Source organism: Pipra filicauda, unplaced genomic scaffold (assembly GCF_003945595.2).
Source record: "Pipra filicauda isolate LSUMZ 115617 unplaced genomic scaffold, ASM394559v2 scaffold360_size730234_pilon, whole genome shotgun sequence".
In the NCBI taxonomy this organism is placed as follows: Eukaryota; Metazoa; Chordata; class Aves; order Passeriformes; family Pipridae; genus Pipra; species Pipra filicauda.
In genome coordinates this window covers 559929-701365 of record NW_024104488.1, presented here as the reverse complement: position 1 = coordinate 701365, position 141437 = coordinate 559929, and the positions used below count along the sequence as shown (strand labels likewise).

Sequence of the window (141437 nt, the reverse complement as noted above, 5' to 3'; positions counted from 1 at the left end):
TTCTCTGCTTAATATTCTGCTCACCAAAGTTAATTTATAATAAAAAGATAATAGAGGACTTTGACACTTACTTTGGTAAACACAGGCCAAAATTCAAGTGCAATTACTGTATTTCTGTGCCATCGGAAGCTTTACAATTCCATGATCTTTTCCAGGCAGTGAGTGCACGCAGTGCTTTTTAGTGGGTGAGGAAGTACAGTTGTATGACTCCATTCTGGAGGGGCTGGTGAAGGGATTTATCCCAGCAGCCCCCTACAAACCATAGGTGCTTTAAACCTCTTCTCCCCACTGTTTGCTCACACTTCCGTGCTCAGAGGCCCAGTCTGATGTCGGGAATGTGTGCCACTGACAATCTGAGGAGAGATCCACTGGGTACAGGTTCTACCCTCTTTCTAACCCTAACAACCAGCATAAGAAAAGCAGATGTCAGATTTAGGGTTTACTCGTTCTGGTTTGCGAAGAACTGTAAAAATTGTACTTCCTGTGACACTCTGTAAACAGCGTCTTAAGATGACTTTTAAACACGCCCAATTTAACAACGGCTCCCCCAGCTTCTCTGAATCTGCCCGTTCCACATCCCTTGCTGGAGACGTGACAGTCCAGCCCAGCGTCCTTCTGGCTCGTGACCAGCCCGCGGCCGGGGCTCTGCGCTGCGGCCCTGGGGGCACGGCGTGTCCCGGCGGGGCTCTCCCCGGCCCTGGGGGCACGGCGTGTCCCGGCGGGGCTCTCCCCGGCCCTGGGGGCACGGCGTGTCCCGGCGGGGCTCTCCCCGGCCCTGGGGGCACGGCGTGTCCCGGCGGGGCTCTCCCCGGCCCTGGGGGCACGGCGTGTCCCGGCGGGGCTCTCCCCGGCCCTGGGGGCACGGCGTGTCCCGGCGGGGCTCTCCCCGGCCCGGCCCGGCCCCGCGGCCGCTGCTGCCGCAGCCATGGGCACGCCCGGCCCGCGGGGCTGCTCGGTGCGGCCCCGCCGGCCCCGCTCTGCGCCGGGGGCACGGCCGGGCCCGGGGCCGCGCTCACCTTCACCCGCTTGCCCTGGATCTCCAGGCTCTTCATGGTGAAGTCCACGCCGATGGTGCTGCCCTGGCGCTCGGCGAAGGCCCCGGTCTTGAAGCGCTGCACCAGGCAGGTCTTGCCCACGCTGGCGTCCCCGATCAGCACCAGCTTGAAGAGGAAGTCGTAGCTCTCCTCGGGGTCGGGGACGGCGCCCAGCGCAGGCAGCCCGGGCATGGAGGGCGCGCTCCGGCCTCCGCCCGCGGCCGAGGGAGCCGGCTCGGCTCAGCCCCGCTCGCCTCGGCTCGGCTCTGCGCAGCGCCCGCCGCCCGGGCCGAGCGGGACCGCCCCCGCCCCGCCCCGCACTGCCGGCACCGCCCCCGCCCCGCCCCGGCACCGCCCTGGCATCGGCACCGCCCCCGCCCCGCACCGCTCCAGCACAGGCACCGCCCCAGCACCGCACCGCCGGCACCGCCCCCGCCCTAGAACCGCATCAGCACCCCCGGCACCGGCACTGCCCCTCACCGTCACCGGCATCAGCACCGCCCCAGCACAGGCACCGCCCCAGCACCCGCGGCACCGACCCCGCCCCTCACCGGCACTGGCATCGGCACCGCCCCTCACCGGCACCGCCCCTCACCGGCACCGCCCCTCACCGGTACCGCCCCTCACCGGCACCGCCCCTCACCGGTACCGCCCCTCACCGGCACCGCCCCTCGCCGGCACCGCCCCTCACCGGCACCGCCCCTCACGGGGCTCGGCCGGGCTTGGGGCGCCGCTGGGACCGAGCGGGGCCGGGCTGTGCCCGTGGAACACCCGGGCCGGGGGTGCGGCCCCCCCCAGGAGCTGCCCCGGTGCCTGCGCGGTCGCCGTCCGGCGGCACAGCCCGTGGTGCGGGGCAGGCGGGGGCGGCGGCTCTGGCGGTGCCGATGGGTCACCGCCCATGTGGACCTGCCCGTGCCGGGTCCGTCCGCATCCCCGCTGCGGGGGCGGATTTCTGCGCCGGTGTCCCTGTGTCGGTGTGTTCCTGTGCACACGTTTTGCAGTGACTCACACACACACGGGCACACACACAGACACACAGGTGCCGTTGCCATCCAGGAAGCGCAGCTGGCTTGCCTCGCTGGCTGTTTATTTTCAGCTCTGAGCTGGACTGCGGTTTGTTTCCGTAGGCACAGGCCAAGGCTCAGGGCTACGGTTTTTCATCCTCGCAAGGTCCTGTGCTGCTGGGAGACGGCTTCAGAGCTGTTGACATCCTGCGAGGGTCTTACACAGGCACCTGTGTATGTGTGACCGTGTACTGCATCACAAACTGGGTACGTGTACTGAGATAAGTGTATGTCAGCAGTCTGAAATTATTTGTATTTTATCTGCTACCTGGGTTATCTACAAAACAAAGTGCTCTTTAACACTTTAGATTATGTGGTGAGTCAAGATGCTGATAAAAGTCAGTTTTGCTAGTGAAATGCTGTGACACAGCACATTGTTACTCTGTTCTGTGGGCCAAGGATCAGCTAAATTCATCCTCATAGTTTCAAGTTATAAATTTGTGAAATTAAACTGTTGTGTGACAGTGAGAGTTAAATTGTCCCATGGGTAGCTGTGCAGGAGTTGAGCAACCTGATATCAGTGAGCCAGCATAGCAACCTGGCTTAAATTGCTCTGTATTTTTGGGTGGCTTCATGATTATTCCTTTTCAGGTCTGCATAAATATTTTCGGTGGTCCACAGTAACCTTCTAGCAAGAGGAGAGGTTTGAGTGCTCTGTCAAACTGGATCAAAGGCTTTCTGTTGCTGGTAGCTGCAACTTTGAATTCAACAGGCCACTGAATCCTAGGATATTGATCAGCCAGGACAGAAAAGGTGCTTAAGAGGAAATAAGACATCAGTGTGTGTATGCTTTCATGCTAATTATGTATTAAGAGTCTGAGCAAAGCACTTCAGGAAATTTAGATTATAGGTAGAAACATTGCTAGAGTTGTCAGTCTTTAATATTTATGATTCCTTGTGTTACCTCATTTTAGTGAAAAAATAAAGGGGCTACTTCTATGAAGATAATTATAAATCAGGCATTCCATTATCCTTGCTATGGATCATTACAAACTTGTTTTTATTAATTGTCCTTGTTGCTGCTTTTCATCATGAGCCTTTAACTGCTTCTAAAACAAAGAATTCCCCAAACAAAACCCACAAATTGTCACGTTATGTTGTTAGGCTTCTATGAGGGATCTTTGATTAGTTCTCTCACGTTTTGAAAACAGTAAATAGTGCTTTAAATGCTAAAATACTTGGTTTTCTTTGATTAATCCCCAGACTTGCGTTTAACACACCTTTTATGCAAAGATCAGGACAAACAAAATAGTTTTGGGTTGATTGCAGTTTGTATCTGGCTGTATGTGAGAGTGACTCATCAGAGAAGGGTAGAGAGGGGTAGAAACCACTCTTTTGTAGTTCCTAGAAAGCAGTACCAGAACATGGCAAGGACCCCCTACACTGGCCCCGGTCACAGTTCCCTTTTCAGGCAACTAATTCTCTTCAAGAGGGGAAGTTAAATTTCAACCCTACCAAGTGGGTTGAGGTGCAGGGTTGTTGGCAATTGCCACACTGGATAACAGAATTTCGGTGTGAGACTGGATTGTGTTTCAAGGCAGCTGCTGGACACTTGGAGTGACAAAGCAAATTAATTAAGTTCTGACCTTCTAAATAAACACATACAGTGATCTCATATGAAATGGAAAAAACACAGGGAGGAGTCCTAAAATCTGTTGCCCACTCTCTGAAGGAGCAGAGGGCAGGGGTTCCAAGTGAATTCTGGAACTGTGAGATGGCTCAGTGAGTTTATAGATGGCTGGAATTCTCTGCAGTAGCAAGTATTCATTCCAAGTAACTTCCAGTGGGGATATAGAACAATTGCCAAAATTGCTCATGAAAACCAAGATTACTTGAGTTATGGCTTGGTTGGTACATTGTTTATACTGTGTTCCAAGATAAATTTTCCAGCAAATTTCCACATTTTCTCCTTGTATTTGTAATACAGGCGTGTTATTTGACATGTTAATGGTCCTTCTGTGGTACAGCCATTCTCTGGTTAGATTTTGGTTAACAGAATCTGTAATTCTGGATGGCTTTATGGGCTGCTGATTTTACAGCTGAGTCAGCTGGAAGGGATTGAGCTCTTTCACACACCAAAAGTACTAACATATTGTAATTTTTTTAAAAAGAGAGATATCAGTTGAATAGTTACATGATCACTTTTTATCATAAATATAATATATGCAAAATAGCTACTTATTTGTTGTTTGCTTGTTGTTTCTCTTTTCCTTAAGTAATAAAACCATGTTCCCATACTCAGCATTACCTGACATAGCCCCAGATATTTAGAATCACAGACTGTGCTGAGTTGGGAGAGACCCATCAGGATCATTGAGTCCAACTCCTGGCCCAGCACAGGACACCCCAAGGGTCACACCATAAATTCCTGGTTGTGCATATTAAATCATACATGCTCTGTGACTCTTGAGTTTATGAGATCAAACTGTGGCCTGCAGTATTTTGGGGTGTGTTCTTTTACACAAATGGATTGCTCTGAACTGCAACCAGAAGAATCTTGTAATAGTACACTGTTTAGTAATTCAGTCCAAAATGAACGTCATGCTGATTTAAGGACATCTGTGTCCAGAACTTTCTTTTTAAAGTTCAGCAGTGTCTGAACTAGTTAAAATGTTAATAGTTTTACTTTTAATTTGTTAGTGTTCTAAGGCCCTTTTGAGGAAAGTTACCTGAGTGTTTAATGTTTACAGGAGAGACATTTTGTGTTGTCTGTGGGTGGGGTATGGAACTCATTTGCAGAGGGGCAATAGAAATGGATGTTTTGAAGCCTGTCACTGGTCAGCAGATATTCCTGCTGTCCACGGCACCTCTCTTTTCCATGTCTGTATGTCTGTATCCCATGTGAGCAGGAACTGGGGAGCAACATATGGACAGAGATGTTCTTTAAAGTAATGGTGACAATCAGGACTAATTGGGAAGCCCCCAGCTGTTACAGTGGGTTTTTCCTGGAGAGCCTTATGGGCTCTCTTTTCCACACCCAACCCTTTGTCCCTCAAAGCTGCAGTGGCCACAGCACTTGGAAGACTCTTGGAATCTTGAAAAATGATGCCACTTAAGACCTATTCTAGCAGAAGTCTTGGTTCTGCCTGGTGTTCTGTTACTGTACTAGCACAAGTGGCAAGGAAACTGTTGAGCTATAGGGAAGTTGCTGTCAAATAAACAGGGATTAATTTGGGGGTTGAAACTTCTCCAACCAAGCATTTGTACTGAGTACTTCTCCTTATAAGGTTGCAGAGCCTACCCTTGCTGTGAGAAAAATCGTGTCTCCTCCATGGTGATTCCCAGCAGTGAAATAGCTTCTATTATTCAGTTGTTGGACAAAGTCTATGACTCTGTCATGTGCGATGTTTCTTACCCAGTGCGGGTGTTAGATTTGTTATCAGCCAAGTCTCAGAACAAGCTAGTAATAAAAAAATTGTAATTGTGTTCATGAAGTTTTCCAAGTTATGTTTTTTGAATATTAGAAGCCATAAGCTGTTTGCAGTCCTTTCAGATGACTCAGTTGTGGATACTGCCTTCTTTGTCACTTGAAATGCTGTATTCATTCACATGGCTTAATCATCTTCTGAACGAATCAATGCAAATTCTGCTCTGCTTGGTTCCTAAAGGCTGTAATCAATCTTAGTCACCCATCCCTTCTCCTTGTCTGTTCTAGAGGGAATGAAAGCCAGTCATTGCCCTGTTTTATCTCCTAGGGTGTAAGAGGAGACAGAGACCAGGCTGTTATAACCTGCCCCAGAAAGGAGGGGTAACCCAAGTTCTTATTAATAAATCCCTTGTGGTGGATTAGAGTGAAATGACACTGAACAATCGGTGTTTGAAAACAGGTATAGGTAGGGTTTATTTTAGAACAGTTTTGTTTCAAAGGTAAACAGGTATGTTGCCATTTTGGGTGTTATCATCTATATCTCTCATCTACAGCAATATGGTGTAAAGACAACCTTTAGGGAAAATCCATAAGGGAGAGAAAGGAAAGACAGGATAAGGGTAAGTAGTAAGAGAAAGAAAAGATGAGTGGAAAGATGTCTATAGTCACTGCCCACGAGGTCCAGCAATGGAACTTGGTAGTTGCAGCTTCCATGTCTGTGAGTTGAAGTGGTGGCCTTGATCCGTTGGGGGTGGGAGAGGGGAGCCCCCACACTCCAAGGAGTTATGAGTTATTATATCCATGGATGGAGTCCCGGGCCATGCCTCGAGCCTCCAATGGCTCCTGGGCCCGCGCAGAGTTCCGTGAGGGGCACGGGAAAAGGGTTTTCCTTTTCAGGATCGGTGGGGCAATGGGCTGTGATGGGCCAACGGCCGCCTCTGCCCAGCTTGCAAAGTCCCCCAGCGATCCTGGAATGTGGAAATCATTAACCCTTTCAATCTGTGGCCCAGGCCAGTCACAGATCTCCCCAAGCACAGCTGCAGTTGGTGTTGAACACTGCAGAGCTGCTGGGGAAGCTGTACCAGGGTTATTCGGCGAACCCTCCCAGGCAGTGCCCTGCCCTGGGGTTTGTGCTGCCCCGGGGGTCTGTGCTGCCCTGTGCCCTGCCCTGGGGTCTGTGCTGCCCTGAGCCCTGCTCCAGAGGATCTGTGCAGCCCCTGAGGTCTGTGATGCCCTGTGCCCTGCTCTGGGGGTCTGTGCCATCCCTGGGGCTCTGTGCTGCCCTGTGCTCTGCTCTGGGGGTCTGTGCCATCCCTGGGGCTCTGTGATGCCCTGTGCTCTGCTCTGGGGGTCTGTGCCATCCCTGGGGCTCTGTGATGCCCTGTGCTCTGCTCTGGGGGTCTGTGCCATCCCTGGGCTCTGTGCTGCCCTGTGCTCTGCTCTGGGGGTCTGTGCCATCCCTGGGGCTCTGTGCTGCCCTGTGCCCTGCTCTGGGGGTCTGTGCCATCCCTGGGCTCTGTGATGCCCTGGGCCATCTCGGCACTGCAGGTCATAGCGGCACCTTCAGGAGGGGAGGAAGAGGGAGTGAGTGAAATACCTGTAACAGGTGCACTGCTCAGAATTCCTCTCTGGAATTTCCAGTGCAACTAGGGTCCACAGAGCAGCAGTGTGCACATGGACTGAGGATTTACCACTTGGCCTGTGGCTGCAACTACCTGAAATATTGTTTAAGGTGCTAAAGGCTCTGGAAAGCAGCACTTGGAAATCTGCAGAGTTTGCTGACTTTTTATTCTTCTGAGTGATTAGTGTAGTACCTGCAAATTTATCAGACCTCCTAAAATCTGGGCTTGTGCAGTTTCCATATGTCTTTTTGAGATCCCCTGGTATTGCCACAGTAGTCAGATTTTTTAATGGTAACTTTACCCTGGTACAGATTTCTGAGGGAGCTGAGGTCATTCTAATGTACTGGGGCCTTTAAAAATGCTGCTGCTGCACATCAATTAGGTAAAGGTTTTCATAGTGCCCAAGTTTCAGAGTTTTCTAAAGGTTTTTAGAGTGCCCAGGTTTTCAGAGCTGGTGGATTTAACTTAGGAATCAGTTTTATGCAGTGTAAATTTTCCTCCATATGGATAGGGGCTTTTTAAGTTTGTTAGATCAGTCTCATTGTTTCTCTTTCTGACTTAGTGGTGATGAATTGATAAATTGATAAAACTATATTTTAGTGTTATTGTAATAAACTGAAATAAAACTGTAAAGTACTCATCAGTATCAGCCGAGATATCTTTATATCGGTAAGCCCATATCAGATATCCAAATATGTTTTTTGAATATGTGTGTGTGTGTGTGTCTGTGAGATAAATGAATATATTTATGTCTGTGTGTATATATATATACTTGTACATATGCATATCAGTGTCTCCATTTGAAACATGTATATAATACCTTCTGAATTGTGTAAATAGATTCAATAGGGGCTGTGAATACTCACTCTCTTTTCAACATGTCTAGTGTCAGTGTTTACGGGGTAATTGCTGCTGCTTCTCCTATGGGAAGTCTGAAAGGTCCTCATGTGAGGTTAAAAAAGTGAAATGCCCCATTTTCTTCCTTTTGTACTGTAAAGATTTTATCAGCTCTAAAGAGTCTGTGTAGAGGTTTTCCAAGTTATTTTACACATCATAGCTTTCTTATTTCCCAAAGAGAGTTGCTTTAGCCCTGTGACTTAAGTAGATTTAGAATAAATCCCACAATTTTTTGCTATATGTAAAATATAGTACTGAAACACAACCAGCAAAGCTTCAGTTGAAGTGCATATTCCAGTTTTCCCAAATATAGATGAGAGTCTTGATATAACATATTGGAAAAATGTAACCAAAATCATCTTTCTGTTTAATTCCAGTACTTTCTCTATGGTTTCTTTGCCTTAGTTGAGCTGCCTCTGGAAGATTTAGACAAATAGAGTGCAAGAAGATATGTAAAAGGAGAAAATCTGGTAAGAAAATGCCTTTTAAATTTTTTGCGTAGAATAGTATTTTTGTTTTCATTTCATAGGTAGCATATTCAGTGTGATTTTTGATCCATTGAACTTTTAGTATAAGAACAAAGAGCAATTTTGTGCCACTCGTGTGCCATCAATGGCTGTAAATTATTTGAAATAGAGGCACAAATGCTGTGCAGGTTTCATTACACAAGGCTGGGATGAAAAAGATCTCTGTAGTTTTGGAATATATTGTGAATCTGCTGAGCACTTGGAGTTACTGATGTGTTCTTCCAAACGAGACTAACATTAGGCAGGAATACTGGATTTCATTTCTGAAGCAAAACCCTTTCCCACTCAGGTCAGTAAGTCTTTATCTTATTTACCATACCATACCCAATTAATTTTAATGCAAAATAGAATAATATATCATGATTTCTAAATTTCTCTTACTTCCTTGAAGATGTCTAACAGATTGCCAGAGAGTTTTTAATTTTGTTTTCATTTAGTACTGATTTTGTTGAGATTTTCTTCTTCTTTTTTAAAACTATCTCACAAAGACCTTCTCAGACTTTCAGGAACAGAAAAGGAATGGTAGGGAAAAAGACCCATGAGGGGATTTGATTTCATTATTTTGTTTCAGTTACTTAATTTACAGATTTTTTTCTTCTTTATTTTATTGCACTTTGATAGGATGAAGCCATCCAAACAACCAAAGGTGTTAGTCAAATTTTAGTTTACATCAAAATTCATCATGACTTTAGGAGAACAGAAGGAAGAGAACCTCTGTCAAGTTTCAATATAAATAATGAGCTGTGACTTTGGGAGCTGTAGTAGCAGGAAACTCCAGGCAGATCTAAAAATGATTAATCACAGTGAAGAAATCAAATGGGGAGTGTGTTTCCAGTGTGCAAAAGTGTAGTAACTTCAGGGTCTTGTCGATAGAAATCAATGTACATCTTGTGGCGTCTGACACTTCACGACAGAAAACCTGTGTGAGGGCTCTGGCAAGAACTGGCAGTGACTGGGAGCTTGTTTGGAAAATGGCTCTATCCCATCCCGCTCCCGAGGGCTCGCTGTGGAAGGTGACCGGCTCGGAGGAGCTCTGCTCCCCGAGGGTTTGGAGCAGCCACTAGGTGACAATGTCGGGCTGGTTCAGAGCCGTCTGACAAAGCTGTTCCTGGAGGTAAAGGAAACCCTCCAGGGCCTCTGAGGTCCTGCCTGTGCTCAGTTTGTCTTCTCTTACGGACTGAGATTGCCCCTTTTCCTTCAGGTTGTAATTACTGCTGGTTTAGTTTTGGTCTTTCGATAATTCAGATTTTGGTAAGTGCATCTGAAAATTAAATGACTGGTTTCTGCAGTTGCCTTGCAGACTCAGGGAAGTCAAACGTGACCTCACTTCTAAGTGCTCTGCTGTCTTGAGGGCAGGCTTGGATGGTGTGGCCATTGCCACTTAGTTCTGCTGCTTTGCACTACTATTGATAGGAGAGGGTTACAAAGGTGGTTATTTGGATGTGCCAGGTTCCATAGTCCTTCTCTGTGGTCATAAGAGACAAGGTATGTATCCTAGTCAAAACATAAATTATTAATTTAGAGGAAAACCCCTTTTGACTCCTAAAGAGGAGACAAGGAAAACGATTCAAGGAGCAATAGACTGTGATCCATCCATGCTGACACTTCCTTTCCTAGAGATCAAGGCCATTAAAGGGCTTCATGAGAATTTTTTCCCCTGGACTAAGATGAATGCCCTGGATTTCCTATTCCTTAATATTCTTCCAAGGGAAGAGGCCTCAATCCACTTTTTCCAGACAATGTCCTTATGAAATCAGCACCATTCCACTCCCAGCTGCAGGTTGTCCAAGGCCTGGTGGTCAGATGAGGAAGTGCCAAGCAAACCCAAATGAATCGACCGAGCTCCTGGGAGGCAGCTCAGATTTATTTGCCTACAGTGCCCTTGCCATGGCAGTCAGGAGCTGTGCCTGCTGCAGTGACATCAGCACTGCTGCCCGGGGTGTCGTAGTTTGAAATTGGCCCCCCTTGAGAGTTCGAGGGGCTCAGAGGTGTTTGGGTGCCAGGACAGTGTTCCCTGGAGAGCCACTCACTGTCCATGTCGTTCGCTTCTGCTCAAAATCACATATCACAGCCCCAGAAGCTGTTGGCAGGGCAGTCTCGGTTGTTTTGCTGTTGGTGTCTGCTGTGTGCAGGTGGACAAGGCCAGGGGGTGGCTGGGCTCCCTCTCTTCCCCTCCAGGGGGGAGAGGGGAGCCCTGCGACCCCCCAGCTCAGCCTTTGGCTAGAGTTAGAGTCAGCATTTGGAGTGTGGGCTGTGAAGGAAGGGATTCACAGCCCCTGAGGTAAGAGGAGAGAGGCAGGCTTTGCAGCCCAGCCTTCTTCCCCCTCCAGAAAAGGTTCTGCAGTGAAGCTGTAGAGGGGGGCTTTTCTTTCCCTCCACTGTGAGTGGAGGAAGGGCTCAGAGTTGGAGCTGAGCCAGGAGACTGGGCTGTGGAGGTAGGCCCAGCACTCGGGAGGAGTCCCAGGCGAAAGTGGAGCCGAGCCCAGAGCTCGGGAGCTGCTGCTGAAGCTGACTGGAGACAGCCAAAAACTGACTTCGGGGAATGAAGATTCCAGGCCGTGGACGCTTGATAAGCTGCACTGCAGCAGCCTACGGAGCGAGGTGGGACACGAGAGGGAGAGATCACCAGCAGCAGAGGAGCAAGGACTCAAAGCTGTCTTCTCAAACTTCATGAGGAGGAGAGACTACAACAAACAACTGCTGGAACTTGGTGAGGAGGGAGTGTTCAGGAGCCCAGAACACCCCCACAGCAAAAGACTGTGTTACACATCAGCCTTAAAGGCTGCTCCTGGACTAAAGTTAAAGGAGGGGCTTGAAAGGACTGACTGATAGCAATGTAATATATATATATATATATAGTTGCCTTTAGTTTGTATAGTATTTATTTGTGTAAATAAATGAAAGTTTCTCTCCGGTGTTAGGATAAATTGTTGAGAAGGGGTGGGGGAAGCCTAAAAATTGGATTTTAGATTTCTAATGTGGCTCAAACTGCCACAGGGGGCAATCCTTGGATCAGCTGGGAATACTGCAGAGAGGGCACTGAGAGAGGTCACCTCAGGAGCAAAGTGCCCCTGAGCAGGAGCTCAGGATAAACAGCAGCCATGTGGCCATCGTGGAACTGAAGCAATTGGTTGGCACACCCCCGTTATTGAGTGGAATCTAAATTTCGTTGGAATCAATGTAACAGCAAAATGTTTCTAGCAAATTACTCGGAGCACTTTGGGAAAGTGTTTTGTGTAGTGCTCTGAAGAGAAAAAACATAACGATAAACAGCATTACTAAGGCAAATTTAGCATTACTAAGCCTTACAATCAACTTAGCACTGTCAAAGGAGTCATTGGGTAGGAATTGTTAATTTTTCAGTGCAGTCATTTCACCTGTTGGCAGGCAAAAATAAAATCATGTAATTCAGCTGTAAATCATAACCGACAAGTGTGTCAGCCTGAAGAGTCCCAGTTTTGTGAAGCCTAAAATTCTATGTTAATAATTCCTAAAACAGTGCATTTACACATAAAGCCAGTATGAGAATGAATGTATATTGGCTAATTAGTTTAGAGTACAAGAGTGGGAGCAGCTTAGACAACTAACGAGCTTGTTTCACTGCATTCTGCATGTATTTTGTATATTCAATTAATATTTAGATCTTACCATATATGTTTGCTAGTTCAATAATAAAAGAAATTTCCTGTTCAGCTGAGAGAGTTCCTCTCTGTTTCTGATCCTCTTAGGCTGGGAATATTCTTGGTCTTTTGCTGTTTGAAGCTTCCTGTTGGATGAGTTATTTTCTTTTTGGAGTTATTCTAGTAGCATTAATGCAATTCCATATGTGGTCAGTGCAAACAGTATCTGTGTAACTAAGATGGAAAAAGGTAAATGCAGAGCAAGCTTGTTAACTTTGTGATGTGTTTCATTCCTTAGAGCAAAGCTGTACTTAGTCTTTAGTATGAATTTAATGTGAACTAATTTTCCATAGGTTGAACAAGCCTTGGGATAGGCAAAGGTTTACAGTCAAATCCAGCTTAGATATCACTACGAGGCCAGTTGTTAGTGCAAATTCAAAACTACTTCTGACAGAGACTTACATTTTAGAGAAGACCCTCGGAACTGTGAAATGCCATGTACCCGTGTCATGGAGCTTCCCAGAGCTCCTGGGGAGGACTGGGCTGGTACTCAAAGCATGGGAGTTAGTCTAAGGTGAAAGAAAAAGCTGTTTTCAGATTGTTTCCTCCGTGCTTTGTGGGGAAAAGAAAGGTGTTGAGTACACTTAGATCTCACTCATTTGTCTGAAGGATGTGGAATTTGAAACACATGAGAAACGTATATTCTGAAAATATCAACATTTTTAGAACATGGAGGGGAGATCAAGCAAATTCAGTGAATCCACGGGATGTGGTATGTGTTTTTTCCTGAAAAAATATTGTAATTTTACTCTTCTGAAGAAAATAACTTGCACTCGTGCTTGTCTTTTGCAAGCAGACACTCCTGCCAAGGCAGGAAGGCTCGAGCTGCTCCTTTCTCAAAGCCGTGTAGTTTTGTACACCTCATTGGTGCCGAGCCCAAAATCCTGCGCCCTCCCTGCCAGCGGCGGGTGTCCCCTGAGCGCAGCGGGAAAGTGCGTATTTTCCATTAAAAATAAACACAAAGCAGCCATATGAGCTGTCCGTGGCAGTGCCAGCGTTTCCTCCCTTGCTTTCCTGCTCTGCCCCACCCTTGGCATCCCGGCTCCGTGTCCCTCGGGCAGCTCCTCCCCGCGCTTCCCGCGGCTGCTGCGGTTTCCGAGGAGCCCCAGAGACCCCCGCAGGCTGCTGCTGCTGCCCGAGGGACATTGTGCGGCCCTTTCCTTTCTGCTTTTCTTTCAGAGTTTTCTTCCTTGGTGCCTGCAGTCTTGTAAATGAGCAAAAGTGCTTTAATTCTTCAGTACTTGTCTCCTTCTCGCAAAGAAAAGTGTTTGTAGCTGAGTTCAGGAGGCGGCTCCAGGGCGGCTGCACTCAGGAATGGCATCACGGGTGCCAGGCCAGTCTGGCTGCACAGTGCACAGAGGGACAGAGCACTTGTGCCTTTCAGCCAGCTCTGAGCTGAGACAGGGTGATTTTTAGGGGATGAGCTGCTTTGAGCCTGCACAGGCCCATCCCCAAGAGTCACCCCCTGTGCCCCAGAGGATCATCCAAACCCTCCTGGAACTCTGGCAGCCTTGGGGCTGTGCCCACTGCCCTGGGGAGCCTGGGCAGTGCCAACCACCCTGGGGGGGAAGAACCTTTTGCTGAGATCCAACCTGAACCTGCCCTGACACAGCTCCAGCCATTCCCTGGGTGCTGTCCCTGGTCACAGAGAGCAGAGATCAGTGAATTACCTTCCATTAATAGTATGATGGCCCTTCAGCACAACGGAGAACAGCACTGCATGATGTGTGCCAGCCCCTCAAACTTCCCTGATCCATGAGCTCAAACAACAGATCTGGAAAAAACTTAACTACAGACCCCAGGCAGAAACCAAGCACAAAGCTAAGCAGAAATCATTCAGCTTGAGCAGTGCTGTTTGCTACAGTGTTAAGAAAACATTGAGCATTTCAAGAAAAAGGTGGTGATTCACACACCTTTCCATTTAGTAAATGAAACCTGCAACTATTTTACCCATGAATTGAACTGCAGTTTACACAGACCTGCTCTGTGTGCTGCAGGGAGCTGGTTTTGCTCAGTAATCCTGAGTCTGATTGCTTGCCTTGCCAAATGTGGACCCAAACCTCCCAACTTCTTAGTTGTGCCCTGTCCCAGCAGTTACACCTCTGTCACCAAAGAAGGTGAGAGCAAATCTAGGCAGTAGTTTGCCCTCTTGCAGGCACGATGCAGTAACAGTTTCTGGGATCTTCCCAGAGCTCTTTGGGAATGCTGCCTGCATGTTCCACTGAGATAGCTGATGTGTTTTCCTGTCTTTGTACATTGTTACAACTGTGGGTTAGTTATGCCATTTGATGGGGTATGTGGCATGACACAGTGGCCTTGCCAGATAAACACTGAATGTTGTCTTTGAGCTTTCAGTTGGCTCAGTTAGCAGTTCTAGCTGGCCCCTTTGCAGGGTTTTGTGTTTTTTTAGGTAAGAACCAAATGGATGAAAAGTGATAAATACAATACTCTTTTAGTAGCATGTGAATTATTGCCATGGAAGAGATTCCCTCTTCTTTCCTCTTACAAGGACAGAAAATACGTTCTCTCAATTATTTTTTTCCTGTGTTCTGTGTGTCTTGTTTGACATGTTGGTTGGTGCAAGCAGAAACGTTTGCTAATTGCTTATTTTTGTGTATTTGTACCACTGAAGCCATACAGTAAAACAGTTTACTATTTTATGCATATCTAGTTTATAGGCACAAAAGAGAGTGGTAAACGTATAGTGTTAATGATTTATTTTATTTTGGGAAAACAAGAAATATCATTTAGGAGACTCTCCATGGGAGTTTGCAGAGTGCAATATTTTGCACCCATACAAAAATGTGGTTGTCTTTTAAAAAATTGGACAGCTCAGTGCAGGAGAATTTTCTAAAATTATCTTGGTGTGTACAGCACTACGTTCCTTTGTGTTTATTTGAAATTCTGTCCTGCAGAGGTTATTAATGTAGAATAAAGCTAGAGAAGTGAGGGATGGTTGACACACTGTTTCAGTGTATAATTATTTTCACTCTTAGATTTTGAGCCCTTTTCCTAGTCCGGTGTTTTAATTTCTGCTCCTAATCCTTTGTTTAGAAATTTCTCTTTGTGTAGATTCATACAAGCTGTGATCTTGTAATTCCTTAAATTTCTCTTCATTAAAAGAAATTAATCTCCTTTTAAGATCTATTTTCTGATCCTTTATTTGCATTACTGTTGTTTTTCTGATTCTTCTGTGGCTGATTGTTCCTGATTTGTAGACACTGATGCTGAATTACTGTAGCTTATCTGAACATGGAAGTAAATAAGTCTTTCTATCCCTAAGTGATGCTCCCTATTTAAACAAGAAAAGGTGGTGTTAGCCCACTGCTGCAATGTCATACCAGGGAGATCATCGTTACGGGATTGTGTGACTTGTCTGCATTGAGTCCTCAGCTCACCTTTCCTCTCTAGCTGTGCAGTCTTGCTTTTGATTGCTCAGTACTCCAGGTGACCCACAGCTCTGTGCACTCACTCTTTCCCTCTTCTTGTTCCCCTCTGTGTATCACGTGCACATTTTCCCATTGCAATGTGTGTGTTGTCTCCCAGACCATTAATTATGTCTCAGGGAAAGCACCTGGGTCTGTTCCTTCCCTTTTCCCAGTGTAAAGCCCCAAGCTACACCTTATGGCTGATCTGTGTAACCCTCTACCCCTGGTGTGTGTCCTTGCCCCAAATCTCTCTGTGCTTCACAGGTTCTTCCAGCAGCCCCACCGGGGGTTTAGTGGCTGTTTCTGGTGTCAAGGGACTCACCCTGAAGGGGCATGGATTTGGGTTGGCGAGGGGTGGTGTATCAGACTGGCCTTCCCTGCGGGTGCAGGAGGGGGACCAGCAGTGCAGGTGTCACAGGCAGGAACACATCTCCTCTAAAGCTGTCTCAGAATGTCACCAGCAGTCAGCAGTGAAGTTTGACTCCATATTGCTGAAATGCTCTGACGGGGGCAAGAGGGACCTGGAAATGTCCCTGTGAGCTTCTGCTGTCTTTGACTTGGGTGTTTGTGGCTTCTCACAGCAGCGACAGCGCGCGGCGACTGTAGCACCACCCATGAGGAACAGGTTCAGCCCCAGCCCTGTTGGGGAGAGGCTGAGCTGCACCAAGGAGCCCACCCAGCTCACAGGGAGCTTGGTGCAGAGCCAAGCAGCCTTTGGCACCTTCACCAGGTGGCCTCTAGAACCGAGCTCAGGTTTGGAGTCAGGAGGAGCATTTGCAAATTGTGTCTTCAACTGAACTGCCAACAGTAGATTAATTTTAGATCTTCAGAGCTCTCCCATCTCACTGACCTGACTTCACCAGAGCAGGTGGAGTCACAGCAGGAATTGCTGGCCTTGGACTTTTGAGATTTAGGCTGGGGAGAAAACAATTGCTTGAGTTACCACAACAGTTTTCTATGAGGATGGGCACACAAGAGGAGAAGGGAAGAGTGTACATCCTCTCAAAGCTGTTACACATCAAATCCAGAGCATCAAATGTCTGTAGTAAAACTGCAAGACAAGTTCTGGAAATTTCTTAGAATTTTAATCAGAAGCGTTTAGAATTGTGAAAGAGAAAGTTGGGCGAGTATGAATGTTCAATAAACATCCATTATTTCGATTTCACATAAAATGTTTTTTATTGTTCACTCTCCAGAAAATTCAATAATATTTAAGATTATTTTTACTGGTTATATTCTCTTTACCAGTCCAACTTTAAATGTATTCAGTAAGGGATGCATTCAGTGGCTGGTCTATAGAATCATAATGGTTTTGCTGGCAGAAAACTCCTGAAGCTGGGGAAGAGGTGGCTGAGTTTGTCTGCACACAAGAATCGTCCTACCAAGCCCAGTGGGACACAGAGAGGATAAGGGGTTGCAAACTCATAGAACTTGTGAATGAGAAAAGAATTGCTAAAATAGTACAATTGATGTTCATCTCCATATATTAAAAAGTGTAGGATTTGGGGATGTAAATCTGCTTGCTATAAGAGCTGAGAATTCAGTGGAAAATACTAAGTTGAATGATTTAAAAAAATTTAGAAAAAAATTTAGCAGAAATGCTCTTCACATGAGTAGTGGCAGCAGAATGAACCTTGCCTGTCAACACCTCACCAGGAGTCCCTCATTCAGGCAAGCTTGTCGCTCCCAGGACCCAGCCTTTGAGTTTGTAGCAGTCACCATTCAAACCAGTGTTGCCAGTGCACTTGCTTTGCTCGTAGAGGAGTTGGATGTTTCTGTTCCAGCTGTGGCAGTGCCCAGCTCAGTGTACCTTGTGGCTTTTGGGGTTGTGTCTCCTCAGCAGGCGGCCCCTGGCACCGTACCGGCCGAGGTTCAGTTGGCAGACGAGCTTTTTGGAGAATTTCAGAGCCCATGCTACTAAAAGAAGTGTAATTATTGCTCCAGCAATTAAAATGAGGTCTCGCCAGAAGAACCCCAGACACCTGACTGGGAGAAGCCTCTTGCACATCCCCAGCTCGTTCCCAGTCAGCTCTGCCAGGGGCTTCATCCTGATGGGAGCTGGGCTGGCACACCTGAGGCTGGCAAGGGAGGGTGCAGACAAGTCTTGCAGCCAGAGCTTCAGGTACAGGATGTGGCAGTCGCAGTGCCAGGGGTTCCCAGCCATGTCCAGGCGCTGCAGGCCGGGCAGGGTGTCCAGGACTCCCGCGGGGACGCGGCTCAGGCTGTTGTTGCTGAGGTCCAGGCTGCGGGTGTCCCGGGGCAGGCCGGGCACTGCCCGCAGCCCCCGCGAGCTGCAGTCCACGTGCAGCCCCCGGGACCCTCCCGGGGACCCGCAGCTGCAGGAGGAGGGACACGCTCCCCCTTGGATCACCGGGAACAGCAGCGTGGCAAATCCCACCGCAGAGATGAACCGCAGCCCGCTCATCCTTCGGCTGCCCAGGGAATGACAAGAGGGATCTGATCAGCGGCATTCCTGAGCATGGTCCCAAGGGCACAACTACGGCACAGTTCCTTCTTTCCCAGGACTGCCCCCGAGGCTTAGGTTTTTGGAATAAAATCGTTAACTGTCTGCATTCTTCCCGACATCCCCACAAATGCACTGGACAGAGCACAGTGCTGCTGTTTTGTCTCTGGTTCTATGTTTTTCCGTCATAATTGTACAAAATAGATAATTGTTCAAAGTTCTGGAACACATTGTCACCAAAAGACAATGGTGAAAGCTAGGTTAGTTTCAGGCAAAGGTTTTTATTCCACTTCAGTATCTTCACAGATCTAGTGTTAGAATTGTGGGTTGGAATCACTTTTCAAAATGAGGCTTTAGGGATTGAGTAGTTCTAAATGTCTAAACATCTTTTTTCTGACAGTATGAAGATTCTAACCAGGAAATACCTATTTTTATGTGACAAAAAGTTCTTTTTGCCACCTTGTAGCTTCATGCACCTCTGATAACAGACAGTTTAAGATTTGGAGGAATAGAGAATTGGAAACTTTGCATATCTGGTACTGCTTGTCCTTTAGGGATAAAATAAAGATGCCAGCAGGTAATTATGCCTCTTGCTATGTCATTCCTGCTTCTGGAGGGTGGATCCCACTAGACTTCCATCTTGGTCCCTTCTGTTTGGCAGTTTAAAACCTCTAAATTTATTCCCTTCCTGCATTCCCTACTACTTCTCTGCATTTAAAAATACATTGCAAATCTTTGCACAGGACTAGAGTTTGAAATGCAAATTCACTTGAATAAGTTGGGGAATTTCCAATCTTGAAACCATCTTTCTTTATGATTTTAATACATCCTAGAATTAAAATATATTTCCTCCTTTTTCCCCCCCAAATAAACCAAATACAGAGTGAAAGAATACAGTGTGGCTTTTTACATACGAAGGCAATAATGAGATAAAATTACAGTAATGTAGAATGAAATTTAGAAAAATAATTGTTCGAAATGGTTTCAAGTGTAAAGATATTTTAGAACTAAAAAAAAAAAAGTTTTCCTCTTAAAATAAGGTGAGACAATTTTTTCTCCAGTAAGTTTCATTTAATAAAGACTGAAATTATAGGGAAAAATAGATTGATTTTGTTTTAAATTAATTTACTTCTATTTACTTTCAAGGATTATGTAATTAGCTTTTCAAAATTAAGTTAGGCAGGTTTAGACTCCTCATCTAAATACTACATTCCTATATTTTGAGTTGGATTAACGCTGCATAAAATTATAAACTTCACAGAGAAGCGGAAATAGTGATCTTCACCTATGTCTGTCAGCAAGTAATTATTCTATCTTTGCTCTGATTCTAGATACTAATCTGTGATTTTTCAAGAAATCAACTCAAGTTATTGTTTTTCAAGCAAACATCTTAAAGGGACAGACTATGACATCCAACAAAAAAAGTTAAATGATATCTAGAGAAAAGATGTTCTCTCCTGATTTAATATGGAAACAGCAAGAAATCCAAACTCAAACAGGAACAAGAACTGTGGCAAAAATGCAGAGGGGGAGAGTTGGGAAGTGCCTGAGTGCCCCTTACCCTGGTGGGTTCCTCCTGGTTCCTCTCCCGTGCCTGGGGAAGTGCTGGAGCAGGCACAGCAGTGCAGGGGCTGCTGTGGGAAGAGGCCCTAAGGAAGTGTGGGAAGGAAGAGGAGCTTTTTCTGTGCCCGGTGGGAATCCCTCCCCCTGGGAGATGCGTGTGTGGTTGGCTGGTGTGACAGCACACAGTGCTCGGGGCAGTCTGGGTGTTGCTGCAGCCAGGAGGAAACACTTTTGAATCCTTCCTTTGCTGCTGATGTGTTTTTCCTATTACATCTGATGATATCTGGAAAACCTCATCTGAAACCTAGTGAGGTTTTTTCCCTCAGCTATAAAAATCTACAGGTATAAAAGTTACTCTGGGCTTCAGATGCTGACACACACAAGCCCCAGCAGGACATGAGGGAGCTGAAGTTTGCCCATGAAGTGGAGCTTCAGTTTTTGTCGGTCAGGTGGGTTTGATATCTGCCTGCCCACTGCTTAAACAAAATTTGTAAAAACACACATCAGAGTAACTGTGACAGTGAGATGAGCTCAACTCACACCAGTCAGATGAGCTCTTTGATGGATAGGGAAATATTAATGCCATCGACTGGAATTGAAGGAGTTGAAATAGTGTTGAAGTCACCCAAAATACAGGAGTTAGTTCTGGTCACCCATGTTCTTAAAAGTTTAAGCCAACAAGTGAAAGGAAGGTTTCTGTGATGATCAGGGACTTGGAGAGGTGATTTTATGTGAGGAGGGAGAGAGTGACCTGTACCTTTGGTGTCAGCAAAGAACCCCTGAGCTAGAGGGACTCAGACACCACTTCAGGTGTGAAGAAGGAAGGACAGGGGGGTGTATCAAAGCACCAATCCCTATTTTGGTCCATGTGATATTTTGTGGAATTTAATTTCCTTGCAGTGTTCTAGCTTGGTTTGGAGTTCAGACCCGGATTCCAAGACAGTCAGGGAAGGTGCACTGGGAAGGGCTCCTGGTTAAGGCTTCCCTCAGCCAGCAGAGCCCAGAGCACAGGGACAGCCTTGGTACATATATGGCCTGTTTTCCCAATCCCAGGAGCTGGGGTCAGCTCAGAGCAGGACTATGATCCTGCAGATTCTTCACAGTCAGGTTGCTGGAGGATATCAACTGCTGAATGTGACACCCTCTGTGTGCATTTGGCTGGAAAGGCAGGAATTCAGGAGGATGCAGGTTTATAATATACAGGTACCTCTTCAACTGGCTATGTAAAAGAAAAACAAAAATAGGATTTTCTTTTAACTTTTCTTCCAGTATGCAAAATTCTGGGGTAGAATTGAACTAACTTTTCCTTTGCTTTAGCTACCTGTCACGAACACACCAGAATTCAGATAGCAGCTGACATTTGGAAACCTGGTTGGTTGTGGAGCTGATGTTTAATTCAGGCCAGCTCTATGTAGAGTGTTGTTTTGGGGACAGGCTCTGAGCTGTGTTCTGCACTGGGGAATGAAATCCAGGTGAGATTCTGATGTTGCAGATGTGCAGCAGAGCCATGTTTCCAAGCTGTTCCTTTATAACATGTGTTCCTGGGAGGAAGGGAAATTTCTGACATGTAAATTATTCTGGTAGCAATTCTTACTGTTTAATTCTTACTTATATGGAAGGTGCTTTTCTTCCATATAGTCTAATCAGTTCCCAGGAACCTGAAGTTTGTCAGGAACCTCCTTAAGAAAATGCCTTAACATTTCTCTGCTCTTTAGCATTTAAAAGGCAATTCAGACAGTGCCCGAGGGAAAAGACAAAAATCCCAAACCCCGTTTGAATTTCGTTCTCTTCTGTGAGATGAGGAGAGTGTTTTCTTGTTGAAAAGACTGTTCCATCTGCCTGTCAGATGTTCAACTGCCGGACCCGTGAGTGGACTGGTAATAATTGAAAGATCCCTGTGTCGTAGGGATTGTTTTGGAAAGGACATCCCTAGGCAAGATTTCCTAAATGTCTGTCTGCCCTGTCCCTGTTTCCTGTATCACACAATCTATGCCACGTGTCCTAAGGAATGCTGCCCCACAGAATAACCATTGTCCTCTCACTTGGTGACTCAGCTGCCGTGTCCCAGGCGGGGGCAGAGGTGGCTGCTCATGCTGAGCCCCCAGATCTTGTCCCTCCTTCAGCTCTGGGGGGTGAGTGCCTGCAGGGAGTGTCTGGCAGAAGAACAAGGCATTTGCATTTATGATTTTAGGGCTATATCTTTTTTTGTAGGCCAAATGAGGATTCTTCATCTAAGAGGATTTATTAAGAACCAATTTGAACAAAATAGTTATAATCTGCTATAATCTTGTTATAGTCCAAAAGTATTTTTTCCACAGTGTGGATGCCTTTGAAGTTTTTGTGAATGAGAGAGGCTGTCCCTCCTCTCAGCAGAGAGGTATTTTTGAACACTGTTGTTTACCAAGCAACCCTCTCTCACCACCTCACCCCTGAAAGCACATTTCCCTGGATTAGCTTTCCTTTGGGGTCTTGGCTTTTCCAGTGAGTTACGTGGGTGCTGCATCTGCTTCTACAGGGAGAGAAAGAGTTGAGAGGACATTACTGGTTTCCTTGTGGTTAAGGACAAAAGCTGCAATTTATAGATAAATGTGCTGTTCAAACATGTGACCTGCTAAGAGGAAACTCAGGCAGAGGATGTGATTATCTTTTATAGTCACTTTTAAGGAGTTACAGTCATTCATTGCTGTCAATGACCTGTTCTTGATCTAGAAACACTGAAGTTTTCTCAAGCACTATTTCCATTTCCAATGCTGAAAAAACTGGCCACACCACATTGTCATTGTACAGCAAAAGTGCTTCTCATTTAAGGTCTGTCACCTTGATTAAATATGTTCTTTTGTACTTTCAAATAGTTTGGTGAGAACAGAGTAACTGAAAGATATTGTTATAATTGGATGTGAGTCACTAGTAACTAATGATTTATACAAAAAAACGAGAAGAAGGAAAAAAAAAGATCAATCATGAAATTCATTCATACATCGAGGAATATTGCTTGCAGAAATGAATGAAAGAAAAACTGGTTTCTCTCAAATCAGGAGTTATTGTTACCCCAGGGCCAAAATATTCCTCTTACCCACTTCACTCTAGAGAACTGGCCTGTTAAAGCCTTTTGAGTATTTATACAGAGGAGGACTCTGAATTTCCTCCTGTCCATATTCTGCTTATTGTATTGTTTCCTGCTGCACATTTGTTGTGGTTTTACCTGATGTAATTTTGCCTCTGTCAAATCAAATATCCCATTTCCTCAGAAGGCAGATGAACTGTTGTCATTCAGGAAATTCTTCTTCTAAATTGTACTCCACCCATATTATCGAGTCACTCTCTCCCCTCACCCGTTCTGATGCAGAATCTCCCTCCTTGCTGTTTTTCCTGTTCAGAACTGCTCAGTCCCTGTGTCGTCCCCAGCCATTGCTTATCTTCCCACTAGGTGTCATTCAAGTTACTTTGTTCTGAAATACCGAGCACTCACTCTCTGAACCAACCTCTTAGCTATAATTTAGCCATTCAAAGAATTGCCTGAAAGACATACTATGTTCTTGTAGGATATTACCTTTTCCATAGCCTCCAAGGTAAAAATGTATCCAAGGTGCAAAATGTGTGTGTTGAGCCATGTGTCTAAATCAGATGGCTAATCACATGTTTGTGTTTTATGGAACCCGTAGGGTTTTGAGCCTGTTAATGAAAAGGAATATTCATAGTCAATGTTGATTCCCACGGCCTTAGGTGGGTGAACAGGGGGCACTGTGCCCCTCTCTGCCTTGCTTGCTTTGCTCTGATGAAAAGCAGTTTGATTTCTAGCTCTTCGTGCACAGTCTCTGTCATTCAAAATACAATGACATGTTCCAGTCAAACACAACACAGCACTGCATTTATGGGAACGTTTTATTTAGGACTGGGATTTAGCTTTCAGAGCAAATGTCACCATCTTCTCCATTTATCTACGTGCCTTTTAGATGAAACTGAACTGCAGTATTGTCTCTGGAAATACCTGTGGTTTGTTCCAGGTGCTAATGGAGGTTCAGTGCTTGGGACCAGACTAAGGATAGTCCAAAATAGCCCCTCCTCTCCAGGAATAGATGGTTGGACATGGTGTCCTCAGTTCCACATTGTTTTCCTGCCCTGATTCAGCCCTTTGGGCCATTGTGTTTGTCGATACAGACACTGCCAGTGTGACCAAGAGCTCTCCATGGATGTACCTTATTCCAGCTCCCTGCTAACTATGCAGGCAAGCCTGCTAAAAATATTGAAGCATCTTTAGCAAGTTATTGCATCACAGCTGTGGCAGGAATGTAAAATGCATGGGATTATTCAGCACCCTGAGTGCTGTGCTATTGTCCTTGTTTAAGGAGTTTGGTGATAAACAAAATCAGCCTTCAGCCCCATTAAGTCCTGCTATTTTCTGCTTGAAGGGTTGGAAATGTTGAAGGCAGGACATTGAACTTTATGGCTACACTGAGCAGTTGCTCTTGGAAAGATCAATTAGAAATTAATTGGTGGCTGATGTATAAGAGTACACTGGAAAAGCCCTGGTGATGAGTTCACTGTGGTAACTCACTGCAAGGTTGAACTTACTGCTCATAAGGGATAAGAGGGTCAGTTTTTGTGCTGCCCTTTATACAACTATGAACTCATGGGCTTTGAAATCAAATCCACAGCTCTGGATGTGTATCCAGTGATGGATTCATGTTCCCAGGTACAGCAGCTCCAGCCCCACTGTCCCCCCAGCCCGTCTGTATTCACACAGTCTGTGGGGCTCACACCTCCTCACGTGCCCAGCTGGTCCTTGGGAACTGCACAAGACTTTGCCCAGACTTCTGGTCACATGTGGAGAGCCCCACGAAGTCACTGCAGACAGACCTAACCTGGCTCTGCTCAATTCCTACTGCAAAGCAGCTGGATTGTCAGGAATGCACAGCCCAGCTGACCCTTTCACCCAGTGCAGATGTCAGAGCTGCAGAGCTTTCCTGGGCTGGGGAGGACAGTCCTGAGCAAGGCTCTCCAGCTGTGCTGCCACACAGGGTTTGCTGTAGGATGGGACAGAATGTTATCACCAGTCCCAGTTTTCCAATCCTTGCATTTCACCCTCAAACCCATGATATTTGCATTTCAAAGCAATGCAGTGTGTTTAATTTTTTTGAAAAATTTTTTTTTAGTGGGCTTGGTGATTTGAGCCATTAAAGTTCCCATTTTCCAAACTCTGCTCATAGTCCTTAAGGCTGGATATTGTTAATGAAAGCTGATCATGTGCTTCCAAGAACTGGGTTCTGAAGGAAATCCTTTAAATAGTGTGTCCTGTGATAAAATCACAGGAGCTGAAAATGCTGCTGTTCTAATCCTATTATTTCCTATCACTGAATCCTGATATACAAACAGTTTGGAGAGTCAGTTTTATCAAGCTGGCGGCCAAATTAATCACATGGTCACTTATACCAGGGTATAAATAGGCAGAGTTCCTCTGAGGAGGATTGTACGTTCATTAAAAGATGCTGCAAGTCTCTTCCTGCATAATCTCATTCTGTCTTTGCCCTCATTTTGTCTCTCGAGCCCAGTGTTGATGACTGTATTCACTGACACTTCTTACATTTAATGGAGCCAGTTGGAGGTGATTTATAATTCATTTCCTCATCAGTTTTGATAAATCCTGGTGGTTTGATGTTGTCCTGCAGTGACACTCGTGGTGTCATTGTCTGCACACTGACAGGCACAGAACACCCACAGTGTCTCTGCCTCTAATGGAAAAACCAGAGCCTGGAGTGAGAGGAGGGCTCTGTGTCCTCTTCAATCAGCAGCTCACTCTGAGGATGTGTCTGAAAGCCCTCAGCACTCCCCTCGAGCCTTGGCTGGCTGCTCCCTGCTGCTCTGGCTGCAGCGCCTTCGTCTGCACGGGCTGAAGAGCAGTGCTCAGGGTTTATGACTGCAGAAAACTGGAAATATTCACTTTCTCTTTTTTTTTAATTAATGAGGAGTCATCACATGAATTATCCTGAAATATTAGGGGTCTTCAGATAACAGGACAAGGAAAGAAAAATCCATGGGATTCCCCTTCCCATCAAGTCTTTCTCACTGGCTCTTTTCAGTAGTATTTTATCCTCTTTGCTGTTTTAAAGAGCCTTTCATTATGATCTAAGTAAGCTATGATCTGAGTTAGTGAGATCAGAGCGCTTTGCCCGAGATTTTGCTTCCATGATTTGCTTTTTGCCTTTGGGTGTTTCAATTTGTTTTCTAGTGAACCCAGTTATTTTTCCTTTTCTTCTCCAAAGTCTGTGGCATTTCTGATAAATCTCTATGAATATAAAGACCAAACCTAGAGTAGTGAGGCCCCCTTACATGTCTGACTTGAGTGGCCAGGGCTTCCCTGAGCCACCTCCACACATATACAGTCAGCAAACAGCTGTCTTGTATTTAGGGAACGGGTGAAAAAAGGGTGTGCTTCCTGTGGGTTGAGAAAAATGGGAATCCGTTTATTTCCAGAGTTCCAAAATTACTTTTTTTTTCCTGATGTGTTAAGCAGGGCTGTGAAACCCCTGTGTCTGGAAATACTTGTTCAAGGAGCTTCTTATTTTGATGGTGGTTAATAGTGGAATAAAAGAACATGCAGAGCAGTCAGAAGTTTTCCTCAGGGCAAAGTTCCTGGTGGACATAAGTTGAACATCTGAGGAAAGAAGCACAGACACCGATTCTCAACTCAATGAGGACTGAGATTTTCTCAGCCTTCAGGAGATTGGATACAACTAATAAATAGTGCAGATGTCACCTAATTTTTAGGCTTTTATTGCTTCTAAAAGTCTGTAAACTGAAATTCAGTACCTGTCAGAGTCAGCACATAAAGGAGCATCTTGAAGTGGGTAAAGATACCCATGACTGAATGAATGTTCTTGAGATTTGTCTTTGAAAGACTTTAAAGGTCTTGGTATAAGGTGAATTTTCATGAGTACAAAGTTGCTAACAGCATTTTTCATTTCCATGGAAAAGACCAGAGTCTTTCCAAAAAAAAAACCACAAAAAAGAAATCCCTCAGACTCCCTTTAGAGCCATAAGTATATTGCAGATATATTGACAGTAAACATAACCTCTTTGCCTTTAGGAAACCAGAGTGCACAGACAACACAGGTCCTTTGCTCTCAAACCTGCTGGGAAGCAGCTACTCCTGACAATTCCATGTGTGGACACGTGTGCAATAAGTGCCTGTTTCCTTTAATTTAAACCAGAAACTTTCTGCAAATCTGATCAAGGAAAATGTATCTTATACCAAAAGAACACCCACGTGCAGAATAGTGACATCTCATGAATCAGAGCAGAGTATCTTTATTTAATAGGGAGAAAAGCAAAGCTGAACAGCTTCTATCAGTGTTTCTCTCCAAAAGCCTGTCTTTCTGACTGCTCCAGGTATTCTTTTCAGCCCTTTGCTGCTCCCAGGGATAAATAAGTGCTCCTCACCACTTAGTTTTTGTTTTTCATCCTGCCATCTGCTCCCCCTATTCCAGCTCCATCATTCCCAGTGCCAGAACATGCAATATGCAGATGCATCCTGCAGGTATTGTCCTGCTGGGGGGAGGAATCATAGTTTGTATTGATTAACAGCCTGGTTCAATCTTCATTTGAAGTGTTCATTTAGTGAGAGTGTGTGTATAAGGGTTGTCCAGAAAACCCCTGATTTAGAGCCCTGCTAAACCCATGGCTGGGGGATATTCCAGAGCAAATGAACCCACAGTCAGAAATGATCCCTTTAGCCTCTTGCCTGCCTGAACCCCAATATATCACAACTCGAGAGCTGGGGTTTTGTATGTGGTAGTTTTCCTCAAAACCTTCTGCATAAGCCAAAAAATCCACCTGCTGTTATTTTCACATTAGAGTTAAGTGGGCAAAAGAGACCTGCCACTGAATGAGCTTTCTGCAGTGGAGTTTCATCAGTAGGAACTGTATTTGCTTTGAGAATTTTTTGAGAAGCTAAGGATTGACTCCTATTGCTGAAATCTTCCCATTTTTGCCCAATTTATCTAACCTGAACTGGGGCAGTTCACCTTGAAAAATAAGGGAAAGACACACCCATGTGGATGGCAAATCACTGCCTCTGCTGGAATCTGTATTTTAACATATTTATGAGATGTTGGCACCTGCTGCCAAAGTTGTCCAGTGAGGGACCTTTGGAGCAGACGTGGGAGCTGATCTCAGCTGATAATGACAATATTAGTGGTAACGATTCCAAATCTTACAATTTAGGGGGGAAAAGCAGTAAAAAAGGGCCTTCTCTGTAGTGTTTTAAAGCCTGGATGCAGTTCCTCTCCTCGAATGGGAAGGGTTGATTGGCTTGGCCAGTGCTGCAGCCTGGATGCTGTGGGAGCTGGGATGCCATGTAGGGTTGGGAGTGTCCCAGCAGCTTCTTAGAGGAAGAGAAAAGCAGATTATTGAGGCAGTGTGGTAAGTGATGTCACTGGCATTGAGCTGAGTCCAGGCAGCAGAGCTCTCTGAGCAGGGGGTGTTCTGCACTGGACTTTTGAATGAGGTATTAATGTTCTGACTTTTGATATTCTACCCACCAGACTGTCTCAGACTGCTGGAGTAACTGCAGAGAATATGGGCAGGAAAAATATCATCTGTCTGAAAGGCAAACAAAATGAATTGTCCCCCACACTTTGACTTTGGTAATACCTGTCATTAAAAAAAGCAACATATCACCCATCTCTTCAGTCAAAAATCTGTGGCAAGGGCTCAGGGCTTTCACAGCCTTAAACCACCAGTGCTGATGTTGCAAGCCTCGAGCAAGTTCCTTTCAGCTCTTTAAATACTTGACATACTGTTGTTTTCAGGCTAGAGGTGATTTTTCTTCATGCATAACGAGCTAAGTAAAAAAGGAAACAAAGGTAAAATTAATTCCCAGGTCCTGGGGTAAAACTGCAGAAAGTAGAAAGAAAGTTCAGCCTGGAGGAGGACAATTTCAAAGCCATGATAACATTGTAGCACAGACAGTACGTAGAGAAGAAATACTGTGTTGGATTAGATTGTGAAGCAGGGGAAATAGAAATTTATATTTACTAGTCTAATATGAAAATTCTCTGGAATATTTTTACTAACCTTTATTTCTGCATTAAGTTTTTCATTCAAAACCACATTGTTTAGGTGGAGAAATACAAGGTTCTCCTCGTACACTTCTTTTTTTTTTCTCTCACTAGCTTCTTTAGTGACTTACTTGACTTTTTGTTTAACGTATTTAAGAACTATTTTCCCAAACAACACCCTCTGAAACATTTTTGCTACTTTTTTACAAGACCATTTTAGGTAAAGTAGCAAAGGAAAGGGAAGGTTTTACTCCCTTTTGCTACTTTTGGAGTTCTAGTTTTTAATTTTTTGAATGCTTTGGCGTAGGGATGTGTGTGTTGACATAAAAAGACTGACATCTGTCTCAAACCCAGAAGTATCTAAAATATTGGAAACAATGGGAACATCATTTTGAGTATCTGATTATTTCAGATTTGTTTTGATCCTATTTAGAGAACTTATCCTTTATTCAGAAAGCTTATTTAAACTGGTTTACCCCAAAGGCTGTATGTAAAGCTGAGGTGGATGCCCCTTTGGTCAAGGCTTTCATTTAGGATAGAATTAATTCCTTGCTCTGCATAACGTGCAATTGTTTGTGCAAAGTGGAGCAGCTCCAGCAGGGAAGGCTGAGGGGAGCCCAGCAGGTCAGCAGAGCAGTGGGCAGGGGGTTCATGGTGAGATGAGGGGCCAGAGTTCAGTCCCTCCTCAGTCACATTCCACCCCCAGCTCCTGGGAGAGCACACACCCCTGGGGTGCTGGCTGGGCTGCACAGCCCACGGAGCAACACATGTCAGCAAAGTCCAGTTTAAACAAGTGCACTTTTCTGGCCACAGTATTTCACTGGAATATTCTTGTTCTGCTTGCTGAGTTTGTCCTTTTTCCAGCTGTGAGAAGGGACTGATAGATCATCCCCTCTTCCCTCTGCCACTGTGGGGACTTCACCTGCTGGCTCTTTGTCCCTTTCTGGAGGGCAGAGTTGTACCAGAGGTGTCCTGACCACATCCATCAGTGGTGTCAGGTCTGTTGAAATGGTGACATCACTTTCTCCTCTGTTGTCTGATAACACTGTTTTTTCCTTTTTTTTTTTTTTTAATTTTCTGCACAGAAATCAAATTTTCCCCTCCTAATTATTCAAGCCAGATTTTTTTCTTAAACTGCAAACAAATCATACCCTTTTCACACAAACTGAGACAACTCTTAAGGTGTCCTGGCTATCTGCTGCCCCTGAATTGGGATGACCCCAAAGTTAGAAGGGACTAATTCTTCTGCACCGAGGATGTCAGGTGGGAACTGCTAATCCTTGAGTTCTTATCCATTTTCCCCTGAGATATTTAGAGGGATAAACATTCAGCACCTCAGCCAAAAGCAGCCCTGGAGAATTGCTGTGACCTAAAGAACTCCCCTGGGATTTTTGAGTGCCCTGGGCACAGCTGACACACGGGGAAGACTTTGCAGTGTTCCCAGCAGAGCTCAGGACAGGCCAAATCAGAGTTTGAATTTATGCATAGGTAAGACTTGCTCTGGATGAGTAGCAAAAAGAACAGTTCAACAAGCTTTTACAGGCATCAGTTCACCTGGTGCCTCTCACCAGGATTCTCAAAGCTCCAAGACACTTGGTGTGATGTGACTGACCTGGTGACAGAGTTCTGGGAATTTGGGATGTGTCAGTGCCACCAGTGTACCAAGAAAAGGCACGGGCTTGTTCTCTTCATCTGGCGTTGACTTTTCACATTCAAATCTCTTGGTTCTTATGCCTACCAGATACAGTTTCTGCACATGGTATGGGGAGCAATGTTCTCTTGTTCTTGCACATCCAATTTTTATTTAATTCAAAGAAATAAGTGACTATGGACCAGTAAAACACAGTTAGGGAGAGCTCGCTCATGAGGAGCTGATTTCCCAAGTCACCTGTTCTAAGGATGGTGGGAGTTTCAGGAGTTGGTTCCTGCTGAACCCCACATGCGCTGAGGGGCACGAAGGCAAATGGGAGTTGTGGAACTGAGCAGGGAATGGAGAGGCACAGGCAGATGCCCTGGATCAGGACACGTAGAAGCTGTTTGCTGGGAAGTATCCCTTATCTGCATTCTGCCAGGCACACAACCATTTATTCCCCCAATGCAAAGGAGGAAGTCACAGGAACCAGTGAATCCTGGAGCACAGGGGACTGAGGAAGGGTAGAGTCAGTGGGTAACTAAGTGCTCCAGATATAGCTGTGGAATTTGTCATCAACTGGCAGGTTAAACAGAACAAATATACACATGCAGTGCTCAAATTGTTTGAGCAGCAATATTACCTTGTGTTTCATAATGGTGGTGGTGGGGTGAACACAAGATACCAACTGTTAAGGATGTTTTCTGAATCCTTTTTATCCATTTATTACTATGAAGAATTAAACTGGAATCTGAATGACTTGTCTATTATGGGTCATCTCTCTTCTCATAATTGTGCAAAATGCTTCCAAGGACATTTTTAGGGTCTATATAGCACTGTAACATGGTTGTAGTAGGGCCATGAAGTGATTTATCAGCATTCCTGTGTCCATAACTGCTATAATTTGTATGGAAATTTTGATGTGGCAATGGCTGGAGAAGGAGTGACAGGGAAGAAAGAAAGGAAAATGTGACATATTTGCTATTTGCTTGTGTGACAATTTATGAGCCAGTCAAAGCGTAAACTCCAATTCCATCGTCCTTCAGAGATGTCCAACTGCTTATTTTCAGCAGAAATTATGGCCAGGTCTTCATAATGTTATCATTCAACAGCAAATGCAGCTTTAAAACTATTTACAGAATTCATTCCTCTGTGCAGGAATGAGGTGAATCTGTAAAAAGGAATTTCCAAAGATTTCACACAAAGTGCTGGAATTAGTTCTTCCATTTTTAGTAGCAGTAGTTTGGGGACCTATATGGTGATTTCTCTTAATAAGTCTGTTTCTGCCTATAAGGCAATGTCAAATGTCTTGTAAGATTTGAAATGGCTTTAAAAGGTCTTACTACTTTTTAGTTCTAAGCTCCTTTTTGCTTTAAAAGTGTGAATAGATTAGTAAGACCGGAGTTGCTGTTCTCTTGCATGAACAAAAGAATAAAGAACACCAAGGTTTTTGTATTATTAATTCTTTAAATTTTAAAGGCCTCTACATCATAAAACAGGTTAGGATTCTCATGACATTGGGTTTTTTTCCACCTCACAATGGGATTCAGTTGAAGTGGAACAGTTTAAGTGAACTTAAAAAGGTGTTCTGCCCAAGGTGGAATTTCTGGTAATGCAGGGATTGAGATTTCTCCTACATATTCTAGAGAGCTTTTTCTTGTACAATTCTTGTCAGTAGAATCTTTTCTGTAGAATTGTCAGATATGATTTATTTCAGAATCTCAGCCATATTTTTTCCCCCTCCTCCTGTACTTTTCAATTGCTTGTGATCTTTGTCGTGGCCAGCTCTCAAGAGTTTGGGAGTGACTTGTACAGTCTGAAATAAAAGGACGGGTGAGGTCAGTCTACCATGACTTGCAACAATTTCCTTTTATGAAATGATGGTTGCTGGATACACTGTTCTGCTTCTTAACTGGGGGGACCCACACCACAAACCCATAGTTACCAAAAAAGAAAACAACTGATAGCCACAAATAACCCCTTTCTGGAGGCCCTGTGGCTTTGGGATGGACAGTGCCCTGCACATAAGCTGAAGACCTGCAGAATAAATTCAGACTTTAGTTCTTGAGAGCAACTCATTGTGGTTAAAATTATCACCACAGAATTAGAATTTCTAGGTTTATCAATGTAGTATGAAAACTTTGGTTGTCTTTCTTTTTCTCTTCCCTTTCCAAACAGAATCTTGCTAAAGACACTTCCTTTGCAGATCCAAACATTGTGATTCCATACTCAAAATAAATAGGTGAGAGTGCTCACTAACAACTGCTGCAAAAATTCAGCTTCTTCCTGCATTGGTTACTCTTTGTTTCTTCCTGACCAGAAAAGAATCACTCATGTAATTATTTACTTCTTATGTCCTGAAATATTTCTGTACTTCAGGATCTGAAATCCTTCCTGTCACTTTTCTGTCTCTACTCAATATATTGTTGTTCGGTTCAAGAGCTCCTTAAATCTGATTTTGTGACTTGAATCCTTGGTTCTGTCAGATTTATTCCCGTGCAGCTCCAGCCAGGTCTGGAAAGGCAGCTCCACTGTGTGTTCCCTCCTGGTGGGTTCTCTGCTGAGTCAGTTGGACCCAGGCTGTTACACTCCAATTACAAAATGAATGCACAAGATCAGGCACTCATTTTGCTTCCCTCAAATGTAACAGCAGAGTCTGAGACAAACCCTCCTGCCTGGCATGTTTGTTCCCATCCTGGTGCTGGAGAGAGGGTGTCTGTTTGTCTGTGCCACTTTAATGACAGGCAGTGTTCAGGCGGTTATTGCAAGCCTTGTGCAAAAGGAGCGTTCTGTGGTGGTGGAGCTGGTGAGGAGATGTTTTCTCTGCACTGTTATGTAAAGGTGACCTAGAAATGGTTTCCATGGCAGTAGGATGTGCTCCATAGTGCTGGTCCAGGGCTCAGAGAAGGCCCCAGAACACGAGCACATTGAAAATTTCAGCCCATTCGGGAGCGACTTTCAAATGACTCTCAAAGCCTGGTGACATTTTTGGGTGACTATCAATCCTTTGGTGGATGAGTCAGTGGTGTCTGAGCCCTGGGCATGGCAGATGTTTGTTCAGGAGTAATTAGCAGCCGAGCTGCCTCCTCCTGTTGTCCCCAGAGCTGCTCTGTGCTGGTGGGAGCTGCAGTGCCTGACAGGAGATCAAGTTGTGCTGCCGCCTGTGCTGGGCTGGCACTGCCTGTGCAATGACTTTGATTTCCACAATTCATGTAAAAACAGAACAAAGATCCTCCCATGGGCATTGCATATTCTTTATTTAAAAATAACATTTTTTATCTAAATGGTTTTTTATGATGAATCATCTCACCCTCTATATATTCTCCCTTTTTTTTTCCCTAATTTTTGGCAACCTTCAGAGGTAGAAAATCCCTCACAAAAGGCTAGATCTCACCTTTGTCAGACAACTTTTTTCCACTTGTAATTGTGAAAAAAATCAATGAGAAATAACCAGCAAACACCAAACTATCAAACAATAAAACCCTGAAGTACAGAAATTATGTCAAATTGTAACACTCAAAGACTCTAATGACCTTTTTGCTCTGCAGTGAGGAAGTGGGTGAAACCACTTGAATACTGATAATTTTTCAATGTCATCCTATAGTCCTTGTTTACTCCTTGACAAAGATAAGTTATAGTTCTTTGAGGCAGAGTCACAAACCAGTAGTTTATAATGTAATTTGTTCTGTGTTTGCAAAAGCACTATTCCTCCAAACCATCCCAGGGAACATGGGAACTCTGAGGGGTCGAAGCCCATCGACTGTCATGCAGGGAAAGCTGCCTGGGGGCAGAGCCTGTGCTGCTGACCCCCTGAGATGAGGCTGCAGCAAAGTTACACCCTGAGTAGGAACAGTGCTCAGAGGCTGCAGTGACTGAGCAGGACAGGACTAGTGATTATATTCATAGAATCAGGGAACCACAGGACGGTTTGGTGGGAAGAGACCTTAATGATCATCCCATTCCACCCCCTGCCATCGGCAGGGACACCTTCCACTAGCCCAGGTTGCCCCAAACCCCATCCAACCTGTGGTACTTCCAGGGATGGGGCAGCCACTACTTCTCTGGGCAACCTGTGTCAGGGCCTCCCCACCCTCACAGCCAAGAATTCCTTCCCAATATCCAATCTAATCCTACTCTCTTTCATCTTAAAGACACCCCTGCTTGTCCTGTCACTCCAGGCCTGTGTCCAAAGTCCCTCTCCAGCTCTACTGCAGCTAACCCTAACCCTAACTCTCACCCTAACCCTAACCCTAACCCTAACCCTAACCCTAACCCTAACCCTAACCCTAACCCTAACCCTAACCCTAACCCTAACCCTAACCCTAACCCTAACCCTAACCCTAACTCTCACCCTAACCCTAACCCTAATCCTAACCCTAACCCTAACCCTAATCCTAACCCTAACCCTAACCCTAACCCTAACCCTAACCCTAACCCTAATCCTAACCCTAACTCTATTCCTAACCCTAACCCTAACCCTAACCCTAACCCTAACCCTAACTCTAATCCTAATTCTAACCCTAATCCTAACCCTAATGTTAATCCTAACCCTGACCTTTAGGTACTGGAAGGGGCTCCAAGGTCTCCCCAGAGTTTTCTTTTCATGCTGAGTTCACTCTTTTTTATTTCCTAGGCTATTATTTAACTCAAGCAGCTGTCTGTATTCTGTGCTCCAGGTTTTGGCAGACGTGGAAATTTAACCAGGCCTTTGCCTACTTTGCTCCCCTTTTGTGAGTTCCATCAGACAAAAATATGGTTGTACTGGCAGGAGGAAAACTGGTCATGAATTTGCTGTCTGGCTGGTGACTGGGTCTGAAATGCCAGACAGGAATTCTAGAATTTCCTCTGAGGCTTTTCATTCTCTTCTTTTGTTCTACTGTTAATACGGTCTGGAAATAGATGGGGGATTAAGTCTAGGAGCAGGCAGTTCTTCAGACAGGGTCTGAAATAGCTACAGTTTAGAAAAATACAAGCAATTTAGGAAAAAATGCCATTTAAGAAGTGAGTCTCGCTTAGGGAAGTTTGTTTCTCAGTGAAGAAGTGAGTGAACTGCGTAGAACAAGGAGGTTTGGCCTTGCTAAGCTGAGCTCTTCTAAGAATCTGAGCTCCTCAGTCCAACTGTGGTGTCTGATGCTTTCAGCCTCAAGGAAAAATGGTAATTTGAAAAAGTGGAGGGGACAAAATAAAGTTGAGCTGTTTTGGCATCCTGAAGTAAAAAGAAGAGACAGAAAAGTAAAACAGAATCCAAACAGGAACTCTACAAATCCTGGTATCTTGAAAGTAAAGTGTAATTAAGGAAATAAGGATGTTTTAAATTGAATTTCAGACTACGAAACACACTGTCGTAGTTTGAAATTGGCCCCCTTGAGAGTTCGAGGGGCTCAGAGGTGTTTGGGTGCCAGGACAGTGTTCCCTGGAGAGCCAATCACTGTCCATGTCGTTCGCTTCTGCTCAAAATCACATATCACAGCCCCAGAAGCTGTTGGCAGGGCAGTCTCGGTTGTTTTGCTGTTGGTGTCTGCTGTGTGCAGGTGGACAAGGCCAGGGGGTGGCTGGGCTCCCTCTCTTCCCCTCCAGGGGGAGAGGGGAGCCCTGCGACCCCCCAGCTCAGCCTTTGGCTAGAGTTAGAGTCAGCATTTGGAGTGTGTGCTGTGAAGGAAGGGATTCACAGCCCCTGAGGTAAGAGGGAGGAGGCCAGGCCTTCCTTTCCCCCCCTGCAGCTGTGGGACGCTTGGGACAGTGCAGAACTGAACCGAGTGCCTGTGGCCAAGGCTAGGGGGCTTTTCCCCCACTGCATTTAGGCTGGTGGGGGGTGGATTTTGAGGCTCAGCACTTGAGCAGAGCCGAGTGGACGGGCTGATAAATCAGCTCGGTGCTTGGGAGAAGAATCCCAGGAGAAATTGGAGCCGAGCCCAGAGCTCGGGAGCTGCTGCCGAAGCTGACTGGAGACAGCCAAAAACTGACTTCGGGGAATGAAGATTCCAGGCCGTGGACGCTTGATAAGCTGCACTGCAGCAGCCTACGGAGCGAGGTGGGACACGAGAGGGAGAGATCACCAGCAGCAGAGGAGCAAGGACTCAAAGCTGTCTTCTCAAACTTCATGAGGAGGAGAGACTACAACAAACAACTGCTGGAACTTGGTGAGGAGGGAGTGTTCAGGAGCCCAGAACACCCCCACAGCAAAAGACTGTGTTACACATCAGCCTTAAAGGCTGCTCCTGGACTAAAGTTAAAGGAGGGGCTTGAAAGGACTGACTGATAGCAATGTAATATATATATATATATATAGTTGCCTTTAGTTTGTATAGTATTTATTTGTGTAAATAAATGTATATACTTCCCCCTTCCCCTACAGAAGCCTCTGGCCTGAAAGTTTCTCTCCGGTGTTAGGATAAATTGTTGAGAAGGGGTGGGGGAAGCTTGGAAGTTGGATTTTAGATTTTTAATGTGGCTCAAACTGTCACACACACTCTATTGGTTTTATAGTTTGTGGAATCATACATAAAATTCTTAAGAAAATAAGATAATGCAAATACTAAAGGATTCAATTCCTTAAACTCCATGAAATTATAAATCTGAGAGAGACCCTTAGGCTGGTAATGCAAAGTGTCACACACAAGCTGGGAAAGTTTATTGTCACTCGCTCATAGCAAGCAATTCTGTTTTATGGAGCACTGTTTAAGTGTTCCCTTCTTAACCCAAACTGCCTTCCATCACTGCAGTGGGACTCCTGACATATGAAGTTATTCAGTGACTGTCCCATTTATTTCCATTTACTCTGTGCTGAGTGGTCACTGCCAAACACTCCAGAGAGAGCCCCAAAGGAAATATATGGGGTAACTATTGAATAACTTTATAGAACAGGTGGGCTTCAATGTAATAATAGTTAATAGCTCATATAAGGTAAAAAATAATGGGAGGAGGAAACTCCTCTTGAAAAATGTAAAAGGTGTGCAGAGCCTGAGGTTATCCCAGTGGGAAACAGTCAAAGGGGAAGTGAGGAGGGTACTGGGAGGGGAGGGAGATGGAGAGTGAAGTCACATCAGAGAGCTTTTGTGGAAACATAGTGGAGACAGTGGAGGAAATGTCCCAGCTTCCTTTTAGGGCCAGTTTGCAGTTTTGATAGAAAACTAATAAATGAAGATGGTGACTGGTAGGAAAGCAAGTTTGACCCCAATTTGTGGGGACCTAGAGCTGAACTGTTAAGGATAAGGAAATGTAAATTCTGTGAGAATAGACTGCCAGGTTTAGGGGACCTGTGAGCAGTCACATCCCCTGAGACCTGGAGGAGTGAAGGTACTGAAAATACCCCGGGCAGCTCATCTAGGGGAGGACTGGACACCAGCCTTTCAAAACTGGGCAGCCTGAGGGATTTATTGCTCTGCAGGAGAGGACATATAGAAGAGGTGATGAGGAATGACTTTTTGCTGGGGTAAATTCCATTACAGAATCTCCAGCAGACACAACTGGGATGAAACAAACTGTCCTTTCTGTAAGCTGGATTTTTTCTTGAGGAAAAAATCTACTGAAATGAGGAATGAGCATGATGGGGAGGGATAAAATCTCAGTTGTGGTATCACGCCAGAGTTCAGCCGGAGAGGCTCAAAGCCAACATAATTAGGTTGCTTTTGCCCTTTTGTAGATGCCCCTTGGCTTTTTAACTGCAAAAGCAGTACAGGACCCTTCCAGAGGCAAACCCTGAGGAACCCTTCCAAGCTGCAGGTTTACAGCACATGCACTCTCCTTGGGATGGTTTTTTCCTTACTTAGAAGCCAAGATGCAAGAAAGTGACTGTTTGTTACCATTTGGTAAACACGCAATAAACCAAAGTGTTTGCAGAGATTTCAAGCACTGAATTTGTGCTTGTAATTTTTAAAAGGAAGGTTTGCGATTGTGCTTTATCTTTTCAGGTTTTGCCATATAGGGATTTTTTTTTTTTAGCAAATCTGTTCGAACTGGGTAGATGTTCCCTGTACACACAGTACATCACCCTGTGGAAGCCCACCTGCTTTTGAGGTAGGGCTGGAAATTTCTCAGTCCCACTGATTTCAAATCACATATTTATAGAGAGTTGTATGAAATATTTAGCAGCCTCAGCAACACTACTGACAGGCTCAGGGCAAAACATGAAGGTAAGAGATATAAGAAAAAAATCAATTGTAAGGTCTTTCAAGTGCTTTGCATTGCCTCTGACTTACAGCAAGAATTTGGCTGAGGGCTGTTTTTTGATCCATCCTGAAGAAGTGTAAGTCTGATTTGGTCCATATGAATTACTTTTTGGAGTTAAAATAATCAGCTTTTATCACTGAAAAGTTAATTGGTTTATGCTGATGTATCACAAATTATTCTGACACAGGCATTTCTTAAAGAAATAATAGTGTTTACAGGATTTGAAGCTAACTTAGCAAGATAGGATTTTGCTGCTTCTTGCATCAGTGAAATGCTGTTTATTTATTCACAAAAACTTCCTTTTATCTCAACTGCATCTCCCTCAACACCAGCTCAGGTTTGCAGTGACATGTTCTGGTTTCCAGTTCCAGTTTGGGTGCTTGGATAAGCTGGGCAGCACTAACTCAGCCCATCTTGCTGCCCCCCCAGTTTGGCATCAGGGCATTACTTCATTAATTGTCTGGGTTTATAGAAATGCTTTAGAGAGTGAAGTGGGAACTCAGTGGTGAAATGATGCTAAAAAGTGTGCTAAAAGTGTACAGTGAGCACAGCAATCTCAAGGTGAGCATAAGTGTATATCACACAAATGCACATGTGTGGAGAGTGGATCCAGGAAATACTGCAAATTCCAGGGTGGAAGGGTCCTGTAGCACAGGAGTATCCACAGCCACTATAATCCTGCTCCTGAGGTGTCTCATCTGTGCACACAGATCCTGCTGATTTCATGATCTCCTGGCATTTTCTCTCTTTGGACTCATATAATATTCCTGGGAAAGCCTGAGACCTGCACAAAACATAAACTGACACTTCTGGTTTTTTAGAAAATGAACCCAAGCAGGGAGTTAACTTCTGCTCATCTCAGTTGTTATCTGCTGCACATTCAGGGCTGGGTTTTGTAGTGTATAATATGAGCATATTCTTTAGTATATACTAAGTAATAGTATATGATGCTCTGGTATTATGTTAGTAATATATTTAGTATTAGTAGACAGTTTCTTACAGGGTGAATATTGCTCTATGTATGTATGTCCTCTCTAATTTATCTTTATGAAAAATGTACATTAACAATATACGTCTATTCTTAAATTCTTCCTCTGTTAAACTACAAAACACCCAAACCACAAACACCCAACCAGGTAAAACCCCAGTGAATAGAGTTTGTTTCATTGTTTGCAAAACATCTATTTTTCTCCTGTAAAATGAAAATAATGCAAATTTTGGTTGCCAACAGGGCTCTGATGTATCACAATTTTTAATGGAGTTGTGTGTGAGCTACACAGTGTATTCTGAAGGGAAAGAATAGAAGTCTTCTTATTCCCCAGACTGCATTGTGGACCTTATTCCTGTATAAAACCATTTTCATGGGAGAAAATCATACAGGCACAGCTGAATGGTTTTATTTCCTGGCTGGCATTCTCTCAGGCAAATCATTCCACATTCTTAAATGATCTACAGTGTATCCTTTAATGACATAAATTCAGTGGGATCATTTAGGAACTCTGCTGCTTTAATTTCCGTGTTTGACACCTGAACGAAACAGCAAAAGCATCTTGAAATCAAGCTATTTTTGTACTTTTGTCCCCAGGAATTATTTTATTGCCGGTTAAAACGTTGTGTGGCACTGTGATTAGGCCCAGCTTTTGACACTAATTTTCCTGCATGTGGGGTCTGGCTTTGTGTCTGTTCAGTTGCACTGAGAGAAATTACACTTGAGAACCAAGTTGTGCCCCGCACATGTCTTTGCCAACACAACAACAACAGCTGTTGCACAGGGAATTTTCCAACCCTTCCTTTCCCTGAGAGCCTGGGAACAAGATTGCTTTGGACGTTTTTCAAGCAGTTAAATTTGACTTTTTATGTAAAGTCTGACTATTGTCAGGAGAGACTGTTGCAGATTTCTAAGGCATCTCTGCAATTGCAAATACAAAATTCAGCAGAGCAATAACAAATCTGACTTCAGAGTTAAATAATGTGAATAATTGAATCAGAAATACAAAGCCCTTAAAACTTGTGCTACTGGCCCCCACTGCTGTGTGTGTTTGTAACACAGTCACTGTCACTGGTACATTCAGGAAGCTGTTTCCTTGCCAGGGATAACACAGGCTGTCACAGAAGCTAAAAACTGTGCCCAACTCACAGGGCTGGAAATCTCAGTGGTCAGGTGAGTGTGTTTTATTTGGTGAATCAGGACAGTCCCAGAGCCACCTCCAGGGATGGGGAGGTTCCATGGAGACGGGCACTGAACCCTCACCAAGACAGGGCTGGGAATCAGCCGAGGAACTGCTGCTCTTCCCAGGGGAAGTGCTGCCCTTCCCAGGGCACCACAGCTTGGATGCAGGGCCGGATCCCTCAGGTGCTCTTGGGCAGTGTGGGGTGGCTGAGCTGGCCAATGTCCCCCCTCTGTGTGGTGCCCAGGGGGTGCTGGGCTGGGCAGTGTCGCTGGTGCTGCGGCTCAGCACGAGATCACCAGGGCGTTGGACAGGGACTGGGGGCTCTGCCCCTGCTCCACAGGCTCCTGGTGCAGGAGTTCACAGGCTGCCAGCTCCTGCTGAAGGGTATCCAGGACTTCAAATAGGTGAGCTTTGCCTTTCAAGAGAAAATTGCAAACATTACTATTTGAACAAAGACAGAAAGTTGAGTTTCACAATTGTAACAAGCTCTTTTCTTCACAGGTGACATTTCAAGTAATTGTCATAAAATGTCTAAATTTTGCTACCAAATAATGAATTCCTGTCCATTAAAAAATGAGAGCAAAACTGTGCTTGACTCTTTTCTCTACTAGTTCTCTTGCTTCATACTCTGCCCACTGAGGTCTCCTATATGGTGTGAACAAAGACTATTTCATGTCACAATTGAGAGCTGCCATTCCAACCGTCCATTTGGATGGTCAAAGAAAGATGTTTGATTACAAAGACTTAGGAGAGCTGCTTAACTCCTGTCAAGTGCAGAGCCAGACAAGGGAAGCAGAGAGGGTGAGCTGTTCGTGGCAGTGGTGGTGCAGAGTGGGCAGAGAGCCACGCTTGGAGGTTTAGGAGCTGAGCTGTGCTGCTGTTCCAGAGGGGGGAGCTTTGTTTCAGCAGCATCACTTGGAGTCCATGTTCCTGTGCAGGGTAAGGAGCAGGATCTTCTGGACATTGTGTGCTGTGGATACAAACAGTCTCCTGTTCTCACCAGGAGAGCATCAGACCTATAGCTCAGTTCCCCTCTGTGTTGGTGTCCTGGAGTCCTTTGCCTTCTTTTCTTTGCTTTCTCTGTGCTGGAACAGCACAACCTGTGCCCTGGATTTCTGGGCAGGAGTAACAACATGGCTTTGAAACTGAAAAACCCAGGAGGGTTTGCTAATCCCTGTAAATAAAATTCTCCAAATCTAACCCCCCAGGCCTTATCTGGTCTTTTATAATCTTGTCTTCAACTCCTGCCTGCCTATTAAAAGCACCTCCAAGCCATGTTCTTGGTACAGGATGTTAATTTCTTGAAGGTAAGTACAAATGTTCTGCTAACAGGAACAAAGTAATCAAACCTCCGCCTCGGGGCTGTGATCCCTGTGTGGCTCCTGCAAAGGCAGCTCTGGCACAACAGAGCTCTGTCAAGGGACAGAGTCTGCAAGTTTAATCTTCATAAGAGGAATGCAAAAGGTTATTATTAGAGGAGTGCAGGTTTGATCTGGTTTCTGTACAGAACTGTTCTGATTTGTGTATCTGGTTTGTGTGGCAGCAGAGGAATTCAACACAGTGGGACAGCAAACCCCATAAATAGCTACCTTACATACTTGGTTATGTTTTCCACTTGCTCATATCAGTGAAGCTCTACAAACATTAGTGGGGTACTGAGTTGCTCTCCTAAGGCAAAATTCTGCCTAAAATTTGTCTAAAAAAGTGCCCTGGATGTTTTTAATGTGTCACAGACTAGAAAGCATCACTTTCTACAGGTACTCTCCTTGCATAGTGCTTCATTCTCCCCAGCCTGTAGCCCAGTATTTGAAATATCTTTTTCTTCTTCATAAGTGTATTATCTGGTATTTTTCCCAAAAGGACCCTTTTGGTCCTCACACATGATTTATTTGCTTACCAGGTTGAGGGGTATGGCAGGATTCCAAAGTGCTCAGCAACATTTTCCCCAGGGCTCTCTTGGAGATGTTCTGTAAAAAACCAAAACAATGTTATGGCACAAATATGTCCTACACCAGTTTACATGTATGCAACAAAACCTCTGTGCAGGGCATTTGCATTGGAAAAGTGAATCAAAATGAAACTGAGTCCTGAGTAACACAAGACTTGATATTTGCTTTATTTTCAAGCATTTTTATCTTAGACACTGCTCAAATAATAGCAGTTTGTGGAGGGCTGCACTTCATTCATATGGTTGTACAAAAAGAGAAATAACAACTGTTCAGTGGAAAATACAGAATTTTCCAGAGCTGTGTCTAAAGAAATCTAGAAGGCAAGAAATGTAAGCAGGGCTTGTTGAGTCTCTGCCAGGCCTGGGGTGGGATGAGAATGGATGGACCCGGTGGTGTCACTGCAGAAAGGGGCTGCTCGGACCCTTGGGAGCCAGGCTGTGTATGTCAGGGGCAGTGCCACCCTGGGATTCAATAAATATTAACCAAAGTGAGAGCATCGTAAAGACTACTTAGGATTTGGATGGTCTTTTCCAGTGGTAGTTTTACACAAGAAATCTGTTGGGACATTACATCATGTGCCTGGGAAAGCAGACCCTCCTCAGGTGCTGTGGAGACACTGCTGTGTGCTTTCTGGGAGATGGGTTGGCAACCAGCTTCATTAGAGCCTGGATCTGCAGGGACGGTGTTCCCGTTCAAACTCCAGGCAGTGGAGATGGATGGGAGCAGTTCTGGGAGAAAGCTGCTGCATGCCCTGCAGCACAGGCAGCGCTGGCCCTGCTCACTGCCACCCGTGCTGTGCCCTCTGCTCGGCTGCCCGGGCAGCTGGGCACACTGCAGGGCACTCTGTGTCGGGCTGGGCTCACACGTGGGCTCTGCAGCACAGGGGGAGCTTCAACAGTCCCACCAGGGCTGTGTGTCCCTCGGGACAGTCAGTGCTTGTGGCACCTCCTGCTGCAAGGGAGGGGCTTGGGATATTCAAAACATGAAGGTGAATGTGGTGGGGAAGTGACACCTAAACCCACAGGTTCTGATGGATAAGCTTTCTTTTGTCTGAAGTACATCCCATCAGGGGCAGGGGATTCTTGTTAACTCCCCAGGGGATGCTGTGAGTGACCATGGTGGCTGCCAGCACCATCTTGTGGGGTGCTGTGGGAGCTGGCAGCACACAGCACCTTGCCAGCAGGGGTTAGCAGTGGGTGCTGCTATCATTGAGATAGGGCACGTTGTGTGATGGGCTGCCCCCTGAGCAGAGATGATTTGTAATATTACAACTGACCAGTGAATGACAAGTTGAAGGCCTGACACAAAAGGTTATTATGCTTGTTGCCAGTCATAGTCTTCACTAGTTTAATCCTTCACTGGATTCTTAGTGACACACGTGTCAGACTTGCAGTATGAAAGTAGAATTTCCATGTCAAGTGCTAAAGAAGTGACAAAATGATGAGGGATTGCACTTGGTCCTTGGATTCATCAGTGGAATATTAATGTACCTCAAAGTAAAGTGATGGTCTGAGGAACCATTCTCACCTCACACAGACTGGGCAGAGCTCTGCTCAAAATTGATTATCCAAGGAATCAGTTTGTGCCTGTGCAGTGCAGCTCCCAACATACTCAGTGTCCTGCAGATTATCCAATTTTCCTCTCTTTGGGTGAGCCTTAGCCATTATCAGTCTCATGCAGGAGATTTAAACTTCTCTTCTAAAGGGCTGAACTGCTGTACTGGCCATGTACTTCTGAGGTGTTATTGCATCAGTTTTGGTAAGTTCATGTTTGGATTATTAATTGGATAAGAAACTTTGTTCAAAAAATACCTTATTCATATATAAAAGAGGGTTTTATCCCTTTAATACTGACTCAGTCTTACATTAGGATGCAGTTAAACAAAGGTCCTGTTCTAGAAGGAAAAATAAATCTGTTAGAATTTGATTCCTCACTTTTTTGTTTTCCTCATTTCCTCTAAATATTTGTATAGAGGGTAACAAGCCTTGAGATTCAGCTTCAAGGAGATATTGGGGCTTCTCTTAGAAAGTCAGCCCTAGCTTTCTGCAATCACCAGGCACTTTCCAGGGTAAACACATGTAAGAACATGTCCAGGCGTAAAGGATTTTGCTCTTAATAGAAGGGATGAACATGCTTTTTAGTTTGGGAAGGACATTATAAAAAGCAGTTCTAAGGACACTATAAACCCCAGTTTTAAGTCTCAGAACTGCTTTCTTGTCATACCAAGTCTCGGAGCTGTTGAAGAAGCTGTAAAACATCCATGAGCTTTTCTTCCACCAGCGACAGCCTCACTCTCTCCGTCTCCAGCATCTGCAGCTCCATCTTCAGCAGCTCGGCCTCCTCCACCTTCTGCTGCAGCTCCCCCAGCAGTGGTCCTGTCACCTGGACAAGGACACAGGCAATTGAAAGCACTGGAGCTTTTCCTTTCTTGCCCAAGAATTGCCAAGCTGAGTTTACCCCTCTGTGTGGTAAGTGCCAGTTCACTCCAGAAGAGTGTCTTGAAAGGAAGGACATTTCTTTAACATCCCCCAGAAATCAGCAGTTGCTGGGAAATGGATACTTTGCTCTTGTGCACAGTGGCAGTTCACTCAACACTGGGTATAGGCAGATCATTCAGGAGTTTTAAATACTACCACTGGTATTTCAGCTTCCTAATCGTTTTCATTCCCCTTGTCCTCCATAAAGCACAACCAACTTGTGTGCCACATGGCAATTACATTCAGTGAAACAAGAAGGTAATTAATTAGCGAATGGCTTTAAAGTATTTTGGTAAAAGAAGAAAAAAAAGTGTCTTAAGGAAAAAAAAAAGATTTTGGCTCTGCTAAACACTGGCAACTCGTGCTTGGCCCAGTGGTAATTTGCAGCTGAGCACAGAGAAGTCCAAATTCGACAAGACTTGGACACTTCAGAAATTCTGGGCAAGAAGAGTCTCCTCAGACCTGGACCTTCCAAAGCTGAACTGACCTGTAATTTATCTCAGACCTCTCTGTGAAAAAATGTTCAGGTTTGCTTTTTCTTTCAGTGTAAAACCTAAGTGACATATTTTGAACTACAAAGCTGCCACACCACTTGCAACAGTAAATACTTTTGTCTGTCACAGACCCAGGCCTGTTGCAGACACATGGCCAAATTGCTAAAAAGAACCTGAAAAGCATTACTTGAAAAATATAGCACTTAAATTATTAATTTTAAATCATTGAGAGCACTGAGAGATTTCAGGTTTGTTAATAAAAGTAAACCTACCAATCATTATTGTGCCCGATTCTAAAATCACACCTTTTTTTGTAGTTTCTTGTTGCAAACACAATCTACATGTATTTATTAATTTTACACTGAGAAAAAAAATCATGTAGGGTAAATGCCAAGTGTGCCGGCTTTGATAATCCCTTTTTGATGTCATCTTTTATCTTCCTTGTAGGTTTAGAAACAAGGAGAGAGTAGGTTTGTGTGTGTGTACGTTGTATCCTAATGAATTTTAATAGATGAGAAGGAACTTCAGTTCCCTAAAACACAAGTGTCATCCGAGTGAAAAAGAAAATAATCCCTCATCCACACCAAGCCTTCTAGAAGGTCATTTTAGTCTCTGACAGTGCTGATGGTGTGTGTTAATTGGCACTTATTCCCCCATCAGATGGAGATCAGCTTGTTCCATTAGCTCCCCTGCCCTCTCCATGCCCTGGGAGCACTGGAGCTCCTTGGAGCGATCCAGAGGTTTGGATCCCTTCCTCTGGCCCATCTGCCAAGGGGTGATTTCAGCAGCCCTGTCTGAGCACCCCCTTCAGAGGAGTGAATTAAATGTGTGCTTTCCCTTGTCACAGTGCAGATTGTCTGTGCTCCATAAACACCACCCGGGAAGGGGCTGGAGCACAAACCTCAGGAGGAGCAGCCCAGGGACCTGGGCTGGAGCAAAGGAGGCTCAGGGGAGACCTTACTGCTCTTGACAGATACCTTTTGGAGGTTTTAGTAGGTGGGGGTTAGTCTCTTCTCCCAGGTAACATGGAAATGGCCTCAAGTTCAGTTCTGGGCCCCTCAGTTCAGGAAGGATATTGAGGTGCTGGAGCAGGTCCAGAGAAGAGCAACGAGGCTGGTGAAGGGACTGGAGCATAAGTCCTATGGGGAGAGGCTGAGGGAGCTGGGGTTGTTTAGCCTGGAGAAGAGGAGGCTCAGAGGTGACCTCATCACCGTCTATAACTACCTGAAGGGAAGTTCTAGCCAGGTGGGGGGTGGTCTCTTCTCTCAGGCACTCAGCAATAGGACAAGGGGGCACGGGCTTAAGCTCCGCCAGGGGAAATTTAAGTTGGATATCAGGAGAAAATTCTTTACAGAGAGAGTAATCAGGCATTGGAATGGGCTGCCCAGAGAGGTGGTGGATTCACCATCCCTGGAGATTTTTAAACGCAGATTGGACGTGGCACTGAGTGCCATGATCTAGTAAATGGACTGGATTTGGACCAAGGGTTGGACTCGATGATCTCGGAGGTCTTTTCCAACCCAATCAATTCTATGATTCTATGATAAGTTGCACCAGGGGAGGTTTAGCTTGGATATTGGGAAAATTTCTTCAAGGAAAGGGCTGTCCAGCCCTGGCACAGCTGTCCAGGGCAGTGGTGGAGTCCCCATCCCTGCAGGGATTTAAAAGGTGTGTGGATGTGGCACCTGGGGACACGGGTTACTGGTGGCCTTGGCAGTGCTGGGGGACGGTTGGACTTGATGGTTTTACAGGGGTTTTCCAACCTAAATGATTCTCTGGTTCTATTCTGTGATTCTACAGCCACAGGAAGCTGTTATGGTCCCCTGTGCAGGCAAGGCAGTGTCATATCAAATAGCAGAGAGGGAAAAAGGACAGCATTTGTTCTTGTTGCTGCTGCCTCTTCTTCCTCTTCATTTTCACTGCTCCTACAGACCCGTTGTACCTGTGCTTCCTGGGCTGTAGTTCATAAACTGCTTTTCCCAGCAATTACACCTTGGCAGCCACCTGGCCATCTATAAGGCTGCTGATTTCCTGATGCCTGTGTTTCATTGACACACATGGGTGTGCAATGTTGGTCTTTAAATGCTTGGAGGAAGTAGCTCAGTGCACTATTAAAACATTCTCCCAACATGTTCTCCCCAGCGAGGTTACATCTAGCACCTGATGTCACCTCAACACTTGTATTAAGATAATGAAAATAATTAAGCAAAACCTGCTTTTAAAACCTGGATCCTGAGGAGATCAGGATGGTCAGTAGTTAAGCCACAGGGCTCAGAGGAATAGGTTTGTTCTTAGCTCTGTCCACGTCCCTCAGCAAAGCCTGTTTTGGGATCTGAGCCTTGTTTGTGAAATGCAAATATTGTTTTGCCAAACCCCAGCTTTGAGGAGAAGTCAGCTGCTGGTATCCAACCCTCTTCTAAAAGGGGAGAATGCCACAGGGCAAATCTGAGCTCTGGAGTAGTGTGTACAAATACGTTTAGGAAAATTAATAGTTAATATGCAAAAATCCCCTAAGGAATGTAAGATAAAATCTTTCTATTGTGCTTTGCACAGAAGTTGAGGAGGCTCTCAATCAGAGCCATTTTTACAAGCAATGAACCTGAGAAACATTTTCAAAATGGGCAGAAAACAGTGGCAGAAGGACAGAATGAAGTGCTGAACTGTGCTGTGCAATTTATCTTCTAAATCCTGTCCCCTTCAGAGGATTGGAGAGTGGTAAATGGAGCACCAGTTCTTGGGAGGGTGCAGAGATGGTCTGAGGAACAGCAAATCCCCTCAAATCAGTAAATCTGTCAGGCAAATTAATAGGAATGGAGGAGGCACTTGGTGAATCCACAGAAGAACATAGTGAAGAATCTATTAGATTTCTTTGGAAGGGTTTATGAATATGTATGAATAATGTTAACTCAGTTGATAGGGTGTGTTTCAAACCTGCAAAAAGCTTTGGATAAGATTCATCACCAAATACTAAGGAAAAAAAAATAAAGTATTAATTGTCACAGGGCAGTAGCACAGATCCTGCTAGACTTAGGGCTGGTTAAACGATGGGCAGAGCACAGAGACCAGGACTGAGGGTTCCATGATAATTCTCAGGGTCTCACAAGGAGCTGGGCTAAGACCTGAGCTGTTCAGCATATTCAGAAATTAAAAAGGTGAATGTCAAAGTGGTTAAGTTTGCTGTCAATACAATTTTTTGGGGGGCAATCAAAACCAAAGCTGCCTGTAAAGAATTAGAGAAGGAGTTCATGAATATGGAATAGCTCTGGGCAATAAAAGATCAGATGAAATTCAGTGTCAATACTGCAAAGTGAGGCAGGTAGAAAAGGCACACCATGTTATAGGAATGCAGTGATGTTGGGAAGGAGATCCAGAGGGGCTGCAACCTCCTGAACACAGCTCAGCAGCCAGTGCATTGGAATACTAAACACAACTTCTGTTCTCACTCAAAAAAGAGTAATAGAGCTTGGAAAGTACATGGGAGAATCAAATAGAATAACAGAAGTAGGTAAAGGTTTCTCTGCCAAGGCAGACAAGGAATGGGGATAACTGAGGGAGTAGTTCTGGTAGGAGGAGTCTGCAAAACCATGAGGGAAAGACTATTTGCTGGTTCCCAAGTACAAAACCAAGGTGATGGTGGATGCTCAGACAGCAGATTTAAAGCCAACAAAAACAAATCCTCAAAACCTTGCCCTGAGATACCAAAAGCATAGCCAGCTTTAAGGCAAGGGAGGGTAAATCCATGGTAAAGAGCTCCAACCCTGGCCATTAAACATGGTGCTCCATCCAACACCCAGCTCAGGATCTGTCTGTCCCCAGACCACTCTTGGGAGCACATCCTCTGCACTGCTTCTCTTTGCTTTTCTCTGAGCAACTGCAGGTGCATGATGTTGGGATGAACTTTTCATTTGACCCTCTATGGCAGGTCATAAACTAATTGTCTTTTTAATTAAGCTGGCAGTTTGTGTGCAAGCATTTATAGAAAATAATTGGCATTTCTCTGCAACACTACCCTTGGCAGCATATCACTTTATTTTCAGAACTCACTCATGTTTTCTCCATCCATTATCCCCAGGTCAACACCCTGTCTTCAGCAGAAGCTATTTTTAAATGTTGGGTTGTTGGGAAGTAGAACTTTCTAGACAAGACAAATTTCAGAGCTCTTTCATCCTCTGGTTTTACAAGCCTTAGATTGAAGCAATTACTAATCAGCATTTGAGAGTGCTGCCCTTCACTTGCCTGCTGAGCTTATTACTTGTTAGCCTTGTTGTTATTTGTCTAATTCTGAGCCCTGAGCAGGTACAAACAGAAGTATACAGAACAATGTAAAAGGTTCGTCAGGTTCAGAGAAAAGTGTTGGTGGTCTATTTATTAAGTCAAGATATTTATTTGCAAGGTACTCGATATAGAGCAGTTATCAGTCTTCCAATTTACTTTCTGTTGATTACAGGAACAGTCACCTTTTTGAAAGGAATTATTTATCATGTGTGTCTGTTTTGTAGTAACAAACCCCTCCCCTATAACTGTACACAAGTATAAATACTGACTAAATAAAAGTAGAAGGACTTAAGAATAAATTCCTAACAGGCTCAAAGTGATTAATCCTGCTGATATTTAATTCCTGTTGCAGTGAGTTGGTGCCTCCCTGCTTGTCTTTAAACCAAGAGCAGTAGATTCCATTTTCCTTCTGGAATTTTGTACCAAAGCACCAATAATGGTGCTTTTCCAAACAAGGTGCACAGAACTAATATCCATCAGCAGAGATGAAAAAGAGGGCAGTGTGGTACTGCAGAAGAAGATGACTAACTCTGGAAAAAAAGATTAAAAATGGCACTACCTACAGGAAGGTTTTTCTATGGGCTGGTGTTAAGAAGCACAGAAGGAAGCTTTGTGTTGCTCTAAGGAATACTGCAGGGGTAAATTGTCACTGACTACTGAAAATTGGGTAGGACACAAGTAGGATTTTATTCTGGTTTTAATTTTTTCCCCTCACAAATAAACTCACTTAGTCAAGGGAGAAAATTATATGAAATACTGATAAAACACAAAGCATGGTGACATGTAAAGAAGTCGAATATTTTACCCTTACCTTAAATATTTTACTGATTCATAGAATCCTTTCAGAACTACTGAAATCCTTATGCTTTGTTTAAAGACGGAGTATAAAATACTGAACAAGCACTAACTGAACCTTAGGAGAAAGCAGATCAAAGCAATGCATCTGCACTGGTTTTGTTTCACAGAAAGGTTGCTGGTGCGAAATCTGTGTCCATCAGTAGCTGAAGTTTGCAGTATTTAAAGAGTAAGATCACATTGGACTGCTGGGATATGGCACTGAGACTTCTGACTACATGGTTATAAGCTCTGCTGAAGGAAAGCTGGACATGCTGCTAAACCTGAGAACTAATTTTATTTATATTTATAAATATATTGCTCTAGGCCCAAGAAACAGCCAGAGTAAACTGGCTGATTTACTCCAAACGATTCCAAAACACTGAGACCCTGAGTCTCAGTCAGCTGGAGGGATGTATTGCAGAGTTGCTGTGCTCCCAGGGAAGCTGAAGGCCTTAGGATGTGAGGAATTCCATGCACAGCTGAGGAATCCCTGGACACTGCCCGCAGTGACTTCTTTACCTGTCACCATGCTTTGTGTTTTATCAGTATTTCATATAATTTTCTCCCTTGACTAAATGAGTTTATTTGTGAGGGGAAAAAATTAAAACCAGAATAAAATCCTACTTGTGTCCCACCCAATTTTCAGTAGTCAGTGACAATTTACCCCTGCAATATTCCTTAGAGCAACACAAAGCTTCCTTCTGTGCTGGGGTGCAGCTCTTCTGTCTGCAGGGGAGCAGTCCCAGCCCTCAGGGAACACATCAAAGCAGGTACATCACTGACAGGGTTTGCAGAGCCTGTGTCTGACTGTGCCTGGGGCACATCTCATCCTCCAAAGGCAGCTTCAGGTAGGAACCAAACCACAAATGCAGTGCGAGAGGGAAGTGTGAGAGGTTTGAGCTGATGAACCAGTGGCAAAGGGAGAAACACCAGCAAGAGAGAACAGAATGACCATAATAAATATAGATATACAAAAATTCAGCTACTTAAAGAGACATAAATAACATTCACACGCATTACCTCTTCCATGTCTGGTTCCAGTTTTTCCCCTCCATGGCCCCTGAGCTCCAGCTGCCCCGGGAGCTGTGGGAGCCTCTCGGGGGGCTCTGCAGGGGCTGTGTCAGTCTCACAGCCAGCAGTTCTGCTGCTCTCCAAGTAAGACATCAGCTTTTTCCAGGTCTTTTCATCACACCTATATATGCATTAAAAATAGAAGGTTAGTGACACCAATGAAGATGGGGAAGGGCCTTGATTTGAAGCCGTGGGAGGACACTGAGGGCACTTGGTGTGTTCAGCTGGAGCAGAGGAGACTGAGGGGAGACCTCAGTGCAGTTCAACTGCCTGGGCAGGGGCAGAGGAGGGGCAGGGACTGAGCTCTGCTCTGGGGGGACCAGGGACAGCACCCAGGGAATGGCTGGAGCTGTGTCAGGGCAGGCTCAGGTTGGATCTCAGGCAAAGGTTCTTCCCCCAGAGGCTGGTTGGGCACTGCCCAGGCTCCCCAGGGCAGTGGGCACAGCCCCAAGGCTGCCAGAGCTCCAGGAGGGTTTGGCTGATCCTCTGGGGCACAGGGGGGGACTCTTGGGGATGGGCCTGGGCAGGGCCAGGGTTGGACTGGATGGTCCTTGTGGGTCCCTTCCAGCTCAGTATATTCTGGGATTCTGTTAAACCTCTCAGTGAAGCTCCATGGCTGTAAAAGCCAGTTTTCCTGCAGAATTTTTGGCAGAACAGATCCCAAATGAGTGTCCAGCTGACACTGGGGAGGGCTCAGTAGGAGCATCCAGGATTGTTGTTCCCCATGAACAACAAAGGAGGGGCAAAAGGCTCTGCTTCACTTTGCCACATAGCAGTGCTGCTTCTGCCTGAAGCCACAGGACCTTCAGGTCACAACATTGTCTTTGCAAGGGGTTCAAATAGCACCAATTAATGAATTACACTTACCCACTGCTGCAGCAAGGGAGCTTGGCCAGTGGTTTCTTCTCGTGGCCCAGCTGGGGGGCCTGGTCCCCTGCCCACTTCTCCTCCTCCTCATCAGAGGCAGCCTGGCCCTCCACGGAGCGGAACAGCTGATCCTCTGTGGGACACAACAACCCCTGATCCTGTGCTGGGACACAACCACCCTCATCCTCTGTGGGACACAACAACCCCTGATCCTGTGCTGGGACACAACAACCCCTGATCCTCTGTGGGACACAACAACCCCTGATCCTCTGTGGGACACAACAACCCCTGATCCTGTGCTGGGACACAACCACCCCTGATCCTGTGCTGGGACACAACAACCCCTGATCCTCTGTGGGACACAACAACCCTGATCCTCTGTGGGACACAACAACCCTCATCCTCTGTGGGACACAACAACCCTCATCCTCTGCTGGGACACAACAACCCTGATCCTCTGTGGGACACAACAACCCTGATCCTCTGTGGGACACAACAACCCTCATCCTCTGTGGGACACAACAACCCTGATCCTCTGTGGGACACAACAACCCTCATCCTCTGTGGGACACAACAACCCCTGATCCTCTGTGGGACACAACAACCCTGATCCTCTGTGGGACACAACCCTGATCCTCTGTGGGACACAACAACCCTCATCCTCTGTGGGACACAACAACCCTGATCCTCTGTGGGACACAACCCTGATCCTCTGTGGGACACAACAACCCTCATCCTCTGTGGGACACAACAACCCTGATCCTCTGTGGGACACAACAACCCCTGATCCTCTGTGGGACACAACCCTGATCCTCTGTGGGACACAACAACGCCTCAGCAACATACCAACCACCCCAACGTGCTGTAGCTGCTTAAACCTGACACTGAGCCAGAGAGAGGGGAGTTTAAAAACCCCACTGAAACCCCAGGCAGGGCCCTCCAGCATCCATGGAAAGGGGCTTTAAAGGAGTGGCAGGGCAGCTGCAGCAAAGATCCTTATTTTAAGTCTTGAACACTTCAGTGTCCTTTTGCAGGTAATTTGTAGCTATTTCACTTCAACTCTCTTCTTTCTCTATGTAAGTCTAATTTAAGGATAAATGTGAAGGGTTAGTGTGGTGTTGGGGGTAAATTACTGCTCAAGCATACAACTGAATATAGACTTTTGGAGAGGAAAGAGAAAGGATCATGCTAGGTAAGACTGTTCTTGCACAGTCACTGTACCAGCTGAACACATATTCAGAGAGCAGAAATTGGACATCAATGTTCTCTAATTCATTTACTCATTGTGTTTTCTAGGGACAGGAGTTTTATTATATAAATGTAATATTAGACCCATAGCTATCTCACATTTAGTTATACCTTTTTACCCAAAACTAATGTCTCCTCATATGCCAAAAATATTGTAAATGGACTGTCTACACTGTATTTAAAGATACCTGTACTATTATATGTCACTGCTTTTTTAGCTGTATCTTATAAAAGCCATTGCATTTAACTCCTTTTTGTTGGAAGATGACATTTACTGGGATTATTATGAGGATTAGGGGATTATTATGATGCCTGTAACTTACTGGGTATTTATTGGTACATTTAGCACATGAAAAGCACTGGTCACATCTTTATTCTGAACATGTATTTTGAGCTGACATCAGGTTAAACCAATGTCAATGTGATTTTGAATTTTAAAATTATTTACCTTAATCACTGTCAAGTTAATTAGAGAGTTTTAATGAATTCTAATGGAGTGATCAAGTCAAATGCTGTTATTTCTTCAAATATTGAAACACATTTGACCTTGGGTAGCATTACAAGTGTTGTGCACATGGAGCTTGTTCAGCAGAGGCAGGGGGGGCTCCAGGGGATGGGGGCCCCAGCAGAGACTCTTGGGTGAAAGATGTTCTGCCTCACTCCAAGGACACAGCACCTGCAGCTCCAGCTGGAATATCATGAGAGGGACTGCTGTGTGCCTGCAGGGGCAGGGAACCCTTGGGAGGGCAGTGCAGCTCCACCTGTGCAGGATCCCAAGATCCTGCACAGCTCCATTCACAATGAAAAAATGGCCTGTTTTTTCCCTTATTTTTTAGTTCTGGTTTACACTCAGCATAAGTTAATGCAATTTTCATTCCAGTGGCATTCAGAGTGCCTAGTTTATAGGTTATGGTGTTCAATAATTTATTGCCTAAGCAGGAACAAAGCTTGGTTCCTGCAGTGTTGCTCTTTAATTAGAGGATGAACGTCTGTGTGTTCCTGGCAATCCTTACACTGCATGAACCCAGGGCTCAGCAGCACTTGCTCTCTGTGAGGCACAGCCAAAACAAAGGCAGACTTTATTTGCAACCTGTGATACCTTAGGAGGGAACCGTTTTTATCCCTATTTCTTTTCCTGCCATGGGAGTTCCAAGGGGTAACAATCAGAGCTCCCGGCCCGTGTGGCAGCTGTGAGAACTGACCCCACACCGCTGCGGGTTCCTCGGGAGCTCCACAAGGTCTAATCCAGTAAATGAACTGCAGCATCTGGCACAGCAGACACTCAGATGAGGCTTTTGAACGTGGAGGAAGAGGCATGTGAATCCCAGCTGGGCTTCAGGCCAAAATAGCTAAGGTCCTTGTAATGCTTTTTGGTTTTCTTCCCCCCACGCAAGGGAATGTCCTCCCCTCCCACTGAACGAGGGCACAAAAGAGAGGAGCTTTGACATCCCCCTTGGAGATTGAGATGGCAGGGCTGGAACCCAGAGAGGAAATGGAAAACTTCTCATGCACCTCTTTTAACAGAAAGCCAGGATTTTACGAAAATTCTTTTACTAAGCTGATATTTTAAAAAAAATATTCTGCCAGTAAAATCATAGAGCACTTTATTTTTTGTGATATTTAGGCATTTACCTGTAAACTGCCTAATGCAGAATATCTTTATTCCATTGATGCAAGTGCTCTTCTGCTCTAAGAAATTTATGTTTATTAAAGTGTGTGTATAGAGATACAAAAAATAGAATTCATTCTGCATCTAGATTAATTAATTATTTTATTTATCTAGTATACCTAGGTCTAATTCTGGATGTTCACACAATTTTTTTTTTTCTTTGTTCAGCTCCCTGAGTTAGTTTTCTTTTCGGCCTAACTAGTCCTTTTTTATTTGATGGAACAGTTTTCTCTGTTTTTAAATCTATAACCCCACAATTTATTTGTATGAAAAGTTTTTGCTAGAAAGCTCTTTGCACTTGAAATATGGGTAGCTTAGTTTAACGTGGAAACTGTCTTTGTGTCGGCAAAGTGCGTGATTTGATAAGAATACTTGTGGAAGCAGGTTTACTTTCTAAGTCTAACCAGATGAAGAACGTGCTGCAACTTTAATTGTATTTACGTCACTATTTTTCATGTTCCCAGGCAGCTGCTTGCCAGCTCTATTCAATCCACACCTGAAGTCTGACTTTTTTATCACTAAAAACAGTTCCAGTCTGCAGGAAAGATGCCTTGTAACTTAGAGTTATTGCTGGGTAAGTACTTTTGTGGTCCTTGAACTTGATGTGTCCAAAAACATAAATAAATAACTGAAGGGAAGCCAAACTGGGCAATGTTATGCCAGTAGTTAGTGCTAAACAGGTTGGGCCTTTCCAGAGTTACTGGAGCAGCCAGGATGTTTCCAAGGAGTGTGGCTGCACAGAATATTAACTGCAAATAGTTTCCTTGGAAATTATTTTAACTGAGGTTGTGAGTTTTTATTTACAAAGAAATGAAAACTTTGTACTTTTAAGCCCGGAAAAAAAGTTTGGGTGAGATGACTCATATGGAAAAAAAGCAGTTTTAAATCATAGCTCTAAGTAATAAGTTCAGCCTTTTATTAAATATAAAATTATGTGGGAGTGAGAAATAGAAATCTGGGATACAACCTTTTATCTAGGTCTAAGATTTCAAGATTCACTAGGACCGGTTTGTGGTTTGGGGGTTTAATATATTAGTTTTTCTGCTGCTGTTTTTCCCAGTGGCTGAGGAGGGGCAGTGGTGTGTGCTGGGTGTGTACCGTGCTCAGCAGTCCCGGCTCCTCCGGCGGGGGATCCGCGGCTCTGCCGCCCCACGGAGGGACAGCGGGTCCCTGCACCCTCCTGCTGCTCCGGGAGGCTCCTCTCCACCCCCGACCTGCAAAAACAGGGCAGAGCAAGGTGGACTGGGAGGAAATCCGGAAAACCAAACAACCAAAGGATTTCAGCTGTTCTTCTGATACTAAGAACGAAAGAGTACTCACAACTTTTAGTTCAATTTACAGAATCCCAGAATATGCTGAGCTGGAAGGGACCCACAAGGACCATCCAGTCCAACCCTGGCCCTGCCCAGGCCCATCCCCAAGAGTCCCCCCCTGTGCCCCAGAGGATCAGCCAAACCCTCCTGGAGCTCTGGCAGCCTTGGGGCTGTGCCCACTGCCCTGGGGAGCCTGGGCAGTGCCCAACCAGCCTCTGGGGGAAGAACCTTTGCCTGAGATCCAACCTGAGCCTGCCCTGGCACAGCTCCAGCCATTCCCTGGCTTCTGTCCCTGGTCACCCCAGAGCAGAGCTCAGTCCCTGCCCCTCCTCTGCCCCTGCCCAGGAATTGGAACTGCACTGAGCTCTCCCCTCAGTCTCCTCTGCTCCAGCTGAACACACCAAGTGCCCTCAGTGTTCTCACACGGCTTCAAATCAAGGCCCTTCCTCATCTTCATTGCCTCCTTTGGACGCTCTCCAGTGGCTTCAGATCCCCCTCACATTATTTAAAGACATCTAGAACCTCTGTATGGAACATCTGCCCTGGCCATCACCCCTCCCTGCCCCCTGGCAGTGCCGTGGCAGCGGGTGCTCTGTGTTCACCGTGGGCACTCAGCACCCACGAGGGCTGGGGCAGAAATCCTGCACCTGCTCCCTTGGGCTCAGAAATGCCAGGCAGTTTTGACCCAAGTCACCTGAGTACTGGAGGTGAATCAGCGTCAGACTGAGAAGTCAAAAAGAATGATCTAGAAGCAGTGACACACCTGAGACCAGCGAGGTACAGGTAAGAACCTCTGGGCAGAGCTGGCACCTCCCTGGAAATGGTGCCTGTTACCGAGCGCAATCAGAGGATGTCACATCCAGGTGGTTTATAGGAAATGGCTTTCAAGGGGTGATACACAGATCAAGTAATGGAACTGATGAATTTGAGCCCTTAAACGTGCCAACAAAACCTATTTTGAAAATAGTGATTGAATTCAGAGAAGGACAATGGTTGACCTGACTGAGGAACTTCAGGTTACCCAGCTGGACACCACTGGGGCAGTGCCTCCCAGGAGGTTCAGGGTAACTCCTGTCAGAGGAAAGACTCACAATATATTTACGTGTAGTTGAGTTGACAATGTTCTACCCCAATCCAGAAAAGACCTAAGCATGTAAGAGAGTACAAATCACTGAGTGTAGTGCAATGGAAACTCTTACTGTGCATGAACCAAAATCTAATAACATAGAAATTTTCTAACAATTTAATAAACTATTTCTTTTGGTGTGAAATGCAAGTCATGGTGAGTCCACTGGAGCTAATACTCTCTTTTTATGAGAGTACATTTGGCTTGGTTCAGTTTGGCTCCCCTACCTAGGGATATACTGAGGGGCAGTATTGATATTTTAGAGGGAATGCAATGGAAGCAAACAATATAGTTGACAAAGAAAATTAATTCTATGACTCCTATTTACATGCTAAATAGTAAATAAAGTCTATGAAATTGAAAGGCAACACATAGTGCTTAATTTATTCTAAAGATTTTGGGTTTTTTTCACACAATATACATAATATGCTCCTTATTTCCATAAAATCTTACTGAAATAAGATCTATGGAGAATTTAAGAAATTAGACTTTTATAATATGGTAAGAACCTAATATTGCCGGTAGGGGCTGTTGTGTAGTTCACAAAGAATCTACTTGCAGAAGAAAACAAATCAAATTCAAGAGCTCTGTATTGAATTAGGTTCCTCCAAATTCTTCCTAAGATTAGTTTTGGTCTGGCAAAATATTGAATATTCCTTCTACTTAACACACTAAGTAGTCATCAAAAATGAGAGTTCAAACATTTAGCAAATTGGTCCTGCTGAAACAAGTTGTATAACATGACCTTTTGTACAAATCTTGTAAATCCTTCCTTTAGGTGTTGTAATTTGTAAATTCAGCTGCAGCCAGAAACAGGCCTGAGCTGTGCAACAGAGCAGCTGATGCTAAGCTAGAGATCAGTATTGCAGAGCTTTGGTTTAATCCCACACAGCTGCTCCTGCAGAGCCACACCAATGCTGGTTCCCTTGTTGCCTGTGAAAGTACATGAAGTAAATAAGATCATGAATTTAACAAAAGAGTCAGTATTTGAAAACATCAGCAGGGACAGAAGCTGAGCTAAGCCCTGCTTAGAAACCAGCACTCACTTGACCCCCCCCCCCCCGAGTAGAACTGACTGCATGAAAAACCAGTGACTTACTGCATTTGCAATTTATGGCATTATTTAGCTTAGCAACAACTGGATTTCCTGTAAAGCCAAGGGAAATAGCAATCCCCAGAATGGAGCCTGGACAGTCATTCCAGCTCCATTAGTTCTGGAAAAAGTCATTATGGAACAGTGCCCAAATGAAATGCACTGTTAAGCTTGGGCATTCACAATGGGGGCTCTGGGAAGCATCAGAGCTCTGGACAGCTACTGGGGGACATTCCTGCCACAAGAATATTACATTTCATTGTTTTGAAATGTGCTGATTTCCTTCATTGTGGAGACAAACATATTTTTGGGTCCGGTACTCAATAAGAATCCTTTATTATTTCTTGAGCACCCTAGCTGGTATTTAGCAGATTGCTCTCTTAGTTTTGAGCTGCAGCATAATTTAGATCTGTTTGGGTTTCAGAGATTCCCAGAGATGACATTTCAGTGAATATTCATTGTAGTTATGGAGTTGGTTAAGATTTTAACCTATAAAATATTAGAATATTCAAGTATCATGAAAATCTTCTCTAGCAAGTGTGGGTAAAGGCTGTGATGTTTAACAGGAGACGTGCTGGTGGTACTGACTTCTGACATCTGGCAGCCTGGTGTCAATTGATGTGCAGTCTGAGGAACATTAAGAAGTTTGGTGGGACAAAAAACCCCTCCCATATAATTCAGGACTTAGAACAGCAAGCTCCCTCTACTTAGATGACATTCAAGGCAAACCTAAATATTAACTGTCACTTCTCTGTTGTCCTTATAAGGGAAGTTGATGAAATACAAAGTAAAAACTTACTATTCTGTAGTAATTCTCTTGAGAGGACTCGTCAGCTCTCTCCTAATGTGGAGAAACTAAGGGAGCCACACAGATGGTGTGTTTTGTTGAGTCTCTGCCCAATATATGGATTAAAGACAGCCTTGTCTGTCTACTCTGGAGATATTCATCTGGGAAACTGGAAAGAAATGTAAGTTTTCAGCCCCAGGTGGCACAGGCTCTATCCTTCACATCAAATCACATTGTGCTTTAGTTTCCCAAGAAGAAATACAACAGTGTCCCTTACACCTAACTAAAAAGAGAGATGAAGATACAGCCTTCTTTTCTTGCCCCACACATGGAAATTTTTTCAAGGTGTTCAGGAAAGGGGCAGACTTTAAATGTGTGTGAAGAAACACGTGGCCAGGCAAGCTGGAATTTCAGAGCCAGATAAAAATGAAGGGAAACAAAGCAGCAGCAGCATGAGTAAATGTGGAAACTTCTAAAACCCAAGGGATTTTGTATTTGATCAGCTAAAATACCATGTCAAGGACCCGTTGGAAGCAATAAAACTGGAAATTTGTTGGTTTGGTATGTCTTGCCAGGAGTCCAACATTTATTCACGGCAGTGCCCAGGGAAGGTGGCAGGAAGGGACAGCACCAACAGCCTGGTGACAGAGGTAAAGGGAGGGGCAGTGTCTGTGCAATAGAGTTCCAAAAGAGGGATCTATAAACACAGGTAATTTTCATTTGCATCACCCAAATCCAGTTTAAGGCATTAATCTGCTAAGTTTGGTGCCAAAGATCAAGAGGCAGAGCTGGAGGTGGTTTTGTCTGTACAGAAATTGAGAGGGGCGAAGGGGCTGCTAGTGCTGCTCATGTAGCAAAGGCAAAACTTGGCATTTCTTTAAACTAGAGCTAAAAATTAGATGGATTGAAGAAGATTCTAATCAGAAATATCACACAGTACAAGAACAGCATTAAGGATATTAATGGATCTTTGCTGTCTATTGGAAGAAAGGGGCTGTTTCCATCTTTTAGTTTTGCCATGACATAGGATCCTACATCGACTTTGGAGGATATTTCAAATTTCTGACTGGATTTCCTCTGTTTTTTGGTCTTTAAAGCAGATGAAACCACACAGTACAGAAGGTTTAATTTCTAAGGGCTACTTAGGTGCTGTTGTTGGGGCACACAGGATTTCATCCTCCTTCTCAGGGGAGGTGATGGAGGCGTGAGTGGAGTCATGGTGGTGCTCTTTGGTAGCAGAACAATGAAACACCCCATTTCCCCATTTCTCATCATGTGATTTAACCACTAGGCCATCTTTTTCTATCTGGGAGCTCTTTATTTTCTTTAGTGCCAAATCTGCACTCTTAATTTTCAAGTGACAGAGATTTGGGGATTCAGAGAAGAGCATAACAAGAGGGGCCAAGGCTTTGGCTGTCATGGTAAATGCTGAAGGGAGGAATCCTCACTCACTCTTAAACACAGGTTTAATTCTTTTCTCATTAGTATTCATACAGCATCCAATGGTTCTTCATAAATGAGGAGAAGAGTGAATAAACAGCACATTTGTTTAGGGCAAAGATCAGAGGGGGGAGCAGGGCTGGAGGTGCCTGGGAAGGGTTTGTGTCAGCGTGGGGAGGCTTCTATGGAGACAGGCAAAGAGCCCCCATTCATCTGGAGCCTTTGTGCTGAGCATAAAGGGCAGCCCAGGGAAGGAACAGTGAAGGGGGGAGAGTTTGCAAAGTACTGGACCTTAAAGTAATGTCCATGACTAATTGGCTTTTAATTGGCTCTCCTGTATTGTTATGGAAACACCCAACTGCAGCAAACCCCACCTGCCTCTGGTGCCAAGCAAATCTTGAACTTAAATAATTCCTGACTAATCATAAAGTAGCTCCAAGGAATTATTAACTTCACCTTCACAGGCCTTTAACTCATCTCTTTTAGAGACTGACTTGCAGCAGACCAAACAGCTGTGTAATAACATTGCCTCGAGTACAGTCATACAAACTAAGCCATGCTTTATTTTCGAAGTGTATGACTTGTGGTTTTTAACCAAAATTAGGTGTGATTTTTATTTTTGTACTATTTTACCCAAACTGTCAGAGTTCAGGGAACTCAGAATGGTTCCATTCTGGTTTATCCCCTCCAGGGAATTACAGAGTTGAGAAGGTGTGCATATTTTCGATTTATTTATGACTTTTCATTTACTGTTGAGATCAAATATGTTTTCACACTGGAGCTAAATGTCTGTGTGGGTTTTCTGAATCCATCTGTCTCTGGTTGGTGCTGTGGGTTGTGAACTCCTCTCCAACAGAAATCATATGAATGAGCTTTCTGTGATCAATCCAGATGCTGACTCTCAGGTTTTGAACAGCTTGATCTGTAAGCCATTATATATAAATTTGTAAAAGTATGAAGTTATAGTGGCAATAGTAAAGATGCCTCAGTATCCTGGGTTTATATGGGTAGTTATAAAGTGTAGTTATTACTGCAACTATGGCTGTACAATGGTTACAGTTATGGGAGGTTTCCTGTTGTCGGCTGTTGATTTTCATTTTCTTGCCAAAATCACCACCCTCCAGAAAAAAGGTCATTTAACTGAGGGCCATGTGTTTTCTTGCAGAACCTTTCCATCTTCCTGCACGTTGGATACAAGCAGGCAAACCCTGGAATGGTGCTGTCACACACAGAGCTGTAGCTTGCTGTCCTTCCCATGATGATTGCAAGCATTTTTGAGGCAGCACAAACCTTTGTGCAGATACAATTAAATTACAGAATGGACAGTGCCTTTCATTGTCCCCACTGTCCCATTCCATGGAGCAACTGCTGTGAACTTGGACTGTTTGGAGGAAACTGTTTTTCAGAAATTGGCTGCTCTTAGCACAGGTCTTTATTGTTCATTTGTCAACTGCCTTCTTGTTTCTCTGTTTCTTAAAATCAGAGGTCAGATTAGAAAAATGTATTTCCTGCTGTTCCTGACATTTTTGATCCTCAAAGGTTTAGATGCAAGGATCTTTCATTGCATATTGCTTTTCCATGCCATTTGGGTTGAATGTCTCACAATCCAATATTCCTTGGGATGATCTTTCAGTTTTCAGGTAAGCAAAAACAACAGAAGTAAATGGATTTCTAAAGGTCCTTGTAGGTCCTTAGTCTGTGTTTAAAATATCTCATCCCCCTCTTATTTCTGGAGAGAAGTTTAAAACGTGAGTCAAAGCACAGCCCTAAGAGCCGCATCCTTTGGGGATGCAGAATGCAGAGCTGTGACAGGAGTGAGCAGTTTTCCTGCTGATGGAAACATGGGATTGAGTTACACCCTGGACAGGTACAGTGGTTAGAGTGGGACTGGGAATTGCAGCAACAGCAGATTTCAACACAGAGGAGTAAAAGGACAGAAGATGAAATATGCAGAAAAAAGTGCTTGAGGCCCAAACAAACTCCCTGATAAAACCTGGGATGCTATCCAAGGTCTGGAAGTCTTGCCATCACTCTCCTGTCAGTAAATATTTGGGAAAACCACGCACAAATGAGTTTTTGCTCCCTCTCCCAATGCAGGGCCACATGCAGGATGATAATTTACTGGGCTGTCACCTCAGAGCAGGAATCTATGCAGAGAATGTGGGGGATCTGACCCTCTTGGTGGAAAACACAGATGTGATGATGCTGCCTGATACAAATTCTTGTGTTTTATGTGTATTTGGTTGTTTTTTTCTTTTTAAGGTTCTTAATTCCCAAGATGTCCCTGGAGCACATGCACGACAGTACAGTTGTTATCTGGAACATCCCAGTCTGTTTGTCCTATGTGACCTTTGCCTCAGGCAGGAGATGAATGATTTCTGTGGATGGACAACAGCTGGAGAGAGAAGGAAACTTCTGCCAGGAGGTTCCTTTGTTCCTTTTTCACCTACAAGCAGCAAGTCAGGCGAGACACACGGGAACAGAATGGAGTGTCCTCGCCAAAGCTGCTCAAAGCTCCTTTGGGGAAGGAGATTCCACTCCTGTCTCTGCCAGAGACCATCCACAGTGTCAGGTAAATTACTTCAGTTAGGCTTTCTTGACATAACTACCTTGTTGCACACGTGTAGATAATAATTGAGTCCTGATCTTCTTTTTTTCATGGAATTTGAGACTACAGGGCATGAGATCTGCAGGGAAGGGTGGGATCATGGCAGTTCTCACTTGAGTGCTTTGCTCTGAAATATCAGGTACTGGGAACATTTAGATCAGTCAGAGGGGGAGCCTAAAACTGGCAGAATATTTTGAATGTCCTCTTTCTAGTCTGGTCTATTATTCTGGGGTGCAGAGTGTACTAAACCCCTGCTCCTTCCTTTGCAATGTGTCAGGTGAGGCCACACTTACAGTCAAGATAAATATCAGTGCATTAGCAAGGCCATCCAAGTACAAAACAGGAGCCCTTATGCACAGACACACGCATGCATACATACACATTTCTTACAAATAAATGATTAAGGAAGCTGAATTACAGCTGCATGGGCAGGTTTCATCCTGTGACTTACAGAATACTTTCCTTTCAGCTCTGAAAAGTAGCTCAGGATCTCGAGTCTCGCTGTTTGGTGTTTTCCTTAATCCTTTTTGGCCTTGAAACTTCAGTTTACCATTCTTAATAAGCTATTAGTCACTTGGGCTGCTCCATGGAAGATAACATTTGACAATTAGGCTAAACAGAGGAAGTAATTATAGGGCTTCTGTAAGTCCTGCACCTCACAAGGGATTATATTGCATGGCAATAGTTCTTGAGTGTATCTGTGCTGAACCAGGCTGCTCTTTGCTGTGTGGGGTATTTTGTGGTTAACAGTCACTGCACTATCCAGGACAAACGTGCATCACTCTGGAATTATGTCACTCAGATATTCCTGCCCCTTAATGAATTCTTCTCTGACAAAATAAAGGAAATGTTTTGCAGCTGTTGTTCCACGGGAATAAAGAACTCTTTTACCACACCCTGCTAACCAGAAATTCAGATATTTACACTGGAAGCTTGGATGTACACAACATAGACCTAAATAAAGCTAGACAAATTCAAGTATCACCTGTTCTTGATTAACTATTAGCACAAAAGACATTTGCTAAACCTTGCACAAGGTTGAAGTCTGAGCTAAAAACCTGGATTCAATTTTCCTCCTCATCCTGGAATTGAAGGTCATGGATCTGTTGCTCCTCCTTTTCTGTTACACAGCTCTACTCTCAAGTTTGCTTTCATTCCATAGTGGAACAATTAATTTAGTTTACCCGAAGTGTGTGTTAAGCTGGCAGTGCCAGAAATACTCCATGAGCTCACGAGATTCTGTACGTGGACTTGGGGCTGGTGCTGGACCCCCCAGTAATGCTGAGCAGTGCAGAGTCTGTGTGTTGAGGTACCTGGGACAGCTGAGGGACCAGAAGGGTTTTATTCACTATTGTACCACCCCTCTGACTAACTGCTGGCTAAACACCACTTCCCTGTCACACCAACATGGGGAAACCCTCTCAGCCCAGAGAGCAAATACCCCTTTTAGGAAGCTGGACCTCCCTAAGAGGCCATGTGTGTGTTCAGGGTCCCTGGCTGTGTGCAGGTGAGTTCAGAAGACTTGTGCTGATGTTCCTCCCACTGTGCCATGCCAGCCATCTCAGCTGTATTCCCAAGGGAGGGCTGATCCAGCCTGGATCCGTCCTGCTGGCTGCACTCAGCACTGGGGGCTGTGCCAGGCTGCTTCCCCCAGGATACTTTACACCTCATGGGTGCCCTCCCTCAGGTCAACATCCTCCACTCCACCCTAGGACAGGACAGAGGTCCTTTTGCCTGGAGCTGGCTGAAAATTCTGCACAGGCACTATGTTACAAGTCACTTCAGACAAGCAGTGTGAGCAATCTGCCTCTCCAGGCTCTCAGGAAGCACAGGGTTTGAGTGAGGCTGAAGCTCATGGGAGAATAAATTCTCACTCAAGACCACACTTTTGCCAAGAAAGGGAGGACCAGGTGATCCTTGAGGTTCTTCCAACCTGGTATTCTGTGATTTCCAACCCTCTTTGCTTCTAGTCAGGTGGACAGTCCCCCTGGGGAAACCTCTCTCTGACACTCTGAGATCTCCATTTAGCCCAGCCCATAAGGAATAGCAACTGAGGCCTGTGAAAACACAGACACACCCCCGTGAAAGAATTGTCTGGATACATTCTAAATCTATTTGTCCTTCCTGCTTTTTAAACTCAGGAGTTTTAGACTTTTGTCTAAACACAAGTCCTGACTCGTGTTTCACAGAAAGATGCTCGAAAGCCTATAATCAAAAATTAATAACTAAATCCTACAGCATTCAAAAGCACTGATAGTTCTGACCAGGACACAGGACATCAAGCATGTAAGCCAGAGAAAGAAGAGCAGCAGAGCTGTGCTTCTGCAGATAATTTCCTTCTGCCACTGCTGTGTAACAACCACCACCCCTGTGTGTTCCTTCACGTAGCCGTGAGGTGTTTAATCCCCAGGAATCCTCCCGTTATCTCCTGTGTGCTGGAGTGTGTCAGTGAAGATCAAATGTCCAGGGAGCCTTTTCATGTCTCCTAGATCAAGAAAACTGTTCTTCCTAACAGAGTCAGGGAGTAGAGCCTGTGAATTCAACTCTGAAAGCTTAAAACCTGTGACAAAGCTGTTTCTCAGTTCTGTCGTGTGTATGCAAAACTGCCGACAGCAGTGGTGCAAACTCCCAAAGGACCTGTTTACTGGCATGTAAATTCCTTCAGGATTTATTTCAGAACTTCCTAGACTTAGAGCCTCATGGATGTGGAGTGACAGAAAAGGCAGATGGCTCATCTAACAGCATCAGTGTGCCTTAAGCTGGCTGCAAGTTGTTCCTGACTGGGTCTTATTCAGGATTTGGGAAAATCTGACATTAATGTGTGAGGGGAGGGGCTTTGCATCTAAGTTGGATATTTCTTAAGCTCTCTGAGGACAGTTGTGCCCTGAGAGAGCCCTTTGTCCAGCTGCAGGTCCCGGTGCTGCCCAGGTGGTTGTGGCTGAGCCCGGGGCAGGAGCTCCGTGGATGGTGTGTCAGTGCCAGCACTGCCACTGGGAACGTGGGCAAGTCACGGCCCCACGGCCCTCAGATCCTGTGGCAGGAAACAAGGACGACAATTCCCTCAGCCTGTCGTGTTTGCTGTTTATAAAAACATCCTCAGAGCTTCCGAGGGCAGTTTCTCTGTCAGACACTGTCCTGCTGCGTGTTCCTCCACACCTCAGCTCTGGGCCTGCTCTTCTGATGCCTCTCTGAAACAGTTCTGAGTTTCCTGAAAGCAGCCTGTCCTGTCCTTTGCCGTCTTGAAGCCTCTGTTGTCCTGTTTGGTGAAAAATAACTCTGCCTTTGGAGTAATCCCAAAGTTGTCACTTTCCTCTGCAAATATTTATAAGTTATTTGCCAGTTCATGGAGACTACAAAATATCACCTGGTGCTTCTGCATTTATTGGGGTCCTGGGTATATTTTGACAGCAAATATAGCAGCTTCTATTTTGACTTTTATTGGTGAGAAGGTTAAATAGGAAATACTATTTGGAGGTCAAAAAGCCAGTGACAGAAGTGTAACCATATGTAGCTACTCCCTGAACGTATGAACCGATTTCTAACGTGATGTTTATCTCGTCTCCCTTCTCCATGGGTGACAAGACTCTGCTTGTCTTATTTCTTTATTTTTATTATTATTTATTATTATTTAATTTATTTATTTTCTTGTCCCATTTCCTTATCTGATGAACCTCAGTCCAAGCAGGGTTGTGTTGTATTTATCTCCAAATTCACTTAAACTTCATCTAAGATTAAACTTTGTACAGTACCTTTCCTACTGCAGCAAATATCTAATTAGGTGCATAATTTTAGCCAAGTATGTACTCTCATTGACATAAACCAATTTAATTACAGTTTGGTTTCATTCTATCAGTTGCAATCCTTACATAAATACAGTTCCACACCTCCTTAAACACTTTCCTAAGCAAAGATTTCAGTATTACTATTTTCAAATAGTTGACTCAATCCAAGTTCAGGTTATGGTTTATACAAGTTCATTTACAGCTTTCCTCAAGCTTTTGCTTTATAGGTCATTTTTCAGTTCCTGTAATATGATTACACTGTATTCATTTCCATGATGATTTAGTAGCACAAAATCATGATTCATGTGGGACTTAGCCAATCTTTATACTCCCCTGGGAAAGACTCTCCTCTCCTCTACCACTTAGAATCCCCTGGAATCTGTGGGGTGGCCCCAGGCAACTGCACTGAACATGTGTAGAAAGTCAAAATAAATTAATGCAGATACTTAGTGGAGTTAAAAAAGAGATGCCATAAATATAGGTTACTGTAGGGGTGTACATAAAACCTCCAGGTTTACAGATGATTTCCAGTGGATCAAATATGGTATTTTAAGGTATTTTAAGCTAAAATGATTAAGCAACTAGACTGTGGGAATAAACAGCTATTAAAATACATTTAAGAAATGCAACTTGGGCACACAGAAGGCCAGCAAAGAGAGCCTAAGAATGCAATGGTGGTCATATATAACCAGTATAATGGTTTATTGGCCAGATTTTGATGGTTTCTCATTTGTTGAAATGTTGTTGCACTGTTAAGGCCAGTTTTTGATACCCCTTCACATGCAGGTCTGCTTATGAAATGTGCTTGGAGCACAGGACTGTTGGTGTGGGACATCAGTGATGGAACACCATAAATGTGTCTTGTGTCAGCACAAGGGACTCGTGACAGGTTTGACATCAGAAGTATTACCAGGATGAAAACAAGATCAATAATCTATTAGAGTAAAACCTGGTGGTGGTGTAATCTATTCAGCACTGACGTGGTTCAGCTGGGATAATGTTCTAAAATGGCTTTACAGAGACCCTTCAGAGCCAGCCAGGGGTGTTCCCTGTGAGTCAGCACAAGGTACAATGAAATCCTGACAGGAGCCCTTGGAAAGAACTATGATATAAATGATAATAGGACTTCTTTCTGCAGGACAAAGGAGCAGGTAGATTTTATTAATAACTTAAAATAACTCTCACTCCTGCCCCCTGCCCCACACTCACCCCTGGGTTTTCAGATCAAGCAAAACACTTGATTGCCCTGGAAATTGCATATAGATCATTTAACAAGGGTATGGAAAACTGAAACAAAGCCACCTTCCATCCTTTAACACTGCCTGGGGCTCAGTTTCTCTTTGGAATGCTCAGCCATGCAGCAGACCTGCAGTCCTGGGGGGGAAATGTCCAGGTTCTGTCGAGCCTGGCACTGTCAGGAAACAGAATGGGACATTTAATTATGTTGAAATACGTTAAGTGACCTTTCTACTTTTGCACTGCATTTTCTACCTCCACAGTCTAGAAAATCCCAGGTCTACAGCAAATCAGAGCAGCCTTAAAGGTGATGCAAACCCCAGTTGTGAGGGTGATTCTGTTTCAGCTGTTGTGTATTTAAGGTATTACAGAATGTACTAACATTGGGTTATTAAAAAGGAACATCAGGTAGGTAAGATCTCTAACCCTACATGGCTCAGTGCTCCTGTTTTACTCCCTCATGTTAGGTGGCCATCACAGGCTGCAGTGGTTCCTCTTCAGTAAAAGAGCTAATAACTGAGGAGAAGAAGAGGAATGGACCTTGTTACTAGGAAAATTCCTCATAGGAACATTGGTAACCAGGATTCATGTTTTCCTAACCAACATGACCTGAAATTATTCTGACAAAAGGCTTTGGCTCTTTGCTTATGTATTCCCCCCCCTTTTTTTTTTTTTTTTTTTTTGCCAATGCTTCATTGCAGTTTTTTCCCTGTTTATTGGAGTCCCCCCCCAGCACAGCCTGGCTGTGTGTGAGTGAGTGCAGCTGGTTTGGGGGCTCCCTGTGCCCTCTGTGGGACACAGCCCATCTCACACAGCCCTGCCCTCCACAGGAGCCCCACGGCAGGCAAGGACGGTTCCTCTGCACAGTCCACAGGTATTTAGGAACAGATACTTCCTCTTGTTTCCATAGAGTTTCCTCAATAGATTTCCACAGGAAAAGAGTGAAATCTGTATGAAAAACAGGAAGCAGTTCTCAGAAGTTTTCTGTAATGCAGCACTGAGAGGAAGACTTAAAATAAATGTGGGTGTTTGAAGCAGTAGGGGATACCAGTTGTGTTATCTTAATGTCCACACAATGATTCAATTTAACATCATAGGGTTTTAGCAGAGTTAAAAACCTCAGGTATTCATAAAATATATCTAGCTTTTCATTTTAGTTGACAGTAGGTGACTAATATTGAAACTTCTACAACCAGGTATTTTCTATTTATACTTTATTGCCCTGGGCAACTCTTTTGGAAAACTTCCCATCTGCCTCAGATCCCAAACTTTCTAATGCTGATCCATTCCTCTTGCCCCAAATATAGGACTTAATCTTTTCCCTTGGCTTTTTGACATTCTGCAATTTGGTTTCAAATGCTGAGATTTATGCATTAGAAGGAAGACAGGCCAGGATAAAACCTGACAAAATATGACACGCAGAAATATTTGTTAATTAAAACCTTCTAGAAATTTTGCACTGACCCTTTGTGATCCAGCTATAAACTTTTCCAGCTTTTACTGCAAGCACTGAAAAGGGAGGGGAAATGTGTAGCTCTCCACCTCAAAAGCAAGTATAGTCACAGCAGTTCCAGCTGATTTCTGGTTGCACTGGGAAGCTCCTTAGCCCATGGAGTCTTAGGTGGGTGAAGGTGGCCCATTAGAAAACGGGGATATAGCATGTGGGATGAGAATTTTTGAGGAAGAAACCCTTAAATTTGTAAATCTTTCAAAGGAAATTTGACCTTAATTTTACTGTCACTTTCTACATTTCATAAAGCCAAACAGCAGGAAGAAGATTGATTTAGCCTTCATAGTATGTTGTTTGTATTTGAGAACTTGGGGATAATACAGTCTGTGCTCATTTCTAATACAGAAAATGGTAAAAAATGAAAGCAGAGTATGTTCCTGTGTTTTACCGCCAGGCTTTAGTAATTAGACACATTATGTTTCAAGAGATATATGAAATAAAAGTTCAAAATCCCTTTTATCCATACTCAGCTGTTTCAATCTAATGCTGCTGTTTCAATTTTTAAAGCTATCCTATCTGCACACCAGAATTTCATGGAAACCTTTCAGACATGGCATATTCTGCTTTTTGAAGTTTCCATCAGAGCAAGTATAGAAGGCTTTGGAGATCTGAAGGAGCCCCTTTGAGGTGAGAACGGAGACAGGAGTGATGTTCTGCAGAGTTCCTGGGCTTCTTTCAGCCCAGTCCCACAATAAAGCCTCATGTTTTGGTCTGTTGTTTGAGTTATAACTATTGAACAGACTGTTTGTCAAGAGACTGTTTCATCTGAGATAGACTAAAATCAACCAGAAGCAGGGCTTTGTAGTGAATGCAGATATTTCTTGGTTTTGTTTTCTGTAGATACTTTAAACAAATAAATGGGGAAAAAAATCAATACAGTGCGTGCCAAGTGCAACACTTGCAGTGTTAAGCCTGAGATTTATCAGCAGAGTGCCCTTCTCCCTCCAAACATCATTTCTGTTCTTTAAAGTGATCTTGATTGTTGTGAGTCTAAGTGATCAGTACATCTTTCATTGCCTGAGTGTTTGCTGCTCTGCCTGTGCCACGTTGTTCAGTGACTGAGAGAGGCTCTGGGGGTGAATTTTCACCCTCTGCAGTGATCAGGCTGGCAATAACAGCTAAAGGTAGGATTTCACATGCTCTGCCTGCCTTTTGGATTGTAAATTCCTCTAAACAGGGTATGAGTACACTAAACATCATATATCTGGAGGGTCATTAAAAAAAGCTGCGGGCAGTGAACTACAGCAGCTGTAGGTTTATACCCTCGAAGGATTAATGACAGCACCCCCTGAGCTTACACAAGTCTGGTTTGCATTAGCAAAGGCTCACTGAATTTCATTGATTCTTCCCAGAACTGGGATATTTAGGATAAACACTGTTACTTTCAGGTCCACATCCCACTGGGAACAGAAAGGACCTTAGTGTCAGATGTGAGGGCCACTATTACTGCTGGTTTGGGAAGTGACAGACTCCAGGTTTGATGGAAGGCCTAAGCCAGTAAAAAAACCCCAACCAGTGCATACATTTGGTTTTCTAGCAGAAGCATTTGTTTAAAATGCCAGATTGTTCCCAGATCTCCAGTTAAGACCCAACCCTTCATTAGCAGCAGACAGACAGGATATGCCATAGGCAGATGTGCTTCAGATGACTGTTAAACCTCCTCATGCCCCACTGCCTCGAGCAGCCTCCAGCTCCGCACCAGTGATGACAGAGAGCATCTTGTGTGAGATGGCACCTGCTTTAAACACTGTTATTTAAATACACTTACAGAATCACGGGAATTTAGGAATTAGACATAATGCCATGCATACAATTCCCAGTATCCCTTAAGCCCACTGTTTGCTCCAGTTCTCAGAAAGGCCATGAAGGATCAAAGGTTATTTCAGTGTGTATCACTGTTGTTTGGGAAAGGGCTTAGCAAGATCCCAGCCCAGAGCACAACTTCCAGGCCTGCCTTTATTCCAAAGGCAGCCTTTTAATGGGGTCCAGGCAATGGGATTCTGTGGACATGTTTCAGTTGCTGGATTTTCCTACCTACACTGAGCAAGGTTCTAGGAAATAGTTTCTTCTGGCCACGTGTGATTTGGCGTTGCCAGTCTGCTGCTGTTCAGTGAATGTATATTCTACCTTTCCCTATGGAATTGATGCCTACATGTGGGTCTGAGAGCTGGGCTGGAGCACAAGAGCAGCTTCTTCACTGTGAGTGCTGCTGACTGGGACTAACCTGTTTTTACAGATGGGGACAGTGCAGGATTGTTCCCTGGATCTGCCCTTCCCTGGGAACTCAGCACAGCCCTACTCATCACATTTGAAATTCTGGTGTCTGTAACTCCTGCAGTGAACTGGATTTGTTTTCCAAAGCCAGGGAGGAGAGTCCCCAGTGCCACAGTGGCTCATGAAATGCTGAGGTTGTGCTGCTGCTGTGACAGGGTCTCTGTGACTCAGTCGTGCTAAAACCCCTGTGATTCCCTGGATAACTCAGAGGGGGCAACAACACCTCTGGCCTTGGGAAACTGGAATTGAGTTCTGTTGCTGTCTCATTCTTTTGGCTCAAAAGCTGGCAGATCCAGTAGGGTTTTATCTCCATTCTGCTCGTGCTACTGCTTCAAAGAAATGGATTGTTTTCCCATCTTTCAGCAGCCTATGTAAAAAACCAAAACATTTAGACCAAGTTGCAGAAAGAATGAGGATTCCCTGTACAGTGCTAAACCTAGAGACATGACTGTAGTGTGATGTAACCACTCCCTAAACATTTGAGCATTTGTGAACACACTGACAGCAAATATGTCCCTGTTTACCCACCATCCTGTCCTGTGACAGTTAAATTGGGGATCAAATGTTTACAGAGAACCCCAAACTGATGTGACAATTATCTTGGGCCAGTTTTTAATGCATTGTAAAATAGCAAATACATTTTCCTGAAGGTCTGGGTTGAATTTCAGAATTTCAGAAGTGACCCGAAGCAGAGGTTGCTTATAAAGCTGAATGAGGAGCCAATTATTATTGGAATTTTCAGTTGCTCCTGTAATAAAAGTGGCAATCAAATTTCTGTATCTTCTTAAATGGAGATAAGCCCACAAGTTGGAACTTCATCATGTAGAACTCAAATTTGATATCATGAAAGTGATATCAGTGGATTGATTTAAGCTGCTCAGAGCCTGGTTTGAGTATGACTCATGATGTTACATCACCAGTCCATACAAGCTACAGAAATCCAAACAAAATGTAAGGCTTACAAAAATATATTGACCTTTAAATGGATATAAGAAGAAATTAGGAACAATATGCTTAGAGTTTCATCTTGCCCACTGTCCTGTCTCTGACAGGGAGCTATAGTGGGTGCTTCACAAAAAGAAAGACAGACACAAAACAAGTCTTGAGCAATCTTTTGCCAGGTTCCAATAATCAGTATTTTGATGTTTTCACACACAGACTATAGATAAGGACTTCTGTAGTGTTTTAATTGACATATAAAATCTTATCCTTATAGATATGTAAAAGCTTATCGGAGTATTTAAACATTTTCCCCATTTCACAAGGCTGTATTATTAATTTTGACAGCATTATTCCTCCCCATGGAGAATGATGTTGCTGTGGTTAAGTTGTGGGGAGTGCCCATTCTCACTCACTGTTGGCTCTCTCTGCACACTGCAGGTCCAGCCTGGGACATTCTGGGGGTCCCCAGCTGTAATTCCTGCTGAGTTCCTGTTGGACAGGCCACCTCCACTCCTGGCTCTGGAATATAAGTACACTATACTGAAGTCCAGTGCATCAAAAGGTCCCAGAGGTCTCACAGAAGATTAAAGAAGGAATTGTCTTTACTATTTCCAAGCTCTCCTAGTCTCTCGCTATGGTCCACTGAATTGGAAATACTGCATCTCGGCAGACAAAGTTTTGCTTCCAGAACAGCCTTTGTTCTGGGGGTTTTGGTTTCTGTGAAGAAACCTGGATTTTGAACGAGTTCTGCTGGTGCTGCCCTGTTCAGTGCTGCTCTCATGGACTGCTCATGGTACTACATTATTACAGGAGAAAATCTAAGCTGAAAAGTCTTAACACACTCATGAGATGCCAGCTCAAAAGATACTCACTTTCTAGACATTAGAAGCTTTCCAAGGATTCAGTGCCTGCAACTTTTTACCATTTATAGGTTTATGTTTTTATACTTATTTGCCAGCATAGCACCTATAATAATGGGAGAAAAGTCTCTTAAGTCAAAAGCACAAAGCAGACCTTACAGGAAAACTTCCCTGTCCCCTGGTGGGGATTAGACCTGAAACTTCAAAATCTGATTAAGCAGGGTTTATTTTTAAAAACTAAATTTCCTGAAAGGGGAAACTACAGTGCTTAAAATGCTTAAAAAACTGACAAATTCTCCTTGTAGAATAGGATAGTTCTGTTGGAATACACCTACAGCCATCATCTAGTCCAAGTGTAACTCTTCTAAATCATCGTTTGCTTTTTAAATTGTCTGTATTTGATATTCATGATGGAGTTCTCTAGAATTCATAGCACACAGTCTTCTCCAAGACACATACATTGATGTGAATAGATTTTTCAATGAGATTTTTCTTAATAATCTAAACAGGTAATTTCATCATGCTCCTTTATCACATACACATTTATCTAGGACTAAAATATTTAGGATATAGCCTGTATTTTATATCTTTGGTTCTGGCAAGGACAGAGTAACCCCTATAATAACAGACTTCTGAAATAACAGATATGAATGTCAGAGTTCAAAACATACATAAGTCCTGGGCCACAGTTGCACAGAACAAAGTAATAAGATCTATTTCACGAAGTTACTTTCTCATCTGACCATTTAAACCATTTAAATTGTTCTGGGGACAATTTGAGTTATTCCAATGGTTGAGGTAAGTCTAATGGTGCAGCTGGAGGGTTGTAGGATATGTACTAACAAAAGCCCACTCTGTGGGAGCAGCAGCACTGTTGGAAATCCAGCTCTTTGTATCCCAAAGCAATGCTGCTGGTGTAAGTTTGGGAGGAGGGCTTTGCTCATGTTTGAAGTGAATAATGCAATGCCATGCAGTTAATAACTCGTGCCATGTAATCTGCTTAAGCTTTGTGTTTTACAGCCCAGCTTCCCTGCCTGGTTCTCTTCCACTGGTACAGTCAGGCTGTTCTTATATCCTTGCAGGGCTTTGAAGGGAAAAGAGGATTCCCCACTAATACTTCTTTCCTTTTTTTCAAGGAGATATAATGTTGTGTTTCTATCTCAGGACTACCTGGACTAGAAATGAGAAAAATCCCTCTTTCCAGGGTTCCAGAACACAATTTTCTCTCCCTGACAGGCCCAACAGAGCGTGAGAAACCAAGTTTAACATGCCTTTATGGGCAGATATAGGTGAGGCACTTGCCTCACACATGGGGAATGGTATCACACAGGTATCACACAGCCCTCTGCATTATTGAACAGAATCTTTAATATTCCATATATATGCACATACCAAGCAACTTGAAGTGAGAAAATGTGAACAGACAAATACCAACTGACCTCAACCAGCACGAAGGGCAAATGAATGGAAATATTAAAGTCCATACTTTCTTTCTGATAAACACACAGTATTTTGGAAATGCTCTGCTTGCCCCCAGATCTCAGCTGTGTTGGTAACCACTGGGCCAGTACTCTGACAAATGATCTTTTACAATTATGTGGGGAAATATTTGCTGTGCCAGCATGTCAGAAACACTAAGCCTGGCTTTTCAGATTAAATTTTGCTGTGGGCACAAAGGGATAAAAAGGCTCCTTGCAATATTGGCCTGGCTGTCTGTTACACAAAACCTGACATCTCCATTGAATGGCTGTGCTGGTTCCCAGCCCAGCAGGAAAGCCCAGGGGGCTGAATGGGAATGAATGAAGCGGTTGGAGGCTGGACAATGGGATCCCTGGGCAGCGTCTGGGATGGCAAAGCCTGACCTAAAGGCAGGGACTTGTGCAGGCTTTTGTCAGACTAGATTTTGGTTGGACTCTTCAGCTATCTAATCCTGTATTCTACTCATTGGAGGGGTGGGCAAGAAATCCTGAGTGAGGCTGCTGAGAGGGGGGAGTTTTGTCTGGAGCTGAGTTCAGAGTTTGGCTCTCACGCTGCACTGGAGGGTTCAGAGGTTTTCCCAAACTCTGGCTGATGTTTATCTCTGTAGCTCAGAGGTTCTTCTTAGCAGAGTCACAGTTAATCCATTTTAAACCCCTCTAATCTCCAGGTATCAGTGATATTTATGCATCTAAACGAGGTGGTTGCTGCAAAAGAATTCGACAGCATCTCCAAGCTTGTAGGTCATGTTTTTCTATCTGAAGGGAATTGTAGAATCAGTAAGTAATGTGGGCAACAGCTGCCTACTGCTGTGGTCATGATAATAGTGTTTTAGAAGGGGAAACTGGTGTGAAGGAAAAGCATCCTAAGATCTGGTCTGAAGTCTGAGTTAGAGCTGAGCTCAGATCATGGGTCCTCTGCAGTGGCAGATGTGACACAAGCCTGCTTCTCAGAGCAGCAGCCTGGGATTCCTGCAGAGGAAACCACTTCTACAGTCAAACCCCTATTTTGTCATTTTTTGTACATGGAGAGCTCAAAGCCAACACACAGAAGCATTTCCCCTGCTGTTCATGTACCTGGGCATCCCGAGCCCTTCCCTGGCACTCTGCAGGATTGCAGTCATTCCCATGGTGACTCAGGTGGAGATTCCACCTTTGTATTTCTTACCTGCTAAGAGGTGTTTTTAACTGGTATTTGAGCTGCTCCCTTAAAGCTGTAACCTTTCCTGGAGCCAAGCACCTTGCAGGAAGCTGCTCCATGGCTTGGGGGACCCACTGGGTAAGAGTCACTTTTTTGTCTGCTTTGAACCTGCCTCCTGCTCTCATGTGCTGAGTCAGAGTTCCTGCACTGAGAGACTGAACAGTTCTTCCCCATCCATCTTCTTCAGGAAAATTTTGCAGATCCGTTTCACCTCTCTCCTCAACTCCCTCTCTTTCACATCTGCACGTGCCTTTTTTCACACTTGTTGCCTTTTCTATGCCTCTTCCAGTTTAATTGTTTTAGGTGAAAGGCTCATGATCTCCTTTTTCTGATATAGGTGTTCTGTGAATGTGTGTAATTATTTTCTTTGTATTGTTCTCTGTTCATTTTGTAATAATGTTAATATTTTATATTTCCTTTCCTCCCTGCAACTTAACAACTGAACAGATGATACATTCCTAGAGTTACACAGCTCAAAGGTATAATTCTTCAGCAGTTATAAGCTCTGAGTTCATCACTGTGTCTGTTCCACTGAAGCTGGAAGTGCTGTTTGAGACTGGGTTTGGTTTCATTTCCTGCCCTGACCCTAAAATGCATCAGTTCTCATTTATGTGGTCACTCACTGTCCTAAGATTATTCTGCAATTCTTCACAGCTGATCTTGGTTTTTTCACACCTTGACTAATTGAGTAATTTTAAAATTTTATTTTCATTTGTATTTTACCTAAAAATCAAATTATAATCGCATTATTGTAGCTTTCCTTACCATGTGATATAAAGCCTATTTCCCCAAATAAAATACAGCCCCAAGAAAATATGTTTCCAGTCTACCAGTCATGGTTGGAATTAGGATAAAATCAAAGTTACATGTCCAGCTCCCCCTCAGTGGATATTCTGATCTGAATCCAAGCTTTGTGATTCAAATGCATTTTTAGTGGAGACATGAATCAAATTAGTGAGCTGGAACTTTCCTGCTTTTAATTCCAGAGATTAATTCAAACTCACCTCTGAATGATGGTCTCTTCTGCAGTGCGTTTAATGAGACACAAACATCCTGATATATCATGGATTAATATTTTAAATATAAAATCCATAATACATATATGATGCACATCATCCACCAAGTTTTTTTCCATTTGTTTAATCAAGAAGGGAGAGAAGGCCCTTTAAATTTAAGGATGCACAATCTAAGCCACATAAACTTCTTTACACCTGTTTTATAGCACTGACTTGGCACTTTATAAGTTATATTCTGGGACAGATCACGGGTTTACAGTTTCACTTATAAAGTAATGGAAAAAATGGAAAAAAAATATGCATTTTTGCAAAGCATGGCAAAGCAGCACATGTTCCCAGGGTCCTGGGAGGACTTGTGTTACTGAAGAGTTGCTTCATTTTAAGCTTGGTTAAAACACAAACCAAAATTCAAAAGCCTTGGTTTGCTTAACTTCATCAAAAATAAATGCATCAGATCTTAAAGATTTGTGTTGTGAGATAATCCCAAACTGGAAATTCAAACACAGACTGAGATTCTGGGGGGAAAAGGCGAAGAAGGAGAGCAGGAGGATCAGCTGAAAGTGAACTGGGGCTTCTGCAGGTTGAACTCGTGGATGCTCCATAACCCAGCCTTTGGAAGGGCACAGTCCCTGGTGTCTGTCTGTCCTTCAGCCCTCCCAGCTCACCCCATGCTGCCTTTGGAAGAGCACAGTCCCTGGTGTCTGTCTGTCCTTGGATGCTCCATAACCCTGCCTTTGGAAGGCCACAGTCCCTGGTGTCTGTCTGTCCTTGGATGCTCCATAACCCTGCCTTTGGAAGGCCACAGTCCCTGGTGTCTGTCTGTCCTTGGATGCTCCATAACCCTGCCTTTGGAAGGCACAGTCCCTGGTGTCTGTCTGTCCTTGGATGCTCCATAACCCTGCCTTTGGAAGGGCACAGTCCCTGGTGTCTGTCTGTCCTTGGATGCTCCATAACCCTGCCTTTGGAAGAGCACAGTCCCTGGTGTCTGTCTGTCCTTCAGCCCTCCCGGCTCAGCCCGTCCTGCCTTTGGAGATGCCACCCCGCTCCCTCCAGCCCGGAGCTGAGTCCAAGCAGCCCCTCCTGGGGCAGCACTACCGCTGGGTGTGAGCCAGGGCTCTGACCCCGATGAGGACAGCTCGGATCCTCATCCCGAGGGTCCTGTTCCCCTGGAGCACCGACGGACATCCAGGCGCTGCCATTCCCGGTTCCACGCAGGCCCCCCCGGGCAGGTCAGAGCTGCCGGAGGAGGGGTCTCTGTGTCCCCCGGGCCCAGGGACGGGCAGGATCCCCAGAGCTGCCCCTCTCCCCTCCGCACAGCCCGCTCTGCTCCGCACAGCCTGGGCAGCTCCAGCACTCACCCCCCGCTCCACTGAAAGCTCTCCTGCCTGGCCCGCAGAGGGCTGCGAGGCAGGGAGGAGGAAGGAAGGTGATGCTTTGACAGCTCCTTTTTTAGGGTAAGGAGCAGAACTGCTCTTTCTTCCCCCTCCTGCTCCCCACGGCCTTTCCTTTCTTCCCCGAGCCCCGGGAAGGGAAGGATGGAGGTTCAGCTCTGCCCTGCAGGCACTCACAGATAAACTGGGGTGTCTTTGTGGACTCTGCAATGGAGCCATTGCTTTGTTTAGAGCTTGTTTGCTGTTTGCTTCTATATATAATGACAGGTGAATGCAGATCAATAGAATTAAAGTTTTGACTTGAGCACGAGGCAGCAAAGCATCAATTACCTGCTGGTGACTTCTGCACTCGTTCACAAAGCAGAGCTCCATGAATTTATCTAGTCCATGGGAGCCTGCCATGGAAAAGCTCACTCTGCTTGGAAGAGGAAGAAATAATTGTAACCTTTCCAGCATTAATAATTTTCTGTTCTAAAAAGAATATAATTTAATAAAGAGATAATTTAATTATAAACAACCTATACCCTAACTAGAAGAAAAGCCTTGTTTGATGCAAGACATTGCTGTTTGCAGAAGCAGAGCATTAACTGATAAGGTTGGAGAGCTGCAATTTAAATATAAGTGACTTTTAATACTTCACAAGAAGTACCAATCCTTAGAGATTGACAGTTCCTCTGAATTATGTAAAGTACAGGTCTAAACACCTCAGAACTCTCAGGATCTTTGATCCTTAATGATGATTTTTTTGATATGAATTCCGAGCTTAGATCATTCATATAGTGCATAGTATTTACCTAAAAAGCCTTAAACTTATTTCCTTTTTAAAGATTCCTATTTTTAAATGCATTTGAAGCATCATTTGGAAACTGTAAATCATGATGACCGAAAAAACCCAAACCAAAGAGAGCAAAGCAGGCAGGGAACAATGGGACAGAGGGAAAAGTAGCAAGAGTAAGACAGACAGCACAAGAATAAACGTAGTTCTGAGATTAATCATAACTTTTCTGAAAAATACCAAGCCCTGGCTGCACTGGAAGGTCTTTTGTAGTGCATTTACCCAGGAATATCCTGCCAGGGCTGGGAATATTTCACAGCTGGAAGACTTCTCCTGAAGAACCCATCACATCCCAGCCAGGCCCCAGAAGCACAGCCACATTCTTGCTGACAGTATAAGCTAAGAGCATTCTTACTTTTGGTTTTCTTATTCTTTTTCCTCTGCTGAGGGAATTGTCTCTTGGAAATGTGGATAATTTTGGAAATTAGGCAAACCCATGTAGATTCATTAATGGAAACAGATCTTTCAGAATAAGGACCAGCTTCTCTTCTAACTTTTGCTTATAATAGTTCAAATTTTTGTTTAGTTGGTTTTGGGTTTTTGGGTTTTTGTTTGGTTGGTTGGTTTTGTTTGGTTGACTTAGAAATCTGAGGAAAAAGTATTTTTCATCTAAGGAAACTGTCTCCTCAACATGGAACCAAAATGAAATATTTCATTGTATTGATTCTGTGTGTCTGAAAGTGATCTTTTGAAATCTGATTTATTAATGTCATTCAGATAGAAAAAATCAAAACAATTCATCAAGAAAGCATCGAAATAAAATGCCACCATTTTTCTGCTTTTCCTTTTATTTTTGTCTATGTGAAATCTTGCCTGATGTAACCTAAATAAATATGCAACTAGTTTAAACAGTTCCCAAACTACACTTCTGGAGGATGACCTGAGTACTTTGCCTGGGTCTACATGAAACCAGAGCAGAGCTATAGGTGTGAGCAGCCCCCCTGTTTACCTCATTTATTATCTGTCAGGTCACTGAACCAGAGCACTATAAACAGCCCCTGGATGCACTCTGTCCTGCAGCACAGACTGTGCTCTGTGCCTCCCAGGGCGTGCCCGTGCTGTGCAGGGTGAGTTCACCCCAGGGAGGTGTTTGTGCTGTGCCCTCTGGGTGCTCAGGGTGCTGTGCTGGTGCAGGGCCAGACTGGGCTCCCTGGGTGACCCCCCCGATGCACCCAAAATACAGGGGTACCCCCACCTGCAGGAGTCCTGCTGGAAATGCCACCTTCTCCCGTTTGCTGCCACAGAAGTGGGGACATAACCTCTTTTCCTGCAGTTTTCATAAGCATGGCTCCTATTTCTGTTGTGTAATTTTCTGTAAGCAGTGCCCCTTAGACCTACCAGCTTCAGGACTGTGACAATACTGTACCTGGAGCTCAGCAAAAACCTGCCAGTGCAGTGCTTTAAACCTGGCTGATCTCCCCATACTTTCATGTTACATAAATGAATGCCAAGGACGTGTGATGGGGTCGAGTACAGAGAGCAGAAGCAGAGCAGATGTGCTGTGAATAGCAGAAATTTTAGTGTTATGATTAATGGGATATCATGAACCTTCCCTGAAACACTCTGCTGTGAACAGAGACTCTTTACCAAACAAAGCACAGGGCCTGATTTTCATTCTGGACATTCACTGAAAGGTTTGGGCGCTTCCCACTGAAATCTGATCCCTAAAACCCTCGGCACCTCTGCTCCTGGAATGGACAATGTGTGCTGTGATGGCAATTAGCACTTGAAGCTCAGACACCCTTCAGAGAATATTTTTCTCCCCAAACAAGGAGGGACTGCAACACCCAGTCAATCACAGCCTCTACACCTCATTTTTCACGTGGTTTTAAGAACGATGCTGTGAAGGCTGAGGTTACTTGTTACACAGAAGTGAATTTCTAAAGACGTCTTGTGCTCAGAGCTGATATCTGGCACTTATTGACCAACCATTTCTGTTTTATAGAGTACTTTCCAATGTGAAATGGTGAACAGAACACAGGCAGCACCCTGGGATACAGATACCTGCAATAATTGTCAAGCTTCAGCCCATGCTGTTTTCTCTAAAGCTGAGCTGCACCTTTGTGATCCTTGAAGGGATATTTATTCACTTTTATCAGAATTTGCCAGATTTTCAGATGGGCATTATGAAAAGCTATAAAAATGTATACAGAATTCCTTTTTTCAAAGATAAAAGATGGTCTCTGAACTAAAGCCAGTCTCTTGATGTAATTCACAACTTTCAGGTTGCTTGACTGGAGCACACAGATAGTTTCACATCCGGAACTGTGAAAATATCATAGAATTACAGAGTGGTTTGGGTTGGAAGGGACCTTAAAGACCATGTAGTTCCAACCCTGCTGCCAGCTGGATATCTCTTCTCTATAATGGATCTAAGCAAATACTTTGACCAGCTCCTCCCCCTGCCCTCCTTCCCCTCTTCCCCCCAAATCTCAGTCCGTGTTTGAATTTCCAATTGCAAATCCAATTTGGGATTATCTCAGAATGCGAATCTTTAGGATCACATGCATTTAATCAGGTTTACTCATGGTTCAGGGCATTATTTTCCAGCTGTTTCTCTGGTCTGAGGGCAGTATTATCCTTAGGTTGTGACTACAGTTTTCCTTGGGCTGCTTCAGTGGCTGTAGCTCTGGACAGCTGAGATACAGAGTGCCAGGGAAATGCCAGGTATCACAAAGAGAATACCATAAACCACTCATGAGAGAGGCAAAGACCAATCTGGATTTTAATCAGTCTGCTAAGCAGGGAGATGAGATGCTGATAAAGTTGAAAAAATACACTGGAGAATGAAGGGAAGAGAAAGTACAGTAAACATGGGCAGTGATTGAACAGGAATCCAGACTCTGGGGAGCAGTAAAATGAACAAATATTTGCAGGAGTGCTAAATAACCATGTCACTAAAAGTACAGAAATTGCCTTTACTGTATTTCCTCACCTCAGTGACATTTATCAGCTCACCCCCCAACCTGCTCAGAGTCCAGGCAGTTTTAAATACTGCCTGTCTCCCTCAGTTCCTGGCAGTTCCTAAGGAACATGATGGTATTTAAAGTCTTTTGATCTTGGTTGTGCTATCCTGGGGATGGGGTTTAAGAACGTTGCTTGGCTATGGGTTTGTATTATGTCAAGTTCCCAAGCAAAGTCATGGAGTCAATTAATTTACTTTCTAAATATTTTCCCAGATCTCCAGATGATTTAGTGTTTATATTACATAGAGCTGCTCTTTGAGAACAGAAGTTATGATGAAGTAGAATAGTTGCCTGTGCATCTGGTATTCCCTTCTCTGGGTGGTCTACTCTATCAGACACCTGTTTGGAGCAAGCTGCTGAGACAGAACATATTACCTGCAAATCAAAGGACAGGTTTGAGTGCACTGGTCCAGATTTCATGATTCCATCCTTTTTTTCCCCCCAGTAAATAAATTTAAAAGGCTTTTTGTTGAATTTGGGTTTTGTTTTGCTTGACATCCACTAATTTTTCTCAAACAAAGGGTGACTTCACTCATCTTGTTACATCATTGTCTGTTTTGGGATGTATTCAAGAGATAAGGCCTCCTCTCCTGCAGATCATTAATCCTTCCATATTCTGAGAGCAGACTATTTTAGCAAGACAAATTAGTTTAATCTGTTTGAAAACTTGGGTCGTCAGCATATATCTTACAAACTACCTTGTCTGGTTTGTATTCTGAAGGAAAGTGAGATGAAGAGCAAAAAGTGAATAATCGCTTCCTATTTCTTTAGTAGAACTTCTCATTTTCATGAAGTGATTTTCAAGTTTTATGAAGAAAATAAAAAACTGAATTTCTTCCCTTTTATTCCTCCAGCAGAAAAAAAAGCTTAAAAGAATGCAGAATTCTCTGCCTGTGCCTGAGTGATGATCAGCAGTGCTTGGTTTGCAGAGTCACTTATGTGAAAGGACACAAAAATGATGTGTGCTAAACCCACATGAGATACGAGTGGTTGAGTTGTTTTAATTTTCTCTCTGGAGGAGCTCAGTGGAGTCCTTAACTACTTTATACAATGTGTGTGTTTAAGTGCCTGATTGAAGCACTTGTCACTACTCTGGTCCTCTCAGGATCTTGCCCTGGTGGTTTTACTTTGGATTTTTGTCAATATCTGTGACATCCAGGGAGATAAAACATAAATACCCCACGTTTAAACCACAGGTTACACTTTGAGGTTACATATTACTACTTGGTCTTACATAAAACTGACCTGAAGAAAAAATAAATTTTAAAAATGCACCTGGCCCTTCAAAGCCTCTGTTAGGGAGGTCTGGCCAACTTCCATGCAGTAGATTTATTGCCCAGTATGTTCCTGTTACTCCTAGAAGCAAAGGAATGCTGATGGATCCAGCAGCTCTGATCTCAGAGTGTATGAGCAGAGCACAGCTCGGTCACATGGAGTGGGAAAACCGGAGTGCTCTGGGCAAGGCCCCTTCCTGCAGGTGCTCTTGAGCACAGAAGGGGCTACAAATGTGTCAGGTTTGCTTAAGAACCAAGGAGAGGACCAGTGTGTGGCTGTGCAGCCAACAGGGAACTGTCCCCAGGGAGGTTTATCCTGAGCTGTGACACTTGGTGTGACAGGAGGCTACAGACTCTTGGCCTAGTGGTGTGTTTTTCTTGGTGATAAATAATTGCTTTAAGCAGCTCTCCTGCACTGCTGGGAGCTGGCTTTGGGTCCAGAGGGATGCAGACCCTGGTCTTGTCCAAGCTGGTACCTCCACTGCCACTCTGCTGTGCCTGTATCTCCGTGCAGGGGGCTCTGGAGTGCCAGGGTCTGTCCCAGGGTGGCACGGGGGTTAATGCAGCTCTGAGCTCTCTGCCCTGCTCCAGCAGCAGCACGGGCACTGGTGGCCTGTCCCCAGCCATGGGACGGCCAGGCACAAGGGCCTGGGCAGCAAGTGCCACCCTGCTGGGGCTGGAGGGGAGAGGTGCTGCAAGGCAGAGGGTGCAGTGAGGGCTGGGGATGGCCCAGGCCGTGCCTGCTGCCGGGTCTTGCAGGGACAGGGAGGCAGTGACTGCTGTGGGGGATGCGCTTTCCAAGGGGCCCAGCCTTTGATGGGGAGTCCAGTCCTTGGGTTTGAAAGGGGTGTGGGAGTAACTTTTTTCTTTAAAGTTATGTTTGTGTACGAAATTAATCTTTCTATTTGGCTGGCTAAGTCGAGATAGATAATATGTTGATCACCTAGAAAGTTTGTGCAGTAAGTGCGTATTTTCTTGGGGAAAGACTATCTAAAGCCAGGGCAGCCAGAGCAAGGAGCGAGGTGCACAGCTGTCACTGCAGGGCCATCAAGCTGCTGGCTGAACGTCCAGGCACTAATCCAAGGCTGCAGAAACACTGAATACACACCCTCTGGGGAGAAAATAACCTCTCTGGTACAGGAGGGGTCAGAATGATGCAAATTCTGCACAGAAGGGGGGAGGAGACAGCTTTAACAGGCAGCTGTGCAGGAGAGCACAGAACAACTCCCTGGCTGGGACTGTGCTCTGTCCCTGCAGGGCTGCTCTGAACCTTCACCTCTCCCTCCCCAGGAAGGGCGTGCCAGGGCTGCTGAGGAACAGGGCTGTGGGAGCAGCCTGGACACCGGGAACGGGCAGTGCCCCGTGTGTGGCACTGCCATTGTGCTCCAGTGATTTACTCCCACACAGCAAATAAGGCCAGGCAGATAAAAGGAGGATTTAGGGAGAAGGCAGGGAAAGCCTCCCAAGAATAAACACTGTGTAACTAAGAGCCCAGCACAGAAAAGGGCCAGAGAACTGGCTACACTTCCAATGGCACAGCACACAAGTACAGGCTTCCTTGGGGATAAATGCATTCATTCGAATGGATTTGAAGTAAAGGGTTTGCTGTTATTATGGGAAGCACTGAGAGACTTGCATTTAAAATAAAACTACCCCTTCCATAGAAAGAGATGCTACACATTTTCTTCAATGCCAAGTTAAATTGCTCTGTACCGTTCTCTCTATCATATGTAACAATATCCTCCATTATCCCTTTTTGGGAAATCAGACTTTAAAGTGTTTAAAGTTCCTTAAAGTGTTCCCAATGAGAGTAATCTGATTTGCTTGCTTAGCTTACAATTCTACTATGAGACATGCCAGTAGTCTAAGCTTCAGATGATGATAACATATTCACCTGTTACTATTAACTTCTTTAAAAACTTGAAGTTCTGTGGTTTTTTGGGCAGACTTCTATGCAATACATAACTTCTCACAGTCCTAAGTAGAAAACAATAACCTGTACAAGCATAAAATGAGATGACATGAGTTCATCCCAAACAATCTGAGCACTTTTACAGATGAGGTTCTGCAAAGCAACATTTCATTTCACTCTGCATGAGCTCAGTTCCCTGACTGTCCTCATTCCTACTGCCACCAGTCCCTGCTCCCTGCCTGTCACTGCTCTTGGCCAAGGACATATTTATCATCTGCAGGTCTGTCCAGTCTTTTGTGTGATCCAGCACATGAACACCCACTGCCTCCATTCAAGTTTTGTGCCACCCGAAACAACTTGCCACGTTTCACCTCACAAACAGCAAATAATTGGTATTGATGACAATAGTCAAGCAGAAATAGTCCAGATTTTTTTTATTTACTGTCTAATTTTTAAAATAGAACAGTTCTAGAATGCCTAAGTATAAAGCATGCATTATCATTCCAACTGGAAATAACCTGCTATAGACACCTTCTTTTGTGCATTAGTGTTTCCTTCCTAGGGTTTTTCTTTCTTCATTTAATCTGATTCTGTACCAGTTAGGAATATTTCTATATTCCTCTCCTGTTCTTGGATTATTGATTTGGTCCATCCTGTTATATTTTACAGAATAAATGACAACCTGAGAAATTATTGAAAAGATCAGGACACTGTCTCCTGAAAGAAAAGTAGAACTATTTCCAAAGTAAGATAACCTAAAGCATAAGTTTTTAAAAAAATTTAACACTGATGAAATAAATAAATGGAGAAAATTATGCCAGAGGCCTCAATCTTGATATTTATAGGAGAATATGAGGGGAGGAAACAAGCCTCTGCATTCCATGCATAAAGGATTCCTACTCATTAACACATATAAATGCTGATGGATAATTAAGTAATTCGGGAGACAGACCATGCATACGGGAAGCATTTCTGGTATTTTATGACCCTTTCCACTGACCTATGTAATTACTCCGCTGCTGATTAATGCAGCAACATAAACCCTCTGTGAACGTCTCTATTATGAAGTGTATTTCAATTCTAAATGACCTTTCTTTTTATTTATTACACTGAGATAAAAAAAAAAGGTTGTTAAATTCTTTTATTCTCTCCAATGCTGTTAAAGAGAAAAAGAATCCATAAACTTTATTAAGTGATCAATTTTTAAGCCACCTACAATGTAGTATAGAAAACAGAGCCAACTTATATTTGGCAAGAACAATTCATGTCAAACCAATCTAATTTCCTTTTCTGACAGGGAAAATGGCTGAATGGATAAAAAGAAGGAGTAGATGTGACATTTTAATTGTAGTAACATTGTTATATGTGGCATTCCTATAAACAATACTTATAAGTCATAAGACTATATTAGAATACATGGATGGTGTCCCCTGGAGCTGGAGCAAAACTTAGTGCAAAAAAAAGGGAATTTAGGGAACAGCTGGTAATGATTTGTCCTCAGATAGAGTCTATCAAGGGAAGGTCACCAGAATCTGGCCTGGGACCTCACCAGTGTGTTCATTTGGGCTCCCAGCTTTTGAAGGAGAAATTACAAGTGTGCAATGGACTCCAAACTGGGGGGGAATGAGCAGTTTGGAGGTTAGTCCCAATAGCATCCTGAGAAACTGGAGAAATAATCCATAAAGGCAACTGCTGAGCTTCAGTAAGAACAATTGAAAAGAACTATACCTGGGAAAATGAAATCAAGTGCCTCAGTACAAAATGAGAATAACTCCCTGGGCATCACTGCAAAAGAATGGGACTTGCCTGACTTTCTAAACCCTTCTGTATTCAGACACTGAATTTCCTTTAATAATATGGAACTATAAATAGGAGCAGCATGTAAAGTTCATAGACTGGACTCAAACATGATCCTCTCTATAAGGAATGAGCCTTTAGCTGGAGCAAACCTGTGGCAGAACAAGCCAGTTAAGGTGAATTCTCAGGAGACACCCCTGCAATCTTAAATGCTCTCTGCAGGATACTCAAATCCCCATCCCCTTCTCTCCACTGCTACCTCGCAGCACTACTTCTTGCCAAGCCTAGATCCTGCTCCCAGACTCTGTGTGGCACCTGGCAATGGAGAAAGCTCACTGGAGTACCAACTTCAGCACACACTGACCTGGATAACGCTGCCATAACACCAGGGACAGTCGGGGGACACAGCAGCTCTCCCTCCATCTCCACACCTCGGCCAACTCAGCAGCTCCCCCTCAGCAGCACTCCCAGCACCTCACCCGGGCTGCACCGCGGGTCTGGATCTCTGCAGACAGGAGGGGACTCCCTGGGAGCAGGAGGAGTTTGTGGGGTGAGCAGCACGAGTGTGAGCAGGGCAAGGGAGTGGGACAAGCCTTGGTGCCAGAGGCTGTGTGGGGCAGGGACAGCTGGTGTCCTGCCCCACAGCAACCCTGAGCTCTGCACCACCGAAATGAAACACCTCTGTGCCACCCGTGCAATGTGAGGAATGATGGCACTCCAGTTACTGTGCATATGACCACAGGCATGCAAGCCACAGTCTCATTAAGTGCCTCTGAAAGTGCTGGATCCAAGAGCTGTATTACATGGATGGGGAGATGGAAGTGCTTTGTGGTCAAAAGGGAATCTGAAAGGGTGGGAACTGGCCTGGTCAATGTACCCTGGGATTAAAAAGGGGTGTAGTTCCCCAGTGGTCAGTCCAGCACCATTCCTGAGCTTTACACTCCCTTTAAATTAGCATGCAATTTAAAAATAAATATTACAAATTAAGGTTATCTGACAAGGAGCATGTAATTTACATTTTTAAACTCACAGTGTATGTTTTGATGTAACCCATAAAGTTCCTGCTCTGCAAGTCCCAGCTGACATTCCTTTTTGCCTTCAACTCATTCATCTCTACCTGTTAAAGGGGATTCTTTTATCCTTCATCATACTTGGGAAAAGCAATTCTGCAGGACAAGAAGTCTTTGGTGCTCATGCCAGGGAGAACATGAGACTAGACAAGTAGTGTGATCCTCCCTAACATTAAGAGTTTTCTCATTTATCTAGATATCCCTGACAGTCACCTTGGACATTACGTGCCCTCATAGTGTTTTTTAAATCCTACAGATGTTTAAATAAATGCTTTTATCTTCTGCAACCACACAGGTATTAACATACACAATGCTTAAAGAAAGACACTGGATAAAACGGTTATTTTTAGAATTTCCTCACTTCATAAAACAGTACAATAGCTACGATGCCACAAATAACTCACTATGAACTCTTCTTATAAGCAAACAGAGGAAGTGTAAGTTTAAGAAGAGACAAGGAGTTCAGAATAGACAATGTATTAAAATACTAGCGTTAGTAAAAATATATATAAATATTGCCTTTGCTTTGGGTCAGTGAAAATTTACATTAGATGTTAATCCATAGGTCAATTTGAAACTTGGGCAGAAAAGCCTAGCACACTTAATAACCATCAGTGAGTCCAAGTTTCGTCTGAGACAAAAAGCAACAAAACCAGTGAACTATTAAATTCATGACCAACTTTCTGACTTTTGGAAACATTTATTTATGTTATTACAAAAGTGGAGTTTAGTTGGATAATGTATTTTTGTTTGAGATTCCCTCTATATTATTTTGTGGATTCAGGAAAGTTTCAGCTTCTCTCTTCTGGAGTATTACCTATTCTGTCAGAGAAGCAGCAGTGAAGACAGCAGAGTTTAAAACCACTGGCCAAAAGTTGGCCCTGTGTGCTTTCCCCCAATTCCTATGACAAGTTGAAGAGCTTTCCCAAGACATGGAGTGTCAGCCATCTGCTTACAGCTGGCTTTGGATGTGACCTAATGAGCAGGAAATAGGGTGAAAAAAAGAAGTGTGTTGGAAATGGTTTCTGAAGGAGTGTCAGCAATTTGTTTTGGGCTTTCTTGAAGCATTATGATGTCCTTTTGAGACATCACTGAGTCCTGTTGCTGTGTGTTTGAGGAGTAACTTCAGCTCTCTGCAGATCAGCACCCTTACTTTGGCCTACCTCCCCCTGAACGCTGCCAGCTCTCTTATGGATCCCTACCAAGAAAATGGACAAGCAGCTTCTAATTTCCCTCTGGCTAGACTTTACAAGATGTACCTGGAGACATTTAATAAGCCCCAACCAGTGATTTTCAAACTAACTTTGTGATTTTATAGGCACTTTTGATGGACTCAGACTTACCTGTAGTGCTGCAGTTCCGATTCCAGCTGCTGGATGTGTGTTTGCAGACGTGGCACCTCGTTGGCTTTCACTTCCAGCTCCCTCACTTTGCCAAGGCTGTTCAGGACGGCGTGTCTCGCCTCTTCCACCTTCCTCCTCATCTCTGCCTGTTCCCTCTTCAGGTTACGGTTGCAGTCCTCCAGACTGACCAGGGCTTCCTGGGAGCTCCTCAGCTCCCTTTCCAGCTCCTGGTTGAACCTGATCGCTTCTTCGATTTGCCCATCCCTGGAGCTCCGGATGAGCTCCATTTCCTTCAGGACACTTTGGAGGCACTTGCTCTGGGAGTGGTTCTGTGGTAATGGTCTCTTACTCCCCATGGAACAGGTCCCCTCTTCCCTGTGGTTCGCATGGCTCTTCCGCAGTCCCACCTACAACGACCAGGAGCAGAAAGCAGGAGAAATCATTGTGTCCAAAGCAGCTGACATTTTATCAAGACTGAAATCTCTGGATTGTAGTTTTTTGGGTTTTTTTCAATCACATATAGCTGATCAGCAACTAATAAGCTACTTACCTTTGTGAAATAGAGAGACAAGGAAACATTCTCTGGAAAGTAGTTTTTAATATGTATCTGTAAATTTAATTTTCAAACTATTTGTTATTAGGTTATTGCACAACTGTCTGTATAGCTTTAAAGTCATTACTATGGTCTGTCCTCAGAAGGCAAGTAGTGTTCTGAAAGAAATATTTCCAGTTAAGTCAAAGTGTTCGTTGTAGAACTGAGTTCAGTAGAAGCGAGCTGGGGGAGTTCTCGAGCTCTCATCTATGGCCTTCTGATTCTTTCTGGGTTCCCTGACTGATGACTTCGTGTTTGCTTTTAATTTCCTTTCTCTTTTCAGATGAAAATGTAGAAGTGGCTTTGACCTGCCATGCTGGACATTGTGAGGAGGCACAGCCAGCTCAAGGAAATTGCAGTGTCACACGTGGAGCAGAGTTCTGTGAGTGCTGTGTTAGTGGGAAATCTGACGTGATCAGAACAACTAGGGAACTCTGCCCTTCACTGCTTTGCCTGTTCCATGCTATTTCATGCCAGAGTAATTTAACTGCTGCTAAGTATGTACGGCCAGTACAGCAGAACCACCAGGAACCAGCCCCAGAATTAATGGGGCTCTGCAGAGGAGCCAGAGACTATTCATCAGCCTGTCTGCAGAACTGGCTCCAGCTCTGAACTCTCGTGACCACACTCTGAACAAAACACACTTCTAATGTCTCCAAGGCACTTATAACTGAGACACTGCATGTGCTTGTATAGGTAAGAACCCAAAAGTTCTTTCTGACTTTAGGAAAAAGCCCTGTAATGATGCATAACCAGTATATAACTGCCCGTGCATGTGCACTTGAGGAGTGGTATTACACACCTGAAGTCCCCTACACTTTTAGCAGGGTGCTTTTCAGCTTATCCCTTAACCATATACAATGTCACACTGGTGAAAATGCAACATTTGTCCTTAAAACCTCCACATAACCAAACTTTGCTAAAAATTAATGCCGAGGATGAAAGACCAACCTCGGTCTATGCCATACTCCTTTTATCCATTACACTGGGGGCACAGGGCTTATTAGCACTGCATTTCAGAGAGCAGCATCTTTCTTAATAGACTGAACCAGTCACTTGTTCACAAGCGTTACTTGTCAGACTGGATTCTGCGGTGCTGTCGTTTCGCTCGCGTTAAAGAGGAACCAGAGATAAGTTAGTTATGAAGTCAGAAACACACTTGGAGCTCAGGCTCGGCTGGGATCCTTTTCCTGATGGGCAAACGGAGTTTTGCCTGACACCCCTCCGCGAGGGGAGCGGGAGCGGCCGCACTCACCTGCAGCGCCAGGCAGCGCGCATCGCTGCTCTGCAGGGCGGCCCGCATGTCCTCCACCAGCTCCCGCAGGCTGCCGTTCTCCTCCTCCAGCTTGGCGATGCGGTCCTCGGCCTGCTCCAGCGCCACGATCTCCTCGTAGCACTCCGGGGAGCAGGGCCCCGCCGGCCGCCGCTCCGGGCCCGCCCGCCCGGCCGGGGGGTGCCCGCGGCGGCGGCGGCGGGGGCTGCGCAGCCGGATCTGGGTCTCGATGTGCTCGCTGTCCCGGCCCAGCGGCAGGCGCGGCTCGGCCCCGCCCGCCCGGGTGCTGAAGAGCCCGCAGAGCCGCGCGTGGAACTGCCGGAAGGTGAGCCCGGCCGCCAGCCCGTCCCACAGCCCCGCGCACTCCTCGGGCTCCGCCGCCTCCTCCAGCCCCAGCACCTGGCACAGCGTGCGGAAATCCTCGCCGGGGATGCGGCCGGCCCCGGCGCAGTCCAGGTGGTGGAAGATCTCCTGCAGGTACTGGTCCAGCCCGGTGGCCAGCACCACGATCTCGTTCTCCACGCCGCGGTCCAGCCCGTAGTGGTAGGCGAGGGCGCTCACCAGCCACTGCGTGCGCCGGGCCGGCCGCCCGTAGGGGTCCCAGCCCTCAGCCGGCTCCATCGCGCTCCCCGAGCATCCCGAGCCCGGCCGAGCCCGCCCCGCACAGCCCCGCTCGGCCCCGCCCGGCCCCGCACAGCTCCGCCCGGCCCCGCTCAGCCCCGCCCGGCCCCCTCGGCCCCGCTCAGCATCGCTCAGCCCCGCCCGGCCCCGCACAGCTCCGCCTGGCCCCGTTCAGCCCCGCCCGGCCCCGTTCAGCCCCACCCGGCCCCGCCTGGCCCCGCTCAGCCCCACCCGGCTCCGCTCAGCCCCGCACAGCCCCGCACAGCTCCGCGACGGGGCGGGACGGGAGAGGGCCCGGGCTGTTCCCACGCGGAGCTCCGGGCTCGCCCCTCTGCGGGAGCCGCGTTCGGCTTTGTCTGTCGGGAAAAGGGCTTCAGGCGGAGCGGGCAGGTGCGACCCTGCTCCGTCTGTCTGTCGGGAAAAGGATTCCAGCCGAGCCTGAGTTCCAAGTTTGTTTCTAACTTGATAACTAATGTACCTCTGGTTCCTCTTTAACGCGAGCAAAAGCGATAGGATAGCAGAATCCAGTCTGACAAGTAACTGAGTGGTTCCACTAAATTAACAAAACTAACGTGCTTAAAAGACAATCATCTTTCTGTTCACTCAGGCTTCCTCATCTCTGTAGATGTGGTGACTTTATGATATTGGTATGTGTTTTTTAAGTCTTCTGTGATAGAGATGAGTAAGTGTTAGACTGGTTCAGATGGCCGAGCTTTCCAAAGTGATTTTAATCTCTTCTTGGCTGTGGAGTAGGACCTGTGTTGTTGAGTGCAGCTACGAGCAGGGCTCCTCCACCAGAGTGCCACAGGTGACAGCGGCACCAGCTGTGCCCAAGGTCTGAATATGGTGGCACAGTCGGGGTGGTGCAAACAGACCCCATTAACAGCCCAGACAGGGCACAGTGGTGAACGAGGTCTGGGTCCCATTTTCCTCCTGTTTGAAGAGATGCATAACTTGTAATGTATTTTTTATCAACTTGAGGAGTGATCAGATGCATATATATTCCTTATTCACTCTCATAGCCATGTTTACCTATAGAACTTGAGTTTTTCATAGTCTGGTATTGTTGTTAATGCAAGAAATTGCCTTTGGGTCAAAATGTTCCGGTAATGTGGCACCAGAGAGAGGCAGGAAAGACAAAGCTATAAACCTTGAATGTTTCTAGCAGATACTGTGGAAACCCACTCACATCAAACCACTGACCCCAAACACGAGCTAAAGCATCAAGGGCCCAGAGTTTAGGCAATGCAACGATCTAAACTTATTTTGGCCTGACTAGTTTCATTGTAAAAATGTTTACCAAATGGACCTAATTGATTTAAAAGCTGCCAGAATCTTTACAGGCTATAAACCTGTCAGTGTAAATTGTGCTTAGCACCTATGGCTTCCAGTTGGGTGTCTTGGTGGTGTTCCTGGATGGAAGAGCGGCATCACTGGGAATAGTGGGGAACATTTGGGGCTCTGTTGAATTCCTTTTTGTTCATCTGAGGGCTTCTGGTTTGAACGAGCAAAGGGCATAATGGCACGGCAAATCTTTGGCTTTCTGTGTTATCACTGCCACAGGGACATGAGAATGACAGAATGAGATCAGTTCACCTTCACCAAAGTTTCGTCTCTGAGAAAAGGCAGATTCTTGATACCAGCAAAATACCCCAAACCTTTGACTCTTGGATTTTGTTTGATTTTTCAGGAAAAGCTCTGACTGTAATTGGGTCATGCATCATGTTTACTTAAAAAACGACCACCTGCCCCAAGACTTTTAAACACGAGACAAGTGTGAAAGCAGTTGGACCAGAGAAAACTCTGTCAATTCAGCCCCTCTGTGACAAGGGGGCTGTGTTTGGCAAAAGAAAACTTTCCTTTCCCTTGGCCTGCTTTTCTTTAAAATTAAGCTGTGAATTGCCCCACACTTTACCTTTTTGTCCATGATTCTGATATCAGAGGTACACAAAAGCCTGTCTGTCACAGTGTAATTGCAATGTCTCTTATGTTACTCGCAGCTATAGCAAGACAAAGATTTTACTCCTGACCCAGACAAGATTTACCCGTTCCTTGACTTACTCTATAAAGCTGCTTAGAGAGACAGGAGCATTTTATCAAGGAATCGAGGACTTTTTCTTTATTAAGTTGTTCCCAGTTCTGAAAGTGCACTTGAGCATGAAACTGTCTTGAAGGAGTCCCAGTTTTAGAAAGAGCTGATGGGAAAGCAGGATCTGAGCAAAATGACTCTTTCTACAGTGCTGTGGGAATAGGTGGAAATTAGAAGTGTATTAAAATGCTGCTTTTTAATATCCACTTAACTGGATATTTTTATTATAAGAGGCTAAAAGGTGCCATGCTCACACTTTAGCTTGTTTGGCAACTCGTTGATGGAATAATGTTTTAAATTGTATTAGGTAGTCATGGGGTTAGTTAAGAGATATAAACTACATTTATAGACTTGAGATTAAGTTAACCATACTTATATTTTATTCCATGGTTCATAGGTGTCTCATAGGACTGAGGATCAGCACAGTTTGCATTTCTGTCTGGCATTCCAGGATATCAATAATCTGGTCTCATTTGTGTGGCAAGTTGTTGGTCAGTGCAGAGAGGCAGCCAGAACTGTGGGGCTGTGGAAGATACTCATCTTGCCAGAAAGATCACTTTATTGCAGTAAAAAATATATTTTATTCCTTCCAGACTCTGTCCTACTGTTAAGGAGAAAAGTGAAAATGTAGTGCTAAGTACCTAAAATTTGTTTTCCAAACCCTTTCCAACAAAGCCATACTGTGATGTTATCGAACCTTTAAAAATGGTTGGCTCTGAAATGGTTGCTTTCACGAGGACCTTCAGTGCAGAGTTACAATAACATTAGTGAGCAGTGATGTTCCTGGCGTGTTCTTGAAGTTACTCACAACTCCAGAAATGTTGGGTGTTGTCTTTTTGTTTGCTGGGTCTGGTGTACTGCGAGTGCTCTGTGTGTGCGGTGAGACAAAGAAGGGAAAATGAACATCCCAGTGTGCCCTGGAGTCCTGCTCCTGCCTCCAGCATGGCTTCATTTAGTGCTTGCACAGGCAGGATTTCAGGTGTGCATCCAGGAGTGTGGAGGTACTGCTGAGAAACTGTGCCAAAGGCTGGAAAGGTGTTCTATAGCTTAGGGACATGAAGAGCATATTGACTGGCTACAGGAAAGAGTTTCAGGTGCTTCTAAAGTAAGGAAAATATCTTTGTTAAAACCAGACAAGAACTAGTCTCTGGAACCCTTCTTGCTGTGGAGATGATGGGAAACCAGAGGGGTAAACAAAAGGCCTGACCTAATTGCAACTCGGTTTTTATTCTGAGTGATATTACCTTAGACTGTGGTCTTTGTCTTGGCATAAACTATTTAAAGGGAAGAAATGATGTGTTATGTAGTCTGCAGAGGCAACAGCTGCAGTTCTCAGTAACCAGGTGTTGTATTTGACATTTCTTAGTCATTCAGCATCTGCAACAGTTTAAAGGCTCTCCTACAGTAATTGGAAAAGAAAAATCTACTGCTTTCAAGTTTATTTATTGGTGCCCATAGGGTAAATATTTCTTTTTTATGAACAAATTTTGAAGTAAATGGAGGGGGAAAATTGGAAATTCACAATAGGATAAGTGGGACCAGAATTTGGCTTGTAGTGCTTCAGTCAGTTTTACTCCTGGCATTCTGTTTCTCTAGCTGATGATTTTGGCAGAAGTTCCTGTGCAGGCTGTAAGGAGCAGATGTGATCTGAGCCTCTGCTACAAGGTGTTGACTCCTCTTAAGAGTGTGTATCTACATTACTTCAGAAAAGTGTTTTCTTTCTGCAACATTGATGCCACCTTAATTGCTGCTGTAAATTAGACTATAGGTTCTCAGGATAAACACGCATGATACAGGTTTTTCCTTTTTAGAACGCTTTTTCTCCTGGATATTCCTAAATACCAGAGATTAGTAAGTTTGTGTGTACAGGTGAAGGAATGGAGGTGCAGTGACTGTAAAGAGCAGATGCAAGGAAGGTGGTGAAGGCTTCAGTCTTGGTTTTGAGATGCATTTTGTGTTAGTTCCCATGACATCTAAAACCTGAAATCCCTGGATAATCAGAATCAGTTTCCTTGGCAAGTTGGACACCTTAGTGCACAGTCCCCCCAAATGCCATGCTGGGCAGGGCGCTGTGCGGGGTAAGGTGACACCAAGAGTGGGGGTGTCCCCTACTCCTTGTTATTCTGAGGTTTTGGGGCACTGCTGAGGATTGACAGCCCCGAGCCTTTGCCTGAGAGGAGCTGTGAGTGAGGAGCTGATGGTTTCAGTTCTGCCATCGAGCGGGGACTGTGTGTCCTGTTCACTGCTTGCTGAGACTCTTCATGCACTTTTAATAAACCATGGCAGATTTTAAGACTCTTTTTTCCTCTTTAGCTCAGGAAGTCTCACACTCCTTTCACAGTGGTGGAGGTTCAACAGAAAGAGCAGAAGATGTCCCTGTGCTCTACCTCATGTCCAGCCCTGGTGGTTTGCCCAGTCTCGCTCCTGGGGTCAGAAGATGCAGGTCCAGCAAGGCCTTGGGGAAGACATAGACACAGGTCTCCTGCCTGCAGGGTGAGCGTGCAGGAAGGTGTGACACACTGCCCACAGCCTTTTATTTCCTCACAGCTGTGTTTAAAACAGAAGTGTTGCAGTTTGGATGCAGCCCAGCCTGGTAGGTGTCCAACAGGTATATCTACAGCTCCTGTGATCTGAGGGCTGAAGTGGAAGACTGGCTGTTGGGATTTGGGTCCTGAGCTGGTGTAGGTGTGAAAGGAGCACCAAGCTGAATCGTTTCAAGATTTGGATCCTCCTCAGCTTTTATGTGCTTTTCAGATTCCTGTGCAAAATTCAGGAGCTCTCATTGTGTTTGTCTGAAGGAGATTTACCAACCCCATGCCTGAAGGCAGCGGTGGATGTGGGCATGGCACACAGGGATCCATGTGTTCTCTTGTTCATGGAATACACCTTGGAATGTTGAAGCTTTTATCCATCAGCAAAGTGTTTCATGACAGTCATATTTTTATTCCATTGGCATTTTAATTTCTGCTGAGCTGTTTTTTTGCAGACAGAAGGGAGACTGCTGTTCTTTTCCTCCTGTTCTTCAACTATTGCAAATAAAGTTCTTTGAGGAGACTCAGCCAGCACCCAGCTGTACAAAAATGAAAGTAGCAAAGGAATCCAGGGCAAGGGAGGAGTCTTCAGCCCTTCCTGTTGAAGGTCTTCAATATGGAAACTGAACCTGGCTTATGGGTAACACATACTATTTGTACAGAAGAACAGATGCCCAAAGCTGTTGGTGGGCCCAAGTCCCTTTCAGTCCTGGCTGGAGGACTAGGTCAGCAGGCTCGGGGGAGGTGGAGGAGGAGGAGGAGGAGGAGGCAGGGGGATGTCAGGCAGGTCCTGCCTCCGTGGCTGGGGAACTGGGGGAGGGCGTGGGGGAGGTACGGAGGGCTGGGGCTCCAGTTTTCTGTGGGGCTGCTGGTGTTGAGCCCCTCTCCGAGACGTGTCCAAATGGACGTTCCTGGGGCTCTCTGGAGGTGAAGGGGAGCGGCGCAGTCCTGGCTGGTGTTTTGGGTGCCTGTGGAGAGAGGAGGTGGCTGAGGCCCAGCTGCAGGGGGCACACAGGGACTCTGCTGCCCAGCAGGGCCCAGAGCTGGCAAGGCTCAGCAGCACGGGGGAGCTGCTGGCACACCTTGGCCCCGGTGGACACCTGCCCCTCAAGGCCCCAGCGAGCAGGGGGATGGCTCTGGGCAGGGGCCCTGGGCAGGAGCGGGCGCCAGGGCACGTCTGCCTTCCAAGGGCAATCTCGTCCCCGCTCCTTCTCCTCCCCACCTTGCTTTGCCTCTGCCCGTCCTGCTGGGGCTGCTCTTGGCCACGCAGGCTCACTTGGAGCCAGCACTGGCTCCAGTCCCAGCGGGCTCCCCAGGAGAGGCCCAGCAGCTGAGAGGCCAGGACAGCACTGGACAGCAGCAGAACCCTCAGCAGAGTTCTTTGACCAAGGACTAACTGGCCGCTCCACAGCAGCCAGGCTGGGAATGTTCCGTGGATACGAGGAGATACTATAGGAGGCTGTGAGGGGGAAAATCAACTTACCCTTTGCTGTCAATCCACCACCGGATCCCAACATAGCACAAGATCATGGCCAGAGGCACAGTGAACAGTACCACCACTGTGCCCACCATGCAGTGCTTGCGCACGTCCTGGGGGCACAGAACTCTCCTGACGCTCTGGGGATTTTGGTCCTTTGTTCCTGCCTTGCCGACCACATCTGCGGGAGCAATTTGGAGCGTTAGCCCGTCCTGGGCACCCCTGCTAAGCCGACAGCACGTTGGACACAGCCAGGACATTCTCTGTTTCCCTCAGTGCAGGTGCCTGGAGGCTCCCAGCCCTGGGGACAGGCTGTCCCACCAAAGCAAACCCAGAAGGCCGGGAGGAGAGCCCGGGGGGAGCGGAGCTGCTTGAGCAGTCGCTCCTTTGAGGGACACGCACACAACCCATCCCTGCAGCAGGCAGTGCCAGCCTCATCCTTCCCTGCCCTGGGACAGCTCCCACAGCCCAAGGGGACGGAGTCAGGCCCTCTCAGGAGACACGTGAGCCTCTGCCCAGGGTGGGAGCCAGGGAGCGCTCCGGCCCTCGGCTCGCGGGAGGGATCCCGCTCTGGGCTGCTCTGGTGCCTTGGGCCTCTCAAGACTCAGGGCCAGCTCTGGGAGCAGCTGCAGCGGGAGGGACCTTGGGGCCAGAGTCCCGTTTCCCAGGGGCTGCAGAACATGCTCCAGATGCCTCCAACCTGTCATGCTTTCAGCTTACCCGGCTTGCTAGTGCCTGGCATCGCCTTCCTTCCTTCAGGAGACTCTGGCAAAGAGTCGTTTATTTCTTTTGGAACCACTGCTTTTAGCACAGCCTCTCGGTCCATCTCTGGAGAAAGCAAGAGGGACATCTGGATCAGGTGGAGCTGTTCTCCATAAGGGAAGTGGCATCTTAAGGAGGCAATGCTTATAAAAGACATGGGAAAGGTCCAGGGAAACAGCCAGGCTTTTGGGGCTGGGTCAGGGCACTCCCTCCTCCAAACAGCCGCCACACCGGAGCTGCCGGGAGACCAGACCAGGCAATTGCAGGGGATCTCCTGGTCTGCAGGGCCGATGGTGCATTTGGGGCTCAGGCTCAAGGCCTTCCTGCAGAGGCTGGGGAGAAACTGCGGCCAGACCAGGCGGGGAAACAGCCCCGCAAGGTGGGAAAGCAGCAGCGGGGCAGCGAGGCTGCGATGGATCCCTTCCCGCTGTGCAGCCACTGCCTGTCCACACTTGGATCTAAAGCCCCCGGCTGATGGGTCTCACGGCTCAGGCTGAGGGAAAGGACCCACCTCGCTGTTTCTCCAGTTCACTCAGCATCTTGTCCAGAAGTTCCATTGCCTCCTGGGATTTCTTTTCTCCTGGAGGTTGGTTCTTGCCTGTTGGAGGACCTGAATGGGAAGCAGTTCCATTTGACATGAACGGATTAGAGAAAACTGGAGCTCAGCCTGTGAGGTCAGCAGAGACAGACTACTCACTCATGCCATATGAGCTGGACCAGTGCGGAGCAACCAGCACAGGAGCTGGAAAAGTCCTCCCTGCGGACACCCCTGTAACTCAACAGCCAGAGACACTTGTGTCATCCCTGGGGCTCTGCACGGGCAGCCCTGAGGTACAGTGGGGGTGAGGGGATCCCGCAGGGACAGGGCACACACGGGCAGGTCTCTGTCCTGGCCCCTGCAGAGGCGCCCGGCTGGCCCAGCTTTGGGCTCTGAGCTGGCAGCTCTCCCAGGGGGAAAAGCCACAACGTACCCACACGACCTTCCGGAGGCTCAGTCCTGGGCCCCACTCCGGGTTCCTGATCACCGTCACCCCCAGGCTTGGCCGCAAAAAGGGCAGGACAGAAGAGCTCCCGTGACCCAGTTCCAGACTCTCCCTCAGGCCGGAGGGGCAGGGAGTGTAACTGGGCAACGGGATCCCTGCAGGGCCCTCATCTCTGCCCTCCCCTCAGGAGCAGGGGCAGAGCTCCCACAGGCCAGCAGTGGCCCCTCGCTGGCACCAAAGGAGCCCCACGCAGAGCTGTCAGGGCACCAGGGACTCCCTGGAGCTGCCCCAGCTCCAAACTCAGCCCCAGCGAGGGCCATGGCTTGGCAGCCGCAGCGGGAGCACCTCCGGCTCCGAGGGGCCGGCAAAGGAGCCGCGCCAGGCACAGCCCCCCGGGCACAGCCCTGAGCCCGGCCCCTTCCCTCTCTGCCCTTCTCCGTGTCCACACGGAGGGAGCAACTGGCATCTCCAGGGAAAGAAGATTAAAAGCTCCCCCTGACAGGGATCCTGTGGGATCCCTCTTGGGCCTGAGCAAAGAGTCGGCCATGATTGCCACAATCCAGCAACCTTGAGAGGGTCTTAAGGAAAATGGCACATGAATGAGCTCTTGCCACATTGAAAGGGATTATTCTTTCAAGGAAAGAGTTGTTGAGAACTTACCTCCAGTAGGTCCCAAGATATCCAAACCATAATCCGTCCAAGCTGCGGGGGAATCTTCCTCAGCACCCTCATCTAGAAGCCAACAGAGATGGGAACCGTTTCCATGGCATGCTGGGATCCCCTCCTGCCTCAGAGAACTGTGGCACTGCAGGGGCTCGGGGAGCCCCGTGGGATCCAGATGTCAATGGACATGGCCAGAGCTGCAGAGGGGCCTGGGCAGCTCTGGGCTGGCTCCTGGCCGCTCTGCACACTCGTTCCAGGCCCTGTGCAACATCCCTGGGGGAGCGGCTGGAGCAGCCAAAGACCCTTTGGGGCTCTCTCCGCACCCAGGAAACCCTGGCTAAAGCCCTGGGGAAAACCATCCCAGACCCTTCCCGGGGAGAAGAGCCCGCTGGCCGGGAAAGGTGCCCCAGGCCGCCGGCTCACCTGCTCCCCGCGCTGGCACCGGAGCAGCCTGGGCAGCCCTGGCGTGCAGGGCCACTGCCAGGAGGAGGAGGAGGAAGAGGCGGAGAGCAAGGGCCATGGCCCCTCGCCCTCCCACCGTCCGGCAGCTACTGCTGCTGCCACTGTCCTGACACCCCTGTCCTGGCACCGCTGTCCTGACACCCCTGTCCTGACACCGCTGCTGCAACCGCAGTCAAGGTCAGGGCCTGAGTTATGTTGTCCTGGCTGGTGTGGAACCACAGGGCCCTGCTGTGACCTCATGGCCGGGGGGTGGTTGTGTGGGGATGGAGCTCAGGGTGAGGATCTGCCTTCCTGGGGAGGGAGCACATCCCAGCAGGCAGCTCTGTCCGAGGACTACCACACAGTCCCACCCAGGGCTGAGCCTGCAGGCTGGGGGATGAAGGGATCAAGTGGTGAGAAGGTGGATCTTCCTGGTGAGAAGGACTCAGGGGTGCTGGTGGATGAGAGGCTGGACGTGCCGTGGCCATATGCTCTCAGTGCCCAGAAAGCCAACCTTACCCTGGACTGAGTCCAAAGGAGTGTGTCCAGCACCCTGAGGGTGGTGATCCTGCCCCGCTGTTCCTCCCTGGTGAGACCCCCCTGGAGCTCATCCCGCTCTGGGGTCCTCAGCACAGCGAGGACATGGACCTGCTGGAGCAGGTCCGGAGCAGGCACAAAAATGCTCTGAGGGATGGAGCCCCTCTGCTCTGGAGCCAGGCTGGGAGGGCTGGAGGTGTTCACCTGGAGAAGAGAAGGATCTGGGGAGACCCGATTGCGGCTTTTCAGTTCTTAAAGGGGGCTTGTGAGAAAGATGGGGACAGAGTTTTTTATTGGGGCCTGTTGTGACAGGACCAAGTGATAATGCTTTTACCTAAAAGAGGGTAGATTCAAATTAGATATAAAAACCTTTTTTTATGCTGTGGGTGGTGAAACCCTGGCATTCCTGGAGACATTCCAGCTCAGGCTCTGAGCAACCTGGTCTAGTTGAAGATGTCCCTGCTCACTTCAGGGTGTTGGACTAGATGGCCTTCAAATGTCCCTTCCAACCCAAACCATTCTATGTTCCTGTGCACCATCAAAGTAGGGCTGGGTTAATTCCTGGGGTAGTGATGCTGACATCTCTATTTTGGTAGTTGTGCCATTAGTGATGGGCTGAGAGAGGCTTGATAGACCAAACAGTGAGGTCTGCAAACCACAGACAGTGTGTTCAAGGAGAAAAAGGAGAGGAACACATTTCAGATGAATGGGAAAATGCCAGCATTTTGCTGCCCATTCTGTGTTAAGACAGAAAGGAATGTCCTTAAGATCCCTTCATGGGTGTGCACTGTTGGCTGTCCCAGCACTTGTGTCCTGTAAAAGAGGGAAGTTGTTACAGCTTCTCAATATCCTGTTTATAGCTGGGTAAAAACCAAATACTGCACTTCTCCATCTCTGCTTTCTTCCCAATAAAGGCAAATTTTGTCCATTATTGTGTGGAACATATTCAACTATTCATGTGCAAATTCTTGCCATTCACACAGTGTTGATTTGCTCTAATCTCACTGCAATTAAGACTGATACATTGTGAGGCAAAGCGTTGAGTGATTACTCCTGGTGTCTGTGACTGTAGAGAGATATTCTGTAATTAAATGACATTTGAAGACAGGTGTAGTATACAATACTTCTGGTACGTATATAACTTTACTAAATATCCAGACATTTCTGTACGTTGTGTAAGAGACCTGGAGGTTGGTACATCACTTCTTCTGTGAGTACTCATTAGAATAGTAATTGGATCAGTTTGTTCAAATAAATAAGCAAAAGTAATGCATTATTTCTTATGTATGCAGTCTTTCATATTTAGGATATGTTATTGACACAGTACCTAGTTAAGTACAGGTAGGATGGGCATTCAGTGCTAGCAAGATATTATTTGTTCATTCCTAGCTTTGTTTTAAATGGCAGCATGATAATCACTACAGAACTTATTTTACTAGGAAACAATATTTGAATTTCTCTGCATGATCTCTCAAAGTTCCTCAAAATATTTTATTTTATTTTATTTTATTTTAGGCTTATTCAAGCTAGTCCTTGACACAGAGCAAAGATTAAATCTACCTTTTCAAATCAAGGCCATAGTTCCAAGCAGAATTTACCATTTGTGGTGGCAGTTTTGTCTGCTCCGTATGTCAGAATTCCCACTTCACCATCTGTTTTCTCAGTTTCTTTTGAAGTTGAATTAACTGGAAGACAAGCAACTGCTTTCTGCTTCAGAAGTTGGGCCAAATCCAACTGGTTTTGGAATCTGTTTTTTGGAACTATTACAGTTCAGAAAGCATCAAAAATATCTGAATCTATTTAAGAAGTATGGAAAACAAAAATATAAAGCCCTGCCATGTTCATGATTGCACAAAACCAATTTCCTTTTTCGAAAGAAAATCAAGTCTGAAAGAGTTCAACTGCCAGAATATGAATGTAAAGGAGGTCAGAATATCAACAGGATGTCAACAGGATACATGATCCTTCTCTTTTGAGTGAGACACCTGAAGAGGTGTGTAAAATAAAACATCTTGTACCACAAAACTTGCTTTGCTTTTTGAGAATTTGACATATTGTTGCAACTTAAAAATGAGTATTTATCAAAAACAGTGAAAAAGGCTGATGAACAGAGATGAGTCTCACTGTGTTTTAAATCTCCTGAATTAAACTGTTTCGTTGTCCCTGTCTTGAGATCGTGCCTGGAGGGTGGGAGCACAGGCCATGACGTTCTTTTTCCTGTGAAGAGCCCTAAAGGTTCCTCACAAGGGGGTGACAGAATTGGTGGTAGAGTTTTACAGGCAGCTCGAAGAAACACAATGTATGCCCAAGAAATCTTTACATCAGTCGTCACCAAACCTGGTCTCTGTTTTTTTATAGCTGTGATTTATAATAACAGCAGTTTGAAAATCAAGGCATTTGATGATGTTTTGAGATGTTTTATTCATTTAATAATGAAATAACTCTAATTCAATACATGTAGACAGATGTGTGGTGACTATTTTACACAAATATGATGACATTTATTTTTTTAGGCTTTAATCTAATGTTGTTACTCATATTGACTACAAGAACTCCACATCATCCAGTCATCTCTGAGTGTCAGCTTCTCACAAGGGTGACTTTGAGGCTTTCTGCTGCTGAATATTGTCTGCAGAAGATCATATTCAACCTACAGCATTTCCTCCCAGATTTATTGATATGTGCAACATCTTCCCTTTATTCTTGGCATTAAATCTTTTCTCCTCCTCCTCCTCCTCCTCCTCCTCCTCCTCCTCCTCCTCTTCCTCCTTCTCCTCCTCCTCCTCCTCCTCCTGTTCCCTCCCCCCCCGGAATTTCAGTCTCCAAGGTCTAAACTGTTCAGCTGCTTCACAAACATTGTTTTAATTCACACGGGCATCCATGCAGTGAACAACAAATCAAGGCTGTGCCCATGAAGCTTGAAGCAATGTACATTTATAGCACTAAATATAATAATCCATTACCCAGATGAAGCCAAGCATTTCCCAAATAACTCTACCTGTCCTCAGGGATGTTTACCAAAGGATCAGGAGAGAGAAGGTTGTTTGTGTAGCTTTGCAGCACTAAAGTGATGAACATTAAAAAGTACAGCTTTCTGAGATCTTTGTATTCCTATAAAACAGAGTCAAAATGTTTTATATATGGGACATTAATGAAGAAGTGAATGACAGATTGTGAAAATAGCTGCTTTGGGAACAGAAAGCTAAATAAGAAAAAGTTTACACACTCTGCATCCCTCCTCCCTTTCAATGCAAACATACACAGGCAAGTGCATCCATACCTATCTGTCTGTCTCTTTATGTATTTTTCTAATCTGTGGAAAACTTTCCATGTGTGGTATTTTTTTTGTTCATTTATAAGTTAAGACACATCTGTTGAGAGCTGGAAAAAGATACCACCCCTCTTTGATACAACCAGCTTGGCTTTAGAAGCAGAGATGAACTGTGATTTCTTGCTTTCTTGCTAGAAATATGCTGGCTTGTTTAGATTAACTTTATTTTCATTTTAATTTTTTTCTTCTATGATGGTTGGCAAAAACATTTCTTCCTTAAGCTATGTGCTGGCAATATTTGAGATAGAAAATAACATCATACTACACATTTTAGATACTTCATAGTTTTCTTGTGAAATTTTATTGTTGTACCACCTACTTGAAAACCCCTCAAAACTAAATCAGCAGGTCAACTACTGTGCACAACTTGCTAGAAAGCTGCAGTTCCTGCAGCAAAAGAGAAGGTTTGGGGATGGCTGGGGTAATTTTAAGTGCAGGGGGTTAGTTTTCCACTAGAGGGAAGGGAAGCTGCAGGAAGGACTGCTGCACTTCCTAGTATTCCTGGCTATAAAGTCAGAGACAACCTCAGTAACAGCATCTTTAGTGACTGAGACACTAAATGTGGCCTCAACACAAACTGCTGCTTCTTGGTACATTTCCTTCTGCTAGAACTAGCCAGAAAAGGGATTTTAAATCTAGGAAAACTAATGCATATGATCCGTATGCACAATGTCCCATTTAATTTTTACCATACCAATAAAAAGGGAGTTTGCTTTATTGCCTTTCCAGCCAGAGGTTGGAGAAATTCAGCAACTAATCACTAACTCACAGCTAAATCTGATGCCAGCAACATTCCTACAATATTCTTGTTGGGTTTTTTAAACTGTTAAACTTCTTTATTGCTGCTGACTGCCAGCATATATGAACTGACCTGAACCTCTTCTTAAATAGATGCTTCAAGAAGGTTGTACAGTTTTCCCATAATAACATTAACTGCCATGATTTGATTGCAGTAAAGGTTTTGTAAGCTAATAAAACGTTGATGTCTATCTGTAGGCTCCACAAGAGGATGAGGGATATAATTCCTGGGGATCTGCTGCCCTCAGCAGAGATACCACAGTCTTGAGTCATGGATGTGGAGTTCCCTTAGCTGATTTTCTGAGTTTCTCCTCACTCAGAAACCTCCTTTGCTCTCATTTTCTTTGATCATTATTCAGTACCAGGAAAAGTTAGTGGAGTGAAATGAGGTGTCCTCAGAGCCTTCTCTTCTCCAGGTGAACCCCCCCAGCTCTCCCAGCCTGGCTCCAGAGCAGAGGGGCTCCAGCCCTGGGAGCATCCCTGTGGCCTCCTCTGGACTCGTTCCAACAGCTCCACATCTTCTTTGTGTTGGGAGCTCCAGAGCTGGACAGAGAGCTCCAGGTGGGGTCTCACAGGGCAGAACAGAGGGACTGAATCCCCTCCCTCGCCCTGCTGGTCACATTTCTTTTGATGAAGCCTGGGAGAAGCAAAAGGACTTGTAATTATACAAAAGACTTGTAATTTCTTTTTGGGTTCAGCTCTCATTTTCCTTTTTCTCTTTCTTCTCCATAGCCCCCTCATTGTGCTTTGGCTTGTCATCCAGGCTTGGGATGCTTGTGGGGGGCCACACCAGCCAAGCTTGCACGAAAATTGCGTTTTTTTCTCTTGCTGTGCCAAAGCCCTGCTTTGCCTTTGGGCAACCAGAGTGGCACTTATTTCTAACCAAATAAAGTCAGCCCTTGCAGACAGAACTGAGCTGAGCTGAACTTTAAGGAAATGGTGAAGAATTTTAGAACCTCTTCTCACTAGTTACCGGTGTCCATCCACCTCTTCTGTTTCCTCAGGGAAAACTCATTGCAACTAAACCCTTTCCTGTTAATACAGACATCAAAGAAGGGGTATCCTGCATATTTCCTGGGAATCTGAATTGGGGTTTTGGAGTGGGTGGCTCAGCTGAGGACTCTAGCCTTCCTGTGCTTTGTGAACAATTTTGAAATCTTTTCTCCTGTATATATTTTAATACCAAGAGATTTTACCCAATATGTGGAAATCTGTGTTCCTGTCTTGGAGGCACTGAAAGAAATTGAATTCCAAAGTATTTCCTTGGCCTGTGGATAAAAGGAGGATTATATGAAGTTAGAAAGGAGACAATCTAATGTAATTATTCCTAGTACTTGTGTTTATAAGATCACAGGGCAGAGAAAAAGGGACATAAAAGAGGAGGGGAATGAGGCAGCACAGGATCAAACACTGACAAGCTGAAAAAGGGGCAGCAGCTGATGTCTGACACCAGAGAACTGAATGGGAATAAATGGGGGACAGTGATGTTCCATGTGGGAGTAGCAGCTGATGAGTACATTGTATTGACTGTGGAATGAGAGAGGAGAGACTGACCTGTGACCCTGAGTGACACCAGGTGTAACCTGGCAGGACCAGGAGCTGTGTGGCATCAGTGCAAGACATGGAGCTGAGACAAGGGAGGAAGGAGCTCCTTCTGCCCAAGCAGGGACCTCACAGGCGTGCCCAGTGTGATACTGGATAATGAGGAGTGATCCTGCACCTGCTGTTCCTGTCACCTGGAAGGTGGGACAGAAGCAGAGAGCTGTTAGGATCTCTGTGGAGCAGGCTAGCTTTGGGCCACTGCCTCTTGAGCCAGTCTGCTTTTCTTCTCAAGCACAGAGTTTGACCATCTTCTGTAACACCATCCCTTGGGAAAAAAAGGTTCTTCTTCCAGTTTCCCAAAATACCTTCATACAGTTTCTGCACCTACTCACTCATCCTTTAACTGCACACTTTTACGTAAATCAGTGAAAGCAAAGGGCTAACAACAGACACTGGGAGTTAATTTGTAGCTTAGGATGGATAGTTTTCCCTGAAAAAATCCAACTGGTATTTCGGCAGTGGCTGGTCAGAGGACCAAAAGAAGCTGAGCTCTATTTTGCAGTTGTGATGGTCAGTATTCCTGCCATGCTGCTTCTCTCACCTGCTTCCTCAGTTCACCTGGGCTCTTGACCCCAAGAGCTTAATACTAATGATGGTATTTTTAGAAGCACCAGGACAGGTCCTGCTTTCTGAAGGCACTGTGCTTTGAGATGACTCTGGAGATGATGTGCAACTCTCACTGTTCTGGCAGTTCAGAGAGCACTGGGGACAGATAAATAACTGGTTGGGGTTTGGTGGGTCTTTGCTATCAGCCTCACCTTGCAGAGGAGGGTGTTGACAGGGGATCACATGGACAAGAGGGATGGTCCCAGGTCCCCTGCAAGTTTAGCAGCTCTGTATGAAATACAGGGAAGTGAATTGGACCCTCTACATAAGTGCAGGGAAAGGGGATGGAGAGACGAACGTGAATCCCCTGGAAGGTGTTTCCCAAATGTACTGTGCATGTTGGATTACAGCTCTGCCTGGACGTCAGCAGCTTGCTCACCAAGAGGCTTTTTGTTTTTCTTCATGTGTATCAAACTCAGCAAATTAAAAGGCTGTTTACAGAGAGAGAGTCTTGTGTAGTGTAATCTGGACTTTGGGAAGATGGTAGTTGTTAGATCAATACCCAGCAATCTGGCTAACTTGTTTTCTCTTTTTTTTTTTTTTTTGTGACTGCTCCCTGGTGATTTTGGTCTGGCTTCTTAAAGGGATTCAATTTTAATTTTGAAATGGAGGTAATGCTGTCACGGGACAGATGGAGCTGGGACAAATGGCATATTGATTCTGATCTTAACAAGAAGCCACCTGAGCTCCTCATGACAACAGCCCCACAGACTGGTAATGGATCTGTAAAATCAACTCATCACAAAGCTTTTAACTTGAAGCTCTGACATATGGAGCCTGTTCAGTTCTGCCACAGAGGGAGAGGGTTTGAATGCAAAGAGGTTTAGCAAGGAGACCTGTGCACAGCACAACTGTCTGTACTCCAGCAAGTGAAGTGTCTTAGGATGTAAGACCTTGGCCATACTTCAGTTTTACCCCTCCATTTACCCAGCTTCTTGGCCTTCCTTTGTCAGTGGTGAAATATGACAGGGAGAGGCAGATCCTTCTTGGCTGCTGCTTCTCTAAAGTTGGCCTTGTTTGCTGACTGTCCTCTGAACAGGTTGGTGACAACCAGCTCCAGTTACCGAGGTCAGACAAAGCTGTCTCACACCAGTGCCGGGGCCAGAGGGGGCTGGATTAAGTCTGCACTGTCCCAGCAGCCTGGAACCTCGTGTTCTCCCAAAAACAGGAACAGGCAAATTGGTATCTCATTGTGAAGCAGCACTTTGAGAAGTTTGCCATGTGTTTGATTCTGCCCTGAAGCAACTGAGATTCACTGGAGTATTCACAAGCCCTAAATAATGGATTTATTGTGGTTGCTAGAATCTTTCATATTTTACAGCTTTGCTGTACAATACTCTGGCACTTGCAGACCCCTTGGCTGGTGCAGTTCTTCAGCGCTTCTTACAGAGAAGTGGTTTGGGAAGCAAGTCAGGGCTCACGTTCACGGGTGGTTTGTGGAGCCCACAGGACAGGGCGTTGTCTGTTATTCCAACACCTGTGCCATTTATTCTGGTGGAATCCTTGTGAGAAAGATTTTTAGTCTACTTTTTTAGCTTGAACAGCCCAAACTTGTCCATCTAACTGGTTTCTGTTGCAGGTTTTTCCTTTGCTGTCTGCCGTTGGCCCCGAGAAGATGCTGCTCGGATTCTGCAGACCATAATTGCTGATACCAAGCTGAAACCTCACTGTGCTCCACAGCAGCTGAGTTATCCACAGGTGAGCCAAGAGCCAGGGTTCAGCTCCAGAAACTCCAAGACCTGACAGATGAACCTCTGGCCCTGAGGAAGGCAGGAGCATTCTGAAGGTAAAGGGTAACTGGCTTTGGGTCTGACCCTGCACGTCCCTTTGCATGGCAACAGCTGCCCCACGCTGTGTGGGGGGCAGATAACATGTGACACTTAATTTAGCACAACACTTTGGGAAGTGAAAATATTTGTTAAAATTGGTGTTGATAGCACTGGTTGAGTAAACTTACAAAGCTCTTAAAAAAAATCAGTCTGGGCACAAAATGATTTTTTAATGATTATTTTTAGTTCTTTGATGCTCAGAGATAATGGAGGAAGGGGGAGATTTTCTGTTCAGCTCGCCTGTTAGGGTGCAGTGGGTGAGAAAAGAGTAGTTTTTGGCCAGCTGGTTTAGGAGCTCTAAAAGCAGCTGTGGTGTCCCTAATGAAACGTGGGGGTGGGGCACAGTTACAGACTGGATTGTCCCCCATGTGTTCCCCTCTTCACCACAGAGCTGTGGAGACTCAGCCTGCTGGTGGCAAAATCCCCACACCCCCCAGTTTGCAGCACTAAAGGCTTTGTGCTCATCACTATGGAAAACTGCATGGGTGGCCTGCACCTAATGTTCTTTTGTTGGCTGGACCCCAGTCAGTGCTGCATCTCAAAGACTGACCCCAGCCCTGAGCTGCTTTTAAGACTGACTTGATCAAAGGGACTGAAGCTCTGTTGACTACAAATTCTCTAGAAAAATAAACACAGGAACTATGAGAATGTTGGTGACAAAAGCAGAGTTAAACCTTTGAGGCCACCTCCCCCCTTTTATTTTTAATTTATTTAATATTCTGAGTGCCAGTCCTTGTATGAAACGGGCCCTCAGCAGCAAGCTAGGCCTCCTTGGTGTGGCCCTTTGTGCTCACTGTTTCTGGTTTGATGTGGCTGTTCACACTATGAAACTTGTCCATCGTGCACTCTTTGTCTGTAATTCCAATTTCCTGTAACTCCAACGCACAGCCCTTTTTGCTGGATGGCGTGTAAATAATCTGATTACTTTATTAGATAACTTACATCTTGCACTTCATGACATTCCAGTTGTGGTAATCAGACTCTGTCACATCCCATTTCTTGAACTTTCAAGCCTTCCAGCTGCAGCCCAGGGGAAGATGTTTCTGTCTTGCCTCAAAATTGGCTACTCTTTTGCAAAGACAGCCTTTTACAAAGGAGTTGTTACGTGCATTGATGTCCAAGGGTCTGCTTTAAAAGACAAAAAAACCTCCACCAAACAAACAGCAAACTAAACAAACAGCATATTAAAAAAAACTTCTGTATTTTCCGTTCTTGCTTTTAATATTTTCCAAGCTGTCCTCCTTTTCCACTGCAGTGACAGGAAAAGAAAGCAAACATCCTTCCCAGATGATGTGCCTTGACGAAGGAACACAGACCTTAAACACAGGGGATATATTAAATGTGCAGATGATCATGATCATCACGATCATTTATTTCCTGCCTGTTTTTATGTAAGATTATTTGCAGAGGGCTGAGCACAGTGTCTCAGCCCCCCTGGCTGGTGCCACGGCCCCCCGTTATCTGCTCTTCCTCGTGCTCTTGTGTCTCTGCCCATTTGTCTCTCTTGGGTTGCCCCCTCCTTCACCTCAGTTTTGTTTCTTTAAATCATCTTTGCTGTAGCAGCTCGGAGCTGGTGCCTGAGGGTTTTCCTCCACAAGCAGCGTAATTTTCCTCCCTGTCTTCCTGACTCAGACTCCTGGCTCTCTGATGAAAGGTCCCATCATCCAAGCAGGTCTGGGCACTGCTGGGACTGTTCCTCAGCGGATCCAAGCCCCTTCCCATGGCCCCACTGTCCATCCCGGTGCCCTGGGGTCCAACTGTGCATCTCCTTCTGCCTAGTTGATAACTGAGACAATGTCTGCCAAATATTTGTACTGTTGGGCAGCCTTGGGGGCTGTATGACATTCCTGTGGACACGTCCAAGCTGGAGCTTTATCTCTGCTGACTGACCTGGCAGTTGGGGTTTTTGGTTGGGTTGGAGTTTGGTTTTGGGGGTTTTTTACTCTTAACAGTCAGATCAGTGTGATTTGTATCCTAAAGGTTCTAAAGCACAGATGTTGCACATGAAGGTTGTTTCGGGTTTTGCATTGGTCTCAGATGCTGCAAACCCCTGTGGGTCTGAGCAATGGGGCTTTAGCTGTGTGTGCTTCCAGCCCTGCAGTTCCCTGTGTGGTGAGTGCTCTGGGGCACCTGTGTGTAACAGCACATGAGGGTGCCACAGCTCCCATTGTCTTGTGGTGTTTTGGAGAATCCCTGCATTCAGAAATTAACTCTCCTTGAAGCTCAAGGGTGCCTAAAACTTCCCATATAGACACATGTTCCTCATTTCTGATTTTTTTTAAAACCTGGCTGGCTGAGCACTTGCCCTTTCCTTGTCCTGCTTTGCCCCAGCTCCACAGTGTTGGACAACCATCCCCATGACACCAGTTCAGGTGCCCTCCTATGAAGGAGAAAGGGCATCACAGGGGCTTTGCACCAGGTCCTGATGGCGAGCACAGCTTGAGCTGCAGCAAGAAGGTCCCCCCTGGCACCACAGAGAGCGTTAAGGAGCCTGGAAACTCCCAAGGTGCAGGTTTCAGATAAGACAACCCAGCTGTCACAGCAAAAGCGGCCCCACCTCAGTCCAAGAGGTGCAGTGTGCACACAGTATAATCATGGAGCACTTGGCTGGGAAATCAAATTCTTAGGGTGTATCTCAAACAAACAAACAGATTCTATCAGACAAGTTGACATTCATGGGAAGTCTCCCTTTCAAGTCCAAACTCCAGCATTAAGAAATTAGTTTTGCCACTGGTAAACATGACCCCTGGATTCACTACGTAGCTACATGTCCACAGACTGAGCTGCCCACAGTGCCAGACTCTGGCAGCCATTTGCCTGGCTGGAGAATGGATGCTGCAGCATTCCTAGTCTAAAACAACAGAAATCCAAACTCTCGCCTTTCCAGTTTGCCTGCTAGAAATGTGAAGAAGTTTCATGATGTTTGAACTGTCTAAATTAAACTATCTCAGAGAGATAGTTCATGAACAGGAAACTTGTGGTTACTATCTCCATTACACACAGAACAATGTAAAGTGGTTTAATTGCTTTTTGTACTCTATTGTGGGAGATGAATTCTGGCCTTTATTTTGCTGCTGTGTCATTAAGTTGTCTCAGATACTCCTTTGTGTCATTTAACCACTGGGTTCTTGCAGAAGTACAATCCTTCAGCATCTCACACTGGAGATAAATCATGCAGGACGAGGTCAGACTTTAGCCTTTGGAGTGTCAACATGTGCCAGGATGATCCATTAGCCCACATGTGAACCAGGTGTTTTACCAGGCCAGACACATGACTGTTGTCCATAGCTGGTCTCTGTCTGCAAAATAATGTGGAGCTGCAGCTCTAAGGAACTCAGAGGTTAGGGAGCAAATAGACCAAATCCCTAATTTCTATCAGTTACTTTACAGGAGTATTTGCTACTGATAGATTTTATATTCCTTCCCAGAGCTGGAATAAAAGAATCCCAGCAGTTTGCTATGAAAGCAAGAGAAAGAGACCCTTCTCAACAGGTTCCAGCTCTGTTCCTCATTTGAATTAAAAGCAGAGCAAAACTATTCTGTTGGTCATGTCAAACCCACCTATTTTTGATGACAGTCTGTGAAAGACAAAACAGTATAAAAAATATTTCATTTTATAATACTTACATTTTTCTATTGAGCCATGGCATAACTATGCCGCCATGAGCTTGATGATGACCCTGGGAAAAGAGTAAAACTGAGCTAAAAACTAGTCAATGAATTTCATTAACAAAGCGAGGCATTTGGTACTGGAGCCCTGCAGGACAGTCCTGACCACGAGACAGGCCACAACTGCTCGGAGCAACCTCTGAAGGGAGCAGGGTGGAGGGAGATCAGTGACTTACTCCTTGTTCTTGTACACCTTGCGCGCCACAAAACTGCAGCAGAACAGAACCAGAGGCACAGTGAGCAGCGTGGCCAGCATGCCAATCATGCAGCGCTTGCGATAGTCCGGGGGGCACAGAACTTTCCTGACACTCTGAGGATTTTGGTCCTTTGTTCCTGCCTTGCCGACCACATCTGCGGGAGCAATTTGGAGCGTTAGCCCGTCCTGGGCACCCCTGCTAAGCCGACAGCACGTTGGACACAGCCAGGACATTCTCTGTTTCCCTCAGTGCGGGTGCCTGGAGGCTCCCAGCCCTGGGGACAGGCTGTCCCACCAAAGCAAACCCAGAAGGCCGGGAGGAGAGCCCGGGGGGAGCGGAGCTGCTTGAGCAGTCGCTCCTTTGAGGGACACGCACACAACCCATCCCTGCAGCAGGCAGTGCCAGCCTCATCCTTCCCTGCCCCGGGACAGCTCCCACAGCCCAAGGGGATGGAGTCAGGCCCTCTCAGGAGACACGTGAGCCCCTGCCCAGGGTGGGAGCCAGGGAGCGCTCCGGCCCTCGGCTCGCGGGAGGGATCCCGCTCTGGGCTGCTCTGGTGCCTTGGGCCTCTCGAGACTCAGGGCCAGCTCTGGGAGCAGCTGCAGCGGGAGGGACCTTGGGGCCAGAGTCCCGTTTCCCAGGGGCTGCAGAACATGCTCCAGATGCCTTGAACCTCTCACACATTCAGCTTACCCTGCTTGCCAGTGCCTGGCATCGCCTTCCTTCCTTCAGGAGACTCTGGCAAAGAGTCACTGCCTCCTTCAGGAGCTGCCGCCTTCCACAGAGCCATCTCTTGGTCCATCTCTGGAGAAAGCAAGAGGCAATCAGATGGAACCATTCTCCATAAGGGAAGTGGCATCTTCAGGAGGCAATGCTTATAAAAGACATGGGAAAGGTCCAGGGAAACAGCCAGGCTTTTGGGGCTGGGTCAGGGCACTCCCTCCTCCAAACAGCCGCCACACCAGAGCTGCCGGGAGACCAGACCAGGCAATTGCAGGGGATCTCCTGGTCTGCAGGGCCCGTGGTGCATTTGGGGCACGGGGTCAGGGGATGCTCAAGGCCTTCCTGCAGAGGCCGGGGAGAAGCTGCAGCCAGGCCAGGCGGGGAAACAGCCCTGCAAGGCAGGAAAGCAGCAGTGGGGCAGCGAGGCTGCGATGGATCCCTTCCCGCTGTGCAGCCACTGCCTGTCCACACGTGGATCTAAAGCTGATGAGTCTCATGGCTCAGGCTGAGGGAAAGAAACCCACTGTGCCCTCCCTGCAGTTCACTCAGCATTTTTCTCATGCCTTCAGATGGGTCCTGAGGTTTCTTTTCACCTGGAGGTTGGTTCTTGCCTCTTGGAGGACCTTAAGGAAAAGCAGTTTGATTTCACTTGAATACAGAGAACCAGAGCTCAGCCTGTGAGGTCAGCAGGGACAGACTACTCACCCGTATGATGTGAACCAGCTTTGCTTGGAGGAACCAGCCCAGAAGCTGGAAAAGTCTTCCCTGTGGACACCCCTATAACTCAACATCCAGAGAAGATTCTGTCACCTGGCTCTTGCTACATTTTCATTCATTATTCTTTGAGGGGACATTGAGAACTTACCTGCAGGAATCCCTGAAGGCTCTAAAGAATTTTCTGTCGATGGTGTTGGAGAAATATTCCCAGTACCCTCACCTAGAAGCAAACACAGATGGGAACCGTTTTCAAGGGGATAAAGTCAGGATCTCTCAGAAGACACTGGAGCCTTGCTCTCCCCATCTGCCTTTTTTCCAGCATGGGCACCCCTTGCATCTGCTCCCAGGTTTGGGGATATGTCCCTCCCTTAGGGCCCCCAGCAAGACTGCTCAGTACCCAAGTCCCCTAAGCCTGCTCAGGATAATTCATTTGTGCTGTGACAGCCTGCTCCGGGCTGGGCCAGCACTGCCAACAGCAGACACGGCAGCTGAAGCCTCAGCACAGCTCAGCCCAGAGGATGCCTGGCATTGCCTCCCTGCCCGCAGCAGAGCCTGGCACGGAGCCACTGCTTCCTTTGGGGAACGCCGCCTGCCACAGAGCCCCTCGGTCCATCTCTGGGGAAAGCAAGAGGGACAGCTGGATCAGAGGGAGCTGTTCTCCATAAGGGAAGTGGCATCTTAAGGAGGCAATGCTTATAAAAGACATGGGAAAGGTCCAGGGAAACAGCCAGGCTTTTGGGGCTGGGTCAGGGCACTCCCTCCTCCAAACAGCCGCCACACCGGAGCTGCCGGGAGACCAGACCAGGCAATTGCAGGGGATCTCCTGGTCTGCAGGGCCCGTGGTGCATTTGGGGCACGGGGTCAGGGGATGCTCAAGGCCTTCCTGCAGAGACTGGGGAGAAGCTGCAGCCAGGCCAGGCGGGGAAACAGCCCCGCAAGGTGGGAAAGCAGCAGTGGGGCAGCGAGGCTGCGATGGATCCCTTCCCGCTGTGCAGCCACTGCCTGTCCACACGTGGATCTAAAGCCCCCGGCTGATGGGTCTCACGGCTCAGGCTGAGGAAACAGACTGACCTCGTTGTCTCTCCAGTTCACTCAGCATTTGGTCCAGAAGTTCAAATGGCTCTGGGGAGTTTTTTTCTCCTGGAGATTGGTTCTTGACTGTTGGAGGACCTGAATGGGAAGTAGTTGCATTTGACATGAACAGATTAGAGAAAACCAGAGCTCAGCCTGTGAGGTCAGCAGGGACAGACTACTCACTCATGCCATATGAGCTGGGCTCAGGTGCAGCATCCAGCTCGGGAGCTGGAAAAGTCCTGCCTGCGGACACCCCTGTAACTCAACAGCCAGAGACACTTCACTGCAGGGCCCTCATCTCTGCCCGCCCCTCAGGAGCAGGGGCAGAGCTCCCACAGGCCAGCAGTGGCCCCTCGCTGGCACCAAAGGAGCCCCACGCAGAACTGTCAGGGCACCAGGGACTCCCTGGAGCTGCCCCAGCTCCAAACTCAGCCCCAGCGAGGGCCATGGCTTGGCAGCCGCAGCGGGAGCACCTCCGGCTCCGAGGGGCCGGCAAAGGAGCTGCGCCAGGCACAGCCCCCCGGGCACAGCCCTGGGCCCGGCCCCTTCCCTCTCTGCCCTTCTCCGTGTCCACACGGAGGGAGCAACTGGCATCTCCAGGGAAAGAAGATTAAAAGCTCCCCCTGACAGGGATCCTGTGGGATCCCTCTTGGGCCTGAGCAAAGAGTCGGCCATGATTGCCACAATCCAGCAACCTTGAGAGGGTCTTAAGGAAAATGGCACATGAATGAGCTCTTGCCACGTTGACAGGGATTATTCTTTCAAGTCGAGAACTTGCCTCCAGGAGGCCAGAAGTACTTCAAAACATCATCGTCCAGATAATCCAAGTCACGATCCCCATCTAGAAGCAAACAGAGATGGGAACCGTTTCCATGGCATGCTGGGATCCCCTCCTGCCTCAGAGAACTGTGGCACTGCAGGGGCTCGGGGAGCCCCGTGGGATCCAGATGTCAATGGACATGGCCAGAGCTGCAGAGGGGCCTGGGCAGCTCTGGGCTGGCTCCTGGCCGCTCTGCACACTCGTTCCAGGCCCTGTGCAACATCCCTGGGGGAGCGGCTGGAGCAGCCAAGGACCCTTTGGCGCTCTCTCCGCACCCAGGAAACCCTGGCTAAAGCCCTGGGGAAAACCATCCCAGACACTTCCCGGGGAGAAGAGCCCGCTGGCCGGGAAAGGTGCCCCAGGCCGCCGGCTCACCTGCTCCCCGCGCTGGCACCGGAGCAGCCTGGGCAGCCCTGGCGTGCAGGGCCACTGCCAGGAGGAGGAGGAGGAAGAGGCGGAGAGCAAGGGCCATGGCCCCTCGCCCTCACACCGTCCGGCAGCTACTGCTGCCGCCGCTGTCCTGACACCCCTGTCCTGGCACCGCTGTCCTGACACCGCTGCTGTACAATCTCTGTCCAGTAATCACTGTCCAGTAATCACTGTCCAGTAATCACTGTCCAAACGCCACCAAATCTGACACCGCTGCCGCCGCCGCTGCTGCCGCAACAGTTGCAGTCAGGGACTGAGTGGTCGGTCATTGTGGTGCTGTGGGACCACGGGGCTCCGTGACCTCACAGCCCTGCTGTGACCTCATGGCTGGGATGTGTTCGTGGGGGATGGACCCACCTCTGGGAGGGAGCAGGTCCTGCTGGCAGCTCTGTCCCGGGGCTGGGACAGTCCCACCCACGCCGAGCTCACGGCTCTGCCCTGTGTTCCCAGCACCGGCTCACGGGCAGCGAGAGCTCAGCCTCCCTCAGAGCAACAGGCAGCCACAGCCCAGGGGTTCTGCCCTCCTCGGGCACTGTCAGCCACAGCTCCTGAGGCTGAGGAGTGAGGGATTTCTGGCTCCAGGCAGATGCCCTCCTGTAGGCAGCTTCCAGCCTGGAGCCCAGTTTAGCACCGTGGGGGGTCCCAGGGCTAACGAGGCACTTTTGTTTTATGGGAAAGATGGAGCCTTTACCATTTCCTCTTCATGTGAAATTTAAGGGACTGTATCAAGTAACCTGATGTCGTCTCACTGTTAAAAACTGAGGCAAAGAAGGCACGAAGGACCTCCGCCTTTTCCTCCTCTTTGGTGACTGTATGCCCCCTCCCTGTCATGTCCAATAACCAATGAAGGCTTTCCTTGGCTCTCCTTTTGTTATTAATGTATTTATAAAACAACTTTTTATTATCTTTTACACTGACCTAATTTTCTTTCTACATGACCTAATGACATCCTTACACACTCCTGAGTTGCCTGCCTCCTTTTCCAAAGCTCAGACACCCCTTTTCCCCAGCACGGTGCTACAGCTCTAAGGAACCCAGAACTGACAGAACACACTCCTTTGCCAGCTGATTCAGAACTACTGAGGGTGGTATTGAGTTTGCCAGAGCACACATCTGTTGTTCGGTGCAAGAGCACTTTGTGACCGAAATTCCTTATTCCAACCACACTGCTCCCAAGTGGCCTGAGCACCAGGAACGAAGGGACACAGTCACAGGCAGCGATTAAAGGGGTGACCCCACTGACGAGCGCAGCCAGTGATTTTACAGGTTGTGGTGTTCAATAAACATCTTTACTTGAAAAATTGCAACTCTGTTTATTAGGGATCTGTAGGTAAAGAGAAACAGCTTAGTCCAGGAGGCCTTTGCCACTCCAGGTTACTCTGCAAGAAACATCTATTTGTCTAAAACAGGGCAATCTGCAAGAGCGGGACACAGCCCCAACCTCACCCAGCAGGGACACCCTCCAGGGTGATGCTGGGCAGTGACAGCAGTCTGGACAAGCAACTCAGGGAGTACAAACCCAGGGAACAACAGGCAATGTGCACCTGTCACCCCAAATATAATGGCCTTCCGAGGGAAATGTGGCCAGCAAGTACTGGCAAATGCTGTTGAAATGTGTCACTGGATAAAACCGACTCTGCAGCGACAGTTCAGAGGTGGCTGAATTCTGTCTGGAGTTAGCAAGAGGGGGCAGGTAGGGGAAAAACTGTGTCTCATAATATTAAAATTAAACCTTTTATATTTCTCATTAAAATCTACTCTCTCATGAGGCTTTTCTGACAACAATAACAGCTTGTATTTAAATAAACCCCCTATTTATTGTTTTCAAAAGCCAAAGCACAGCAAAGGAGTCAGTGTAAGGTGTACGACCAAGGTCAAGAACAGAACACGGAGAAGTTCTGATAAAATTCAAGGTAAAACACAATGAAACCACCCTTAGAGACAAGGGAAAGAGACATATACACATCTAATAAGGCAACCTGAGCTTTAAGTAAAATCTCTTTATTTATCCTCTTGATATGAAGTTGTGTTTATAAGTCTTATTTTATACAGTTACATCTGGTAAACTCATGAAATAACAGTTATTAAGGTATTAAATACTTGAGCTGCAGAAAAGTCCTCCCTGATTTACATTCCTCTGTATTTGCTGGCAGGGAGGTGGTCAGAAGGTCCTGTCCAGGGGGTGGGAGCAGATGTAGGATCTCTTCTCCAGGATTTGCTTTGCAGCTTTTTTAATGGAATCATCCAGGTTCTCATCTGCATCTGCAGAGAAACAGAAAGAAAGTCAACTAAAGTACCATAAATAGCTGTTCTACGTTTCTTTCAAAAAGCGTTGGAATACAAATGCAATGTATCTGCACCTGAGTGCCAGGAAGGAATTTAACACTCTCCTCTGAAAAAGACTGATTATTGCAGACTGAGTTTCACAGAGCCAGTGCCTGACTGGGTGGGAATTCCTAAACAGACCAAATCCCTAATTTCTATCAGTTCCTTTACAGGAGTATTTGCTAGTGATAGACTTTTTATTCCTCAGTAAAAGAATCCCAGCCGTTTGCTTTAGCTGTGGAATGAAGAGACTCTTCTCAACAGGTTCCAGCTCTGTTCCTTGTCTGAATGAAAGGCAGAGCAAAACTATTCTGTTGGTCACATCAAACCCACGTTCTTTTGACCACAGCCTGTGAAAGACATAAGAATGTAAAAATTATTTTATGGAACTTACATTTTTCTAATTGAGCCATAGCATAATTGTTCTTGAAATACGCTTCTGTGCAGAAGATATTTGTGAGAAGCACCTGGGAAAAGAGGAAAACTGCGTTGAAAACTAGGGAATGAATTTCACAAACAAAACAATGTAGTAAAAATACAGTTCTTTAAACTTCTAAAAGTCATTTTTTCCTTGATAATGGAGCCCTGCAAACCAGTCATGTACAGTCCCTTGGACCCTAGAGCTGCTGAGGGTCAAGGGCAACTCAAAATTGGCTAAAGAGTGACTGGGAATCAAAACACAACAGGGCTCACACACACACAGAGTCTCAAGGCCAAAACCAAAGGTTAGTTTGTCCTGTAGCATAACTGTTACCATGAAACTTGAAATGAGCTCCTGTATCATCACTTTACTGTCATTAAATGTATTGACACAACAGTGTTGTGATTATGTTCGTATTCAGGATTATATGGAAAGAGTTTGGGAGAACTGCAGGGCATGAGCAGGTTTAAGAGAACGTGCAAATCTGTAATTAGTTTATAAATGTCTGTGTGTGTGTTAAAGAAGTATTTTAAACACATTGATAGTGTGGAACTCAACGTTCAGGGCCCTGAGAGGCAACTGGTTACTGCACCCTGGAACCAACGGGTTTGGCAACACCCTGGGGCACCGTTGGCTTTATGGCAGAGTTTGCAGTGAATCCTTTACAAAAGCAGTGTGTGGTGCTCCAAGGAGCACAGCCAGGGAACGGGAATGGGAATGGCTGCCCCAGGACTCACCTCGTGGTCGTGGTTGCGCAGCCCGATGCTGATGGAGCGGCTGGCCCTGGAGATGGCAGCTGTCATGGCATACAGGTTAATCACGATGTCTGCCACCCTCTTCAGCACCAGCTGCTCCTCCACGATTGTCTAGAAGAGTAAAAATTATTATTAGCTTCACTTAAAGCTTTAACCAAGCGTTATATTGTTCATACTTTGTGTTTAGGTCCATATTTATTTAGCATAAGCAGGTTCTACCCTCAGTTAGAAAGTTTTCGATTAACTATTACCCTTCCTGGCTGCAGCCAAGAGCAGAACTGCTGCGTCCCAGACCACTCTGCTAAATGCCAAAAATCACTGAAATTTAGGTATTAAAGATACTGTTAAGAATATGTGCTGAGTGAAGTGCAGTGTGGCAGAACCTGGTCAGAATTGCCAGAACACATCGGATTAACTGCCACAACATGGAAAATCCAGGGTATTCCACATGCAGGCTCTCCTGATGGAACTCCAGCACTGTGCATGGATTGATTGGTTTGCTGTACAACAGGGATGAACAGCACAAAGTCACAACCTGCTGGGGCAGCTCCTCATTTGGGAACGGGAATTGGGTTCCAGTGGCTGCTCACAGCAAAGGACTTCAAACAGTTGCTGCAGCAGGATTTGGTTTACAGAAGTAGAAGAAAACAACTAATTCACTGAGATTGCCTGTGCTTTGGTTTTGGTTTCGAAAACATAAATTGTCCATTACATTGAGTACAGAATTTCAGCGTGTTTTCTCACATTCAGTGACAATGTGTGGTGTGAAGGAAGTCCTGGCTCTGGCCACACACTCCAGATGCCAGTAGGCCTTGAGGATAAACTATTCAGTAACAAACAGACAAAATAATAGTTACCTTGCCAAACCTAGTCAGCAGGCCCCTGACTGTAGTTCCAAAATAGTAAATGTTTTCTTCAAGTTTCTTGCCACTCTCCTATAAAATAAAACAGAAAATACAAGCATTTGAGTGGTTTTGTAAGGGAAAAAAGCAGTACACCCTCACCCCCTTTAAGCAGGACAATAGATTTTCTCTTGGTCTATTTTTAGCAGTCATCCAATTTGCTTCTGAAAGCCAGACAAGACACTATTCCTCCTCTATAAAACATGCATTAAAATTTGCTAGATTTTACTTCTAGTAACTTTTCAGTTTCGGCTTATACTTACAAAAACAACTAACAGAACATCCCAGGAAAAACAGACCTTATCTTTTTGCTATTAACAGTACGATCATTTTGGGTCATAAAAATGATTTACTAAGTGATTAAGCAAGTACATGTATATATAGTTCACAGGAGTTCTTACCTGAAACTGTTAAACAGGAAGAAACCCTTGTTTTGTGTCAGACCTTACTATGAAGGGCATACAAACAAACTTTAGTTTACACAAATTGCTAAAATGAATATCAGCCTGGGTTTTGTCTAAATGCAGACTGAGAGCAGCCTTCATTCTCCCTGTATCCTATAATAAAACAGCTATAACTGACTTCTCTACCCTGCAATATTTTACATTGTAAATCCACTGTTCCTGAGCACACAGTTTGTTTTGCCAGGCCAGGAGATGAGGCTGAGAGGAGCAGCAAAGGAAAGCAAAGCTGAGGAGGAGGAGCCCTGGCCCTGCCTCACCTGCAGGCTGGGATGCACCACCCCGGCGTCCCCCACCAGCCCCAGATCCACCTTCCGGCCCATCGAGTCCCGCATCTTGTTCACAAACTCCCCCAGGGCCACGCCCACGTTGCCTTTCTTGATTTCTCTGGAATGTTGGGGAGAACACAGCTGATAAGCAAATTCCAGGAGGTTCAGTCATAACCAGCTGAAACTCTAAATGCTTTAGCAGAACACCTGCAGTTTGTCTGGGAATCACCAAGTGATCCATTTTACTCTGAAGTCTGGAGAGCAATTATGGAGCCTTAAAAGTCACCAGCTCCTCCCCAACGCCCTCACAAGGAATTCCAGGGACCAGCTACTCAATATGCACAATACAGCTGTTGTACCAACACAACTGTGTTCAGATTTAACATTTGCATTATTGGTCTTGGAAGAAAGACTTTTACACCAGCTGTAATTCCAAGATAAGATGCACTAAAGGCCAAGATTCCTAAATCTATGAACCATCCAATTAAAAAGACAAAAAGAGACCCCTGTTAACTACCTTTTACAGGCAATACATTGAAAATACTGAGTTTTTCCTACAGTTTCCCCCTCTTATCTATAAAGTTATCAGATTCTGATTAAAATAATAAAAACAATGAACAATAAATAAGAACATACTTAATTTTGTCAGTTAAGATTTTGCCTGCATGTTGCATACCCGTCAGTGCAATATACAGTCGCAGGATCTCATTTGTTCCCTGTAAAAAACAGGATAGAAAGGGAAGTCAGTACCAAACACAAAGTATTTTTAGTATTTTAAAAACCCCAGATATACTGTGATCATATTTTCTATACTTTTTCTTCTCCTAAAACTGCTTTCAGTGTCTAAATAACTTGTAGTTTGCCATGGAATGTTCTAAAATGCATTTGGGCTTGTAAGATGGAAGATGATCAGCACCTGTAAGGAAAACACACCTGTGCCAGAGGCTGCCCCCAGGTGAGGTTGCCTGGAGCAGAAACAGGAGCTGGGGAGGCAGAACAACAAGCAACAAAGGCTAAACAGTCTATCAATTATTTTTATTAAAGTCTTTGCAGACAGGTTCTGCAGGCAACTATAAAGTTGATAATATTGAGTGCTTTCCAAGCACCTTCCCACTGTTCCAGTTTTACAAGATGACTCTTCCTCCACCCCTAAGTGTTTGCTGTCTTTTGCTTTACCTCAGTTTTAATTCTGATTTCATGTAGCTGTGCAGAAGTTGAGCCCCTCATTATTAAGCATACAAATGCATCATAATGAAAAAGAAACCAGACTAAATGCATTTTCAGTGAAAAAAGTTGTGCATTGTTCCAGTGAAGGAACATTTAAAAAGTTGTAGAAGAGCTCCAAATGAGCTTGATTGAAGGAATTCCAATGGTGGAATGGTTTGTTTTTTAAACAAGACTGCCTATAACTATCCAAAAGGTCTTCTCTGCTTCAACCAGTCCAGGACATGCTCCTTATGTGTGGTTTTAGATGTTCCTGCCTGGAATGTCTGCCAGACTCATGGACAGCCAGCCCTGCAGGGAGCAGGACAATGACCTGACAGGCTGGTTGGGTTTGTCCTTCCATCCCCAAACACAGGTATTTATTTGCAGGACCACCTGCCCCTCAGGTGACTGAGGTGACTGCCATGCACTGAGCTCACATGGAGAACGTGCAGGACTTGGCAGTTGAGGTCTTTGCTGTCCTGGCACCAGGAGGTAAATGATCATTCCCACACGGCCCACCAAGAGAAATCAGCCTGGCAGTCTGACTCAGATGTGCAGCTGATGATCACGGACAATCCAGCCTGGAAACAGAATAAACTTCACAGCCTTTTTTGTTTTTTAAATAAGTGCCCATCAATAAGTTAATGAAACTTCTAAACTAATCTTTTATGAGTTTCCCTACTTCACTTGTGAGAAGCACACAAGAGGAAAGGTTACTCCAGCCTAGGCACCAACAGAGCAGCTCAGCCACAAAATCCCAAAAAATCCTATTTGAGACACCTTGTACCAAATCCTATTGCTTACACTAGAACAGATGAAGCAGCAAAAAAGCTCCAAAATATGCTTGACACAAAGCACCCTCCTGAGGCTCCCGCTCAGGCAGTTGCAGTGCTCTGATTTCACTGTGAGTTCCTGTGCAGTTACAGCTATTTACTGACCAGAGACTGAGGAGTTACTCTGGTCAACCAGAAGAGTTTTAGGCTTTTATGCTAATTTAGAATCCTTTAGTCTGTTCAAAGAAACAACCACCCAAGCTGTGAATTGGGATGTTTTTTTCTGATGACAGTGTCTTTAAAGCAGCTGTGTATTTTATTAAATCATCCAGCAAAACTCCAAATATTTAAGACACTTTAAATACCCTACCAATGTGTTCATATCACTGTATATAAATATATATACACACACACATATATATATAAAAATCACCAGTTTGTTGTTTCCAGGGGCAAAGCTGGTGCCAGTTCCTGCTGTAACTCATACTTGGGGGTTAGTATATAAAAGCCATCATAGCTTATTGTACTAGAGGAAACTACTCTCCATATCTCCTAGAAGAGCAAGGTTAGTTCTGCAGTCTTACTCTGCTGCAGATTCTGCAGCTAAAGGAATGATGCCTGGTCAGCCAAGCCCTGGGTTTCTGCTCAGGCTGACAGCTGTGAGTGTGAACTGCAGTTCACAGCAGCACTGGCACTGGGTACTCGCCTCAAAGATGAGCAGTATCCTGGTGTCCCTGAGGTAACGTTCGTAGGGATAATCTTTCATATAGCCAAGGCCTCCAAGGATCTGCAGAGCTTCACTCACACAGGCCCAGGCACCTTCAGAGCTGAACACCTGCCAGGGAACAGGACTTGAACCATCAGGAAATACCAAAGAGAAATCAGCAGCAATACAGGACACGCTTCTCTGGGGGTGTATTTACATGACACTGCTGTAATATTTTCTACTGCTGTTCCACCAGTCCTGTTAACTTGCCTGAAATAGCAGCCCTGTGGGGTGTAAACTTTGGTTAAACTCAGTGCCCTTGCAATCCACAAGGAAGTCTCTACGAGGACATATTCTGGGGAGAGGGGCAGCCATACACCGGCAGAAGAGCTCCAGGTGGTTGGCTGGAGCCTTTCATGCTGCCCAGGTTCACCAGAACACAGATTTCTGCACTGACCACACTCCAAGGGACCATCGGCGGGGCTGGAAATGAGGGAGGGAGCCCTGGGCAGGGACACACCAGCACACAGGGCCTGGCTCTCCCTCAGGATTGATGCTGCAACCATGGGACAGGAGCACTTGGCCAGGCTGGCAGTGGAACTGTGACCAAGTGTCTCTGTGCTCTTGTGAGGCCTCACCAGAGGCTCAGGAGGGCCATGACATTCCCAACACGTGTCTGCAGCTTGTATTTTGTGTGGTGACAAAATCCCGAGTCTGAGGAAATTAATGGTATGTGGGCTACAGAGAGAACAGGAATGTTTATTTGTTCATCTGGCTGAGGTTTTTCTATCACTTGTCTAATGCAACCCCTGAGCCTCTGAGCACTTTGAGCACATAGACCGAAACACAGGAGTCCTTCACTGAGTCTACCTGATCCTCACCTTGACCATGGCTGCCTCCACGGAGCAGTCTGGGAAGCCTGGCCTGTCCATCATCCCTGCAGTGAGGTAAGCCATACTCTCCATTACATATGCTTTCACAGCCATAAAACAAAACTTCTCCTGTCAAACAGCAATGTGAGGAATCACACAGAAATTCAGGGGCAAAATCCCACAGTCAAGCCTCCAACTTAAAAACACAACTGCAGTTTCCACACGTTTATTATCAAACACTAATCAATAAAAAGTTCTACTGCAAAACAATCATGAACAATAAAAAAATAAATATCTTTATTCATTTATCATTCTAGACATTTAAAAGATCATCTGTGCTACATTTCCATAAATCTAAGACTTCTAGCAAATTCTTTAAAGCACTCTGCCAAGATACCCCCAACATAATCTGTGTCCTTGCACTCAGTCAATACAAGCAGAGAGGTTTAGGGGTTTCATTTTTTATTACCTGAATTAATCCAAATTGGCTGAGTCTCTTATTGAACTGTTTCCTGGTACAAGCATATTCTGATGTCATTTCTTTAAAAAAAGAAAAAGAAAAAATCCATGTCAGAACAGCAGAACTAGAACTGTGACAGGCCATGGTGCCTTTCCCCATGGTGACACCTCAGTCTACACCAGTAACCCCCACTTTGGGAAAAACACCCTCAGTGATGGTGTTGATCCAGTCTGGGACCAGCCTTTCAAAGGCTTCTAAACCTGAGCCTGAGGTGTGAGCCTGTGCTCTTAGAGAAGTAATCAATTTTGGTGCAAATCTGTTGCTATTTTGGCTAATTATTGGCAGTATTATTCCTTATTACTGTGCCTAGCTTTGAGCCAGTTATTCAAGTGGAGGTTCTGTGTGAGATTACATCTTGTGAAAGCAGTGGCATAGAGGCTTTTCTCTTAGGAAGAACATTTTACCTCAGAAAAATTCAACAGAGGCAATAACCTTCCACTGCGTGAACTGACAAAAATCTTCAGTGTAAAGCCTCTGTAAACAGGCTTTTAATAACCACTTAAGATACATATTTTAGTGCTTTAAAGATGTCATGGCTGACAATGCAGCAGTGCTGTGATCCAGACTCATGCTCCCACCCTGCATTCTCTCCCTCAGGCAGATGAGTTCCTGCACTGCAGAGCACCCAGCTCACCCACCTATCAACTTTTTAATCATTCCAGCAGATGCACTGCCCATGCTGAATCTTCCACTGTTTAGGATATTCATGGCAACCTGGGAGGAAAATGAATGGGGTTTAGGCAACATTCTCCTTAGATCACAATGGTTCCTTCTATCTTGCTTCACGCTTTAATGCTTCCCTGCATTTCATTCCTCACTGGAACACACTTCCTGGCCTGGGACACCTGCCCTCAGTGAGCCAGCACAGCATTCCAGGGGAAACACTTCAAAACCGGGCTTTTACTGTCACTCACTACATCAAATTTTATATTTGAAATAGTTTTCAGAGACTGATGATCCAGTGACCTGGAAATAATCTCTATTCAAAGTACATGAAGGTAAAATGTAGATAAAAATGTCTTTATCTGCAGCTAGATAAACAACATTCCAACTAGACAGCACTGCTCTGGTTTATAAAAAAATGAAGAAAACCACAATATTGTTTGATTATATTATTTATATTTATAAAATCCCCTGCAGCTGACCTGCAATGGATGATCTCTGCTTCAGATTCCTTCCAGCAACATACCACAGAAGGGAACAAGAATGAAAGGTGTAGAAATGAAATACAGATCAATAATGGACAAAACCAGATTTTGGAATATAGTGTTAATGTTTCTTAGCAAGAGACACATGGGTGACAGGTCAAAAGACCTAACAAAGAAGTTATTGTTCCTACATTTTAACTTGTGATAACTAGATCTCAAGAGGAAAACAAAAACCTTCTTTTAATCTTTACTACATTTAAGAAAATTATTTCATTTAACATTTAGGACTGGACTTGGCTGCTAGAGGAAGAGTAAGACACTGAGAAGGACCAGTAAGAGCAAAGGGACTGGTGGTGTCTTTATTGGTGTCCCATTTCCATGATGGCAGGAAGAGCAGCCAGTGCTCAGGCAGCTGGTCAGGCAACTCCTGTTCTTGTTTCCTTGTGCAATAATCCAACCCTGGAAAACCACCTGACAGCCAGGGGACCTTGGACAGGACCTGGGCTTTCCTGGAACCATTGCCTGTTCCACTCATTTCTCACTCTCCCTTTCCACACAGTTCACAGTTGTGGCTGTAGGAAACAGTAGGTGACACTCCCTGACTGAGCTCAGGCTGAAGAAGTCTCTCCCTTTTCTGAAGGGAACGTCACACCCCAAAAAGCAATCAAAACCCCACAAAGAGCAGCACCAGCCTCTCTAACTGCACTGGGATACACAGAGACCTGACGTTCCAGGGAACCGATTTACACAAGCACAGCAGGGAGGAGCAGTCTCTCCTCAGGACCCTTCAGTGTGGCAGTGCTCAAACTGCCCACAGGGAAACTGCAGTACAGGGGACAAAAACAGTCTCCTTCAGGCTTTTAAAAATCATCAGTAGTTACTGTCCACTGCTTACCTTAAATCCACCTCCAACTTCTCCAATTACATTTTCTACAGGCACTTTGGTGTTTTCAAAATGTACTTCGCAGGCTGAAACACAAAATTAGCAGCTGTTCAAGTATGACACAAAAATATTTAAAAAACATTCAGGAACATAAGTCAGTATTTGTCACAAGAAATGAAGGTTTCCTAATGCATTGTTTATGACAGAATTATACATGCTTTGCCAGAGAAGTGAGAATTTGGGAAAAGGCTGTTGACATCAATGACTGATGTAAAACATTAAAAATGTAATTACTGTACATTGTGTAAACAGAGAACTACAGTTGTGTCTTTATTTTGTCTCAGTTCTAAGGAACTGATTCAGGAATCAAGTCCAGGAGACAGATGGTGAAAAGCTGTAATCATTAATAAGCTTAAGAAGAACTGATGAAGTCTTCCAGATTAAAGTTTTTGGCTACTGAATCTCCTGAGTGATTTCTGTCACTGCCCAGTGAGGAAACCTGCACAATATGGATTTCTTATTTCAGATCCTGCATTAGGAAGGGCTCATAGGAAAAGCCAGGTAAAGAAACATGAAACTTACACTGTTATATGGAATAGATACTGATCTGCCTCTGAATTCAGGTCAACTAAACTAAATAAACCATTAAAATATTAAACTCATTTCCGTTAGCAACTGTAAGTGATTCTTACTATTGGAGCCTCGAATGCCCAACTTATCCTCAGGCTTCCCATGGGTGACTCCCCCAAAATCCCGCTCCACGATGAAAGCAGTGATTTTGTCTTTCTTCTGCCCATCTTTATCCACAACCTCTGTCCTGGCAAACACTGTGAAAATACTTGCAAGGCCACCGTTGGATATCCAAACCTGTTTTAAGAGAGGAAAGAAGTGTAAGAAATACATTTGTTCTGGTTTTGTGAGCACTATTCTGAAGGGTTTCGTAACAGACCGGGCAGAGAACAGAGTGGTGAAAAATTGCTGCTTCTTCCCTTAAATTCTAACGAGTGTCTGCTACTAGTTTTGCCTCTTGTGCACATGTTTCCAAGGAGAGCTGACCACAGGTGGTAAAAGTTTAGAGCAGCTATAAACCCAGGTTTAATATCAGTATGAACTGAATTAAAATCCACGGTGCATTTCCCCAAAGCTTGGATGCCCTGCTGCTTGCAGCATGTGAGGGAGACGAGGGAAGGCAGACTGCAGAAATCCTGTGCCCAAAAATCTAACTCTGATGAGAAATTCTCTGATCAGGCCACATTTCTGTACAGCCTCTCCTACAGGGTGGGTCTCTTCACATCACAAACACATCAACAACTACAGATCAAGTCTGCAATGTATCCCATGCTGCTGAAGCCAGTACATCTCTACATTTCTTATTTTCTTATGCTGTATTTTACCATTTTTTCTTTTAGCAGAACTGTTCCAAGCAGCCCCATTTCCAATTAAATGTCAAGTTTTCTTTTACGAACACCTACAAAATCTGGTCTGAAGAATGAAGAGAGAGGAAAACATGAGTTTAGGTTTGTTTGTGCCTATGCTGTCACAGAGGGGGCTAATTAACTAACTAACTAACCAACAACTCTGAAGCTGAACCCACAAGCTGGTGATAGAGAAGGAACTTAGGAGTGGGTTTCTACTTTCCTACCAAGAATTTAGTGCAGTTATTCCCTAACAGTGCTTTTCTAGTCTCTTTGGCCCTAAACCAACCCAGGGTGTCTTTTTGACACGGTCAGTCTTCACCAGCTTGGACACCTCCCAGTTCAAGGCAGCTGCCACACCAGCTTCTTCCTTAGCCAGACTGATGGCAAAGCTGCACTGACATTTGCTGTGCACTTGGAACAAAAGCCTGTCCTATTTCCAGCCTGGCACTGGGTACCTTGGAGCCATTTAACAGGAAGTATTTCCCATCTTCACTGAGGGTTGCTCTGGTCTGGATGGATGCAGCATCACTCCCACTGAAAAACAAACAAGTTATTAATGTTTAAAGAAATAAACACGTTTTTAAAAACAAAACTCCCCTCTTCACATCCTTCAACAAGGAGAGTTTACAGGTCTGTTAAATAGCAGTATATAAATATTAGTTTTTAACTAACAATGAAGCTTACCGATTCAACAGCTCCAAAAGTTACCTGAGGGGACATTCCTGCTCGTTACCATGTATGTTATCACGCTTAGGACCTGACCAGAGTGTTCACAATGCCACATAAGCAGCTTTTTTTGAGCTGCATGTCGAGCTATGTGAACACACAGTGAAACTGTCATCCTAAAACACACCAAGTTTAACAAGTCTAAGTCGTTCCTCAAAAATTCACACCCTGGTTTTATATCTCATGTGAAAAAAGGCTCAACAGACATGAAAAATAAATGTGTGACAGTCTCTATCAAAGAGCACTTGGGCACACCAAATACCTTCTACAGGAGCAAAATCAGCAAGCAAATTACAACAATGCAATCAGAAGTTTACACTCTGTGATTAAGTTCACCCTCCCTCTTGCATCACCACCTTACTCCATAACTCAGTCAGCTCAGTCTCCCCCTTGAAAGAGGTTTCCTCCTCCACAAATCACAATGCCACAAGGCTCACTTGGGGTGTTCAGCTGCGGACAAGGGTGAAGTTCTCAGAACAGCCAGAGCTCAGTTGGTATTTTAATAGGATTAGATGGCTAAAGTTCAGTTCTAAAGATGATTGGTCTGTGCACTAGAACTGAGATCTCTAAGAAGACTGAAGCTAAAGACCAGAAATCTTTTTAAAGAACACTGGGGTAGGAAAGATGTCAGAAGAATTCCAGAACATGGCTGGCCCTTGTTTTTCTCCTGTGTGTTACTTATGAGTCCCTTCAGTGGATTGCTTGGTTAAAATATCTGCGCTAGTTTAACTTTCACCTGCAAGTGGGACAGCTTTTAGAGGGTCACAGCCCAGCTCAGGACCCTTGAATAAAACCATCCCTGAGGTCTGGGAGCAACAAGAAAATCAGCAATTAATCAAACACTGACTGGAGGTCAATTGAGCAGACAGCAGCTCAGGAAAGTTTCAGGCTGCAGTTTGCATGGACAGGCAAGATTCAACTTCAGACACTCAGCTGGTCTCAGTCCTTCCACCAGTTTCCTTTACAGGCTCCCTGTGCGCTTTCCACAAACTGTCCCTCTTCTGCACTAATACATTTGCAACATTAGTGACAGTCAGTGAGTAACTGTAACAAATACCTTATCTTTGAAAAGCTGCTGATACAAAGATCCCTCTTCTGAACTCTAAGTAACACCCAAAATTCTTCCCATTATTTTTTGTATCTCCTTGAATACAGGTTTTTGTAACTTTGAACAAGAACTGAAAGCATCCTAGAACAGTCACAGCACATTACTTCTGACATAGCATGAAGTATCCTTTCAATTCATATTTAGTAATGCCAGAAATGAAGGAAATGAAATCCTGGGATGGGAACAACAACAGTTAGGGGTTTCATGGAAACTGCCACGAGTAGCACGTTGGGGAAGGAGTAATTAAATGGTCTGAAGTGTACCTTTAAAAACTAAAAATAAAAACCTGATTTGTACACTGAAGCAACAGGCCCCCAATAATAAAGACTTAATGTATTAACGAAGATGACAACCATGACCCCCTCTGGGTGCTGTGTGGAGGTCGGTGGACCCCAGGCAGTACCTGCCGGGCTCGGTGAGGCAGAAGGCTGCGATGTGCTCCCCTGAGGCCAGCCTGGGCAGGTACTTGGCCTTCTGCTCCTCAGTGCCAGCAATGAGGATTCCCTGCACAAAGAATCAGCACAAAACTGCTCAGCATCAGCCTGTGGAAAAAGACACGAAGCTGACCAGCTTCACCAAGTTCAGAAAGCTTTACTTGCACATTTTATGGATAACAAGGGACAGTTTAAGAAACAACAGACTTCATAACTTATCAGACACTAAAGTATTTTAAATTAGCATTGTCTGCTCAATTCCATGAGGAATTTTTTCATGAACTTACTTCTCTTTCAAGCTTCAGACACCATCCACCCACCAGTAAAAGGCTGTATTATACAGCAAACAAAAATTCACATGCTTGCTCTTGGGTGAGTTTTCTTCTCTAAGCTCCCCAGCCTGCAGTCTCATCCAGCTAGACAAAGTTTCACCCTTCTGAACTCTCTGCATGGCTGATACTGGTCTCCATAATGTTACCCTCTGTGATACTTTATTTACTTCAATATTTATTCTAGCTACATTCATCCAGTTTGCTCAATTAAAAAAACCTTGGATATTTAGAGCATTTTTTCTACGAATTCTTAGCTCTGTGTTTCCTGAACTCATCATTTTCTTGTGTACTTCTTGTTCAGTCTTTCTGCTGCATGAGAGCCACTGGCAGAGGGTGCTGGGGACACCAACAACCAATGCTCCACCTGATTGATGCTTCACTGGTGATTCTGATTTGTTGTACCCACACTGCACATTTTCCATGACAGTTGTGCAGAACTCCTGGACCTAAAAGAGCAGCATTACCTTCAGCCCAATAGCCTGATGTGCTGCCAGAGTGACTGCAATGGATCCATCCAGGGAAGTGATCTCTCCCAGCCGGGCGTACATGGTGTTTGACAGGCCCAGGCCACCTGCAACAAGAAGAACAGTTTATTTGAAGGAGATATAACTTGCCCCTTCCCCCCAAAAAATCCCTTCCAAGTACAGAAACATTAGGAATGTAACACTGTTAACTGGAGAGAAACAAAACTGGATAGTTTGTTCCCAAGTAGACTTCCAAACTGGTACTAGACAAGGGTAAAATCTAACACTTCAAAAATGTCTTTAATAAAAAAATGTGAATATACCAAGAAACAAACCTGACACCAGCACATGCTTCCTGGAGGAAGCAGGATAAATCAAAGCTGTACGTTTATGAGTCCAATGTTCAGCAATTTTACGCTGTCAGGACCAGAAGTCCTGCTTGCTGTCATTTAAGATAATTTTATATATTACCGGTGAATAAAAAATTTAATCTAATCAAGATAATAATCTTTTGTCCAGGGTAACAATTTTCTACGTGGGACAGTGGTGTAAGTCAGGGTAACACGTTCCTTACTCCTGCAGATGTCTCGACAGCCCTGCTGGTGTGTGTACGCTGAATAAACGCAGCAACAGTCCCCGATACCATTAACTCACATCACTGCCTCATACACCCTTCCCCTCACACAGACTAAGAACACCCATTTATGGATTAACTCTCACACTCCCCCTGTACTCTGTACTCTGACTTCTTTTCCTCTTTCCAAGCAGTGCTGGGCTCAGGATTCAGCCTGGAGAATCCTGATGATGTGCACAGCAGTAACTCCAGTGATGCCCTTGTTAGAGCTGATATTCCATGATCCACAGGAGCTTCGTTTTCCCCATTAAATTTCTGTACTTCAGTGCTTCTGGCAAAGAGGTCACTTTTACAAACCATGATGAAAAACACTGTGCAGTGCACAAAGCCCTGATCGCTTTGACTGAAAGGTTTTAAAATATGACAATGCCAGCACCAAAAATAAATCATGTTTAACCTACAAAAAATGGGGAACAACCTCATCAGAAGTATATAATTTATGGTGCAGACTAGAGGAGCTTGTTTAAGCTGCTTTCCACATTCTGGTTTGATCCAGCATCTAAGTTTACAACACCACAAGCCGTTGATTTTCCACAAGTGTGCTGAGTGGGTTGCAAATTTGCAAACTGGAAGCTGAGAGAATATTATTTCATAAGCATCAAAACAACAAGAACATGTTATTAAATTAAAGTATGACTTCAAAGTTAAATACATTGCCTTTGAGAGTCTTTAAAAAAATAGAGTGGGAAACGTATTTTTAGTTAATCAATAGTAAGTTACACTTCCAGTGTCATGGTGGTTCCTAATGCTCTGCTTTGAGCTCTGTCCTTTGTTCCCTGCCTCCAACACCTCCTTTCTATGGACAGGAACCTCCTGCCTTCTTCCAACATATTTCTTAACTCCTAAACACCTCTCTCTTCCCACCTGGGTTAAGGTGCTCTGTCCAGATCCTTCTCCTCCCAAGACACCATCCTGAAGAGCAAACCTTGAAAGAGCTGGCAAGCCTCTTCTCTACCTCACCCTCACCCCACCCTGCCTAGTTCTGAACACACATGAAAAACAGTTAATAACATTTTTTATGCATTTCAAAAGCATTAATCAACAATCAGTTAACCGGAGACCACACCATGTTACAGCATATGCCACTTGTCTGATATACTTTAATGAATTTGTATATAGACTTAAACTGAAACCAGTGCAGCACAGCAACACTAGTTATACTGCCTAACATGATAACAAAATGCTACAAAAAACAACAGTATTACTTTAGCAACAAGTAAATGCTGAAGAATGTCTCCAGCTTTACACAGAATTATTGTAAACACTGAAAAAAATATTTTGTTTCATGCCATTCTGTTCAAAAATGAGGTATTTTCCCCAGTGAAACTGTCTTTCTCTGAGCTTTCTCCTCAACATCCCTTTGCAATATTCTCATTTCTTTATACATTTCAATGCCAATTTTTAACTTATGAGTAAAAACAGGATCAAAATTTTCTTGAAAACTCCTTTGCAAGTGTAAGGGTTAGTCCAGTGAGGAATTAATGTCTATGATGCCAATTGGCAGCACAATGCCCTTTAGGACATGAACTGTTCAGTATTGCACAGGAAGGATTTTATCCAAAAGCCATCCTTTCAGTAAACAGACATTATACTTTTACACTTCCAAGTGCTCCAGCACATTCCTACCTGCCAGTGACAGCTTTGATAGGTCACTATGAGACACTGCACTTTGGACCCAGCACAAGTTTAAGAACCATCAGCAAGAACAAGTCTCCCAGAATGTCAAGTTTCTCTACTGCATCCAAAAAAACAATCAAAAAGGGAAATGCTATGCCAAGAGGAATTTACACCAGCTAAAATTAGTCATGGCACCCAAGGGAAGGGCACACAGAGCTCCTCACACAGCCACCAGGCATTCCTGTATTAACCAGAGAGAAAGCCCCAGCTCCTAATTCAGCCAAGACCACACATGGAACAGCACAGACACATTTTGCAATGCACCACTAAATACAGACTAACTCCTGGGTTATTCCTTTTGTGACCATGGACTCACCATATTCCTCTGGGATCTGCATGCCAAAGAGACCCAAGTCCTTCAGCCCTTTCAAAGTTTCAGGTGGGATTTTTGCATCTTGATCGATCTTCTTTGAGTCCACTGCAAATACAGAAGGTTTTACCATTTCAAACTGTGCTTCTTAGTGACACAAACCTGTGAGACTGCCCAGGTCTCTGTCAGGGCATGCCCTGAGCCAGCAGCACAGGGATCTCAGACCTGTCATCAGCCTGAGAGCCCACACCTGAAGAATTGAGCCAACTCCCCACATCCTCCCTGCTGGAATTCTTCTCCAATCTTCTGAAGGAACTTCAGAGAAGACACAGTGCTCATGACAAATGGAGACAGACTTCTCATCCCCGGCTCCACCAGAATTCCTCCTTCTAGCTTCAACCTGATCTTACCAACTGTCCTGTTTGCCCTCATAACATATGCAGGAAAAGGACTTGGAAGTGGGAAAAATCTGGGGTTTATTTCATTTTCTCAAATATTTCTATACGTACAGGTTGTATGTGTGCATGTCAGCATATTCCAAGACTGGAATAAGCAAAAGATTCCCAGGATTTTCTACCTGAACAATGGCTAAGTCATGAGGGAAAAAAAATGAGTTAACTACAAAATCTTGTTCTTAGAAGTTTTTCCAGTTCCTGGGGAATTAAAAGAGCTGTTCTGTACTGTTGCAGTGAAAATAAACAGGAATCATGTTAAGCAGCTCAGGAAGGCTGTAAGCTGCAGCAGAGGGAACACAGCCACCTTTCCAAAAATTACACAAGAAGTAACTCTGCAAAAGCAATGGAGCTTCCTAAAGAAACCTCACATTCACCCCAGTGAAAGGGTGCTGGAACTTCTGTGTGAACATAGCAGGGGGAGGCAACCAGACATTCTGATCTTCTTCTGACAGAAGTTATTCAGAAAGAAAACTCTTCAAACAACATTTTTTGCTCCCCATGCTAATTTTTTAGCTCCATTGCACCAGATCCTTATCTGTGGAGTGTCCTCAGCTGTCCCAGGGAGAGAGTGAGTTGTGGTGTCAGGACATTGTCAGGTTTCCAGTGACTCTGCTGAGATGAGTTTCCTTTCCCAGTGCCAGTCCCACCAAGTTTCTGTTTAGGGCTGCCCTACTGACCCATTTTAACCACACCCCTAAGTTACCCTGAATAACTAAACAGAAGTAGTTGGGAATTCAAAGATGAGCAATTTCTACCTGCAGTTAAGACTCCATAGTTTGGCATTTTTATTCCTCCCTTAAACAGCAGGTTTTTTACTCCATAAATTAATTTCCCCAACAGAGCAAAGAAATAAAAAGTGTAATTTGAATAAATTCCTTATTTCCTGTCAGTAAGCAGCAATACAATTTTACAGTTAAAATGACCTGTACCTCACAAATTGTGATCTGTGACAATCACTAGCTTCTCCAAACTCCTGCAGTGTTTGGAAACCCAGACCTGGCATCTTTGTCAGTGGGAAGTCTGAGACAATACTGTTTAACTGCCTCAGTATTTGCTGTCTGTAAAAACCAATTTTGTACAGCTGTTCTGGAATTGGCTTATCCATTGCAGCACTAATGGAAGGAACACCCTGCAGCCCTATCTAGAATGCACAGGGCTAATAAGACTTTTCCTAAATAGAATCATTAGTCTAATGCTGAAAAAACACAAATACCTTTGATTTTTCCCAATGAGTCATCATTTATTATTATCTCTTCTGAATTTTGCTACAACCAGTCTTAGCAGAGTAAGACATTTAAAAGTTTCAGGAAAAAAAAAATCACAATATATGAAGCGGTAAAAAGTACAGTTCTACTGAGCTAAAACCAGTTTCAAATCCTACCTCTATCCCAGAGGTATATCCCTCTACCTATGCCTCTATCTTTTACTTCCTGGGGTTTTTTTTCTGGTTTGGAGATTTATGTCTTCTAGTCAGCATCCCAATACTCCACAAAAAAAATCATCAATGGACATGCTGTAGAACCAGCAGCACTACGTGACTAGTAATAAATGCATAAAATGACTTATGTATTTACAGTGTAACAATAATTATTCAACTGCTCCAGTTAAATTATTTTGAACTCAGTAAATCACTTGCATGAATAAAAAACTAATAATATACCTTCTTCATTGAAAAATTTTTCGACAGGTCCAACAAACTGGTTGATCTCTGCCAGTTCTTCATTGGTGATTTCTGGATAAGGGAAAACTTCTTTCTAAAATAAGAGACAATTATTTTAGATTTTTTTAATACATGAATCACACAATTCATATAAAAATTCAAGAACATATGCCTCTCAAATTCTAGATGAAAAGCTGTGAAAATTAAGAATTGGGGAAAATATTCTGAGCCAGGAACAGCCTTATCTGATAAGGCCCAGAGGGCTCAACTTTAATACATACAAAACCACCTGAAAAACAGGAACATTAGGGGGAAATAAAGAGATTTTTAAGAACTGTGAGAACAGCAAACCGTAAACCCTGGATTAACAAATTCTGGTTGATACAGTGTTCTGTCTGAAATTTGTCTGGTGGCATCTCAAGACACAACAAGAATTCCAACCTTTCCTATAAAAAATGTAGGCAGAAGTTTACATGAAGTCTTGATCCTTCAAGTAAAAAGAAAGCATAAACTGCCATAGTTTTGTGGAATGCCCAGGGTACACACACCTGTGTTTCCAAAGGGAATTTCCTAAGCTTGCAAGAACGGGCAACTGTGGTTTAAGGCAGCTCTTCAGGTGCTGGTTGTTGGGAACATTTAGAACTCCACGGTGCATTTTGTGTGCACAGGTGCCAACAGGTCACTGCAGTTAACCCAGCTCCAGTGGGGGGGCAAGGGAAACCCTGAGAGCAAACAGGCCTGGGCTGCACTGGGGAGCAGTGCAGGAAAGGCAGGTCCTGCCTGACCAACCTGATCTCCCTCTACAACAAGGTGAGCAGCTCAGGGGGTGAGGGAAAGGCTTTGGATGTGAACCTGGATGCAGGAAAGCCTTTGACACCCCCAGCATTCTCCTGGAGACGCTGGCTGCTCATGGCCTGGATGGGACACTGCTCACTGGGCTCACAACTGGCTGCTGGCCCAGGGAGAGGTGGGCAATGGAGCTCCATCCAGCTGGGAATGGGCACCAGTGGTGGGCAATGGAGCTCCATCCAGCTGGGAATGGGCACCAGGGGGTTACACAGGGGTCAGTGCTGGGGTCAGTTTTGTTTAATGTCTTTATCAATAACCTTGACAAGGGGATCGAGGGCACCCTTGGTCAGTCTGCAGGTGACACCAAGGTGGGCAGGAGTGCTGATGTGCTGGAGGGCAGGAAGGCTCTGCAGAGGGATCTGGACAGGCTGAGGTTCATGGACCTCGTCTGAGGTTCAACAAGGCCAAGAGCCAGGTCCTGCCCCTGGATCACAACAAGTCCTGCAGTGCTACAGACTGGGGGCAGAGGGGCTGGGAAGCAGGAAAAGGCCCTGGGGGTGCTGGTGACAGCGGCTGGACGTGATCCCAGGTGAGCTCAGGGGGGCAAGAGGCCAATGGCCCCCGGGCTGTGGCAGCAGGGCCGGGGCACTGCCCGTCCCCAGCGCTGCCGGTCGGTGAAGGGGCACCGCCACCCCGAGCCCCGCCGTGTCCGCCCGGCCCCCGCCCGGCCCCCGCCCGGCCCCCGCCCGGCCCCCGCCCGGCCCCCGCCCGGCCCGGCGGTCCCACCTTGCTGAGGGTGCCCAGGAAGAGCTCCTTGGCGAAGGCGGCCCTGGGCGCGGCCGTGCGCAGGTGGCGGGCGGCGGGACCGGCCCGGGCGGCGCGAAGGGTCCGCAGCAGCAGCGCGGCCATGGCGGGCTCGGCGCTCCCTCACGGCGCGGCCGTGACGGCACCGCTGCGCGCCGGGGCCGCCCTCAGCCCTCCTTCCTTCAGCCCGCCCTCAGCCCTCCTTCCCTCAGCCCGCCCTCAGCCCTCCTTCCCTCAGCCCGCCCGGGGCCTGGCCGGGCCGCCGCCGCTTTGGGCAGAATTGCCGCAGGAGCGGGAACGGAGCCGCCCAGGGGTCCGCCCGCCCCACTTGCCACGGCCCTGCCCAGTCACCCAGCAGCAGCTACAGACGATGAACCGGATAATGTAATAATAATGATAAAATAATAATGAACAATATTTTTTGACACGCATAGGATGTCTTAGAATCGCCTTCCTGAACCCGAAGCATCGGTGTAGGGCGGGGTGGGAACAAGCTAACCTGCTGCAGGCGGGGGAGCACCGGGTGGATGTGCTGAACACACTGAGCTGATGGAACGGCCACAAAAGCTCCATCAAAGCCTAATTTCTCCTAATGCGAGTGTCTGGCTCGGGAGGAGGAGGATGGCAGCACCGACAGCCCTCACCCGAGCGGCCCCGCTCGCTCAGTGTCCCACAGCGGCCAAGACAAACCCCCAGGACGGTGCCTTGCGGCGAACGCTGCCCTGCACCGAGGATACTTGGATTTGTACTTCTCCTTTGCTCCCCCCTGCCATGCCTTTGGCAGCAGGTTTTGTCTTTTTTACAAACCCAA

At 45.5% G+C, this 141437-nt stretch overlaps 6 protein-coding genes and 2 long non-coding RNA genes across 10 annotated transcripts in view; 2 read left to right on the top strand and 6 right to left on the bottom strand.

The window, feature by feature from the left end:
- The window catches only part of RAB43 (RAB43, member RAS oncogene family), a 17998-nt gene extending 16685 nt beyond the window's left edge, over nt 1-1313 (bottom strand). The window contains exon 1 of the mRNA XM_027748463.2: nt 1017-1313. Coding sequence (XP_027604264.1) covers nt 1017-1226 — 210 coding nt within the window. The 5' untranslated portion in view covers nt 1227-1313. The remainder of the gene's footprint in view (nt 1-1016) is intronic.
- A 771-nt stretch (nt 1314-2084) lies between these two features.
- On the top strand, nt 2085-10417 carry LOC114002514. The gene is made up of 3 exons (XR_005564790.1): nt 2085-2305; nt 8362-8454; nt 9133-10417. It is a non-coding gene; the product is annotated as an uncharacterized LOC114002514 (long non-coding RNA).
- A 6910-nt stretch (nt 10418-17327) lies between these two features.
- GP9 (glycoprotein IX platelet) lies at nt 17328-19721 on the bottom strand. Its single transcript, XM_027748529.2, has 2 exons — nt 19645-19721; nt 17328-18051 (listed from the first exon to the last, which is right to left on the bottom strand). The coding sequence occupies exon 2, from the start codon at nt 18042-18044 to the stop codon at nt 17421-17423; it is 624 nt and encodes a 207-aa protein (XP_027604330.1). The 5' UTR covers nt 18045-18051; nt 19645-19721; the 3' UTR covers nt 17328-17420.
- A 20155-nt stretch (nt 19722-39876) lies between these two features.
- Nucleotides 39877-93337, bottom strand: EFCC1 (EF-hand and coiled-coil domain containing 1). The gene is made up of 8 exons (XM_027748504.2): nt 92658-93337; nt 90811-91217; nt 56658-56773; nt 52643-52775; nt 51725-51896; nt 44845-45003; nt 42570-42639; nt 39877-41087 (listed from the first exon to the last, which is right to left on the bottom strand). Exons 1-8 carry the CDS (start codon nt 93294-93296, stop codon nt 40954-40956), a joined length of 1830 nt encoding a protein of 609 aa, XP_027604305.1. The 5' UTR covers nt 93297-93337; the 3' UTR covers nt 39877-40953.
- A 4970-nt stretch (nt 93338-98307) lies between these two features.
- LOC120323873 (prophenin and tritrpticin precursor-like) lies at nt 98308-102445 on the bottom strand. Of its 2 annotated transcripts, XM_039384578.1 has the most exons (7): nt 102225-102445; nt 101799-101870; nt 100853-100924; nt 100667-100765; nt 100114-100221; nt 99400-99574; nt 98308-98884 (listed from the first exon to the last, which is right to left on the bottom strand). In XM_039384578.1, exons 1-7 carry the CDS (start codon nt 102319-102321, stop codon nt 98638-98640), a joined length of 870 nt encoding a protein of 289 aa, XP_039240512.1. In that variant the 5' UTR covers nt 102322-102445; the 3' UTR covers nt 98308-98637. The 2 variants fall into 2 exon arrangements, with proteins under 2 accessions (XP_039240512.1, XP_039240513.1); XM_039384579.1 differs by lacking the exon at nt 100853-100924.
- A 35-nt stretch (nt 102446-102480) lies between these two features.
- On the top strand, nt 102481-104804 carry LOC114002502. The gene is made up of 2 exons (XR_005564788.1): nt 102481-102831; nt 104295-104804. It is a non-coding gene; the product is annotated as an uncharacterized LOC114002502 (long non-coding RNA).
- A 3664-nt stretch (nt 104805-108468) lies between these two features.
- On the bottom strand, nt 108469-118784 carry LOC120323874. 2 transcript variants are annotated; one of them, XM_039384581.1, is made up of 11 exons: nt 118521-118784; nt 118104-118166; nt 117509-117580; nt 117323-117421; nt 116400-116471; nt 116240-116317; nt 116098-116157; nt 115505-115615; nt 114791-114965; nt 114573-114625; nt 108469-108644 (listed from the first exon to the last, which is right to left on the bottom strand). In XM_039384581.1, the coding sequence occupies exons 1-10, from the start codon at nt 118615-118617 to the stop codon at nt 114598-114600; spliced, it is 855 nt and encodes a 284-aa protein (XP_039240515.1). In that variant the 5' UTR covers nt 118618-118784; the 3' UTR covers nt 108469-108644; nt 114573-114597. The 2 variants fall into 2 exon arrangements, with proteins under 2 accessions (XP_039240515.1, XP_039240514.1); XM_039384580.1 differs by lacking the exon at nt 108469-108644 and adding an exon at nt 113948-114244.
- A 1770-nt stretch (nt 118785-120554) lies between these two features.
- Nucleotides 120555-140764, bottom strand: ACAD9 (acyl-CoA dehydrogenase family member 9). The gene is made up of 18 exons (XM_027748503.2): nt 140609-140764; nt 139034-139127; nt 136925-137026; nt 134298-134404; nt 133471-133571; nt 131689-131767; nt 130508-130682; nt 129828-129901; nt 128423-128498; nt 127734-127804; nt 127274-127393; nt 126393-126521; nt 124344-124423; nt 123699-123825; nt 122933-123010; nt 122058-122186; nt 121294-121366; nt 120555-120836 (listed from the first exon to the last, which is right to left on the bottom strand). The coding sequence occupies exons 1-18, from the start codon at nt 140729-140731 to the stop codon at nt 120736-120738; spliced, it is 1839 nt and encodes a 612-aa protein (XP_027604304.1). The 5' UTR covers nt 140732-140764; the 3' UTR covers nt 120555-120735.
- Nucleotides 140765-141437: the final 673 nt, after the last annotated feature.

Coding starts and splice junctions, on each gene's coding strand:
- GP9 (XM_027748529.2), bottom strand. CDS start 18,044: ATGAGCGGGCTGCGGTTCATCTCTGCGGTGGGATTTGCCACGCTGCTG.
- LOC120323874 (XM_039384581.1), bottom strand. CDS start 118,617: ATGGCCCTTGCTCTCCGCCTCTTCCTCCTCCTCCTCCTGGCAGTGGCC. Junction 115,616..116,097: donor ACCTCAGGACCCATCTGAAG/GCATGAGAAAAA, acceptor TGCTTTCTCCAG/AGATGGACCAAGAGATGGCT. Junction 114,626..114,790: donor AAGGTGTACAAGAACAAGGA/GTAAGTCACTGA, acceptor CTCTTTTCCCAG/GGTCATCATCAAGCTCATGG.
- EFCC1 (XM_027748504.2), bottom strand. CDS start 93,296: ATGGAGCCGGCTGAGGGCTGGGACCCCTACGGGCGGCCGGCCCGGCGC. Junction 56,774..90,810: donor TCGGAACTGCAGCACTACAG/GTAAGTCTGAGT, acceptor CTGTTTTTGCAG/GTCGGGGGTGGAGAGGAGCC. Junction 51,897..52,642: donor CTCCCTTGCTGCAGCAGTGG/GTAAGTGTAATT, acceptor ATGCATATATAG/GTGTGATGAAAAGACCTGGA.
- LOC120323873 (XM_039384578.1), bottom strand. CDS start 102,321: ATGGCCCTTGCTCTCCGCCTCTTCCTCCTCCTCCTCCTGGCAGTGGCC. Junction 100,925..101,798: donor TATCTTGGGACCTACTGGAG/GTAAGTTCTCAA, acceptor GTTGAGTTACAG/GGGTGTCCGCAGGGAGGACT. Junction 100,222..100,666: donor TGAACTGGAGAAACAGCGAG/GTGGGTCCTTTC, acceptor TGCTTTCTCCAG/AGATGGACCGAGAGGCTGTG.
- ACAD9 (XM_027748503.2), bottom strand. CDS start 140,731: ATGGCCGCGCTGCTGCTGCGGACCCTTCGCGCCGCCCGGGCCGGTCCC. Junction 130,683..131,688: donor TCCTGTTAAATGGCTCCAAG/GTACCCAGTGCC, acceptor CTCTTAAAACAG/GTTTGGATATCCAACGGTGG. Junction 121,367..122,057: donor TGCGCAACCACGACCACGAG/GTGAGTCCTGGG, acceptor CTCTTTTCCCAG/GTGCTTCTCACAAATATCTT.